Below are 129,659 nucleotides of genomic sequence, written 5' to 3' on the forward strand. Positions count from 1 at the left end.
GTTTTGATTCGATGCGATTCAGTTCTTTTCGATGCATCGATTCGATTCTTTTCTATTCGATTCTTTTCTATTCGATTCGATTCTTTTCAATTTGATTCTTGTCGATTCGATTGTTTTCGATTCGGACCGATTCTTCTCTATTCGATTTGATTCGATTCGGTCCTTTTCAGTTCGATTCGATCCTTTTCGATTTGATTTGATTCTTTTCTATTCGATACAATTCGATTTGATCCTTTTCGATTCGGTTCGATTCTTTTCAATTCGATTCGATTCTTATATTCGATTCGATTCCATCTTTTCGATTCGATTCGATTCAATTCGATTTTTTTCATTTCGATTCAATAGTTTTCTATTCGTTTCTTTTCTATTCGATTCGATTCTTTTCGATTCGAGTCTTTTCAATTCGAATTTCTTTCTTTTCGAATCGATTTCATTTGATTCTTTTCGATTTGATTTGATTCTTTTCAATTCGATTCAATTCTTTTTTATTTGATTCGATTCGATTCGAATCAATTCGGTTTTTTTTAATCGATTTGATTCTTTCGATTCGACTCTTCGATTCGATTATTTTGGATTCGTTTCTTTTCGATTCGATCCTTTTCGATTTGATTCGATTCTTTTCGATTCCATTTTTTTGTTTCGATTCGTAGTTTTTTATTTGTTTCTTTTTTATTTGATTTGATTCGATTTTTTTTATTCGTTATGATTTTTTTCGTTTTGATATGATAGTTTTCAGTTCGTTTCTTTTCGATTCTGTTAGATTTTATTCTTCTTTTGATTTGATTTGATTCGAATCTTTCGATTCGAGTCTTTTCGATTCGAATTCCTTTCTTTTAGAAGCGATACTTTTCTATTCTTTTCTATTCGATTCGATTCGATTATTTTTTATTCCATTCCATTCGATTCGTTCGTTTTTCGAATTGATTCTATTCTTTTCGATTCGACTTTTTTCAATTTGATTCATTTGGATTCGATTCTTTTCAATTCGATTTGATTCTTTTCGATTCGATTCGATTCTTTTTGATTCGATTCGATTCGTTTTTTTCCGAATCGATTCGATTTTTTTCGATTCAACTCTTTTTGATTCGATTCATTTGGATTCGATTATTTTCGATTCGATTCTTTTTGATTCGATTTGATTCATTTCGATTTAATTTGATTCTTTTCGATTCAATTCGATTCGATTCTTTTCAATTCGATCCGAATCTTTTCTATTTGATTTGATTCCATTCGAACCTTTTCGATTTGATTCGATTCTTTTCGATTTCATTTGATTCTTTTCTATTCAATACAATTCAATTCGATCCTTTTCAATTCAATTAGATTCTTTTCAATATGATTCGATTCTTATATTCGATTAGATTCGATCTTTTTCGATTCGATTCGATTCTCTTAGATTCGATTCGATTTTTTTCGTTTCAATTCGATAGTTTTCTATTCGTTTCTTTTCTATTCCATTCGATTCGATTCTTTTCGATTCGATTCAATTCGATTCGAATATTTCTATTCGAGTGTTTTTGATTTGAATACCTTTCTTTTCGAATCGATTCGATTCGATTCTTTTTGATTCGATTCAATTCGATTCTTTTTGATTCGATTCGATTTGATTCGATTTTTTTCACTTCCATCCGATTCAATTCTTTTGATTCGGTGTGATTCGATTCAATTTTTTTCTATTCGATTCGATTCGATTCTTTTCGATTCGAGTGTTTTCGATTCGAATTTCTCTCTTTTCGATTTGATTCGATTCGATTCTTTTTGAGGCGATTCGTTCGAATCGATTCGGTTTTTTTCGAATCGATTCGATTCTTTTAGATTCGACTCTTCGATTCGATTATTTTGGATTCGATTCTTTTCTTTTTTTTTTTTTTTTGGAATTCTAGTGATTTTTTAATAACTCTAATGAAGAAAAGTCAACCGCACTTATTACATCCACACTTATTAAAGGATAGGTGACAACAACAAAGGGACCTACTCATATCTCTGAAGACCAAGATTTACCATGGCAAAGTGTAAAACACAGGCAAAAGTGATGAGATCCTAAATACCACTACATAAAAATAATCAATTTCTATCTTTGTGTCTTCTTTCTGCTTCATGAGGAACCAAAGAAGTCAAATAGAGAATTTTTCTGTCTGGGCCAACCATGGAATCTTAAGAACAGATAGGTATATTCCCTGTTATTCTTTCAGGGCATTATTTATACATGTTTAAAAAAAAACAACGAAAACAACTTCAAAAATAAAAATAAGATTTAGCCTTGTGAATATTCGGAAATAAAGTTTCTTGAATTTCTGTGATGAACTCTTCAAGCAATTCAACTTTTAAAACAGAGTCATCACTCAAAAGTCCCTTTGACATGGGATCTATCCCACGGTTACAAAACGGCTTCCTCCTTTGTTGAACGTGAGAGTGGCTCTTTGTTCCTTCAGGATCCCAAATCGCTCATTCAAAGTCATCCCTGTCTGTTTTCCAACACTATTTATGTCAAATTGTAGGGGGACACCTTTAGGAACTTTCTTTACATCAGATTGCTCCCGTTTTGTCAAGAATGAGGGTACAGCAGTACGAGTTAACCGTGGTTTCTGAGTTACTGGGCACTGCACTGCTCCAGGATTGTCAATAGAGACAGTCAAAATTCCTCCATTTGTGGTGGAAGTTCGCCATTGACGAGTTCTCTTTGCTACTACATCATCTAGCAGTTGTTCTGTGTTCAACTGGGCCTGAACCTTTAGGCCTCTTCTGAAAAGAAAAGTTGCCTGACGAGTATCTTTCTGATGACTTAATTTATTTCCACTCCTGGTAAAATTGGCTGGAATGTTATTTTTTCTATTTAACTGGTTAGGTCTCTTGAGAACTGCGACTGCTTTTCTCTGTACTTCGTTTTGTCTCAGAAGGTTGGCCTTCCTTTTTAATGCTGGAAAATATCGTTCTATATTCTTATCACTAAGAGGTGGTCGATTCATAGGACTAATTCCTTTTCGAATTCCAGTTGCTTTCCTAGCTGCAAGGCCAGTGATAACTCCATAAGGACGTCTCTTTCCAGGCATTACCCTTCCTCTACGGCTCAGACTATTCTTGCCAAAACCAGAATTCTGTTGGATTCCCCATCGCACTCTCATCCTGAATTGCCGGGCACTGCTTTGCTGGAGTTTTCTATTTAGTCTCGGAAAATTCTGCTTCTTTCCTTCCTTTCTATTCAATTTGATGATATCATCCAGAGACATATCGATTTTGTCCAGGTTTTCATTGCTGCGGGCTTTCGGCGGCGGCGGCGGCGGCGTGGCCGTAGCTCCCACCAACCGGGTACCAAACCGGTTCATGGCTGGGGGCGTCGCGCGGGGGCCAGCGGCGGAGAAGGCCAGACGCCGAGCCTGCCGCCTCCCACTCACGCACGCACGGATTCGATTCTTTTCTATTCGATTCTGTTCGATTCGATTCGATTCGATTCTTTTCGATTCAATTCGATTCGATTCTTTTCGATTCGATTTGATTCTTTTCGATTCGATCGATTCTTTTCGATTCAATTCAATTCTTTTCTGTTCTTTTCAATTAGATTCGATTCGATTATTTTCTATTCGATTTGATTCACTCCGATACGTTTTTTTTTAAAACGATTCGATTCTTTTCGATTCCACTCCTTTTGACTCTATTCATTTGGATTCGATTCTTTTCGATTCGATTAGATACAATTCTTTTCGATTCGATTCGATTCGATTCTTTTTGATTCGTTTCTTTTCGATTCTATTTGAATCTTTTCGATTCGATTACATTCTTTTCGATTCAATTCGATTCAATTCGATACTCTTCGATTCAATTCTTTTCAATTCGATTCTATTCGATTGTTTTCGATTCGATTCGATTCACTTCTTTTAGGTTCGATTCTATTCTTTTTGATTCAATTCTATTTTTTTCTATTCGATTCTTTATTTGATTTGTTTCGATTATTTTCGATTCGATTCGCTTCGATTTTTTTCGATTCGATATGATAGTTTTCGATTCGTTTCTTTTCGATTCTATTCGATTCTTCTTGTTTTGATTCGATTTGATTCAAATATTTCGATTCGAGTCTTTTTGATTCGAATTCCTTTCTTTAAGAATCGATTCGATTCTATTTTTTCAATTAGATTATATTCGATTCGATTCTTTTCACTTCCATTCGATTTGATTTTTTTGATTCATTGCGATTCGATTTGATTTTTTCAATTCAATTCGATTCGATTCTTTTCGATTCGAATCGATTCTTTTCAATTCGATTTGATTAGATTTTTTCGAATCGATTTGGTTCGATTCGATTCTTTTCAATTCGATTTGATTCCTTTCAATTCGATTCGATTCTTTTCGATTCTTTTCAATTCGATTCGATTCCGTTTTTTTTAATTGATTCGATAGTTTTCGATCAACTCTTTTCGATTCGATTCATTTGGATCCAATTCGTTTCGATTCGATTCTTTTCGATTTGATTCGATTCTTTTCAAATCGATTCGATTCGATTCGTTTCTTTTCGATTCGACTTTTTTGATTCGTCGATCAATCCTTTTCGATTCGATTCTTTTTTATTCGATTTCATTCTTTTCGATTCAATACGATTCTTTTCGATTTGATTCTTTTCGATTCAATTCAATTCTTTTCTATTCGATTCCATTCGATTCGATCAATTCGAATCTATTCGCTTCAATTCTTTTTGTTTCGAATCAATTCAATACGATTCTTTTCTATTTGATTTGATTCGATTTGATTTTTTTCGATTTCATTCGATTGGATTCTTTTTGATTCGATTCGATACGATTTGAATCTATTCTATTCTATTCTTTTCAATTCGATTCTTTTCTATTTGATTCGATTCAGTTCTTTTCGATTCGATTTGATTCTTTTCAATTCGATTCGATTCTTTCCGATTCAATTCGATTCTTTCCGATTCAATTCGATTAGATTCTTTTCGATTCGATTTGAGTCGATTCTTTTCAATTCGAATCGATACTTTTCTATTCTTTTCGATTTGATTCGATTCGATTATTTTCGATTTGATACCATTCGATTCGTTCCTTTTTCGAATCGATTCGATTCTTTTCGATTCGACTCTTTTCGATTTGATTCATTTGGATTTGATTCTTTTCGATTTGATTCAATTCGATTCTTTTTGATTCAATTCTTCTCGATTCAATTCGATTCGATTTTTTCATTTTGATTCTATAGTTTTCTATTCGTTTCTTTTTGATTCGATTCGATTCGATTTTTTTTTATTCAATTCGAATCTTTCTATTCGAGTCTTTTTTATTTGAGTTCCTTTCTTTTCCAATCAATTCGATTCGATTCTTTTTTATTTGATTCGATTTGATTCGATTATTTTCACTTCCATTCGATTCGATTCTTTTGATTCGGTGTGATTCGATTCGATTTTTTTCTATTCGATTCGATTCACGTCTTTTCGATTCGAGTCTTTTCGATTCGAATTTCTTCTTTTCGAATCGATTTGATTCGATTCTTTTCGATTCGATTTGATTCGACTCTTTTTGATTCAATTTGATTCTTTTAGAGGCGATTCGATTCGAATCAATTCGGTTTTTTCGAATCGATTCTATTCTTTTAGATTCGACTCTTTGATTCGATTATTTTGGATTGGATTCTTTTCGATTTGATTAGATTCATTTCGATTTGATTCTGTTCGATTCAATTCGATTCTTTTCGATTCAATTTGATTCAATTCTTTTCAATTCGATTTGATTCTTTTCTTTTCTATTCGATTCTTTTCTGTTCTTTTCAATTCGATTCGATTATTTTCTATTCGATTCGATTCAATTCGATACATTTTTTGAAACGATTCGATTCTTTTCGATTCCACTCCTTTCGACTCGATTCATTTGGATTCGATTCTTTTTGATTCGATTAGATACGATTCTTTTTTAATCGATTCAATTCAATTCTTTTTGATTCGTTTCTTTTCGATTCTATTCGAATCTTTTCGATTCAATCAGATTCTTTTCGATTAAATTCGATTCGATTCGAAACTCTTCGATTCAATTCTTTTCGATTCGATTCGATTCGATTGTTTTCAGTTCGTTTTGATTCAATTCTTTTCGATTCGATTTGATTCTTTTCGATTCGATTTGATTTTTTTCTATTCGATTCTTTTTTATTTGATTTGTTTCTATTATTTTCGATTCGATTCGATTAGATGCTCTTCGATTCAATTCGACTCTGACTCGTTGCGAGTCGATTCGATCGTTTTTGATTCGATTGATTCGATTCGATTTATTTCGATTCGATACGATGTTGTTCGTTTCGATATGATAGTTTTCGATTCTATTAGATTCGATTCTGTTTGTTTCGATTCAATTTGATTCGAATCTTTCGATTCGAGTCTTTTCGATTCGAATTCCTTTCCTTTAGAATCGATTCGATTCAATTCTTTTCGATTCGATTCGTTTTGATTCTTTTCACTTCCATTCGATTTGATTCTTTTGATTAGGTGCAATTCAGTTTGATTTTTTCGATTTGATTCGATTCAATTCTTTTCGATTCGATTCGATTCTTTTCGATTCAAATCGATTCTTTTCAATTCAATTCAATTCTATTTTTTCGAATCTATTTGATTCGATTCGATTCTTTTTGATTCAATTGGATTCCTTTCAATTTGATTCAATTCTTTTCAATTCGTTTTTTTCTAATCGATTCGATTGTTTTCGATCGACTCTTTTCGTTTCAATTCTTTTGGATTCGATTCATTTCGATTCGATTCGATTCCTTTCGATTCGATTCTTTTCGATTTGATTCCATTCTTTTCTAATCGATTCAATTCGATTCGATTTTTTTCGATTCGATTCTTTTTGATTCGATTCATTTCGATTCGATTCGATTCTTTCCAATTCAATTCGATTATTTTCATTCGATTCGATTCAATTTGAATCTATTCGATTCAATTCTTTTCGATTCAATTATTTTCAGATCGATTCGATTCGATATAATTCTTTTTTATTTCATTCGATTCGATTTGATTTTTTTCGATTTAGTTCGATTGGATTCTTTTTGATTAGATTTGATTCTATTCTATTCGATTCAATTTGATCTTTTTCGATTTCGATTTGATTCTTTTCAATTCGATTTGATTCTATTTGAATCTATTCTATTTGCGTCTTTTCGATTTGATTCTTTTCGATTCGATTTGATTCTTTTCGATTTGATTCTTTTCTAATCAATTCGATTCTTTTCGATTCAATTTGATTTGATTTGATTTGATTCTTTTCTATTCGATTCTTTTCACTTCCATTCGATTCGATTCTTTTGATTCGGTGCGATTCGATTCGATTTTTTTCGATTCGATTTGATTGTTTTTGATTCGAGTCATTTCGATTCGAATTCCTTTCTTTTCGAATCGATTTCATTCGATTCGATTCTTTTTGATTCCATTCGAATCGATTTTTCGATTCAATTCTTTTAGATTCGATTCAATTCGATTTTTTTATTCGATTCGATTGTTTTCATTTCGATTCGGTTCTTTTCGATTCGATTGAAATCGATTTGAATCTATTCGATTAGATTCTTTTCAATTTGATTCTTTTCGATTTGATTCAATTCGGTTCTTTGATTCGATTCGATTCGATTCTTTTCGGTTCAATTCGATTTTTTAATTCAATTTGATTCTTTTCGATTCAATTCGAGTTGATTCTTTTCGATTCGAATCAATACTTTTCTATTCTTTTCGATTTTTTTCGATTCGATTCGATTCGATTCTTTTCTATTCGATTCAATTCCTTTCGGTTCAATTCGTTTCGATTCTTTTCCATTCAATTCTTTTCGATTCGATTCGATTCTTTTTTATTAGATTTTTTCGATTATTTTCAATTCGATTCTTTTCGATTTGATTTGATTCATTTCAATTCGATTCGATTCGATTCTTTCGAATCAATTTGATTCGATTCGATTCTTTTCGATTCTATTCAATTCCTTTCAATTCGATTCGATTCTTTTCAATTCTTTTCAATTCGATTCGATTCGTTTTTTTTTCGAATATATTCGATTCTTTTCGATCGACTCTTTGATTCGATTCATTTGGATTCGATTCGTTTCGATTCGATTCTTTTCGAATTGATTCTATGCTTTTCAAATCGATTCGATTCAATTAGTTTCTTTTCAATTTGATTTTTTCAATTCGTCGATTTGATGCTTTTCGATTTGATTCTTTTCAATTCAATTCGATTCGATTCTTTTCAATTTGTTTCGATTCTTTTCTATTCGATTTGATTCGATTCGATCCTTTTCGATTCGATTCGATTCTTTTCGATTCGATTCGATTTTTTCCCATTCAATATTTTTCGATTCGATTCGAGTCTTTCCATTCGATTCGATATTTTCGATTCGATTCAATTGTTTTTTATTAGATTTTTTCGTCTTTTCGATTCGATTCGATTTGATTCTTTTCTATTTGATACAATTCAATTCGATCCTTTTCGATTTGTTTTTTTTTTTTTTTTTTTTTTTTTTTTTTAAAAGATTTTTAATTTATTTATTCATGAGAGAGAGAGAGAGAGAGAGAGAGGCAGAGACACAGGCAGAGGGAGAAGCAGGCTCCATGCACCGGGAGCCTGACGTGGGATTCGATCCCGGGTCTCCAGGATCGCGCCCTGGGCCAAAGGCAGGCGCTAAACCGCTGCGCCACCCAGGGATCCCGATCCTTTTCGATTTGATTCGATTCTTTTCAATTCAATTCGATTCAATTCTTTTCGATTCAATTCGATTCAATCTTTTTTGATTTGATTCGATTCGATTCGATTTTTTCGTTTCGATTCGATAGTTTTCTATTCGTTTCTTTTAGATTCGATTTGATTCTTTTCGATTCGATTAGAATCTTTCTTTTTGTTTTTGATTTGAATTCCTTTCATTTTGAATCCATTCGATTCGATTCTTTTCGATTTGATTCGATTCTTTTTCATTTGATTCAATTCGATTCGATTATTTTCACTTCCATCCGATTCGATTCTTTTGATTCGGTGCATTTCGATTCGATTTTTTTTTATTCCATTCGATTCGAGTCTTTTCGATTCGAGTCTTTTCGATTCGAATTTCTTTCTTTTCAAATCGATTCGATTAGATTCTTTTCTATTCGATTTGATCCTTGTCGATTCGATTCGATTCTCTTCGATTCAATTTTTCTATTCTTTTAATTCGATTCAAATCGATTATTTTCGGTTCGATTCGATTCAATTCGATTCGTTTTTTTCTAAACGATTTGATTCTTTTCGATTCCACTCCTTTTGACTCGATTCATTTGGGTTTGATTCTTTTCGTTTCGATTAAATATGATTCTTTTCTATTCAATTCAATTCGATTTGAAACTCTTCAATTCAATTATTTTCAATTCGATTCGATTCGATTCGATTTTCGGTTCAATTCGATTCAATTCTTTTTGATTCGATTTGATTCTTTTCGACTCGATTCGATTTTTTTCTTTTCGATTCTTTTTTATTTGATTTGTATCGATTATTTTCGATTCGATTCGATTCGGTTTGATTCTTTTCCATTAGATTCGACTCTTTTTGATTCATTTCGAATCAATTCGATCCCTTTCGATTCGATTCGATTTATTTCGATTTGATATGATTTTTTTCGTTTCGATATATTAGTTTTCGATTCATTTCTTTTCGATTCGATTCGATTCTTTTCATTTCGATTTGATTTGATTCGAATCTTTTGATTCGAGTGTTTTCAATTCGAATTCCTTTCTTTTCAAATCATTTTGATTCTATTCGATTCTATTTGATTCCATTCAAATCGATTTTTTTAATTCGATTCTTTTAGATTCGATTCAATTCGATTTTTTCCATTCAAATCGATTCTGTTCGATTCAATTCGATTCTTTTTGATTCGATTCAATTCGATTTGAATCTATTCGATTAGATTGATTTCAATTCAATTCTTTCCGATTTGATTTGATTCGGTTCTTTTAGATTCTATTTTATTCTTTTCGGTTCAATTCGATTTTTTTTATTCAATTCGATTCTTTTGGATTCGATTCGATTCGATTCAATTCGATTCTTTTCCATTCAATTCTTTTCGATTCGATTCGATTCTTTTCCATTCGCTTCGATATTTTAATTCAATTCAATTCTTTTTTATTAGATTTTATTCTTTTCGATTTGATTTGATTCTTTTTGATTTGATTTGATTCTTTTCTATTCAATACGATTCGATTCGATCCTTTTCGATTCGATTCGATTCGATTCTTTTCGATTCGATTATTTTCGTTTTGATTCGATGGTTTTTGATTCGTTTCTTTTTGTTTTTTTGTTTTTTTTTTTATTTTTTTATTGGTGTTCAATTTACTAACATACAGAATAACACCCAGTGCCCGTCACCCATTCACTCCCACCCCCCGCCCTCCTCCCCTTCTACCACCCCTAGTTCGTTTCCCAGAGTTAGCAGTCTTTACGTTCTGTCTCCCTTTCTGATATTTCCCACACATTTCTTCTCCCTTCCCTTATTTTCCCTTTCATTATTATTTATATTCCCCAAATGAATGAGAACATATAATGTTTGTCCTTCTCCGACTGACTTACTTCACTCAGCATAATACCCTCCAGTTCCATCCACATTGAAGCAAATGGTGGGTATTTGTCATTTCTAATAGCTGAGTAATATTCCATTGTATACATAAACCACATCTTCTTTATCCATTCATCTTTCGTTGGACACCGAGGCTCCTTCCACAGTTTGGCTATCGTGGCCATTGCTGCTAGAAACATCGGGGTGCAGGTGTCCCGGCGTTTCATTGCATTTGTATCTTTGGGGTAAATCCCCAACAGTGCAATAGCTGGGTCGTAGGGCAGGTATATTTTTAACTGTTTGAGGAACCTCCACACAGTTTTCCAGAGTGGCTGCACCAGTTCACATTCCCACCAACAGTGTAAGAGGGTTCCCTTTTCTCCGCATCCTCTCCAACATTTGTTGTTTCCTGCCTTGTTAATTTTCCCCATTCTCACTGGTGTGAGGTGGTATCTCATTGTAGTTTTGATTTGTATTTCCCTGATGGCAAGCGATGCAGAGCATTTTCTCATATGCATGTTGGCCATGTCTATGTCTTCCTCTGTGAGATTTCTGTTCATGTCTTTTGCCCATTTCATGATTGGATTGTTTGTTTCTTTGGTGTTGAGTTTAAGAAGTTCTTTATAGATCTTGGAAACTAGCCCTTTATCTGATATGTCATTTGCAAATATCTTCTCCCATTCTGTAGGTTGTCTTTGAGTTTTGTTGACTGTATCCTTTGCTGTGCAAAAGCTTCTTATCTTGATGAAGTCCCAATAGTTCATTTTTGCTTTTGTTTCTTTTGCCTTCGTGGATGTATCTTGCAAGAAGTTACTATGGCCGAGTTCAAAAAGGGTGTTGCCTGTGTTCTTCTCTAGGATTTTGATGGAATCTTGTCTCACATTTAGATCTTTCATCCATTTTGAGTTTATCTTTGTGTATGGTGAAAGAGAGTGGTCTAGTTTCATTCTTCTGCATGTGGATGTCCAATTTTCCCAGCACCATTTATTGAAGAGACTGTCTTTCTTCCAATGGATAGTCTTTCCTCCTTTATCGAATATTAGTTGCCCATAAAGTTGAGGGTCCACTTCTGGATTCTCTATTCTGTTCCACTGATCTATGTGTCTGTTTTTGTGCCAGTACCACACTGTCTTGATGACCACAGCTTTGTAGTACAACCTGAAATCTGGCATTGTGATGCCCCCAGATATGGTTTTCTTTTTTAAAATTCCCCTGGCTATTCGGGGTCTTTTCTGATTCCACACAAATCTTAAAATAATTTGTTCTAACTCTCTGAAGAAAGTCCATGGTATTTTGATAGGGATTGCATTAAACGTGTATATTGCCCTGGGTAACATTGACATTTTCACAATATTAATTCTGCCAATCCATGAGCATGGAATATTTTTCCATCTCTTTGTGTCTTCCTCAATTTCTTTCAGAAGTGTTCTATAGTTTTGAGGGTTTAGATCCTTTACCTCTTTGGTTAGGTTTATTCCTAGGTATCTTATGCTTTTGGGTGCAATTGTAAATGGGGTTGACTCCTTAGTTTCTCTTTCTTCAGCCTCATTGTTAGTTTATAGAAATGCCATTGATTTCTGGGCATTGATTTTGTATCCTGCCACGATACCAAATTGCTGTATGAGTTCTAGCAATCTTGGGGTGGAAGCTTTTGGGTTTTCTACATAGAGTATCATGTCATTGGCGAAGAGGGAGAGTTTGACTTCTTCTTTGCCAATTTGAATGCCTTTAATGTCTTTTTGTTGTCTGATTGCTGAGGCTAGGACTTCCAATACTATGTTGAATAGCAGTGGTGAGAGTGGACATCCGTCTTGTTCCTGATCTTAGGGGAAAGGCTCCCAGTGCTTCCCCGTAGAGAATGATATTTGCTGTGGTCTTTTCGTAGATGGCTTTTAAGATGTCGAGGAAAGTTCCCTCTATCCCTACACTCTGAAGAGTTTTGATCAGGAATGGATGCTGTATTTTCTCAAATGCTTTCTCTGCATCCAATGAGAGGATCATATGGTTCTTGGTTTTACTCTTACTGATATGATTAATCACATTGATTGTTTTATGAGTGTTGAACCAGCCTTGTGTCCCGGGGATAAATTCTACTTGGTCAAGGTGAATAATTTTCTTAATGTACTGTTGGATCCTATCAGCCAGTATCTTGTTGAGAATTTTTGCATCCATGTTCATCAGGGATATTGGTCTGTAATTCTCCTTTTTGGTGGGGTCTTTGTCTGGTTTTTGAATTAAGGTGATGCTGGCCTCATAGAACAAATTTGGAAGTACTCCATCTCTTTCTATCTTTCCAAACAGCTTTAGTAGGATAGGTATGGTTTCTTCTTTAAACGTTTGATAGAATTTCCCCTGGGAAGCCATCTGGCCCTGGACTCTTGTGTCTTGGGAGGTTTTTGATGACTGCTTCAATTTCCTCCCTGGTTATTGGCCTGTTCAGGTTTTCTATTTCTTCCTGTTCCAGTTTTGGTAGTTTGTGGCTTTCCAGGAATGCGTCCATTTCTTCTAGATTGCCTCATTTATTGGCGTATAGCAGTTCATAATATGTTTTTTAAATCGTTTGTATTTCCTTGGTGTTGGTAGTGATCTCTCCTTTCTCATTCATGATTTTATTAATTTGAGTCTCCTCTCTCTTCTTTTTAATAAGGGTGGCTAATGGTTTATCTATCTTATTAATTCTTTCAAAGAAGCAACTCCTGGTTCTGTTGATCTGTTCCACAGTTCTTCTGGTCTCGATTTCGTTGAGGTCTGCTCGAATTTTAATTAACTATCTTCTTCTGCTGGGCGTGGGGTCAATCTGCTGAATATTCTCTAGCTCCTTTATGTGTAAGGTTAGCTTTTGTATTTGAGTTCTTTCCAGTTTTTGAATGGATGCTTGTATTGCGATGTATTTCCCCCTCAGGACTGCTTTTGCTACATCCCAAAGATTTTGAATGGTTGTATCTTCATTCTCATTAGTTTCCATGAATCTTTTTAATTCTTCCTTAATTTCCTGGGTGACCCTTTCATCTTTTAGCAGGATGGTCCTTAACCTCCACGTGTTTGAGGTCCTTCCAAACTTCTTGTTGTGATTTAGTTCTAATTTCAAGGCATTATGGTCTGAGAATATGCAGGGGATGATCCCAATCTTTTGGTATAGGTTCAGACCCGATTTGTGACCTAGTATGTGGTCTATTCTGGAGAAAGTTCCATGTGCACTTGAGAAGAATGTGTATTCAGTTGAGTTTGGATGTAAAGTTCTGTAGATATCTGTGAAATCCATCTGGTCCAGTGTATCATTTAAAGCTCTCGTTTCTTTGGAGATGTTGTGCTTAGAAGACCTATCGAGGGTAGAAAGAGCTAGATTGAAGTCACCAAGTATAAGTGTATTATTATCTAAGTATTTCTTCACTTTGATTATTAATTGTTTTAAATATTTGGCAGCTCCCACATTCGGGGCATATATATTGAGGATTGTTAAGTCCTCTTGTTGGATAGATCCTTTAAGTATGAGATAGTGGCCCTCTTCATCTCTCACTACAGTCTTCGGGGTAAATTTTAGTTTATCTGATATAAGGATGGCTACCCCTGCTTTCTTTTGAGGACCATTTGAATGGTAAATGGTTCTCCAACCTTTTATTTTCAGGCTGTAGGTGTCCTTCTGTCTAAAATGAGTCTCTTGTAGACAGCAAATAGATGCGTCCTGCTTTTTTATCCAGTCTGAAACTCTGCGCCTTTTGATGGGGTCATTAAGCCCGTTCAGTTTCAGAGTTACTATCGAAAGATATGAGTTTAGGGTCATCATGATATCTATTCAGTCCTAGTTTTTGTGGATTGTTCCACTGAACTTCTTCTTAAAGGGGAATTTTAAGAGTCCCCCTTAAAATTTCTTGCAGAGCTGGTTTGGAGGTTACATATTCTTTCAGTTCCTGCCTGTCTTGGAAGCTCTTTATCTCTCCTTCCATTTTGAATGACAGCCTTGCTGGATAAAGTATTATTGGTTGCATGTTCTTCTCATTTAGGACCCTGAATATATCCTGCCAGCCCTTTCTGGCCTGCCAGGTCTCTGTGGAGAGGTCTGCTGTTACCCTAATACTCCTCCCCATAAAAGTCAGGGATTTCTTGTCTCTTGCTGCTTTAAGGATCTTCTCTTTATCTTTGGAATTTCCAAGCTTTACTATTAGATGTCGAGGTGTTGAATGGTTTTTATTGATTTTAGGGGGGAATCTCTCTATTTCCTGGATCTGAATGCCTGTTTCCCTTACCAGATTAGGAAAGTTTTCAGCTATGATTTGGTCAAATACATATTCTGGCTCTCTGGCCCTTTCGGCGCCCTCGGGAACCCCAATTAAACGTAGGTTTTGCTTCCTCAGGCTGTCGTTTATTTCCCTTAATCTAACCTCATGGTCTTTTAATTGTCTCTTTTTTGATCAGTTTTCCTCTTTGCCATCAACTTGTCTTCTGTGTCACTCACTCGTTCTTCCACCTCGTTAACCCTCGTCGTTAGGACTTCTAGTTTGGATTGCATCTCATTCAATTGATTTTTAATTTCTGCCTGATTGGATCTAAATTCTGCAGTCATGAAGTCTCTTGAGTCCTTTATGCTTTTTTCTAGAGCCACCAGGAGCTGTATAATAGTGCTTCTGAATTGGCTTTCTGACATTGAATTGTAATCCAGATTTTGGAACTGTGTGGGAGAGAGGACTGTTTCTGATTCTTTCTTTTGAGGTGAGGTTTTCCTTCTAGTCATTTTGCTCAGTGCAGAATGGCCAAAAACAAGTTGTATTGGGAAAAGGAGAAAAAGAGAAAAAGAAAAAAGGAAGAAAAAAAGGAAAAAAAGAGAAGAAAAAGAGAAAGAAAAAGAGTGAAAAGGAAAAAAGGGTGGGGGAAGCAAACAGAAATCAAAAAGCAAAAAAAAAAAAAAAAAAAAAAAACCACGGGGCAGTATCTTCTGATTCTGTATACTTTAAGTCCCTTGACTTCCCCTGGAACTTGTCCGTCTAGCTGGTATTCTGGGGGAGGGGCCTGTTGTGCTGATTTTCAGGTGTTAGCACTTGGGGGAGCTGCTCTGCCCCCTGCCTGGTGCAGGGCTCAGTGGGGGTTGTTTAACCCGTGAGGCCCCAGGAGGAACAACCCCAGTGGCGGCAGCAGGTCTGGAGCCCTGGATTCAGCTCCCACAGTAACTACTGAGCTCTCCGTCTGCAGGGCCTGGAGGCTCCGGGGCGGGGCCGCTGATCTGCTCAGCTCCGGGCAGGAGTGTCCTTGCTGTCCTGGGCCCTTCCGGCCTCTGCCTGTCCCGGGGGAGGCCGGATCCTGGGCTGTGTCCTGGCGCCCTGTGCTCCGGGGCCTGCGCTGTTGGATTCGCGCTCCCAGTCGTGCAGCCCCCTCCGTGAAGCCGCCCCCGAGCCCCTCCGAACTGCTCCGGGTCCAGCCGTGCGCGTCTTTTAGGGAGCTCGGCCGCGGGGTATGGCGCACTCTCCTGGGCGTGCAGGTGTCTGTTAGTGTCCCAGGGAGCCCGAGGGCATCCCCGCGCTCCTGGGGTCCTGCTCTAACTCCCTGCAAGGCCTTTCCGCCAGGGAAGGTTGGTGCAGCTCCTGCTTCTCAGGGACGGGGCTCTCCTGTCCTGGGGACACTCGCCCGGGCCTCAGCCCGGCTCCTCTTGGGGCCCCTCCCCTTGGATGCCTTTTGTTTCTTTATTTCTTTTTCCCCCGTCTTCCTACCTTGATAGAAGCGCGAACTTTTCTCACTGTAGCATTCCAGCTGGTCTCTCTTTAAATCTCAGGCCGAATTCGTAGATTTTCAGGATGATTTTAAGGTTATCTAGGTAATTTGTTGGGGACAGGTGACTTGGGGACCCTACTCTTCCGCCATCTTGCCCCTCCCTCCACTTTCCTATTTCAAAGGATGTCACAGAGACACAGGAGAAAGCAGTGTGGTTCTCGGGCCCCGGCTGGCTCCGTTGGTTATCATCCGACTCCTGACCTCACCCCTGGTCTTTATCTCGGGGTCATGAGTTCTAGCCCTGTGCTGAACTGTGGACGAGGCATGGAGCCTACTTAAACAAACCAAACCCACAGGGCTGTGGTTCTGGCATAAGCTGAAAGAGCAGAATAGAGAGCCTGGAAGAAAATGCACTCCGATACAGTCAACTGATTTTTTAAACTTAATATAATTTAAACCCAATTAATTAACAGTATAGTGTATTATACATTCAGAGGTAGAATTCAGGGATTCACCAGTTGGAGATAACACCAGGGCTCATGACATCATGTGCCCTCCTTCATGCCCCTCTACCATTTACCCTGTCCCTCCACTCCCCTCCCCTCCAGCGACCCTCAGTTTGTTTCCTGTGATAGAGTCTCTTTTTCCTCCATCTCTGTTTTCATCTTATTTGTTTTTCCTTCCCTTCACAGATGCCCATCTGCTTTGCTTCTTTAATTTCACCTATGAATGACACCACACGGTCATTTTCTTTCCTGACTGACTTATTTCACTTAACATGATCCCTCTAGTTCTATCCACGTCATTGCAAATGGCAAGATTTCCTTCTCTTTGATAGCTGAGTACCATTCCTATCATCTAACTATCTATCATCTAGGACCATCATCTATCTCCCATCCTCTTTATCCATCATCTGCCTGAGGGCACCGAGGCTCCTCCCACAGTGTGGCTACTGTGGACCCGGCTGCTGTGGACATTGGGGTGCAGGTGTCCCGAGTCTCACTGCATCTGTATCTTTGGAGTGAGCTCCAGGCCGTGCACCTGCTGGTTGCAGGGCGGTTCTATTTGTAACTTCCTGAGGAGCCTCAACACTGTTTCCAGGGCGGCTGCACCAGCCCCCGGTCCCACCCACAGTGGAAGAGGATTGAGTGCTTTTGCAGGACGTGGTAAAAGTCTGGTCCACATTTCATTTTGCGTCCTGTCGGCTCCATTCATTGTCCTTAAGTATTTCTGGGGAAGCCGGGTGTTGGGCCCTGTTTCAGTGAGACGTTTCCGAAGCTCACAGGCCTTAGCTGGAGCCTGGAAGGAGGCAGGTGCGGCCGGGGCGCGGGGTCGCCACCTCCTGCATGGCCTCCTGCAGTGCCTGAGCGTCCCGCAGGGGGCGCCCGAGCCCAGGCCCCGCCCAGGGGGCGCGCATGTGCAGTAGGCCTCGTCCGCCTGCACTAACAGGAGCCCGTCTGCGCTGGGGAGGCCTGAGGAGGACGAGGGGCCGCGTCCACTCAGGCAGGAGCCCCAGGCCCCTCCCGCGTCCACTCTGGTAGGAGCTCCCGGGCCCCAGGAGCTCCCAGACCCCTCAGGACATAAGTGGAGGCTTCTGGAAGCTGGGGGCCGCATCCACGGTGACAGGAGCCCCGGCCTCCTCAGAACCCGCGGTGACGCTTCGGGGCGACGTGGTGCGACGCTCACACAACAGGACGCTGACTTCCTCAGGACCCCCGGGGTAGACTTCGGGAAATATGGGGATGCGTCCATGCGGACAGAAGACCCCAGCTTTGTCAGGGCCTGTGGTGAGGCCTAAGAAAAATGTGGGTGCCGCATCCACACTGACAGGAGTCCCGGGCCTCCTCAGGACCCACTGTGAAGGTTTGGGAAGATTTGGGGCCACGTCCATGCTGACAGGATCCCACAGCCTCCTCAGGACCTGCGGTGAGTTTTCAGGGGCACGTGGGGCCATGTCCAGGCTGACAGGAGCCCCCCGCCTCCTGAGGACCTGCTGTGAGGCTTCCGGAGGATGTGAGGCATAGTCCACGGTGACAGGAGACCCGGCGTCCTCAGGACCCGCTGACTATGACTCTGGAACACGTGAGGCCACGTCCACACTCACAGGAGCCCGGCTCTCTCAGGACCCCCTGGAGGACTCTGGAGGCGCCGTTGGGGGCCACGTCCATGTCAGAAGGGACTCCTCAGAACCACAGGGTAAGTGAATGGGTAGAATGAATGGGGTCCCCTCAGGGGAGGGGAGGCAGTTGGTGGTTAGGCTTAGGTTAGATGTTAGGGGTTAGTGACTATGCTTATGGTTACGGATTAGAGGTTAGGGTGAGGGATAAGGGTAAGGGTCAGTGGTTAGGAGTTAGGATGGGGGTTTGGGATAGGGACAGGAGTTAGAGTTAGTGTTAGGGTTTAGAGTTTAGGGATTAGGGCAGGAGGTTAGGAGTTGGGGTTTGGGTTATGGTTAGAGTTAGGATTGGGCTAGGTTTGCAGTTAGGGTTAGGGGTTAGGGTGTGAGTTAGGGTTAGGGGTTAGGGTTAGGGGTTAGGGTTAAAGTTAGGGCTAGTTTTAGGGTTAGGGCGAGGGTTAGGGTTAGGATAGCGGTTAGGGCTAGGCTTAGGGTTAGTGTTTGGTTAGGGGTTAGGATTAGGGTCAGGTCAGGGTCAGGGTACGGTTTTGGAAAAGGGTAAGAGATAGGGTTAGGGAGTGGGTTAGGGGTTAGTTTTAGGGTACGGGTTAGGATACAGTTTGGGGTATGAAATAGGATTAGTATTAGAGGGTTAGGGTTAGGGTACAGGTTAAGGTTAGGAATAGGCTTTGAGTACATTAAGTTAAGGTTAGGGTTAGGGTTAGATTTAAGGTAGGGGTCAGGGTTAAGGGTTTAGAATAGGTTTAGGAGTTAGGGTGAGGGTTGGCAGGAAGGTTCAGTGAATGTGTTTAGGTCTTGGGGTTTGTGTTTGGTTTTCGATTAGTGATAGGTCTTGTTTAAGGTTTAGGTTAACATTAGGCTTAAGTGTAGGGTTAGGGTTATGTCTGTGTATGGTTAGAGTTTGGGTCTTGGCATGTGCCTGCACTGGGACTCCTAGTATATTCGGCAGTTTAGTTTTATGCACTCTATTTAGGTTTTGGGTTCAAAGATAGCCTGACTCCACCAAGTCAGTGGCCTCCTCAGAGAATCAAAATCCAGGCTTCTGCTGGGGTGAGAATAGACATGGCAGGCTTTTCCTGGGCTGAGCTAAGGAGGGGATTTGTGGCTCTAAATACTCTTTATTTGGATTTTCAGTTGCCTTTCTGATTTTATCTCTTGTGTGCACATGTTTCATCAATACTACTAATTATTATTTTAAAGTTTTACTTGAATTCCTGTTTGTAAACACAGTATGATACAGTTTCAGGTTTACCACATAGTGATTCAACCCTTGGATACAACGCCTGGTACTGGTCACAGGTGCCCTCCACTATCCACATCGCCTGGCTCCCCATCCCCCCCACCTTCCTCTGGTATTTATTAGTTTATTCTCTGTGGTTAAGAGTGTGTTTCTTGGTTTGCTTCTCTCATCCCCCCCCCTCCGCCCCTTTGCCAGTTTGTTTGGTTTCTTACAATTCACATGTGAATGCAATTGTATGGTATTTGGTATCTGTCTTTCTCTGACTGACTGAGTTCATTTAGCATAAGTCCTTTCCACTTCTCCCACGTCATTTTCAATGGCTTCATTTCATCCCTTCTGATGACCGAGTGATGTTGCAGTGTGTATATTTACCACATCATCTCTGCCCATTTATCTGTCGATGGACATCTGGGCTGTATCCACATTTGGCTGTTGTTGGTAATGCTGCTACCAACACCGGGCTGCGTGTCCCTCTTCGAATCTACTAAACTACTTTTATATCCTCGGGGTAAATACCTAGCTGTGCAATTTTGGAATCGTAGGGTAGCTCTACTTTTAACTTCTTGAGGACCCTCCACACTGTTTTCCACAGTGGCTGCACCTGTTCGCATGCCCACCAGGAGTTTAAGGGGGCTCCCCCTTCTCCATAGCCTCACCAACACCTGTTGTTTCTTGTGTTGTTAATTTTAGCCATTCTGACAGCTGTCAGGTGACATCTCATTGTGGTTTTGGTTTGCATTTCCCAGATGATGGGTGACGCTGAATGTCTTTCCGTGTGTCTGGCGGCCATCTGGATGTCTTGTCAGAGACAAAGTCCATTCATGTCTTCTGCCCATCTGCAGTTGGATAATTTGTGTTTAGGATGCTGAGATTTATATTTGCTTTATGTATTTTGGATACTAACTATTGGATGTGTTGTTTACAAATATCTCCTCTCATTTTGTATGTTGCCTTTGAGCTTTGGTTGTTTCCTTCATTTTGCAGAAGCTTTTCAATTTGATGAAGTCCCAATAGTATTTTTGCTTTTGTTTCCCTCGCCTCAGAGGCATACCTAGAAAGAAGGTCCAATGGCCAATGTCAAAGACGTTGCTGCCTATCTTTTCTTCTTTTTATGGTTTCAAGTCTCACATTTAGGTCTTTAATCCATTTTGAATTTATTTTTTATATATATGTTGTAAGAAAGTGGTCCAGTTTCATTCTTCTGCATGTGGCTGCCTGGTTTTCCCAACACCATTTCTTCTTATCCTGGAGAAATATTTGCAAATGACGTATCAGATAAAGGGCTAGTTTCCAAGATCTATAAAGAACTGATTAAACTCAACACCAAAGAAACAAACAATCCAATCATGAAATGGGCAAAAGACATGAACAGAAATCTCACAGACGAAGACATAGACATGGCCAACAAGCACATGAGAAAATGCTCCACATTACTTGCCATCAGGGAAATACAAATCAAAACCAAAATGAGATACCACCTCACACCAGTGAGAATGGGGAAAATTAACAAGGCAGGAAACAAGAAATGTTGGAGAGGATGCGGAGAAAAGGGAACCCTCTTGCACTGTTGGTGGGAATGTGAACTGGTGCAGCCACTGGAAAAATGTGTGGAGGTTCCTCAAAGAGTTAAAAATAGATCTGCCCTACGACCCAGCAATTGCACTGTTGGGGATTTACCCCAAAGATTCAGATGCAATGAAACGCCGGGACACCTGCACCCCGATGTTCATAGCAGCAATGTCCACAACAGCCAGACTGTGGAAGGAGCCTCGGTGTCCAACGAAAGATGAATGGATAAAGAAGATGTGGTTTATGTATACAAGGGAATATTACTCAGCCATTAGAAACGACAAATACCCACCATTTGCTTCAACGGGGATGGAACTGGAGGGTATTATGCTGAGTGAAGTAAGTCAATTGGAGAAGGACAAACATTGTATGTTCTCATTCATTTGGGGAATATAAATAATAGTGAAAGGGAATATAAGGGAAGGGAGAAGAAATGTGTGGGAAATATCAGAAAGGGAGACAGAACATAAAGACTCGTAACTCTGGGAAATGAACTAGGGGTGGTGGAAGGGGAGGAGGGTGGGGGGTGGGGGTAAATGGGTGACAGGCACTGAGGGGGGCACTTGACAGGATGAGCACTGGGTTTTATTCTCTATGTTGGTAAATTGAACACCAATAAAAAATAAATGTATTATTTAAAAAAAATAATAAAAAAATAAAGGTTTAAAAAAATGAAATAGGAACGTCCTGCATCCAGCTCTGTCCTGCTTCTCCTATACTGATTTGCTGTCCAGGGTCATTTGTGGGGACGGACGAATGTTACGAGTGCTTTTTCTATTTCTAAAATCGGCCACCATGATTTTGATAGGAATGACATTGGAACTGCGGGTGGCTTCTGGAACTGTGGACATTTTAACAAGATGAAGGCTCCAACCCCACAAGCCCAGGATGTCCTCCCAAAGTCTTGTAATTTTCAGTGTACAAGTCTTGCACTCCCTTGGTTCAGTCTAATTATTTTGTTCTTTTGGATGCTCCTGATAAGGGAGTATGTCCTTAATTTCCTTTCTGAGTGCTCATTGTCGGGACACAGCAAGGCTACTGAGCTCTGTTCATTTTGTGTCCCACAACTTGACTGAATTCACTCATTAGTTCTAACAGTTTTTGGTGGAGTCTCTCGGGTTTCCTGTTTCTAATGCCACATCTTCAGCAAATAGGGACAGTTTGACGCCCCCCATACAGGTGTGGAATCTTTTCTGTTTCCTGTCTGTTGACTACGGTAGGACTTCCTTGGCTTGTTCCTGCTCTTAGGGGAGACGATTTCAAGTTTTCACTCTTGAGGATGATGTCAGCTGCGGGCCTTCCTACACAGCCTTTATTCTGTTGATATACGTTTCCTCAAAACCCACTATGCCAAAAAAAAAAAAAATTAAAAAACCCGCTATGCTTTTTATGTTGTATTTTGTCAAATGCTTTTTCTGCAACTCTTGAGAGGATTGTATGCCTTTGTCCTTTCTCTTGTTTTTGTTTTTAAGATTTTATTTATTTACCCATGAGAGACAGAGAGCGAGAGAGCAAGAGAGAGAGAGACAGAGAGACAGAGGCAGAGACACAGTCAGAGACATAGACAGAGGGAGAAGCAGGCTCCAAGTAGGGAACCCGACATGGGACTCAATCCTAGGAATCCAGGATCACGCCCTGGGCCAAAGGCAGGCGCTAAACCGCTGAGCTCCCCAGGGCTGCTCCATGTCCTTTCTCTCGTTAATGTGATGGATCATGGTGACTGATAGCCAGAGGGGACGCCGGTGGAAGATGGGCAAAATAGATGAAGAATATTAAGAGCGGGATCCCTGGGTGGCCTGGGATCAAATCCCACGTCAGGCTCCCAGTGCATGTAGCCTGTTTCTCCCTCTGCCTGTGTCTCTGCCTCTCTCTCTCCCTGTGTGACTATCATAAATAAATAATTTTTTAAAAAAAAGAACATTAAGAGCTATAAGCATCTGGTTCTCAAATAAATAAGTCACAGATATTGAGAAAGTACAGCCTAGGCAATAGAGTCAGTACTACTGTGACAACTTTGTATGGGGACAGATGGTGATGACACTTCTCATGGGGAGATCTGAGTATGCACAGAATTGTCAAATCACTAAGCCATAGCCCTGAAACTACTGTAACATTGTGTGTTGACTGTACTTCAATAATATCAAAGAAAAGGGGTTTCGGATGGGACTCACGGTGGGTCCATGAAAGGCATTAAAATGGACATTACACATATGAAGGCACCTCTGAAGAGGGGATAAAGATGCTACATGTCTTGATGTTAATTTTCAGAAGATTTACTTGAGATAGGGTGCAGTGGGGAGGGGTAGATGGAGAGGGTGAATCTGGAGCAGACTCCTCACATACCAGTCACCAGGTCTGGGTGAGGACCAAGTGAGGACCACAGTCAGCAGGTACAGGTGAGCCCCATGTGGGACCCAGAGCCACCAGGACCAGATGAGGCTCAGGTGGGGACCAAAAAGACCAGGTCCAGGTTGAGGCCCAGGTGGAGCCCAGAGGCACCAGGTCCAGGTGAGACCCAGGTGGCAACCAGATTCACCAGGTCCAGGTGAATTCCAGGTGGGGACCAGATTCGCCAACTCCAGGTAAGGCCCAGGTTTGGACCAAAGTCACAAGGTCTGGGTGAGGCCCAGGTGGGGACACAATCTCCAGGTCCAGGTGAGGCAAAACTGAGGACCAGAGTCAACAGGTCCAGCGGAGGCACAAGAGGGGACCAGAGTCACCAAGTACAGGTGAGGCCCAGATGAGGATCAGAGTCACCAGGTCCAGGTGAGGCCTAGAAGGAGACCACAGGACCCAGGTCCAGGTGAGCCCCATGTGGGAACCAGAGCCACCAGGTCCATTTGCGGCCCAGGTGGGGACCACAGTCACCAGGTCCAGGTGAAGCCCAGGTGGGGACCAGATTCACCAAGACCAGGTGAGGCACAAGTGGTGACCAGAGTCACCAGGTCTGGGTAAGGAACAGGTAAGGACCAGATTCACCAGGTCCAGGGGAGGCCCCGGTGGGGACCAGAGTCGCCAGGTCCGGGTGAGACCCAGGTGGCAACCACACTCAGCAGGTCCAGGTGAGGCCAAGCTGAGGACCAGTGTCACCAGGGCCAGGTGAGGCCCAGATGGGGACCAGAGTCACCATGTCCAGGTGAGGCCAGAAGGACACCACAGGTACCAGCTCCAGGTGAGGTCCATGTGCAAACCAGAGTCACCCAGTCCAGGTGAGGCCCAGGAGGGGACCAGAGTCACCAGGTCAAGGAGTGGCCCAGAAGGGGACCAGAATCCCCTGGTCCAGGTGAGGCCCAGGTGTCGTACAGATTAACTAGGTCCCAATGACACCCAGGTGAGGACCAGAGTGACCAAGTCAAGGTGGGGCCCAGATGGTGATCAGAGTCACCGGGTTCAGGTGAGGCCAAGAAGGGGACCACAGTCACCATGTCCAGGTGAACCTGATGTGGGAACTAGAGCCACCAGATCCAGGTGAGGCCCAGTGGGGAATAGAGTAAACATGTCCCGATGATGCCCAGGTAGGGACCAGAGTCACCAGGTCCAGATGAGGCCCAGGTGGGGAGCATATTCACTAGGTCCAGGTGAGGCCCAGTTGAGGACCAGAGTCACCAGGTCTGGTTGAGGCCCAGAGGGGTACCAGAATCACCTGGTCCAGGTGACATCCAGAGGGGTTCCAGAGTCATCATGTCCAGGTTAGGCTCAGGTGTGGAACAGAGTAACCAGGTCCCAATGATGCCCAGGTGAGGACCAGAGTCACCAGTTCCAGGTGAGGCCAAGAAGGAGTCCACAGCAATCAGGTCCAGGTGAGGCCCAGATGGGGACCAGATTCACCAGGTCCAGGTGAGGCCCAGGTGGTGACCAGAGTCACCAGGTCCGGGTGAGGACCAGGTAAGGACCAGATTCACCAGGTCCAAGTGAGGCCCATGTTGGGACCTAAGTCACCAGATACGGGTGAGGCCCAGGTGGCAACCACACTCACCAGGTCCAGGTGAGGCCAACCTGCAGGCCAGAGTCACCAGATCCAGGTGAGGCCCTGGTGGGGACCAGAGTCACCAGGGAAATGTGAGGCTAGAAGGACACCACAGTCACCAGGTCCAGGTGTGGTTCATGTGGGAACGAGAGTCACCAGGTACAGGTGAGGCCCAGGTGGGGACCACAGTCATGAGGTCCAGGTAGTGACAAGATTCACCAAGTCCAGGGGAGACCCAGGTGATGACCAGAGTCACCAGGTCAGGGTGAGGACCAGGTAAGGACCAGATTCAGCAGGTCCAAGTGAAGCCCAGGTGGGGACCAGAGTCACCAGGTAAGGGTGAGGCCCCGAGTGGGAACAGAGGTCCCCGGTCAAAGTGAGGCCCAGGTGTGGAATAGAGGATCCAGGTCCCAATGATGCCTAGGTGAGGACCAGAGTCACTAGGGCCATGCGAGGCCCAGATGGGGATCAGAATCACCAGGTCCTGGTGAGGCATAGAAAGAGACCACAGTCACCAGTATCAGGTGAGCCCCATGTGGGAACCAGAGCCACTATATCCAGCTGAGTCCCAGGTCCATGTGAGGCCCACGTGAGGACCAGATTCATCAGGTTGAGTTGAGGCATAGCTGGGAACAAGAGTCACCAGGTCTGGGTGAGGCCTAGGTGGGGACGAGATTCACCAGGTCCAGGTGAGGCCAAACTGAGGACCTGAGTCACCAGATCCAGGTGAGGTCCATGTTGGAAAGAGAGTCACCAGGTCCAGGAGAGGTCCAGAGTCTCTGGACCAGAGTTATCAGGTCCAGGTGAGGCCCAGGTGAGGACCAGAGTTACCAGGTACACATGAGGCCCAGGTGGGGACCTGAGGCAACAGGTCCGAGTGAGGCCGGCTGGGGACCATGGTCACCAGGTCTACGTGAGGCCCAGGTCTGGAACACAGTAACCAGGTCCAGGTGAGTCCCAGGTGGTGACAACAGTCACCACGTCCAGGTGAGGCCCAGGTGGGGATCAGAATCACCATGTACAGGTGAGGCCCTTGAAAGAATCAGAGTCAACAGTTCGAGGTGAGGCACAGGTGGCAACCAGAGTCAGCAGGTCCAAATCAGGCCAAAGTGGGGTTCATAGTCACCAGGTCACAGTGAGACACAGAGGGGGACCAGAGTCACCTGGTTCAGGAGAGGCCCAGTTGTGGAACACAGTAACCGGGTCCCAATTATGCCCAGTTGAGGACCAGAGTCAACAGGGCCAGGTGAGGCCCAGGTGGGGACCACAATCACCAGATCCAGGTGAGTCTCAGGTGTAGACCAGAATCACCAGGTCCAGGTGAGGCCCAGTGAAGGACCAGAGTTACCAGGTCGAGGTGAGTCGCAGGTGGGGAACAGAATAACCTTGTCCCAGTGATGCTCACCTCGGGACCAGAGTCACCAGGTCCACTTGAGGACCAAGTGGGGACCACAGTCACCAGGTCCAGGTGAGGCCCAGGTGGAGACCATAATTACCAGTTAAAGGTGAGTCTAGAAGGACAACATGGTCACCAGGTCTAGGTGTGATCCATGTGAGAACCAGATCACCAGGTACAGGAGAGGCCCAGGTGGGAACCAGAGTCAGCAGGTCTGGGTGAGGCCCAGGTGGGGACCACAGTCACCAGGTCCAGGTGAAACCAAGCTGAGGACCAGAGTCACCAAATCCAGGTGAGGCCCGGGGGAAGGCGGGGGACTGGAGCCACCAGGTACAGGTGAGGCTAGAAGAACAGCAGAGACACAAGTTCCAGTTGAGGTTCATGTGGGAACCAGAGTCACCAGGTACAGGTGAGGACCAAAGTTAAATGTTCCAGAGTCTCACTTGGGAAACAGAGTAACCCTATCCCGATGATGCCCAGGTGGGTACAAGAGTCACCAGGTCCAGGTGAGGTGCACATGAGGACCAGAGTCACCAGGTCCAGGTGATACCCAGGAGGGGACCAGATTCACCAGGTGCAGGTGAGGCCCAGGTGGAACAGAGTCACCTGGTCTGGGTGAGGCCCAGGTGGGGACAAAAGTCATAAGACCAGTTGAGGCCCAGGTGGGAACACAGTCACCTGGTCCAGGTGAGGCCAAGCTAAGTACCAGAGGAACCAGGTCCAGCTGAGGCCCAGTTGGGGACTGGAGCGACCAAGTATAGGTTAGGTTAGAAGGACACCACAGTCATAAGAACGCAGCTAGTAGAAAGCTGGCTTCTAGGGATGCCTCCTTGTGAGAGCTGAGCTCAGGGCAGGACCCTCCCGCATCCTGACTGCCTGTAGACATAGCTCCTATCATCCTTAAGCGAGGTGCTGGAAGAGGTTGTGTGAAAAGCCTGTGGAAGTGTCAGGCCTGTACTCCCGTGTATCTGAGTCCAATACAGCGATTTCCAACAGCCTTGTTCAATTAGAGTGTAGCTAGGTTCTAACTCCCATAAATGAGTGGCGAGCAGACATCTGCCCCCAAGGCAAACACACTTCTGAGAGTTGAGCTTATAGCCTGTACCTGCCACATCCTGACTGCATGTCTTCGCTCCTAAGAGGCCTAGGGTCGATGCGTGACAGAAGTAGTGTGAGAGGTAAGTGGAAGGTGCAGACCCACAAGACTACTGTCTCTAAGCTCAATCCAGCGATTTCTGAGGAATTCCTCTCATAATTGGTGCTACATACGAACTTCCATACATGAGAAGTAAGTGGAACGCAGTGTCCAAGGGAACTTCCCTCTGAGAGGTGTGTCGGGTAGACTTGGACCCAAGCTCGAGTTTGTAAATCAACCCTCCTGTGTTTGAATCGGTGTTGGCTCCTTAGTGGTTTCTCGGATTCGCAATCTTGGGCGCAACACCCCCATGTCCCCTCCCCACCTGGGCTGACCCCCCTGTCCCCTCCCACCCAGGCTGACCCTCAGTCACCTCCCCTCCCACAACAGCTGGGCACAGGCCCTCACACATGTCCCATGGGCATGGTGGGCACTCCCACCGTCCCCGGCCTCCCAGGGGAAGGAAGGAGGTTTCAGCAGGACACACTCCCATGGTGACCCCAGGGCTCCCTGCCCAGGATGACAGCTGGTGACAGGTCGGGGTCTGTGTCAGATGCCGGCTCCTCCTCCCTGGGTTTCCCGGTGGAAATGAAGGAGGAGGCCCTGGTCTCCTCCAGGGACATCACGCAGGTAGACCTGGACATCAACAGGACGTTCGGCAGCCACACCATGTTTTGGGACTGCTACGGAGTCGGGTGAGGCTGCTGGGCCAGGGGGGTTCGGGGCCCCGCGGGAGGCCTGGGGGCTTCTGGGTAGGGAACACAGGGCTTCCGAGGCCAGGGGGAGCAACAGCAGTCAACAACACACCGCTGCCTGGTAGGGTGCTGGGGATGACCCCCGTACCCCCACCCCCGGGGTCTCGGGGATGAGGAGGTCACTAGGATGGGGCCTCCAGGGTTTGCCATGTGAGCTGAACCCCAAAGGGGTGAGGGACAGCCCCCTGAGAAGCAGGGGGCTGGGGTGGGGGTCATGGGGGGCAGTAAGGGGACCTGGGGGCCAGGTGGCATGGCCGTGGCTGGAGCAGGACACACATCGATCCGATGAAGGTCGGACGGGTCAGGGTGACACCCACACACTTTATTTATATATTTATATATTTATATACTTATATATTTCTAAATTCTATGCATTGTATTTGAGACAATTTGCAATTTGTAAACATACATAGTATGATGACCCCCAGATAATGCCCCCGGTCCAGCCAGGGCCCTGCACTGACCACACAGGGCCCCAGGGGCAGGTGTCACAGCAAACCCCAGACTGGGGTCGCCTTTGTCTGTAGACGTCTCCATGTGCATCTTAGAGAAAGGTGATGCCCTGTGTCCGCAGGCCCCCCATGCCATCCCCCTCATTCCCCACACCCACACCATCCCCCTACATCATCATCCCCCATGGCATCGCCTCCATACCATCCCCCTACACCATCCCCCTCACACCCCCACACAATCCCACCCACACTATACCCCTACACCATCCCCCCTACACCATCCCCCACACTCCACCACCATCATACCTCTGCCCCCACACCATCCGCCCCACCCCCCCACTCCCACACCATCGGCCCCCAGCAAGGACACGGTGCAGCTGCCCCCTGTGGGACATGCTCAGCGTCCCCGGGGTTCTCTGGACAGCCTGCTCCCATCAGAAGCCCTGGTGTCCCATAGAGTACCCAGGGGTTGCAGGGATGAGGGAAGGCAGGGAGCCCATGACAGGGTGGGTGCAGGTGGGTGGAGCAGAGGACACACTGTGCCCTGCCTCCTCCCACTGTCCCTCCTGGAGGGCGGCACACCCTGCACAGGGCACCAGCCCCTAACCCAGAGGGACCTGGGCTGGCCTGGCCGTGGGCTCTGTGGGGGCTGGGGGGATTTGAGCCCCCCCCAGGCCCAACGCAAAGACTAATGGGATCCAGCCCCCCATGGCCCTGGCCAGGCCTGGATTCCAGCCCTGGGCTGAGCCAGCCCTCTCACAGCTGGATGTGGCCTCCTGGGCCCTGGGCGTGCCCCACAGATCCAGGTCGCTGACCTAGGGCAGCCCTGCGGATCCCGGGACACCCCAGGGAGGGGAGAGCAGGGGAGGCTGGTGGGCCCCACCAACACCCACAGCAGGAGGCAGGCTCCTCCAGGTGCTGGGGCCCCAGGGGGCCCGAGATCGGGGTCCAGCTGCCCTGCGGGGACCCAGCGCTGGAGCCCATGAGCTGCAGGTCCAGGTCAGCTCTGCGTCCTCAGAACCGTCTCTCAGGCTGAAACCTCAGGACACACGCCCCCACACGGAGTCCACACATGCTCCCAGGTGGAGACTCCAGCCCCCGCCCCCCCACCCCATGTGATTCTTGCCCTCCCCTAAAGGACAGAAAGGTCTCCCTCCCCAGGGGAAGGCGCGCCCCTCTCAGCTCTGAGCCCGTTTGCTGTAGAAAGTCAATAAAGTGTTGTGATGCGAAAATGCACAGCCAGCCCATTTCTGTGTCTCCCAGAACTCTGTGCATGGGGCGTGGAGAAACCCCCAGAGAGGAGGAGGGGGCACCGCCCAGGCCCCAACCAGCCCCTGCAGGGGCGCCGCCAGGCACACACAGCTGACATCCCCACGTGCCTTCCAGGGGCGGCCACATGCCAGGGTCAGGACCCCGCAGACTTTACTGGGACTAACCCTGTGCCCCGCGGGCCAGGAGGTGCTGGGACAGAGTGACAGCCAGGGAGCCTCAGGTCACCAGGGTCTGTGCAAAGCGACCTGGGAGGTCTGTGCTCCCTCTGTTCAGGGGGCCGGGGCTGGCCCGGTTCCGGGGCACTTCCTCCCCTCCCCGCATCCACATGCCTGTGTGCTTGGGGCACAGAGGGCCTGCTGGGCGGTCAGCGTGACCCTGGAAGGGAGGTCAGGACAGCAGGCCCTTGTGTTGTGCCCAAGATTGCGAATCCGAGAAACCACCGAGGAGCCGACACCAATGCAAACACACGAGGGTTGATTTACAAACTCGAGCTTGGGTCCAAGTGCACCCGACACAGCGGAGCAGGGACTTGGACCCCAACACTAAGTGCCTGCGGATTTAGTTGGTATCCTCCTCCCGTATGATGTTTTCAAAAGATCGTGAGAGGCAAGAGGCAAGCTGCTGGCCTGACAAGTGCGTGTCTCTGGGTAGAGTACCGTGCTATTCATGGATCCTGCTCTCCTAGAATGGTGATAGGTTGTAACTCCAATGAGAACGAAGCTCGTTGAAAACAGGCTTAAAGGCACCCTTACGCGTGAGCGCTGAGCTCATGGCAGGACCCTCCCGCATCCTGACTGTAGGCGCAGCCTCCAAAATCTCTATGTTAGATGCTGGCAGATGTGATGTGAAAAGCATGTGTAATGGCTGGCCCTATCCTCAGGATTATCCGACTTCAAAACAGCGATTTGCTAGTGACATTCAATGAGCATGGAACTGCTCCAAACACATGAAGGTTAAGGACCATCTTGCTAAAAGATGAAAGGGTCAACCAGGAAATTAAGGAAGAATTAAAAAGATTCATGGAAACTAATGAGAATGAAGATACAGGAGGAGCAAGATGGCGGAAGAGCAGGGTCCCCAAATCACCTGTCTCCACCAAACCACCTAGAAAACCTTCAAATTATCCTGAAAATCTATGAATTCGGCCTGAGATTTAAAGAGAGACCAGCTGGAATGCTACAGTGAGAAGAGTTCGCGCTTCTATCAAGGTAGGAGGACGGGGAAAAAGAAATAAAGAAACAAAGGCCTCCAAGGGGGAGGGGCCCCGCGAGGAGCCGGGCTGAGGCCGGGGCGAGTGTCCCCAGGACAGGAGAGCCCCGTCCCGGAGGAGCAGGAGCTGCACCGACCTTCCCGGGCGGAAAGGGGCTCGCAGGGAGTTGGAGCAGGACCCGGGAGGGCGGGGATGCCCTCGGGCTCCCGGGGACAGTAACAGCAACTGCGCGCCCAGGAGAGTGCGCCGAGCTCCCTAAGGGCTGCAGCGCGCACGGCGGGACCCGGCGGGACCCGGAGCAGCTCGGAGGGGCTCGGGCGGCGGCTCCGCGGAGGGGGCTGCGCGGCCCCGGGAGCAGCTCGGAGGGGCTCGGGCAGAGGAAGAGGCTCCGTGCGGAGGGGGCTGCGCGGGTCCAGGAGCAGCTCGGAGGGGCTCGGGCGGCAGCTCCACGGAGGGGGTTGCAGGGCCCAGGAGCGCGAATCCACCAGCGCAGGCTCCGGAGCACAGAGCGCCGGGACACAGCCCAGGATCCGGCCTCCCCCCGGGACAGGCAGAGGCCGGGAGGGCCCAGGACAGCAAGGACGCTCCTGCCCCAGCTGAGCACATCAGCAGCCCCGCCCCGGAGCCTCCAGGCCCTGCAGACGGAGTTCCTGCCGGAGCTGAATCCAGGTTTCCAGAGCTGCCCCGCCACTGGGGCTGTTCCTCCTGCGGCCTCAGGGGGTAAACAACCCCCACCGAGCCCTGCACCAGGCAGGGGCACAGCAGCTCCCCCAACTGCTAACACCTGAAAATCAGCACAACAGGCCCCTCCCCCAGAACACCAGCTAGACTGACAACTTCCAGGAGAAGCCAAGGGACTTAAAGTACACAGAATCAGAAGATACTCCCCGGTGGTTCTTTTTTGTTTGTTTGTTTGTTTTTGTTTTTGTTTTTGTTTTGTTTTGCTTTTTGATTTGTTTCCTTCCCCCACCCCCTTTTTTTCTCCTTTCTTTTTCTTTCTCTTTTCTTTTTTTTTTTTTTTTTCATTTTTTTTCTTTTTCTTCCCTTTTTTTTTCTTTTTTTTTCTCTTTCTCTTTTCTTTCCTTCTTTCTCTCCTCTCTTTTTCTCTTTTTCCCAATACAACTTGCTTTTGGCCACTCTGCACTGAGCAAAATGACTAGAAGGAAAACCTCACCTCAAAAGAAAGAATCAGAAACAGTCCTCTCTCCCACAGAGTTACAAAATCTGGATTACAATTCAATGTCAGAAAGCCAATTCAGAAGCACTATTATACAGCTACTGGTGGCTCTAGAAAAAAGTATAAAGGACTCAAGAGACTTCATGACTGCAGAATTTAGAGCTAATCAGGCAGAAATTAAAAATCAATTGAATGAGATGCAATCCAAACTAGAAGTCCTAACGACGAGGGTTAACGAGGTGGAAGAACGAGTGAGTGACCTAGAAGACAAGTTGATAGCAAAGAGGGAAACTGAGGAAAAAAGAGACAAACAATTAAAAGACCATGAAGATAGATTAAGGGAAATAAACGACAGCCTGAGGAAGAAAAACCTACGTTTAATTGGGGTTCCCGAGGGCGCCGAAAGGGACAGAGGGCCAGAATATGTATTTGAACAAATTCTAGCTGAAAACTTTCCTAATCTGGGAAGGGAAACAGGCATTCAGATCCAGGAAATAGAGAGATCCCCCCCTAAAATCAATAAAAACCGTTCAACACCTCGACATTTAATTGTGAAGCTTGCAAATTCCAAAGATAAGGAGAAGATCCTTAAAGCAGCAAGAGACAAGAAATCCCTGACTTTTATGGGGAGGAGTATTAGGGTAACAGCAGACCTCTCCACAGAGACCTGGCAGGCCAGAAAGGGCTGGCAGGATATATTCAGGGTCCTAAATGAGAAGAACATGCAGCCAAGAATACTTTATCCAGCAAGGCTCTCATTCAAAATGGAAGGAGAGATAAAGAGCTTCCAAGACAGGCAGCAACTAAAAGAATATGTGACCTCCAAACCAGCTCTGCAAGAAATTTTAAGGGGGCCTCTTAAAATTCCCCTTTAAGAAGAAGTTCAGTGGAACAGTCCACAAAAACAAAGACTGAATAGATATCATGATGACACTAAACTCATATCTCTCAATAGTAACTCTGAATGTGAACGGGCTTAATGACCCCATCAAAAGGCGCAGGGTTTCAGACTGGATAAAAAAGCAGGACCCATCTATTTGCTGTCTACAAGAGACTCATTTTAGACAGAAGGACACCTACAGCCTGAAAATAAAAGGTTGGAAAACCATTTACCATTCGAATGGTCCTCAAAAGAAAGCAGGGGTAGCCATCCTTATATCAGATAAACTAAAATTTACCCCAAAGACTGTAGTGAGAGATGAAGAGGGACACTATATCATACTTAAAGGATCTATTCAACAAGAGGACTTAACAATCCTCAATATATATGCTCCGAATGTGGGAGCTGCCAAATATATAAATCAATTATTAAGCAAAGTGAAGAAATACTTAGATAATAATACACTTATACTTGGTGACTTCAATCTAGCTCTTTCTATACTCGATAGGTCTTCTAAGCAAAACATCTCCAAAGAAACGAGAGCTTTAAATGATACACTGGACCAGATGGATTTCACAGATATCTACAGAACTTTACATCCAAACTCAACTGAATACACGTTCTTCTCAAGCGCACATGGAACTTTCTCCAGAATAGACCACATATTGGGTCACAAATCAGGTCTGAACCGATACCAAAAGATTGGGATTGTCCCCTGCATATTCTCGGAACATAATGCCTTGAAATTAGAACTAAATCACAACAAGAAGTTTGGAAGGACCTCAAACACATGGAGGTTAAGGACCATCCTGCTAAAAGATAAAAGGGTCAACCAGGAAATTAAGGAAGAATTAAAAAGATTCATGGAAACTAATGAGAATGAAGATACAACTGTTCAAAATCTTTGGGATGCAGCAAAAGCAGTCCTAAGGGGGAAATACATCGCAATACAAGCATCCATTCAAAAACTGGAAAGAACTCAAATACAAAAGCTAACCTTACACATAAAGGAGCTAGAGAAAAAACAGCAAATAGATCCTACACCCAAGAGAAGAAGGGAGTTAATAAAGATTCGAGCAGAACTCAACGAAATCGAGACCAGAAGAACTGTGGAACAGATCAACAGAACCAGGAGTTGGTTCTTTGAAAGAATTAATAAGATAGATAAACCATTAGCCAGCCTTATTAAAAAGAAGAGAGAGAAGACTCAAATTAATAAAATCATGAATGAGAAAGGAGAGATCACTACCAACACCAAGGAAATACAAACGATTTTAAAAACATATTATGAACAGCTATACGCCAATAAATTAGGCAATCTAGAAGAAATGGACGCATTCCTGGAAAGCCACAAACTACCAAAACTGGAACAGGAAGAAATAGAAAACCTGAACAGGCCAATAACCAGGGAGGAAATTGAAGCAGTCATCAAAAACCTCCCAACACACAAGAGTCCAGGGCCAGATGGCTTCCCAGGAGAATTTTATCAAACGTTTAAAGAAGAAATCATACCTATTCTCCTAAAGCTGTTTGGAAAGATAGAAAGAGATGGAGTACTTCCAAATTCGTTCTATGAAGCCAGCATCACCTTAATTCCAAAGCCAGACAAAGACCCCGCCAAAAAGGAGAATTACAGACCAATATCCCTGATGAACATGGATGCAAAAATTCTCAACAAGATACTGGCCAATAGGATCCAACAGTACATTAAGAAAATTATTCACCATGACCAAGTAGGATTTATCCCTGGGACACAAGGCTGGTTCAACACCCGTAAAACAATCAATGTGATTCATCATATCAGCAAGAGAAAAACCAAGAACCATATGATCCTCTCATTGGATGCAGAGAAAGCATTTGACAAAATACAGCATCCATTCCTGATTAAAACTCTTCAGAGTGTAGGGATAGAGGGAACATTCCTCGACATCTTAAAAGCCATCTATGAAAAGCCCACAGCAAATATCATTCTCAATGGGGAAGCACTGGGAGCCTTTCCCCTAAGATCAGGAACAAGACAGGGATGTCCACTCTCACCACTGCTATTCAACATAGTACTGGAAGTCCTAGCCTCAGCAATCAGACAACAAAAAGACATTAAAGGCATTCAAATTGGCAAAGAAGAAGTCAAACTCTCTCTCTTCGCCGATGACATGATACTCTACATAGAAAACCCAAAAGTCTCCACCCCAAGATTGCTAGAACTTATACAGCAATTCGGTAGCGTGGCAGGATACAAAATCAATGCCCAGAAGTCAGTGGCATTTCTATACACTAACAATGAGACTGAAGAAAGAGAAATTAAGGAGTCAATCCCATTTACAATTGCACCCAAAAGCATAAGATACCTAGGAATAAACCTCACCAAAGATGTAAAGGATCTATACCCTCAAAACTATAGAACACTTCTGAAAGAAATTGAGGAAGACACAAAGAGATGGAAAAATATTCCATGCTCATGGATTGGCAGAATTAATATTGTGAAAATGTCAATGTTACCCAGGGCAATATACACGTTTAATGCAATCCCTATCAAAATACCATGGACTTTCTTCAGAGAGTTAGAACAAATTATTTTAAGATTTGTGTGGAATCAGAAAAGACCCCGAATAGCCAGGGGAATTTTAAAAAAGAAAACCATATCTGGGGGCATCACAATGCCAGATTTCAGGTTGTACTACAAAGCTGTGGTCATCAAGACAGTGTGGTACTGGCACAAAAACAGACACATAGATCAGTGGAACAGAATAGAGAATCCAGAAGTGGACCCTGAACTTTATGGGCAACTAATATTCGATAAAGGAGGAAAGACTATCCATTGGAAGAAAGACAGTCTCTTCAATAAATGGTGCTGGGAAAATTGGACATCCACATGCAGAAGAATGAAACTAGACCACTCTCTTGCACCATACACAAAGATAAACTCAAAATGGATGAAAGATCTAAATGTGAGACAAGATTCCATCAAAATCCTAGAGAAGAACACAGGCAACACCCTTTTTGAACTCGGCCATAGTAACTTCTTGCAAGATACATCCACAAAGGCAAAAGAAACAAAAGCAAAAATGAACTATTGGGACTTCATCAAGATAAGAAGCTTTTGCACAGCAAAGGATACAGTCAACAAAACTCAAAGACAACCTACAGAATGGGAGAAGATATTTGCAAATGACATATCAGATAAAGGGCTAGTTTCCAAGATCTATAAAGAACTTATTAAACTCAACACCAAAGAAACAAACAATCCAATCATGAAATGGGCAAAAGACATGAACAGAAATCTCACAGAGGAAGACATAGACATGGCCAACATGCATATGAGAAAATGCTCTGCATCTCTTGCCATCAGGGAAATACAAATCAAAACTACAATGAGATACCACCTCACACCAGTGAGAATGGGGAAAATTAACAAGGCAGGAAACAACAAATGTTGGAGAGGATGCGGAGAAAAGGGAACCCTCTTACACTGTTGGTGGGAATGTGAACTGGTGCAGCCACTCTGGAAAACTGTGTGGAGGTTCCTCAAACAGTTAAAAATATACCTGCCCTACGACCCAGCAATTGCACTGTTGGGGATTTACCCCAAAGATACAAATGCAATGAAACGCCGGGACACCTGCACCCCGATGTTTCTAGCAGCAATGGCCACTATAGCCAAACTGTGGAAGGAGCCTCGGTGTCCAACGAAAGATGAATGGATAAAGAAGATGTGGTTTATGTATACAATGGAATATTACTCAGCTATTAGAAATGACAAATACCCACCATTTGCTTCAACGTGGATGGAACTGGAGGGTGTTATGCTGAGTGAAGTAAGTCAGTCGGAGAAGGACAAACATTATATGTTCTCATTCATTTGGGGAATATAAATAATAGTGAAAAGGAAAATAAGGGAAGGGAGAAGAAATGTGTGGGAAATATCAGAAAGGGAGACAGAACGTAAAGACTGCTAACTCTGGGAAACGAACTAGGGGTGGTAGAAGGGGAGGAGGGCGGGGGGTGGGAGTGAATGGGTGACGGGCACTGGGTATTATTCTGTATGTTAGTAAATTGAACACCAATAAAAAAAAAAAAAAAAAAAAAAAGAGAATGAAGATACAACCATTCAAAATCTTTGGGATGCAGCAAAAGCAGTCATAAGGGGGAAATACATCGCAATACAAGCATCCATCCAAAAACTGTAAAGAACTCAAATACAAAAGCTAACCTTCCACCTAAAGGAGCTAGAGAAAAAACAGCAAATAGATCCTACACCCAGCAGAAGAAGAGAGTTAATAAAGATTCGAGCAGAACTCAATGAAATCAAGACCAGAAGAACTGTGGAACAGATCAACAAAACCAGGAGTTGGTTCTTTGAAAAAATTAAAACATAGATAAACCATTAGCCAGCCTTATTAAACAGAAGACAGAGAAGACTCAAATTAATAAAATCATGAATGAGAAAGGAGAGATCACTACCAACACCAAGGAAATACAAACGATTTTAAAAACATTATGAACAGCTATACGCCAATATATTAGGCAATCTAGAAGAAATGGACACATTCCTGGAAAGCCACAAACTACCAAAACTGGAGCAGGAAGAAATAGAAAACCTGAACAGGCCAATAACCGGACACCTGCACCCTGATGTTTCTAGCAGCAATGGCCACAATAGCCAATCTGTGGAAGGAGCCTTGGTGTCCATCGAAAGATGAATGGATAAAGAAGATGTGGTTTATGTATACAATGGGATATTACTCAGCCATTAGAAAAGACAAATACCCACCATTTGCTTCAACGTGGATGGAACTGGAGGGTACTACGCTGAGTGAAATGAGTCAGTCGGAGAAGGAGAAACATTATATGTTCTCATTCATTTGGGGAATATAAATAATAGTGAAAGGGAATAGAAGGGAAGGGAGAAGAAATGAGTAGGAAATATCAGAAACGGAGACAGAACATGAAGACACCTAACTCTGGGAAAAGAACTAGGGGTGGTGGAAGGGGAAGAGGGCAGGGGGTGGGGGTGAATGGGTGACGGGCACTGACGGGGGCACTTGACGGGATGAGCACTGGGTGTTATTCTGTATGTTGGCAAATTGAACACCAATAAAAAAATAATTTATATTAAAATAATAAATAAATAAATAAATAAATAAATAAGGGTGCAGGTGTCCTGCGTTTCATTGCATCTGTATCTTTGGGGTAAATCCCCAACAGTGCAATTGCTGGGTCGTAGGGCAGGTCTATTTTTAACTCTTTGAGGAACCTCTGCACAGTTTTCCAGAGTGGCTGCAGCATTTCACATTAACAAAATATTTAAAAAGAAAAAAAATTGATATAATCTCAAAAGAGAAAAACAAGAATCAGAAATGTAGAAGATAAAAAAATCTAATTTATCTGATAAGAGGATTGCCACCCAACTTTCTTTTGAGGACAATTTATATGGTAAGTAGTTCTCCACCCCCTCATTTTCAGTCTTAAGTTGTCTTTCAGTCTAAAATGAGTCTCTTGTAGAAAGCATATAGATGGGTCTTGCTTTGTTATCCTGTCTGTTACCTTGTGCCTATTGACTGGAGCATTCAGCCCTTTCAGGTTCAGAGTAACTATTGAAAGAAATTAATTTAGTGCTATTGTATTTCCTGAACATCTAATTTTATCTAATATTATGTTTATCTAATATTTCTTCCTCTGTATGTTAGGAATATCTTGTCTCTTTCAGGATTTTCTTTTTTTCTCTGAAATTTGTAAGCTTTACTATTATATGTCAGAGTGTTGCTCTATTTTTATTGATTTTGGGAGGGGTCCTCTCTACCTCTTGAATATGAATGCCTACTTGCTTCCCCAGACTAGGGAAGTTCTCAGCTATGATTTGCTGAAGTATACCTCTGGCCCTCTGTCTCTCTCTCTCTCTGCACTCTCATAAATTCCAATAATTCAGATTTTTTTCATACCATCAATTATCTCTCAGAGCCTCTCCTCATGGGTTATTGTTTTTCTCTCTTTTCCTCAGTTTACTTCCTTTCCATCAACTTGTCTTCTATGTCACTTATTCTCTCTTCTTCTCATTTACCCTGTTAGAGCATTCATTTTAGACTGCATCTCAGAGTATATTTAATCTCAGTATGATTAGATCTCATTTCTGGGTGAAAAGATTCTCTACAGTCTTTTATGATTTTTTCTTTTTTGTATGTTTTTTATTGGAGTTCATTTTGCCAACATATAGTATAACACCCAGTGCTCTTCTCGTTAAGTGTTTTATAATTTTTTTTTCTTTTTTAAAAGATTTTATTTTATTATTTATTCATGAGAGAAACAGAGAGAGAGAGAGGCAGAGACACAGGCAGAGGGAGAAGCAGGCTCCACGCAGGGAGCCTGACTTGGGACTTGATCCTGGGACTCCAGGATCATGCCCTGGGCCGAAGGCAGGCGCCAAACCACTGAGCTACCCAGGGATCCCCCTATGATTTTTTTTCAAGCCCAACCTGTAACTAAAATTGTTATGAACTCCTTCTCCGACATTTTACTCAACTCCATATCCATTAGGTCTGATTCTTTCTTTTGTTGTCTAGTCATTTTGTCTAATGAAGAAGGACTGTATGAGTGAACAGAATAAAAAATATCAACCACACCCTAAGCAAAATGCACACTAGATAAATCTGAAGAGGTAAGGAACAGGAAAATAAAAAAGACAAAGACAAAGATAAAACAAAAAAGAAGAAGAAGAAGAAGAAGAAGAAGAAGAAGAAGAATAGAAGAAGAGAATAAGAAGAAAGAAACTAAGACTCAGAATACGATAGAAGAATACTAACCGAAGAATACGCACATAGAAATCAGACGCCACGCCCCCATACCCCTCATCATCTCCTCTACCTCCGCCTCCTCACCCCCGCCTCCTCATCCCCTCACTCCTCCCCTCATCCGCCTCCTCTCCTCCCTCCTCCTCCTCCGCCCCTCCTCCTCCGCTCTCCTCCTCCTCCTCCTCCTCGCTCCTCCTCCGACCTCCTCCTCCATCCCTCAGAGTCAGAAGAAACTGCACAGGGCAGGATATAATCTCACAGAATGGACAAAACAGGGTGATCCAGTTGGTCCTGAATATATTTTGGTCTCTGTGTTAGAAGATACTAAAATTCAAAATTATAAAGGAAGCAAAAAACTGTATATATACAAAAATAAAATTGAATACAGTGAAAGGGAGGGGGGCACTTGGCGGGATGAGCCCTGGGGGTTATGCTGTATGTTGGCAAATTGAACTCCAATAAAAAATTTTTTTAAATGAATACAGTGAAAGGAAGCCAAAAACGAAGAATATATCCATAACATGTAGTTGTAAAATATGAAAGTTTTTTAAAAAAAAAACTTAAAAACAAAAAGTTGATAAGAAACTAGTTGAAAAGGGAAAAGAAAGTGGAATATTTTTAACTGAAAGGTAAACAAATTATAAGAAAAAAACTCAAGTTCTATATACTATTTCCCCCTAGCCCTGGAGTTTTACAGTCCTTTTTGGTCAGTAAACTTGCTTTGCATCTATTCTTCCAGCTGGTTCTCTGGGGGAGGGGCCTGCTGCACTGATTCTCAGGTGTGTGTGCCTGGGTAGAGTTGCACCACTACTTGCCAGGGGGCCGGGCTCAGTGTTTTGTGTGTGTGTGTGTGTGTGTGTGTGTGTGTATGGCTTTTGTCCCCTGAAGGCTTTCTGTGCCTCTTTAGAGGGTGAAAATAAAAATAGCTGCACCCGATCTAGACTCAGAACTACAAGATTGGAGTGTGTGCCAGACTCTGCAGATTCCTGTTGGCCACCCACCAAGATCCTACCTGAAAGAAGGCAGAGGAACACTGATTTGTGCAATTTGCAGGGCTCTGGTAAGGAGAGCTTTTGCCCCCTTGTGCAAACACCCACTCAGCCCCTCCTTGAGGAAGCAGAGGGTCATCTCCTTTCTGTCCATTGCAGGGCCCTGGCACTAAGAGCATTCATCCGATGAAGTGTGTACAACTCCAACACTCCTGGAAAAGGCAGAGTGTTGATGCACTGCAGTCCTTTGGAGGGACCCAACACTGAGAGTGGTCACTCAATCCCCTACATAACAGTTTGTGATTTATGGAAAAACATGCTGAGAGCCCCCTCCCAGCTAGCTAACCTAAACTCATTTCCTGCTCCAGTGTTTGGGAACTATGCTGGATCAGGCACCCCTGTTCTTTCTGTGGCTCCTGGGATATTGAGACCCCATTGTCCCACCTGCAATTCTGCCCCACTTCACCACTGCACACCTTTCAGGCAGGGAAATCTCTCACAGGAGATTTCTATAGGTCCTGATTTTGAGCTCCAGGGCTGCATCACTTTTCTGTGGCAGCTTACAAAGGCTCTCTCTCCCCTTTCTCTTCTCAGTCCTACCTTACAAAAAGTGGGCACTTCTCTATTTGTAGAGTTCCAGCCATTCTTTCCTTACATCTCAAGTTGAATTCATATGTGTTCAAGATAGCTTGATAGTCATCTAGCTAAATTGAGGGAACTAGCTGAAATGAGGACCCCTACTCTTCCACCATCTTGGCTCTTCCTCATGTTAACTGGAATTTAAATAAAAACTTGGGAAAGAAGAAGCCTAGGAGCACCTGGATGGTTCAGTTGGTTAAGCATCTGACTCTTATTCTAAGCTTAGCTCTTGATCTCAGTGTTAGGAGTTCAAGCCCCATGGTGGTCTCCATTGCTGGGCATGGAGCCTACTTTAAGAAAAAAGACGCCCAAAAGTAACTGATGTTAATCAGCATCAATTTAGCAGTATCTATTACTATTTTTAGATACTCATGTCCTTTTTTTAAAGATTTGTATTTATTTATTCATTCATGAGAGACACAGGGAGAAAGAGAGAGAGAGAGAGGCAGAGACACAGGCAGAGGGAGAAGCAGGCTCCATGCAGGGAGCCTGACATGGGACTCAATCCCACCAGGATCAGGCCCTGGGCTGAAGGCGGCGCTAAACCGCTGAGCCACGCGGGCTGCCCTAGATACTCATGTCCTTGACCTAAATAATTTCACTTCTCAGTACCCACAGAAATATTTATACATGCACAAAAAATATGTCTAAAGGTGGTCATTTATTCTGCATTTTTTAAATACTAAAGAAATTGAAATGCCCTTAACATTCACCAATAGATGGGAATCTAAAAATATAATACTCTATCTATGGAATAAAACACAACTTTTGCAAGAGGATTTTCTAGGGCACTGTTAAATGAATAATTTATTATGTAAAAATCATATAAGTGATATATGTATGCAAATGCATAGAAAACAGCCTGTTGACATACACACCTTGTACTGCATTATATAGTGTCTCACAAAAATTCATGTCTTTCTGGAACTCTAAAATGTGAACTTATATGGAAACAGAGTCTTCACAGATATAATCAGCTAAGTAAAAATGAGGTCACAGTGGATTAGGGTGGGCCCTCAATGCAATGATTGGTATACAAAGGTCATATGAAGACATACAGGAAAAAGGCCATGTGAAGATGGAGACATGGTGTGACATTAGATACCAGTCAATGAATGACAAGGCCTACTGGCAACCACCAGAAATTAGGAGAGAAGCATGGAACCTCCCTCAGAGGTGCCGGAAGGAACCAACTTTGCCAATACTTTACTTTGAACTTCTAGCTTTCTGAACTGTAAGAGAGAAAAAATCCTGTGGTTTTAAGCCACTCATTTTGTGATAACTTGTTATGGTAGTTCTAGGAAGCTAATTATATACCTGTTTAACAATGGTTTGCTCTAAGGAAGAGATTCTATGTATTTCTATATGCTTGAACATTTTACATTGAGAGTTTATTATTGCATTGCTAACTTTTTGCCAATAAAAATAAATTATCCACATTTTATGTTGGAAGTTTTGACTCTGCCATTTATCAAGTATGAAATCTTGAGCAAGTCATTAAACATCTGAATGTTTCAATTTCTTCTTTTGTAAAATGGGGATAGTAATGTCTACCCTCCTCACCTTCCTGGTTGGTACTGGAGTCCTGCCTGGGCCCTTTTTCTCTTGCTGTCCACATACATTCTTTCTTCAAAATGGCTCTAGTGACTATGAACACCTTTCCATTCACAGTACCATCTCTGTCTCTAATTCATGTCACCAGCCCCCAACAGCCAAAAGCACCATATGTTCCTTTCCTCTTTGAACCCCTTCAACACTTCTTCATTACCTATTAAATTAGATCCAAACTTCTTACTTAAGACCTTCTCCATTCTGAGCGCTACCTACCCACCAGCCTTATCAGTCTCCACTGTTTCCTTGGTAGAGGGAAGCCAGGTTTGTGGGTAATCTTTGAATCTTGAACCTTGCCTTTTTAAGCTATGCCATTGAGTATGCTTACTCGTGTGAACAGATTATCCTCCATCCTATCTCTCTTTCCATCCACAATAGAAATATTTTACTGTCCTTTGAATTTCTGTAGCATTTTCTGTCTTTAAATTCTGTAGACCTTAAGTTTTTTGATGTATTTAATCACACTCCCCCCTCATTAAACTGCAAACTCCTTCTGAGAAAAAGACCTTTATTCACTCTGGTGCCTAGCACACCATCTTATGGAGAGCAGGTGATCAATACATATTTGTCAAATAAATGAATAACAATTAAAAAACACTTGACTTTCACAGAACTGATATGGGTTCTAAAATTGTTTTAAATCATAAACAAATGTAATATCCTGCCAGTACATACCAGGACAGTCACGCTAGCTGTAAAATACAGAAATACATCCCTACCACTGCCCCTTGCCACCTGAGAGCCTCCCACTACCACTTTTGGCCTGGTTTCTCCTCCTCCAGGGGCGTGTGGACTCTTGCACTCCCCTAACTAAAGAACTGATGCCTTCCACAGCAGGCAGCATTCAGGCCCCTGCTCCAGCCATATGACTGGGGTCCACAGGTGGAAGTCTCCATTCTGGCCAATCAAGACCCATGCAAAGTCACTGTCGAATATTTGATAATTACCCCTGATTATATGTAAAGTTTACACAATTTGAAAATGATATTTCTTCTCACTGCAAAATCTCAAAAGAGTCAGCAAATCCAGGGATAGAAAGGAAAATGAAACTTTGTCAGTCTCTGAAGGTCTAGGGTACATCCATTAGGACTCAATCTTCATGTAAACCAGAAGGTAAGCAGTTTCCCGCCTAGAAAGAAAAAAAAATGCATCAGCATAACAGAGATGAATCATTTATAGTCAATGGATCCATTTATTAATTCATGATGGCACAAGCATCAGAAAAGTTTCTGGTTGTTGGATCAAGTCTTCATCTATCCAATACCTCAGAGGGGGAAAATGGATAACTTGAAAAAATAGCCACTAATCTCCTACTAGGTGACATCTCTGTCAGGGGTTGACAAACCAACAGCCCACTAGCCAAACATCACCATGTTTCTGTGAATGAATTTAGCTGTAACACAGCCACACCCATTCACTGAGGTATTGTCTGTGGCTGCTTCTTGCTACAGGTTAGAGTTGAGGACTTGCAACAGAGACTTTATGGCCCATACAGCCTTATTTACTCTCTGGCCATTTACAGAAAAAGTTTGCCAAACACTGATCTAAATAAAGGGAGAATTGATCACAGATAACCAGAAAGTGACAGAGAATGGGCATCTAAGGAAGATGTTCAGAAGAAAGAAAAGATAAAAACCAGAAGACTATAAAAGGATTTCAAAAACAAATTTCATCTACATCATTATTTTTCACATAATCAGGCCTACTCCTGCTCCTGAAATCATTTCAAATATCACCTCTGGTATACAATGTCACTGCTAACCCAGAAACTCAACTTAAAAAAAAACTTACAAAGTCTCCCTGTTTTAACCTCATCCAGGAGGAGAGAGGTAAGATGGCGGAGGAATAGGGGACCCTAATTTTGCCTGGTCCCTGGAATTCATCTAGATAGCTATCAAATCACTATGAACATCTGCAAATTCAACTGGAGATCTAAGAAAAGAATTGCTGCAAATGTACAAATACAAAAATGACCACTCTTTGCAAGGTAGGAGGTGTAGAGAAGTGAATCTGAGGTGATATATCAGAAGATAAATCCTGTAAGACAATACTGGAGAGTGATAATAGCAGCAGAGTGCAAAATTGGAACCTTTAGAAGTCTGCTCTGGTGAGGGACGTCCCTGCCTGCAAGGTGCTCAGGTGGCGAAGGAGGGCAGAATCCTAGGTGGAACAGTGTGTCTCAGGATCCCCAGGGCCACAAAAAGAATGGGGGTGGCTGAGCGCAAAAGAGTTCCCAAGCATTGGATCAGGGAACCCAGCTGCCAACAGTGAGCCCAAGGAGTGGGTTTTCTGTTTGGTGTTGCCATAAATCATGAAGTGTTGCACGGTTGGGTGACTACTCTCCAAGGAGGGGCCCAGCAAGAGGCAGAACAGCAGCAAGACCACCCTCCATGACATGGGAGAGGCAGTGCGGGTGCATGCCACCGCAAGAGTTTGTAAAGTTGGAGACTCAAAACAAGGTCTCATGCCTGAGATAAAAATGTTCCATCACAGGCTGGGTGAGCTTGGAGTGTGGAAGGAAACCAGGGAGACAAGAGTGATTAACTGTTTTTCCCTGAGGGCACACTGAGGAGTGGGGGACATGAGCTTTCAGCTCCAAGGCTGGAGATTTGGGCACCAGCATTTTTATTTTCATCCCTCAAATTGGTGCTCAAAGCCTTCAGGGAACAAAAGCCACAGAGAGCAATTGAGAGCTGATTATACTGAGCATGGTTCCCTTGGCAAAGGGAGCGCAATACTGCCCAAGCAAAGATACATGAGAATCAATGCAACAGGCTCTAGAATATTGGTAAGAACATCTGGATAATACCAAGTTTACTGATCATAGAGAACTGCAGAATTCCAGCACTAAGCATGTTTCTTTCTCATGATTTAGTTTTTCATTTAAATTTTTTTCCATTCCAACTGATTTCTTATTTTAGCAACTCCTTTTTTAATTTATGTTTTATATATCTATTTTTAATTTTTGGCTTCCTTTCACTGTATTCAATTTTATTTTTGTATACACATAAGTTTTTCTTTCTTTACAATTCTGGGATTTAGTTTTTCTAATAGATCAAAATACATGCAGGATCTAATTTATTGCTCTGTTTTGTTCACCTTCTGTGTGATTTTATTCCTTTTTTTCTTCTTTTCTGTAGCTTCTTAGTTGATCTCTTCTTAGCTGTTTAGTGTATATATTTCTGGATTGTTGCCATTTTTATCCTTTGTGCTGTCTTTCATCTATTCTTCTCCGGACACAATGACAAAAGAAGGACTCAACCAAAAAAAAAAAAAGAGAGAGAGAGAGAGAGAGAACAAGAGCTAGGGACTTATTCAGTATGGATATAAGTAAGATGTCAGAACTAGAATTCAAGACAATGACTACAAAAATACTAGCAGGACTTGAAAAAAGCATAGAAGACAATGGAGAACCCCTTTCTGGAGAAACAAAAAAACTAAATATTAATCAGGTTGAAATAAAAAAGATATAACTGAGATGTGATTTTTTTAAAATGGAGGCTCTAACTGCTAGGATAAAGGAGGCAGAAGAGAAAGTCACTGATACAGAACAAAATGATGGAAAATTTAATAAATGAGAAAAAGAGAGAGAAATAACTACTGGATCATGAAGGAGAGAATTCAAGAGATAAGTAACACCACAAAGTGAAATAATATGAGAATATTTGGCATGCCAGAGAAAGAAGAAAGAGGGAGGGCAGACAGTTTATTTGAGCAAAATTATAGCTGAGAACTTCTCTAATCTAGAGAAGGAAACAAGTATTCTGCAGGAGACACAGAGAACCAAAATCAATAAAAACAGATCAACACCTCGAAATACAATACTGAAGCTTGAATATTTCAAAGACAAACGGAAACTCTTGAAAGCAGCTCAGGACAAAACGTCCTTAATCTACAAGGATAGAAACATAAGGCTGACAGCAGACTTATCCACAGAGACCTGGCAAGCCAGAAAGGACTGGCATGATAAATTCAACTTGTTAAATGGGAAAAATATGCAGCTGAGAATACTTTATCCAGCAAGGCTGTCATTCAGAATACAAGGAGAGATAAAGATTTTGCAGGACAAACGTATGCTAAAAGAATTTGGATCACTAAACCAGTCTTGCAAGAAATATTAAAGGGGATCCTTTCAGAAAGAGAGAGCCTAAAAGTAACACAGATAAGAAAGGAACAGAAACAATCTACAGAAGCAGCAATTTTACAGGTAATACAATGGCACTAAATTGTGGAAGGAGCCTTGGTGTCCATTGAAAGATGAATGGATAAAGAGATGTGGTCTATGTATACAATGGAATATTACTCAGCCATTAGAAATGACAAATACCCACCATTTGCTTCGACATGGATGGAACTGGAGGGTTATACTAAGTGAAATATGTCAATCGGAGAAAGACAAACATATGGTCTCATTCATTTGGGGGAATATAAAAAATAGCTAAAGGGAATAAAGGGGAAAGGAGAGAAAATGAATGGGAAATATTAGAGAGGGAGACCGAATATGAGAGACTCCTAACTCTGGGAAACGAACAAGGGGTGGTGGAAAGGGAGGTGGGCGGGGGGTGGGGGTGAGTGGGTGATGGGCACTGAGCGGGATACTTGATGGGATGAGCACTGGGTGTTATGCTATATGTTGGCAAATTGAACTCCAATAAAATGAAATTTAAAAAACCATGGCACGAAATTTATGTCTTTCAGTAATTAATCTAAATAGAAGTGGACTAAATGCTCCACCAAAAGACATAGGATATCAGATTGGGTTAAAAAAATAAAACAAGCAAGATCCATTCATATGCTGTGTGTAAGAGACACATTTTAGATCCAAAGGCACCTCCGGGAGTAGGTGGCAAGATGGCGGAAAAGTAGGATTCCCCAAGTCACCTGTCCCCACCAAATTACCTAGACAACTTTCAAATCATTCTGAAAACCTATGAATTCGACCTGAGATCTAAAGAGAGAACAGCTGGAATGCTACAGTGAGAAGAGTTTGCCCTTCTATCAAGTACAACTTGTTTTTGGCCACTCTGCACTGAGCAAAATGACTACAAAGAAAAATTCACCTCAAAAGAAAGAATCAGAAACAGTCCTTTCTCCAACAGAGTTACAAAATTTGGATTACAATTCAATGTCAGAAAGCCAATTCAGAAGAACTATTATAAAGCGACTGGTGGCTCTAGAAAAAAGCATAAGGATTCAAGAGACTACAAGATTGCAGAATTTAGATCTAATCAGGCAGAAATTAAAAATCAATTAAATGAGATGCAATCCAGGGATCCCTGGGTGGCGCAGCGGTATAGCACCTGCCTTTGGCTCAGGGCGCGATCCTGGAGACCCGGGATCGAATCCCACGTCGGGCTCCCAGTGCATGGAGCCTGCTTCTCCCTCTGCCTATGTCTCTGCCTCTCTCTCTCTTTCTCTCTCTGTATGACAATAGTAAATAAATAAATAAAAATTTTAAATGACATGCAATCCAAACTAGAAGTCCTAATGACGAGGGTTAACGAGGTAGAACAACGAGTGAGTGACACAGAGGACAAGTTGATGTCAAGGAGGGAAACTGAGGAAAAAAGAAAAACAATGAAAAGATAGCCTCAGAAGGAAAAATCTACTTTTAATTGAGGTTCCGCTGGCACAAAAACAGACACATAGATCAATGGAACAGAATAGAGAACCCAGAAGTGGACCCTCAACTTTATGGTCAACTAATATTCGATAAAGGAGGAAAGACTATCCACTGGAAGAAAGACAGTCTCTTCAATAAATGGTACTGGGAAAATTGGACATCCACATGCAGAAGAATGAAATGAGACCACTCTCTTTCACCATACACAAAGATAAACTCAAAATGGATGAAAGATCTAAATGTGAGACAAGATTCCATCAAAATCCTAGAGGAGAACATAGGCAACACCCTTTTTGAACTCAGCCACAGTAACTTCTTGCAAGATTCATCCACGAATGCAAAAGAAACAAAAGCAAAAATGAACTATTGGGAATTCATCAAGATAAGAAGCTTTTGTACAGCAAAGGGTACAGTCAACAAAACTAAAAGACAACCTACAGAATGGGAGAAGATATTTGCAAATGACGTATCAGATAAAGGGCTAGTTTCCAAGATCTATAAAGAACTGATTAAACTCAACACCAAAGAAACAAACAATCCAATCATGAAATGGGCAAAAGACATGAAGAGAAATCTCACAGAGGAAGACATCAACATGGCCAACATGCACATAGAAAATGCTCTGCATCACTTGCCATCAGGGAAATACAAATCCAAACCACAATGAGATACCACCTCACACCAGTGAGAATGGGGAAAATTAACAATGCAGGAAACCACAAATGTTGGAGAGGATGTGGAAAAAGGGGAACCCTCTTGCACTCTTGGTGGGAATGTGAACTGGTGCAGCCACTCTGGAAAACTGTGTGGAGGTTCCTCAAAGAGTCAAAAATAGATCTGCCCTACGACCCAGCAATTGCACTGTTGGGGATTTACCCCAATTATTCAGATGCAATGAAACGCCGGGACACCTGCACCCCGATGTTCAGAGCAGCAATGGCCACAATAGCCAAACTGTGGAAGGAGCCTCGGTGTCCATCGAAGGATGAATGGATAAAGAGGATGTGGTTTATGTATACAAGGGAATATTCCTCAGCCATTAGAATCGACAAATACCCACCATTTGCTTCAACGTGGATGGAACTGGAGGGTATTATGCTGAGTGAAGTAAGTCAATCAGAGAAGGACAGTGTATGTTCTCATTCATTTGGGGAATATAAATAATAGTGAAAGGGAATAGAAGGGAAGGGAGAAGAAATGTGTGGAAATATCAGAAAGGGAGACAGAACATAAAGACTCCTAACTCTGGGAAATGAACTAGGGGTGGTGGAAGGGGAGGAGGGCGGGGGATGGGGGTGAATGGGTGATGGGCACTGAGGGGGGCACTTGACGGGATGAGCACTGGGTGTTATTCTGTATGTTGTTAAATTGAACACCAATAAAAAAATAATTTATTTAAAAAAGTAATAATAATTCGGGTTCCCGAGGGTGCTGAAATGGACAGAAGTCCAGAATATGTATTTTAACAAATCAGAGCTCACAACTTCCCTAATTTAGAGAGGAAACAGGCATTCATATCCAGGAAATAGAGCGATCCCCCCCTAAAATCAATAAAAACCACTAAAAACCTCGACATTTAATAGTGAAACTTGCAAATTCAAAAGAAAAAGGGAAGATCCTTAAAGCAGCAAGAGACAAGAAATATCTAAATTTTATGGGGAGAAATATTAGATTAACAGCAGACCTCCCCACAGAGACCTGGTAGGCCAGAAAGGGCTGGCAAAATATATTCAGGGTCCTTAATGAGAAAAACCTGCAGCCAAGGATACTTTATCTAGCAAGGCTCTCATTCAGAATAGAAGGAGAGATAAAGAGCTTCCAAGATAGGCAGAAACTGAAAGAATATGTGACCACGAAGCCAGCTGTGCAAGAAATACTAAGGGGGATTCTGTAATAGAAAGAGGAAGTCCAATGGAACAATCCACAAAAACAGGGACTGAATAGATATCATGATAACACTAAACTCATATCTTTCAATAGTAACTCTGAGCGTAAACGTGCTTAATGACCCCATCATTGGCGCAGGGTAACAGACTGGATAAAAAAGCAGGACCCATCTATTTGCTGTCTACAAGAGACTCATTTTAGACAGAAGGACACCTACAGCCTGAAAATAAAAGGTTGGAGAACCATTTACCATTCAAATGGTCCTCAAAAGAAAGCAGGGGTAGCCATCCTTATATCAGATAAACTAAAATTTACCCCGAAGATTGTAGTGAGAGATGAAGAGGGACACTATCTCATACTTAAAGGATCTATCCAACAAGAGGACTTAACAATCCTCAATATATATGCCCCGAATGTGGGAGCTGCCAAATATATCAATCAATTAATAACCAAAGTTAAGACATACTTAGATAATAATACACTAATAGTAGGAGACTTCAATCTAGTGCTTTCTACCCTCGATAGGTCTTCTAAGCACAATGTCTCCAAGAAACAGGAGCTTTAAATGATACACTGGATCAGGTGGATTTCACAGATATCTATAGAACTTTACATCCAAACGCAACTGAATACACATTCTTCTCAAGTGCACATGGAACTTTCCCCAGAATAGACAACATACTGGGTCACAAATCAGATCTGAACCAATACCAAAAGATTGGGATCTTCCCCTGCATATTCTCAGACCGACCATAACACCTTGAAATTAGAACTAAATCACAACAAGAAGTTTGGAAGGATTTCAAACACGTGGAGGTTAAGGACCATCTTGCTAAAAGATGAAAGAGTCAACCAGGAAAATAAGGAAGAATTAAAAAGATTCATGGAAACTATTGAGAATGAAGATACAACCATTGAAAATCTTTGGGATACAGCAAAAGCAGTCCTGAGGGGGAAATACATCGCAATACAAGCATCCATTCAAAAACTGGAAAGAACTCAAATACAAAAGCTAACCTTACACCTAAAGGAGCTAAAGAAAAAACAGCAAATAGATCCTACACCCAGCAGAAAAACAGAGTTAATAAAGATTTGAGCAGAACTCAATGAAATAGAGACCAGAAAAACTGTGGAACAGATCAACAAAACCAGGAATTAGTTCTTTGAAAGAATTAATAAGATAGATAAACCATTAGCCAGCCTTATTAAACAGAAGACAGAGAAGACTCAAATTAACAAAATCATGAATGAGAAAGGAGAGTTCACTACCAACATGAAGGAATACAAACGATTTTAAAAACACATTATGAACAGCTATGCACCAATAAATTAGACAATCTAGAGATATGGACACATTTCTGGAAAGCCACAAACTACCAAAACTGGAACTGGAAGAAATAGAAAACCTGAACATGCCAATAACCAGGGAGGAAATTGAAGCAGTCATCAAAAAGCTCCCAAGACACAAAAGTCCAGGGCCAGATGACTTCCCTGGGGAATTCTATCAAATGTTTAAAGAAGAAACCATACCTATTCTACTAACGCTGTTTGGAAAGATAGAAAGAGATGGAATACTTCCAAACTAGTCCTATGAGGCCAGCATCACCTTAATTCCAAAACCAGACAAAGATCCCACCAAAAAGGAGAATTATAGACCAATATCCCTGATGAACATGGATGCAAAAATTCTCAACAAGATACTAGCCAATAGGATACAACATACATTAAGAAGATTATTCACCATGACCAAGTAGGATTCATCCCCGGGACGCAAGGCTACTAGTTCAACATTCCTAAAACAATCAATGTGATTCATCATATCAGCAAGAGAAAAACCAAAAACCATATGATCCTCTCAATTGATGCAGAGAAAGCATTTGACAAAATGCAGCATCCATTCCTGATCAAAACTCTTGAGAGTGTAGGGATAGAAGGAACATTCCTCAACATCTTAAAAGCCATCTACGTAAAGCCCACAGCAAATATCATTCTCAATGGGGAAGCACTGGGAGCCTTTCCCCTAAGATCAGGAACAAGACAGGGATGTCCACTCTCACCACTGCTATTCAACATAGTACTACAAGTCCTAGCCTCAGCAATCAGGTAACAAAAAGACATTAAAGGCATTCAAATGGGCAAAGAAGAAGTCAAACTCTCCCTCTTCACCGATGACATGATACTCTACATAGAAAATCCAAAAGACTCCACCCCAAGATTGCTAGAACTCATACAGCAATTTGGCAGTGTGGCAGGATACAAAATCAATGCCCAGAAGTCAGTGGCATTTCTAAACACTAACAATGAGACTGAAGAAAGAGAAATTAAGGAGTCAATCCCATTTACAATTGCACCCAAAAGCATAAGATACCTAGGAATAAACCTCACCAAAGAGGTAAAGGATCTATACCCTCAAAACTATAGAACACTTCTGAAAGAAATTGAGGAAGACACAAAGAGATGGAAAAATATTCCATGCTCATGGACTGGCAGAATTAATACTGTGAAAATGTCAATGTTACCCAGGGAAATTTACACGTTTAATGCAATCCCTATCAAAATACCATGGACTTGGGATCCCTGGGTGGTGCAGGGGTTTGGCGCCTGCCTTTGGCCCAGTGCGCGATCCTGGAGACCCGGGATCAAATCTCACGTCAGGCTCCCAGTGCATGGAGCCTGCTTCTCCCTCTGCCTGTGTCTCTGCCTCTCTCTCCCTGTGTGTGACTATCATAAATAAATAAAAATTTTAAAAAATACCATGGACTTTCTTCAGAGAGTTAGAACAAATTATTTCAAGATTTGTGTGGAATCAGAAAAGACCCTGAATAACCAGGGGAATTTTAAAAAAGAAAACTATAGGCAACAGACATGAACAGAAATCTCACAGAGGAAGACATAGACATGGCCAACATGCACATGAGAAAATGCTCTGCATCACTTGCCATCAGGGAAATACAAATCAAAACCACAATGAGATACCACCTCACACCAGTGAGAATGGGGAAAATTAACAAGGCAGGAAACAACAAATGTTGGAGAGGATGTGGAGAAAAGGGAACCCTCATACACTGTTGGTGGGAATGTGAACTGGTGCAGCCACTCTGGAAAACTGTGTGGAGGTTCCTCAAACAGTTAAAAATATACCTGCCCTAGGACCCAGCAATTGCACTGCTGGGGATTTACCCCAAAGATACAGATGCAGTGAAACGCCGGGACACCTGCACCCCGATGTTTATAGCAGCAATGGCTACGATAGCCAAACTGTGGAAGGAACCTCGGTGTCCAACGAAAGATGAATGGATAAAGAAGATGTGGTTTATGTATACAATGGAATATTACTCAGCGATTAGAAATGACAAATACCCACCATTTGCTTCAACGTGGATGGAACTGGAGGGTATTATGCTGAGTGAAGTAAGCCAGTCGGAGAAGGACAAACATTATATGTTCTCATTCATTTGGGGAATATAAATAATAGTGAAAGGGAATATAAGGGAAGGGGGAAGAAATGTTTGGGAAATATCAGAAAGGGAGACAGAACGTAAAGACTGCTAACTCTGGGAAACGAACTAGGGGTGTTGGAAGGGGAGGAGGGCGGGGGGTGGGAGTGAATGGGTGACGGGCACTGGGGGTTATTCTGTATGTTAGTAAATTGAACACCAATAAAAAAAAAAGAAAAAAAAGAAAACTATAGCTGGGGGCATCACAATGCCAGATTTCAGGTTGTACTACAAAGCTGTGGTCATCAAGACAGTGTGGTACTGGCACAAAAAAAGACACATAGATCAATGGAACAGAATAGAGAATCCAGAAGTGGACCATCAATTTTATGGTCAACTAATATTCGACAAAGGAGGAAAGACTATCCACTGGAAGAAAGACAGTCTCTTCAATAAATGGTGCTGGGAAAATTGAACATCCACATGCAGAAGAATGAAACTAGACCACTCTCTTGCACCATACACAAAGATAATCTCAAAATTGATGAAAGATCTAAATGTGAGACAAGATTCCATCAAAATCCTAGAGGAGAACACAGGCAACACCCTTTTTGAACTCAGCCACAGTAACTTCTTGCAAGATACATCCACGAAGGCAAAAGAAACAAAAGCAAAATGAACTATTGGGACTTCATCAAGATAAGAAGCTTTTGCACAGCAAAGGATACAGTCAACAAAACTAAAAGACAACCTACAGAATGGGAGAAGATATTTCCAAATGACATATCAGATAAAGGGCTAGTTTCCAAGATCTATAAAGAACTGATTAAACTCAACACCAAAGAAACAAACAATCCAATCATGAAATGGGCAAAAGACATGAACAGAAATCTCCCAGAGGAAGACATAGACATGGCCAACACGCACATGAGAAAATGCTCCGCATCCCTTGCCATCAGGGAAATACAAATCCAAACCACAATGAGATACCACCTCACACCAGTGAGAATGGGGAAAATTAACAAGGCAGGAAACCACAAATGTTGGAGAGGATGTGGAAAAAGGGGAACCCTCTTGCACTCTTGGTGGGAATGTGAACTGGTGCAGCCACTCTGGAAAACTGTGTGGAGGTTCCTCAAAGAGTCAAAAATAGACCTGCCCTACGACCCAGCAATTGCACTGTTGGGGATTTACCCCAATGATTCAGATGCAATGAAACGCCGGGACACCTGCACCCCGATGTTCAGAGCAGCATGGCCACAACAGCCAAACTGTGGAAGGAGCCTCGGTGTCCATCGAAGGATGAATGGATAAAGAGGATGTGGTTTATGTATACAATGGGATATTACTCAGCCATTAGAAACGACAAATACCCACCATTTGCTTCAACGTGGATGGAACTGGAGGGTATTATGCTGAGTGAAGTAAGTCAATCGGAGAAGGACAAACAGTGTATGTTCTCATGCATTTGGGGAATATAAATAGTAGTGAAAGGGAATATAAAGGAAGGGAGAAGAAATGTGTGGGAAATATCAGAAAGGGAGACAGAACATAAAGACTCCTAACTCTGGGAAATGAACTAGGGGTGGTGGAAGGGGAGGAGGGCAGGTGGTGGGGATTAATGGGTGATGGGTACTGAGGGGGGCACTTGACAGGATGAGCACTGGGTGTTATTCTGTATGTTGGTAAATTGAACACCAATAAAAATTAATTTATTAAAAAAAAGGAAATATCAGAAAGGAGACAGAACATAGAAGACTCCTAAATCTGGGAAACGAACTAGGGGTGGTGGAAGGGGAGGAGGGCGGGGGTTGGGGGTGAATGGTGACGGGCACTGATGGGGGCACTTGACGGGATGAGCACTGGGTGTTATTCTGTATGTTGGCAAATTGAACACCAATAAAAAATAAATTTATTATTATAAAAAAAGATATGAAGAAGAACACTATATCATAATAAAAGGGCCTATCCAACAAGAGGATCTAACAATTGTAAATATTTATCCCGTAACTTGGGAGTAGCCACATATATAAATCAATTCATAACAAATTTAAAGAAGCATATTGGTAATAATGCATTAATAGCCGAGGACTTTAACATCTCACTCACAGCAATGGGGATATCATCTAAGGAGATCAAAAGGAAACAAGGGCTTTGAATAACACACTGTACCAGATAAACTTCACAGGTACGTTCAGAGCATTCCATCCTAAAGCAACAGAATATATATTCTTCTCCAGTGCACATGGAATATTCTCCATAATAAATCACAAATTGGGTCACAAATCAGGTCTCAACCAGTACCAAATATTGGGATTATTCCCTGCATATTTTCAGACCACAATGCTTTATAATTTGAACTCAATCACAAGAGAAAATTTGAAAGAAAACAAATGCCTGGAGATTAAAGAGCATCTTACAAAAGATTAGGAATGGGTTGACCAAGAAATTAAAGAATATTTTTTTAACGCATGGAAACAAGGAAATGAAAACCTTTTTGATGCAGCAAAGGTGGTCCTAGAGGGAAGTATATAGCAATAGAAGCATTTCTCAAGAAACAAGAAAGGTCTCAAATATACAACCTAACCTTACATCTAAAGGAGCTGGATAAATAACAGCAAATAAAGCCTACATCAAGCATAAGAGAAATAATAAAGATTAGAACAGAAATCAGTGATATAGAAACCAAAAGAAAAATAGAACAGATCAATGAAAGTAAGAGCTGGTTCTTTGACAGATTTAACAAGATGGATAAACCCCTAGCCAGACTTATCAAAAAACAAAGAGAGAAAGGCCCCAAATCAATAAAATCATGAATGAAAGAAGAGAGATCACAACAACCACCAAAGAAATACAAACAATTATACGAACATATTGTGAGCAACTATACACCAACAAATTAGGCAATCTGGAAGAAATGGATGCATTGCTGGAAACCTACAAATTATCAAAACTGAAACAGGAAAAAATAGAAAACCTGAACAGACCAATAACCATCAAGGAATTTGAAGCAATCATCAAACCCCTACCAAGAAACAAGAGTCCAGGGACAGATGGCTTCCCAGGGGAATTCTACCAAACATTTAAAGAACAGCTAATACCTATTATTCTGAAGTTGTTTCAAAAAATAGAAATGGAAAACAATTTCCAAACTCATTCTATGAGGCCAGCATTACCTTGACCCCAAAACCAGACACAAAGACCCTATCAAAAAGGAGAATTACAGACCAATATGTCTGACAAACATTAATGTCAAAATACTTACCAAGATACTAGCCAATAAATGTATATTAAAAGGATTATTCACCAGAACAAATGGAATTTATTCCTAGGATACAAGGATGGTTCAACATCTGCAAATCAATCAATGTGATACACCACATTAATAAAAGAAAGGACAATAACCATATTATCCTCTCAATAGATGCAGAAAAAACAATTGACAATTGTTTCAAAGTGTTTCAAAGAAAAAAACAATTTCTTTATTAAAACTCTCCACATTGTTAGGGTAGAGGGAACATACCTCAATATCATAAAAGCCATTTATGAAAAGCCCACAGTGAATATAATTCTCAATGTGGAAAAACTAAGAGCTTTTCCACTAAGGTCAGGAATACAACAGAGATGCCCACTCCCACCATTTTTGTTGAACATAGTACTGGAAGCCCTAGCCTCAGAAATCAGATTAAAAAAATAAAGAAAAGGCATTCAAATTGGAAAAGAAAAAGTCAAATTCCACTCTTTGCAGATGACATGATACTCTATGTAGAAAACCCAAAAGACAGCATCCAAAATTGCTAGAACTCATACAGCAATTCAACAATGGGGAAGGATATAAAATCAATGCACAGAAATCAGTTGCATTTCTTCTATACACTAACAATGAGGCAGAAGAAAGAGAAATCAAGGAATCTATCCCATTTTCAAATGCATCAAAACCCACAAGATACCTAGAAAAAAAACCTAACCAATGAGGGAAAGGATCTTACTCCAAAAACTATAGAATATTCATGAAAGAAATTGATAAAGACACAAAGACATGGAAAAATATTCCACACTCATGGGTTGGAAGAACAAATATTGTTAAAATGTCTATGCTACACAAAACAATCTACATGTTCAATGAAATCCCTATCAAAACACCATCAACATTTTTCAGAGCTGGAACAAATAATTCTAAAATTTGTATTACTCAGCCATTAGAAACAACAAATACCCACCATTTACTTCAACATGGATGGAACTAGAGGGTATTATGCTGAGTGCAGTAAGTAAATCGGAGAAGGATAAACATTATATGGTTTCGTTGATACGGGGAATATAAAAAATAGTGAAAGGGATTATAGTGGAAAGGAGAGAAAATGAGTGGGAAATATCAGAGAGGGAGACAAAACATGAGAGACTCCTAACTCTGGGAAATGAACAAGGGGTTGTGGAAGGGGAGGTGGGTAGGGGGATGGGGTGACTGGGTGATGGGCACTGAGGGGGGCACTTGACGGGGTGAGCACTGGGTGTTATACTATATGTTGGCAAATCAAACTCCAATAAAAAATATACAATATATATTTTTTTAAGAATTTAAAAAATAATAATAAAATAAAATAAAATAAAAATAAAATTTGTGTGGTACCAGAAATGACCCCAAATAGCTAAAGGAATGTTGAAAAAGACTAAAGCTAGTAGCATCACTATTCTGGACTTCAAGCTGTATTACAAAGCTGTAATCATCAAGACAGTATAGTACCTACCCAAAAACAGACACATACACCAATGAAACAGGACAGAGAATCCAGAGTGGACTCTCAACTGAATGTTCAACTAATCATTGACAAAGCAGAGAAGAATATCCAATGGAAAAAAGACAATATCTTCACCAAATGGTGTTGAGAAAATTGGACAGCCACATGCAGAGGAATGAAACTGGACAGTTGTCTTTTGTTTTTCTTGTCTTTGGTGTGTAGGTGGGGTGGTAAATTGAGGGAGGGGGGAGGGCTGGGGAGCTTGAAGAAGGAATGGGATGACTGGTCTCTGCTTTCTTCTTCTTTCTTCATTTTCTTTATTTCTTATGTTCTTTATCTCTTTCGTTTTTTCTCTCTCTCTCCTCTCTCTCCGGTCTCTCTCTCTTTCTTTCTTTCTTTCTTTATAGTCACAGAGAGAGAGAGAGAGGCAGAGACACAGGCAGAGGGAGAAGCAGGCTCCATGCACCGGGAGCCCGACGTGGGATTCGATCCCGGGTCTCCAGGATCGCGCCCTGGACCAAAGGCAGGTGCCAAACCGCTGCGCCACCCAGGGACCCCTGGACCATTTTCTTATACTACACATAAAAATAAACTCAAACTGGATGAAAGACCTGAATGTGAGACAGGAATCCACCAAAATCCTAAGGAGAACACAGGCAACAACCTCTTTGACTTTGGCCACAGCAACTTCTTGCTAGACTCCTCTCCAAAGACAAGGGAAACAGGCAAAAATGAGCCACTGGAATTTCAAGATAAAAAGCTTCTGCACAGCAAAGTAAAGAGTAGACAAAAGCAACAGACAACCTACTGAATAGTTGGAAGATAGGAGAAGATATTTGCAAATGACGTATCAGATAAAAGACTAGCATCCAAGATCTATAAAGAACTTCTCAAACTCAACACCCAAAGAACAAATAATCCAGTCAAGAAATGGGTAGAAGACATGAACAGACATTTCTCTAACGAAGACCTACACATGGCCAACAGACACATGAAAATAATACTCAGCATTACTCAGCATCGGGGAAATACAAATCAAAACCACAAAGAGAAACCACTTCACACCAGTGAGAATGGCTAAAATTAACAAGTCATAAAACAACAGATGTTGGTGAAAATGCAGAGAAAAGAGAACCCTCTTACACTGTTGGTGAGAATGCAAGCTAGTGCAGCCACTTTGGAAAACCGTGTGAAGGTTCCTCAAGAAGTTAAAAACAGAGCTACTCTATGACCCAACAATTGTAGTACTGGGTATTTAGCCAAAGGACACAAATATAGTGATTTGAAGGGGCACCTGCACCCCAATGTTTAAAGCACAATGTCCACAATAACCAAACTATACAAAAAGCCCAGATGTCTTTTGACAGGTGAATGGATAAGGAGGATGTGATAAATATATAGGTAGATAGACACAGATATAGATATATAATGCAATAGTACTCTTCCATAAAAAAAAAAACTGAAATCTTTTGCAATGGCATGTATAGAACCAGAGGGTATTATGGTAAGCAAAATGGTAAGAAAAAGATAAATACCATATGATTTCACTCATATGTGGAATTTAAGAAACAAAATAGTATCTAGAGGAAGGGAGAGAAAAATAAAACAAGACGAAATCAGAGAGGGAGACAAACCATAAGTCTAAATCTAAGAAACAAACTGAGAGTTGCTGGAGGGGAGGTGGGTCGGGGAATCGGGTAACTGGTGACAGATAGGCTATAAGGAGGGCACATGATGTAATGAGCACATGTTATATACAACGGATGAATCACTGAACTCTACCTCTGGATATAATAATACACTATTTAAATTAATGAATTTAAATAAAAATTTTAAAAGACCTTCATCCAGCTTTTTTTCTCTACCTGCCCTCTGCAGTTGTTGATTTTTTAAAAAAATTTTTTAAAATTTTTATTTATTAAAAAAAAAAATAAAATAAAATAAAATAAAATAAAATTTTTATTTATTTATGATAGTCACACAGAGAGAGAGAGAGAGAGAGAGGCAGAGACATAGGCAGAGGGAGAAGCAGGCTCCATGCACCAGGAGCCCGACGTGGGATTCGATCCTGGGTCTCCAGGATCGCGCCCTGGGCCAAAGGCAGGCGCTAAACCGCTGCGCCACCCAGGGATCCCAGTTGTTGATTTTTAAAGATGTACTTATAGCTACTTACTAAATGCAAGCCACTGTACCAGGCAAAGAAAAAGAAAAGAATGACCCTTGCTCCCAAATACATGGCCTGTTATAAAAGTTATATAAACAATTACAAACAGGGTGGTCCTTGCTATAAAGGAAGTATGCTTAAAGTGCAGGGCAAGCATATGAAAAGCCCCTAAAAATCTTCTGGAGTCAATCGACAAAGGCTCTACAGAGTAGGAGAAGCCATCAACAGAGATATAGCATGAGTGGGAGTTTGCTTCAATAATAAATTAGGAGAGGGCAAAACAGAGTAGGAACTGCATGTGAAAGCCATAGACGACATGACATTTGAAGCACTACTTATACTTTAGTATTATTGGAATCTAAATTGTGAAAAATGCATGGTTTGGTGAGATATGTAATGAGAGAGGAGGCTAAGCAGTCACTGGGGAGTTTTCCAAATATAAGTGGCAGCTGAATCCATGAGAGTTTCATACAGCAATAAGAACCTTGTGTACAGGATGCCTGGGTGGCTCAGCAGTTGAGCATCTGCCTTTGGCTCAGGGTGTGATCCCGGCTCCCAGTGGAGAGCCTACTTCTCCCTCTGCCTATGTCTCTGCTTCTCTCTGTGTGTGTCTCTCGTGAATAAATAAATAAAATCTTTAAAAAAAAGAACCCTGTGTGAACTCATTGGGCTTCCATCACACAAACACTTCTCTTACCAGCGGTAGTTATGATTTCCATAAGTACACTGGATGTCTTCCCAGGATACCTGGAAGTACACAAATAGATGAAGTGAAGCATCCAGCTGACATATGTTAAGCACCCAGAGAGTACAGGGTGCTACCATTTACCCTTCCTCAGTCACCCAAACAACCCCACCCCTAGTACCTCCCAAGACCTGGATCATCCAGTGTCAGGATGCCATGTTTATAAAGCTGCTTTTAATATCCTTGGTCTCTCCATTTAAACTTGATTGTGCTTGGTTTTTGCATATATCTAACTCTTCTTTCTTTCCCACAGAGCATGAAGCTAGAACACCAAAAACCTGGATACTGTGCTACGTGGACTCTCACAGGGCTATATGCTAGATGGGGACTTCATGCCGAAAAGGACTTTAAGCAGAATCATACCTATAAATATAACAAACCAACGGTTGCCAGAAGGGTGGGGAGTGGGGATGGGAAAAATGTGAAGGGGATTGGAAGATACAGGCTTCCCGTTATGGAATGAGTAAGTCACAGGAATAAAAGGCACAGCATAGGGCACCTGCATTGCTCAGTCAGTTGAGCATTCAACCTGATTTTGGCTCAGGTCATGAACTCAGGGTCATAAGATTGAGACCATGTCAGGGCTCTGCACTGAGCATGGAACCTGCTTGGGATTCTCTCCCTCTGCCCCTCTCTCACCCCCACTTACTCGCATTCGCTCTCTCTCTCTCTCATAAAGAAAAAGGCACAGCGTAAGGAATGTAGTCAGTGATGCTGTGATAGCATTGTATGGGAACAGATGGTAGCTATACCTCCAGTGAGCACAGCATAATGTATGAACTTGTTGAATCATTATATTGTACACCTGGAACGAATGTAATATTGTGCCAACTATGCTTTAGTTTAAAAAGCTTTTCATAAAGAAAAGGACTTGTTTTTAAAGGCCCCATGCACAGAAATAACTGGCTCACAATGGGGCCTGACCTTGAGAACACATCTAGTCCTGGGCTCAGAATTTATTAGAGGTGGCTAACCCAGGAAAAAATGAAATTTTGGACAACATTCTCACCCAAGAAACATTGGAATCATTGAAGCAGAACCATTTTCCATCCACAGAATTCTGGATATAGGCACAGTAATGACCAAAGTCAGCTGCTCCCACATGGGCAACCACAGCAAAGAGTTCATATTGTCTTCCAAGCTGGAAGGACATAAGGCACAGTATTATGCACCATCATCCCTCCTTTTCTAACCGTAGTCTAGAATAAAGAAACATTATTTCATCACATATTTATTTAATACCTACTCTGTACCAGGCACTGGTACTTCAAGGGTGCTAGAAAATAGTCCTTGAACTCAAGAATTTCACAATTAATTAAGCCACAATTCTATTGCCATGCCCCCGAAAAGGAGAAGGAACAATCACCTGGGGAAAGCTCCCCAGAGAAGATATGCTTGAATTGATCCCAAAGGATGAACAAGGCTAGCAGACAAATTATAGATACGAGGGATACTCAAATGGACCTAAAAATTGCAAAGACTTGGCAGCATGGCAAAACACAGCATGCTGAGAAAGTGGAAGTCAGAGGTGGTGTTGGGAACTCACAGGAGATGAAGCTACAAACGTCAAGTCAATAATTGGAACTTTATTTTTTTGTAGTTTCATTTTTTTAAATTCCAGTTAGTTAACATAGAGTGTAATATTAGTTTCAGGAATAGAATTTAGTGACTTTTGAATGAGAATTAGAGTGACTGAGTGTTATCAGATGGGTTTAAGCAGAGAAGGAACATCATCAGATGTGTGCTTGAGGAAAACACCAGAATAACATGGCTTGAAAAATGGAATGAAAAGTCATGTGAGACAAATGAGGTAAGTTAGAGCACTGCAACAGTTCAGAGAAGAAATGGTGATAGCCTAGATACTTACCATCAGTAGTAATCATTAAATAATAATAATCGTTCTTAACCTCATCATTATTAGCCAACTCTTGGCATTCACTATGCATTTAGCTACGTCTTTATATGAATTACTTCATTCAGTATTCACAACAATCATGTAAGATGGGTGCTAATATAAATCTTATTTTACAAAGGTGAAATCTAAGCTCAGGGAGATAAAGTAAATTACACAAAGGTCATAGCTTATAAATAGAAGAGGTGGGATTCCAGCCTGGGCCTGACTTCAAAGTCCAAGCTCTTAATCCTCACTCTATACTAAGAAAACGAGAATAAAGGTGGAGATGAAGGGACAAATTTGTGTAAAACTAGGGATAAATAACCAAAAATACTTTGTAAATGAATGGATATTGGGCAGAGGGCAAGTAGGAGGCATCACTGGCTTAAAAATTAGGAACATATTGGTGCTGTAAAGTTAAATTGGAACAGAGCTATTTAGGAGTGAACATAATGAACTTGGGGACTATATGACAACATTTGGTAGGAGGTGAATACATTGGTCTGGAGCTCAAGTGTAATACCTGGACAAGAGATACAGATTTGGAAGTCTTCAGTTTGAAATGACTGTTGAAACCACAAGAATTAATGAGATGAAAATTTGGACAATGGAAAACAGAAAGAATGATTTTTTTTGTTTTTTATATAAATTTATTTTTTATTGGTATTCAATTTGCCAACATATAGAATAACACCCAGTGCTCATCCCATCAAATGCCTCCCTCAGGGCCATCACCCAGTCACCCCCACCTGCCACCCACCTGCCCTTCCACCACCCCTACTTCATTTCCCACAGTTAGGAGTCTCTCATGTTCTGTCTCCCCAGAAAGAATGAAAGTAAAACTAATTACCACTTTTGGAATCTGGGAAGGGAAACAGGCATTCAGATCCAGGAAATAGAGAGATCTCTCCCTAAAATCAATAAAAACCGTTCAGCACCTCAACATTTAATAGCTAAGCTTGCAAATTCCAAAGATAAAGAGAAGATCCTTAAAGCAGCAAGAGACAAGAAAACCTAACTTATATGGGGAGGAGTACTAGGTTAACAGCGGACCTCTCCACAGAGACCTGGCAGGCCAGAAAGGGCTGAATATATTCAGGGTCCTAAATGAGAAAAACATGCAGCAAAGAATATTTTATCCAGCAAGGCTCTCATTCAGAATAGAAGGAGAGATAAAGAGCTTCCAAGACAGGCAGGAACTAAATAATATGTGACCTCCAAACCAGCTCTGCAAGAAGGGGTACTCTTAAAATTCCCCTTTAAGTAGAAGTCCAATGGAACAATCCACAAAAACAGGGACTGAACAGATATCATGATGACCCTAAACTCATATCTTTCAATAGTAACTCTGAGCATGAATGGGCTTAATGACCCCATCAAAAGGCGCAGGGTGTCAGACTGGATAAAAAAGCAGGATCCATCTATTTGCTGTCTACAAGAGACTCATTTTAGACAGAAGGACACCTACAGCCTGAAAATAAAAGGTTGGAGAACCATTTACCATTCAAATGGTCCTCAAAAGAAAGCAGGGGTAGCCATCCTTATATCAGATAAACTAAAATTTACCCCGAACTGTAGTGAGAGATGAAGAGGGACACTATCTCATACTTAAAGGATCTATCCAACAAGAGGACTTAACAATCATCAATATATATGCCCGGAATGTGGGAGCTGCCAAATAAATCAATCAATTAATAACCAAAATTAAGACATACTTAGATAATAATACACTTACACTTGGTGACTTCAATCTAGTGCTTTCTACCCTCGATAGGTCTTCTAAGCACAACATCTCCAAAGAAACGAGAGCTTTAAATGATACACTGGACCAGACGGATTTCATAGATATCTATACAAATTTACATCCAAACTCAACTGAATTCACATTCTTCTCAAGTGCACATGGAACTTTCTCCAGAATAGACCACATACTAGGTCACAAATCGGGTCTGAACCTATACCAAAAGATTGGGATCGTCCCCTGCATATTCTCAGACCATAATGCCTTGAAATTAGAACTAAATCACAACAAGAAGTTTGGAAGGACCTCAAACACGTGGAGGTTAAGGATCATCCTGCTAAAAGATGAAAGGGTCACCCAGGAAATTAAGGAAGAATTAAAGATTCATGGAAACTAATGAGAACGAAGATACAACCGTTCAAAATCTTTGGGATGCAGCAAAAGCAGTCCTAAGGGGGAAATACATCGCAATACAAGCATCCATCCAAAAACTGGAAAGAACTCAAATACAAAAGCTAACCTTACACATAAAGGAGCTAGAGAATAAACAGCAGATTGACCCCACACCCAGCAGAAGAAGAGAGTTAATTAAAATTCGAGCAGACCTCAACGAAATCGAGACCAGAAGAACTGTGGAACAGATCAACAGAACCAGGAGTTGCTTCTTTGAAAGAATTAATAAGATAGATAAACCATTAGCCACCCTTATTAAAAGAAGAGAGAGGAGACTCAAATTAATAAAATCATGAATGAGAAAGGAGAGATCACTACCAACACCAAGGAAATAAAAAACGATTTAAAAAACATATTATGAACAGCTATGCACCAATAAATCAGGCAATCTAGAAGACATGGACGCATTCCTGGAAAGCCACAAACTACCAAAACTGGAACAGGAAGAAATAGAAAACCTGAACAGGCCAATAACCAGGGAGGAAATTGAAGCAGTCATCAAAAACCTCCCAAGACACAAAAGTCCAGGGCCAGATGACTTCCCTGGGGAATTCTATCAAACGTTTAAAGAAGAAACCATACTTATTCTACTAAAGCTGTTTGGAAAGATAGAAAGAGATGGAGTACTTCCAAATTCATTCTATGAGGCCAGCATCACCTTAATTCGAAAACCAGACAAAGACCCCACCAAAAAGGAGAATTATAGACCAACATCCCTGATGAACATGGATGCAAAAATTCTCAACAAGATACTAGCCAATAGGATCCAACAGTATATTAAGAAGATTATTCACGATGACCAAGTAGGATTTATTCCTGGGACACAAGGCTGGTTCAACACTCGTAAAACAATCAATGTGATTCATCATATCAGCAAGAGAAAAACCAAGAACCATATGATCCTCTCAATTGATGCAGAGAAAGCATTTGACAAAATACAGCATCCATTCCTGATCAAACTCTTGAGAGTATAGGGATAGAGGGAACGTTCCTCAACATCTTAAAAGCCATCTATGAAAAGCCCACAGCAAATATCATTCTCTATGGGGAAGCACTGGGAGCCTTTCCCCTAATATCAGGAATAAGACTGTGATGTCCACTCTCACCACCGCTATTCAACATAGTATTGGAAGTCCTAGCCTCAGCAATCAGGCAACAAAAAGACATTAAAAGGCATTCAAATGGGCAAAGAAGAAGTGTTCTGCTAGAACAGAAGTCTCACAGAGGAAGACATAGACATGGCAACAAGCACATGAGAAAATGCTCTATATCACTTGCCATCAGGGAAATACAAATCAAAACCACAATGAGATACCACCTCACACCAGTGAGAATGGGGAAAATTAACAAGGCAGGAAACCACAAATGGAGAGGATGCGGAGAAAAGGGAACCCTCTTGCACTGTTGGTGAGAATGTGAACTGGTGCAGCCAATCTGGAAGGCTGTGTGGAGGTTCCTCAAAGAGTTAAAAATACATCTGCCCTACGACCCAGCAATTGCACTGCTGGGGATTTACCCCAAAGATACAGATGTAGTGAAACACCGGGACACCTGCACCCGGATGTTTCTAGCAGCAATGTCCACAACAGCCAAACTGTGGAAGGAGCCTCGGTGTCCATCGAAAGATGAATGGATACAGAAGATGTGGTTTATGTATACAATGGAATATTACTCAGCCATTAGAAATGACAAATACCCACCATTTGCTTCGACGTGGACGGAACTAGAGGGTATTATGCTGAGTGAAGTAAGTCAATCGGAGAAGGACAAACATTATATGTTCTCATTCATTTGGGGAATATAAATGATAGTGAAATGGAATAGAGGGGAAGGGAGAAGAAATGGGTAGGAAATATCAGAAAAGGAGACAGAACATGGAAGACTCCTAACTCTGGGAAACGAACTAGGGGTGGTGGAAGGGGAGGAGGGCGGGCGGTGGGGGTGAATGGGTGGCAGGCACTTAGGGGGGCACTTGACTGGATGAGCACTAGGTGTTATTCTGTATGTTGGCAAATTGAACACCTTTAAAAAATAAGTTTATTATTTAAAAAAAATAAAAATAAAAATAAATACTATGGGCAGCCTGGGTGGCTCAGTGGTTTAGCACTGCCTTCAGCTCAGGGCCTGATCCTGGAGACCCGGGATTGAGTCCCATGTCAGGCTCCCTGCATGGAGCCTGTTTCGCCCTCTGCCTGTGTGTGTGTGTGTGTGTGTGTGTGTGTGTGTGTGTGTCTCTGTGTGCGTCTCTCATGAGTGGATAAATACAATTTTTTTAAAAAACTAAATACCGGGACCCCTGGTGGCTCAGTGGTTGGGTCAGCTGCCTTTGGTTCAGGTCATGGTCCCGGGACCCGGGATCGAGTTCTGCCTATGTCTCTGCCTCTCTCACTCTCTCTCATAAATAAAAAAAACTAAATACCAATAAAAGGATGGGCAGGAGGGATCCCTGGGTGGCGCAGCGGTTTGGCGCCTGCCTTTGGCCCAGGGCGCGATCCTGGAGACCTGGGATCGAATCCCACGTCGGGCTCCCGGTGCATGGAACCTGCTTCTCCCTCTGCCTGTGTCTCTGCGCCTCTCTCTCTCTCTCTGTGGCTATCATAAATAAATAAAAAATTAAAAAAAAATATTAAAAAGGATGGGCAGGAAAGGATCCAGCAATGTAGTAAGAAACCCTAAGAGGAAACCCTAGAGTAGATTTTGAAGGAAAGTAGGATCAATAACAGAATATTACAAAAAGATCAAGTAAAGAAAGTATCCGTTAAATTTGGCAGTAAGTCATTCTACTTCCTCAAATTTCAGATGGGAGAGAATTTTCTGTGAAAAGGGAATAGTGGTAGGAGAGACAGAGTTTTGACTGATTGTTAGCAGGATCTCCACATTAGTCAGGAATACTTTATTCTTCTATCTGAACATAGTCAAATATTGTCCCTAACCTGCGACTTTGAAATGCAATCAGTGAGGGAGACAGGGGTTGGTGAGTGTAGTGCAAATGAAGCTAAGTTACCCAAAAAGGAGAGCTCAAATTATCCTCTATTTTCACTTGGGAACTTTATGCTAGATTTTTTTAATGCAGGGCAATATCTAGATCTGTTTACAAGAAATACAAGGATAAAGGTACATGTTAAATAACACCAGTCAGCAAATTCTGGATATATATAAAAACCTTCAACCAAATAAATTGCAAGGGCAAGAAAAGGAAGGGAGAGAAACTTAAGGTAAAAGAAGAAGAAAGAAAAGCAGGTATGAAGAGAGGAAAGGAGGGAAAGAGAAGAGGAAGAAAGGATGGAAACAAACAAATGCAAGTGTAGCCCTTGTTGGGATCTATATTTAAACAAACCAATCTATTGGGCACAGAAATCTAAATATTGACTGGGCATCAATGATATTAAGGAAGTAGGACATGCACTGTTGGTGGGAGTGAAAACTGGTACAGCCACTGTGGAAAAACAGTATGGAGGTCTCCCAAAAGGCTAAAAATGGAACTATTCTATGATCCAGTCATCACATTACTGGGTACTCACCCCCAAAAATACACAAACACTAATTCAATGGGATATATGCACCCCAATGTTTATAGCAACATTATTTACAATGGCCAAGATATAGAAGCAGCCCTAGGATCCATCCTTTGATGAATGGTAAAGATGTGGTGTACACACACACACACACACACACACACACACACACACACTGTGAGTATTCCTCAGCCATAAAAAGGAATGAAATCTTGCCATTTGCAACAATATATATAGAGCCAGAGAGTATAACGCCAAGTGAAATAAGTCAGTCAGAGAAAGAAAAATGCTGTATGATTTCACTTATGTGTCGAATTTAAGAAACAAAACAAATAAGGAGAAAAGAGGAGAGACAAACCAAGAAATACACTCTTAACTATAGAGAACAAACATATGGTCACCAGCGGGAGAGGTGGGTGAGTGGGGACGGGTGAAATAGGTAATGGGGATTAAGAGTACACTTATTACAATGAGCCCTGAGTAATGTACAGAATTGTTAGATCACTATATCATACATCATAAATTAATATATCACTACGTTAACTACACTGGAATTAAAAATTAAAAACTTGATAAAAAATTATATGATAGAATTGGTTACATTTAGAAAAAAGAAATCTCATTCTTTAGAAATACATGATGAAATACTTCAAATGAAAGAGCACAGTGACCAGGACTTGGTTCAAAATAATCCAATAGGGGGTTGGAGAAAGAGGATGAGGATGTTGGCAAGAGAGATTGGCAATGGGTTTTGATAATGGTTTAAGCTGCTTGATGGACATGGGAATTCATTGTAGAATTCCTCACAACTTTGATATATATTCAAATTGTCTATAACCATGTTTTTTTAAGTGGAAAAAAATTTAGGATATTATTTCATCTGTTTTTTAAATTCCACATATGAGTGAAATCATATGGCATTTGTTTTTCTCTGACTGATTTATTTTGGTTGGTTAGCATAATACACTCTAGTTACATCCAGAAGAACAGAGGGGAAGGGAAGGAAAAATAAAATAAGATAAAAATAAGCAGGCAAATCATAAGAGACACCTAATTCCAGGAAACAAACTGAGGTTTTCTGGAGGGAAGATGGGTGAGGGGATGGGATAATTGGGTGAGGGCATTAGAAGGACATGTGATGTAATGAGCACTGGGTGTTAAATGCAACTCATGAATCACTAAATTCTACCCCGAAAGTAATAATATACTATGTTAACTACACTGAATTTATATTTAAATAATTTAATTGGAATTTAAAGAATTTTTAAAAGATTATTTCATTAAGATATACTTCACAGTGCAGAAGTAGAAATAAGAAAAACTCAAAGGACAGATATGCACTGAATAGGTGAAGAAACTGTGTCATATAGGAACATATTATTAGGTCTCAATTTTTACTGTTTATTTTATTTTCTTAATTTGAGTTCATTTAATTAACATATAATCTGTTATTACACTATATGTTTCAGATGTAGAGTTCAGTTGCATATAATACCCAGTGCTCATTACATCATGTGCCCTCCTTACTGCCCATCACCCAGTTACCCCATCACCCTCACACCCACCTCCCCTCCAGCAGCCCTCTGTTTCCTAGATTTAACACTCTCTATGGTTTGTCTCCTTCTCTAATTATGTTTTGTTTTTCCCTCCTTTCTGTGCTCCTCTGCTTTCTTTTTTAAATTTATTAATTAATTTACTTTTCTATATATTTTTTATTGGAGTTCAATTTGCTAACATATATCATAACACCCAGTGCTCATCCTGTCAAGTGCCCCCCTCAATGCCCATCACCTAGTCACCCTCCACCCACCTCCCTTTCCACTACCCCTTGTTCGTTTCCCAGAGTTAGGTGTCTCTCATGTTCTGTTACCCTCACTGATATTTTGTTTCTTAAATTCCACATTATGAGTGATATCATATTAGCACCACGCTCTAACCAACTGAGCTAACCGGCCACCTGGTTATGAGTGATATCATATGATAATTGTTCTTTCTCTCATTGACTTATTTTGCTTAGTATAGTACCCTCTAGTTCCATCCATGTCATTGCAAATGGCAAGATTTCAATTTTTTTGATGGCTGAGTAATATTCCATTGCGTGGATATACATACATCCCATCTCTTTATCCATTCATCTGTTGGTGGACATCTGGGCTCTTTCCATTGTTTGGCTATTGTGGACATTGCGGCTATAAACATTGAGGTGCAAGTATCCCTTTGGATCACTATGTTTGTGTCCTTTGGCTAAATACCAGCAGTGCAATTGCTGGGTCATAGGGTAGCTCTATTTTTAACTTTCTGAGGAAACTCCATACTTCCATACTGTTTCCTAGAATGGCTGCCCAGGTTGCATTCCCACCAACAGTGTAAGAAGGTTCCCTTTCCTCTTATCCTCACCAATATCTGTTGTTTCCTGACTTTATCATTTTAGCCATTCTGACTGGTGTGAAGTGGTATGTCATTGTGGTTTTGACTTATATCTCCCTGATGCTAAGTGATGCTGAGCATTTTTCATGTATGTTGTAGGCCTCATTTTAAAAATACTATGGTTCTAGAGCATGAATACTGTGTGTGTGTGTGTGTGTATATATATATATATATGCTAAATGCTACATTTAGTAAATTCTGTATTAATGTATTAACTAAATTCTGTATTTATATACATGTATATATATACAGAATATATATTAATATATAATTAATATACATAAATACATAATTTAAATACATTAATACAGAATTTACTAAATGTAGCATTTCAAACCTAAGAAAATATATTTATGTCATATTTTTTCTCAGAATTTCCCAGTAAGTTATTAGCTCAGGACAACTAAATTCAACTTTATTTTGATTGAATTTGACCTAGTGAACTGGCTCTTTTGTTACGATCCTCAAAGTGGGCATCAGCTGTTTTAAGAAGAAAGTTAGGTTGGTACTGTGTTTAGAACCCAAGATGTTGTGCTTACTTATGTATATATACATATTATATGTCTTATTTAAGCTGAAGGTCCTGAATTATGGGCTCCTTCCCTTCCTCAGTGCTGTGAGGGATATGAATAAAACCCAATATTTAGAAATAAGGTTTTTTGATTTTTAATTTAAATTAAATTAATTAACATATAGTGTATTATTATTAGTTTCAGAGGTAGAAATTTAGTGATTCATCAGTTGCATATAACACCCAGGTTCATCACATCACATGCCTCCTTCATGCTTGTCACCCAGTTATCCCATACCCCTACCCACCTCCCCTCCAGCAACCCTCACTTTGTTTCCTAGAGTTAAGAGTCTCTTATGGTTTGTCTCCCTCTCTGATTTCATCTTACTTTCTTTCTCTCTCCCTTCCTCCATGATCCTCTGTTTTGTTTCTTAAATTCTACATATGATTGAGATTATATAATTATCTTTCTCTGATTGACTTATTTCACTTAGCATAATACCCTCTAGTTCCATCCGCATCGTTGCAAATGGCAAGATCTCTCTCTCTCTTTTTTTTTTTTTTTTTGGTGGCTGAGTAATATCGCATTGTATATATACCACATCTTCTTTATCCATTCATCTGGCACCTGCACCCCAGTGTTTATAGCAGTAATGTCCACAATAGCCAAACTGTGGAAAGGGCCCAGATGTCCATTAACCAAAGCCTTTTGGATCTTTTTTAAAAAATATTTTATTTATTTATTCATGAGAGACAGAGAGAGAGAGGCAGAGACACAGGCAGAGGGAGAAGCAGGCTCCATGCAGAGAGCCCAACGTGGGACTTGATCCCAGGACTCTAGGATCATGCCCTGGGCCGAAGGCAGGCACCAAACTGGTGAGCCACCCAGGCATCCCGGCCTTTTGAATCTTAAAAGAAAAGCAGCTGCAAACAGCAAATGTTGGTGATAGTAGTATGGTGATAACAACCCATCACTGTTATTCAAGAAAACATAGATTTCCATCATTAAAATACTGTTTAAAAAAATAAATGTTTCTTGAGCATATGAATATGTTTTATGAATCACACCAAGCAGCTGCTGGTGAGTTTTCCTCCCTGTATGTACCCCAAGCACAGCCAATAGAGGCCATGATTTATGAGATGCTATAATAACACAGATGAGATGTCCAAAAGTGCTCTGTTGAGCAGGTGACTTCAAGTACCTTAGGGGAAGAGAGGCAAAATCAAGCAAAGGATCTGAAGAGATGGAGGATAGAGGGGAATTAAGGAGTTTCTCACCTGTTCCTCAGCATCATAGAGGTCTTCCTCCATCAGAAGGACCTGACTTAAATCCAAGCTCTGTGGGAAATAGAGCGAGTGGCAGATTTTTTCTGTCCGTGAATTCCTGATGGAGAACCGCAAGAGGTGGATTGTCAAGGTCTGGGGTAAATGGGTCAGCTTCAAGACCTGAAAAAGCAAAATTACTGTGGAGATGAAACCCTAAGGCACTTGAAATAGGTAGGTTTAGAGAAATATCAGGGCCAATGGTGTGTTCTTCTTCCCCAAAAAGGATCGGAATGATATAATACAGAGTTAAGGGCCCCCTTCTGCTGAATCTGTTGAGCTCTCCCACAGAAGGCATGAGTAGCCCTAGTGTTCTGCACAGGAACCAGAGCCCAGGGGAACCACAGAGTCTGCTCTAGAGAGTCAGTCTAACCTTGCATGTAAAACTCTGCCTCCTCATCTTGGACCTTCTCTTATCTTTTAAAACGCTCTGCCCCTCTCAGTGATGGGCCTCTGAAAGTCAGAGGCCCCAGATTCCAGATATTAGCCTGATACATACTTCCTCCCTCAACCAACACATGGGACCCTCAAGGCCTCTGAAGACTCTATCATGAAATCCACTTAAGGCAACCCCAGATTAGGGAAGCTTCTGGTTTCAGACAGTGAGTACCTGTTTCCCACAAGTCTTCTTCCCACATTTCTCACAGAAGCATTTGCTTTTGTCTGATAACTCCCTGGGCTGGAAGAAACATCGAAGGGCATCCTCCTGTCCCAAGAGATCAAAGAAAAAGCAGAGAGGATATTTACCATCTAGAGTACATCCCCTCACCCTACAGATAAAAATTTAAGTTTTCTTTCTGGTTCTTTCCATGTACCCTCTTAACACCTGGCCCAGTGTAGTGCATGTGGCAGGATCCCCCAAAGTACCTACTGATTGGAAGGAAAAATAGAAGGGAGCACTTGCTAAGGTAGCAGTATGAGGAAAGGAAGTAAAAGGAAACAAATTTTATTTCCACCAAATCAAAGGAGAAACTTAGAACTGTGCAAAGGAAATAGAAATTACTTTTTAAAAGGCAACAGTGATTAAAGAAGCAAGGGCACATTGGCAGCACTGGGTGTATGGAAACAGCAAATTAACCAAGAAAAATCCCTCACCAGTGTTTTCAGAGGTTTTGAGTCCATATCAAAAAGAGGAAGGGGGAGGGTCAGCATGCTACTGTTTCTGCTCCTCTCCACAGTACATTCAAGGCAAACCAAGGACTCCTTCACCCGAATTGTATACAGAGCCTTCAGCCTCTCTACCTGTTAAAAGAGAGGAGGTGAGAGGAAAGAAGGGTACAGAGCCATAAACAAACCAGGTCAGGTCAATTTCCAGAAATGGTAGCCAGCAGACAGAAGCTCCAAAAATGGCAGCCACTGATGTTCTTTGCTCTTTGAAAAGGAGCAAAGTAATAACAGTAATAGTAATATAGAATTGTGATAAGCATTTTATGTGGATTTCTCTTTTAATCCTCTCTATACATTATATTAATGATTGCTGAATGAGCTAAATGAACAGCATCTTAAACTTCTGAGTTCTCTGATTCTAGTATCTCACCAAGTCCACATCTGTGATTTGGTCCTTAATTAGGTTCCAAACTGTGAGGTAGAGTTGAGCAGCATCATGCTGGACAAACACTGGCCAAAGAGAAAAATAACAGCCCGATCAGTGAGATCACCAGGGACATTTTTCATGCATACCCTTGTGCCATAGCTACCTAGATGTACATGAACACTCATCACTTTGTCCTCTCCTAGCCATCCCTGCTTTAGTTAGGCACTAAAAATGAAAAATAAGCTTGTTATTTATTTTTTAGAACTCCTGTTAAAACTTAAAATCCAGTCCAACTGCATCACAGAAGTTTCCTTTCCACTGACTGGTGACCCATGCCTACTGGCCTCTACTGGGGGACCTAGCCAGATAAAAACAACATTCAGTAGTGGATTCTCTCCTATTCCAAGCCAAGCTGGCACTCTAATTGGACTCTAGTGGCCACTTGTTTCTCTGTACCTTTATTTAATCTCTTTTTAATTCCCCAGAAATTGAGCAGTTCCCCAAAACTCATATCTGACCCAGGTCTTCCTCAAAGGTATCTAGGAGAACAGGAAAGGAAAGAACCATCTCAGTGTTGATGCTGGCTAAGAGGAAACAGGAAGCAAGCAGTGAATTCTCCATATGTTATATAAATAAATGTAAGCCCAAAAGACAGATGTAAATGAATTTCTGTCATTGAAAAGAAACATAGGACGACAAAGAACATGAAAAACACACTGAGGACTATTTTACAAAAAGATGGATGTCTGCCAACATGCAAAGATATTGCAAGAAAAGGTAGTTCCTGTAAATGTATTAAATATTCATATCATCTATCTCAACACCATTTTATTACTTCCTTCATGATACCACAGTTTGTACTTAATGCTTTTGGATTTCATTTTGCTTTATTTTACTCTTGTTTTGGCCTTTCTCTTCGCTAAACTAAAGCTTCATTGATACAAAGACTCTATCATCAGCCTTATACCCTTATCTACAGAACCAGCACGATACCTGGCACATAATAAATATGAGCTGAATGAATTAATTAATTCATATTTATTTTTTTAAAGGTTTTATTTATCTATTCATAGAGATGCAGAGAGAGAGAGAGAGAGGCAGAGACACAGGCAGAGGGAGAAGCAGGCTCCATGCAGAGAGCCCGACGTGGGACGCGATCCAGGGTCTCCAGATCATGCCGTGGGCTGCAGGCGGCGCTAAACCGCTGAGCTACCGGGGCTGCCCAATTAATTCATATTTAAAGGTAACAATCCCAAAACCTAAAGACAAACAGAGTGGAACTAGGATTGAACTATGCTGTCTCCAGGAATTATTTGCAGAAGGCTACCTACCACAGAGCCAACACTGAACATAAAGTAAGTTAGATCACCTTGTCATATGAAGACATTTTGCCTCATCTGACCATACCAGAGCCAAGAGTCCTGATTCATCTAAAAAATAAAGGGTGTTATTCTGTATGTTGGCAAATTGAACACCAATAAAAAATAAATTTATTATTAAAAAAAATAAATGGATGGCGCACCTGGGTGGCTCAGTGGTTGGGCATCTGCTTTCAGTTCAGGTCATGATCCCAGAGTTCTGGGATCGAATCCCATATCAGGCTCCCCACAGAGAGCCTGCTTCTCTCTCTACCTATGTCTCTGCTTCTCTCTGTGTGTCTTTCATGAATAAGTAAATAAAATCTTTTTTAAAAATAAAAAAATAAAAAATATAGGGATATTTGCCCAACCCATAATTTACTTAACACCTGCTATGTGCAAGGCATTGCAATTGCTAGAGAAAGTCACTGTCCCCAAGAAACCTATATTCTAGGTTCATGTTCTAGTGGACAAGTATCCATTAAGTCTTAATTCAAAGAATAAGAAAAATTCCCTAAGGTATATAAACTATTATGAAAAGTTATGTAAAAGCGAGAATACAACTGGAATGGTGGAGTGAGTGAGGATCTCTATAAATCTACTCCTCCAAAAAAGCAATGAAAATGCTGGCAAAAAAAATGTCAAAATCAATTTTTCAGAACTCTGAAAATTACCTAAAGGTTTACAAAAATCCTAGGAATATTTATTCAACAAACACTGCAGAACCTAAGTAAGAAGAACAGGATTTGAGGCTTTTCAACCTGGCCAATTTCCATTTCCTTCTTCCCAGCTCTGTAGTAGCCTTGAAAACAAGAAAACTTGCCATCATGAAAACTGTTAACCAGAAGCCTTGTGACCAGAAAAATGAGTAGACTGGGGCTGCAGTTCCTCAAAAAGCCCCATACTGAAAACATTTTTATTATTTGACCTGTCTTGCAGCTTCATGGAAAAGCCCCATTTGAAGAAGTTTGTCATTATTTGACCCAACTCAAAGCTTTGAGCCCTATCCCCAGAGTATTTGTGGAAAAAAGTCAATGATAATTAATATTGTGACTGCCTAAGGCTGTAATACCAGTTGGGACAAAAAAAGAATCTGGCTGAAACTTAAAAGATGGTTGTGGGAACTGAGATGTCCATAGGGAACTTCTAGAAGTTCTGACATATTTCTGGTGATCTAGAAGGCCTTTTGCATGCCTCAGTAAGACCTGAGAAGGTCTAAGTCTCTCATATTTGGCTAATATTGACGCCCTATGCAAGCAAGAAAGGCAGGCTAAAAGTGTCACAAACAGCCTGAGCTTTGAAGGTAAGCCCCACTAGACACACAGTTCCTCATCAAAGACTGGAAGACTCACTAGTTCAAAGCATTTTTAAAAAATCTCTGACCAATCATTAGGTGACATTAAGCTAACCAGACAAAATCTTTAGTGGCCACACACTATAGGGAACATAACCTTTACAAAATTAGTCCAGGAGAGTCACTAAACAATAGCAATGACAAAAATAATAGCAACTACTCCATCGTGGGGGTTTCTGATTTCCACTGTTGCCACTGTTGTCCAAAATGTTTAGTTTTTAACAGAAAATTACAAGACACAATAAAACAAAAAAGTATGGTCCCCCCCACACACACAGGAAACAATCAGTAGAAACTGTCATTGAGAAGACCCAGATGTTAGTCTCACTAGACTTTAGATTATCATTATATGTTCAAAAGAACTAAATAAAACCATATCAAAATAACTAAAGTATGAAACAATGTCTCACCAAATGCAGAATATCAATAAAGAAAAAAAATTATTTAAAAGAATCAAAATAGAAATTCTTGAGCTGAAGAATACAATGACAGAAATGAAGAGTTTGCAAGAGGTGGTCAATAGCAGATTTGAGCTGATGAAAAAAGAATTATCAAACTTTGAAAACAAGTCAACTGAAACCATACAGTCTGAAGAATAAAAATAAAAATGAATGAGGACAAATAAACAGAGCATCCAACGGGCTCAGTAATTAATTCTACCAAACATTTATGGAACAAATTATACCAGTTCTCAAATATATATATAAATGAAATATATATATATTTATGAAATATATATATGTATATATAGACCAATATATAAAGGTTAATCACTTTCCTATATTATCAGCAATGAACAGAGGAATTTTCAATTAAAAGCACAATATTGGAAGGGGAATAAAGGGAAAGGAGATAAAATGAGTGAAAATATCAGTGAGGGTGACAAAACATGAGAGACATCTAACTCTGGGAAATGAACAAGGGGTAGTGGAAAGGGAGGTGGTGGCAATTTGGGGTGACTGGGTGATGGGCACTGAGGGAGGCACTTGGTGGGATGAGCATTGGGTGTTATGGTATATGTTGGCAAATTGAACTCCAATAAAAAAAAAACATTAAAAAAGGCACAATATTGTTAACATTAGAACCCATGAAAATGAAATACTGAGTTATAAATCTAACCAAATGTGTACAAGATCTATATATGAAAAACTACAAACTCTAATGACAGAAATCAGAAGAATTACATAAAAGGAGAGATTTCCCATGTTCATGGATAAGAGAACTCAATATTGTCAAGATGCCAGTTCTTTCCAACTTGATCTATGCACTCAATGCAATTCCAATCAAGATCCCAGCAAGTTATTCTGTGGATATTAACAAAGTGATTATAAAGTTTATTTGGAGAGGCAATCACAGAATAGAAGACACAATATTGAAGGAAAAAACAAAGTCAAAGAACTAATTCTGAACTTAGAATAAAGTGTCAGTAACTAAAACAATGTGGGATCAAAGGAATAAAACAGAGATCCCAGGAATACACCAACATAAACAACATTCACTGCTCTTTGACAAAGTAGCAAAGGCAATACAATAGAACAAAGATAGTTTTTCACCAAATGGTGCTGCAATCCTGAATATCTACATGCAAACAAATGAATCTATACACAGACTTTACATCCTTCAAGAACACAAATTCAAAATGTATAATAGACTTAAATGTAAAATGCAAAACTACAAAAGTCCTAATATAATACAGGAGAAAAATCTAGAAGACCTTCTGTTTTGTGATTACATTTTAGATACTTTTTGGCTAAAACTCCAATGTACAAGCAATAAAAGAAAGAAGCGATATACTGGGATCCCTGGGTGGCGCAGCGGTTTAGCGCCTGCCTTTGGCCCAGGGCGCGATCCTGGAGATCCGGGATCGAGTCCCACGTCGGGCTTCTGGTGCATGGAGCCTGCTTCTCCCTCTGCCTGTGTCTCTGCCTCTCTCTCTCTCTCTGTGACTATCATAAATAAATAAAAATTAAAAAAAAAGAAGCGATATACTGAACTTCATTAAAATTAAACATTTCTGCTCTGTGAAGGATACTGTCAAGAACATGAGAAGACAAGTCACGGACTGAGAAGAAATATTTGTAAAAGGCCTGATAGAACATAAAGACTCCTAACTTTGGGAAACGAACTAGGGGTGGTGGAAGGGGAGGAGGGCGGGGGGTGGGGATGAATGGGTGACAGGCACTGAGGGGGGCACTTGACGGGATGAGCACTGGGTGTTATTCTGTATGTTGGCAAATTGAACACCAATAAAAAATAAATTTATTATTTAAAAAAAGCCTGATAAAGGATTGTTATCCAAATATACAAAAAACCTCTTCAAATTCAACAATAAAACATAAAAACCAACCTAATTATAAAATGGATAAGAAACCTGAATAGACACTTCACCAAAAAAGATATATACAAATGGAAAATAAGCATAAGAAGCAGGGCTTGGCATACGTCAATGACAAATCACAAGTTAAAATAATGAGACACCTCTACAAACCTATCAGAATGGCCAACATTTAAAACATCAACATAATATTAAAAGTCCAAGCCTCAGCAATCAGACAACAAAAAGAAGGAAAAGGCAAATTGGCAAAGAAAAAGTCAAACTCTCACTCTTCACAGATGACATGATACTGTATGTGGAAAACCCAAAAGTCTCCACCCCAAAATTGCTAGAATTCATACAGCAATTCAGCAACATGGCAGGATACAAAATCAATGCACTGAAATCAGTGGCATTTCTGTATACTAACAATGAGGCTGAAGAAAGAGAAATTAAGGAATTGATCCCATTTTCAACTGCACCAAAATCCATAAGACACCTAGGAATAAACCTAACCAAAGAGGTAAAGGATTTATACTCTAAAAACTACGAAATCTTATGAAAGAAATTGAGGAAGATACAAAGAAATGGAAAACATTTCATGCTCATGGATTGGAAGACTAAATATTGTGGAAATGTCTATGCTACCCAGGGCAAGTTACAGGTTCAATGCAATCCCTATCAAAATACCATGGTCTTTCTTTACAGAGTTGGAACAAATAATCTTTAAGGTTTGTATGGAATCAGAAAAGACTGAATAGTCAGAGGAATATTGAAAAAGAAAACCGATGCCAAGGGCATCGCAATGCCAGATTTCAAGCTGTATTACAAAGCTGTGATGGTCAAGGCAGTGTGGTACTGGCACAAAACAGACATATAGATCAATGGAACAGAATAGAGAATCTAGAAATGGATCCTCAACTCTGTGGTCAAATAATCTCTGACAAAGCAGGAAAGAATATTCAATGGAAAAAAGTCTGTTAAGCAAATGGTGTTGGGAAGACTGGACAGCCTCATGCAGAAGAATGAAACTGGACCATTCTCTTACACAAAGATAACACCGACACAAAGATAAGCTCAAAATGATGAAAGACGTAATGTGAGACAAGAATAAAACCTAGAAGAGAATAAAGGCAGGGACTTCTTTGACCTCAGCCACAGCAACTTCTTGCTAGACTCATCTCTAAAAGCAAGGGAAACAAAGGCATAAAGGAACTATTTGAACTCATCAAGATAAAGAGCTTCTGCACAGCAAAGGAAAGAGTAGACAAAACCAAAAGAGAACCTACAGAATGGGAGAAGATATTTGCAAATGGCATATCAGATAAAGGGCTAGTATCCAAGATCTATAAAGAACTTATCAAACTTAACACCCAAAACACAAAAAATCTGGCAAGGAAATCAGAAGACATGAACATACATTTCTCCAAAGTAGACACAAATGGCCAAGAGACATGTCAAAGAATGTTCAGCATCATTCAGCATCAGGGAATACAAGTCAAAACCAAATGAGATACCACTTCACACCAGTCAGAATGGCTAAAATTAACAAATCAGGAAACAACAAACATTGGTGAGGATGTGGAGAAAGGGGAACCCTCTTGCACTGTTGGTGGGAATGCAAGCTGGTGCAGCCACTCTGGGAAACAGTATGGAGGTCCCTCAAAGAGTTAAAAATAGAGCTACCCTATGACCCAGCAATTGCACTACTAGGTATTTACCCAAAGAACACAAACATAGGGATCCAAAGGGGCACCTGCACCTCAATGTTTATAGCAGGAATGTCTACAATAGCCAAACTACGGAAAGAGCCTAGGTGTCCATCGGCAGATGAATGGATATATATGGAATGGAATATTACTCAGCCATCAAAAAATGAAATCATGCCATTTGCAATGACATGGACACAACTAGAGAATATCATGCTAATAGAAATAAGTCAACCAGAGAAAGACAAATATATGATCTCACTCATATTTGGAATTTAAGAAACAGAGGAGCATAGGGGAAGGGAGGGGAAAAAAAACAAGACAAAATCAGAGGGCAACAAACCATAAGAGAGTCTTAAATCTAGGAAATAAACTGAGGGTTGCTGGAGGGGAGGTGGGTGGGGAGATTGGGTAACTGGGTGATGGGTTATAAGGAGGGCACATGATGTAATGAGCACTACATGTTATATACAACTGATGAATCACTGAACTCTACCTCTGAAAATAATAATATACTATATGTTAATTAATTTAATGTAAATAAAATTTTAAAAGGAAAGAAAGAAAAAGGAAGGAAGGAAAGAAAAAGGAAGGAAGGAAGGAAGGAAGGAAGGAAGGAAGGCAGGCCGGCCTTGGTATCTCCCAAATTTGGGGAGAGATTTAGACATCAAAGTTCTTGAAGCATGTCCACAATAGCCAAACTGTAGAAGGAGCCTCGGTGTCCATCAAAAGATGAATGGATAAAGAAGATGTGGTTTATGTATACAATGGAATATTAGCCAATAGAAACGACAAATACCCACCATTTGCTTCGACGTGGATGGAACTGGAGGGTATTATGCTGAGTGAAATACGTCAATTAGAAAAGGACAAACATTATATGGTCTCATTCATTTGGGGAATATAAAAAATAGTGAAAGGGAATAAAGGGGAAAGGAGAAAAATGAGTGGGAAGTATCAGAAAGGGAAACAGGACATCAGAGACTCCTAACTCTGGGAAACGAACTACGGGTGGTGGAAGGGGAGGGGGGCGGGAGGTGGGGGTGACTGGGTGATGGGCACTGAGTGGGGCACTTGATGGGATGAGCACTGGGTGTTATTCTATATGTTGGCAAATTGAACACCAATAAAAAATAAATTTATAAAAAAAAAAGTTCATGAAGCTCTTAGTTCCCTAAACATATTCAACTCAAATGAGTATTCTCCAAGACACATCAATAGTAAAGCTTTTAAAATCAAAGACAAAGAGAAATCTTAAAATCAGTAAGAGAAAGGGAGTTTATCACTTACAAGGGAACTCCCCTCCCATAAGGCAATCTGTGTATTTCTCAGCACAAACCTGACAGTCCAGGAGACAATGGAATGCCATATTCAAAATGATAAAAGAAAAAACTGCCAATCTAGAAAACTTTACTTCAGAAATGAAAAATACATAAGGCTTTTCCAGACAACTGCTGAGGGAGTTCATCACTGCTACACTTGCCTCATAAGAAATTGCCTAAGGAGTTCAGTTTTTCAACTAACTGCAAAAAGGAAATTTGTCATTTTGAAACATCCTACAAAGAAAAGCCCAGGTCCAGGGGTCTTATTTTTTTTTAATAATAAATTTATTTTTATTGGTGTTCAGGGGTCTTAATTCTACCAAATATTTAAGGAATTAATACCTACCCCTTCACAAACCTCTCCAAAACAAAGAAGAGGAGGGAACAGCTCCTGACCTATTCTTTGAGGCACTCCCTCTCCCCCTGTTCCCTCTCCCCAGCCTCCTCCCTCTCCCTGTCTCTCAGAACTGAGAGGGCTGTCTTACTTGGAACATTGTACTTCTGGAGACAGTAGGCAAGCTCCATAGGTTGCACTGCTTTCTGACGGCTGTCCTGCATCCTCTCCAGTAGCAAGAGCAATTGGAAGGGGACACTTCTCCTCTGCTCTTCTGTTCCTCTTGGTACCGTTATCCTGCCAAATAAGCACATCCATGAACCTCCTTATTCCCAGAGTTCTCAATGTGAGCTGCATACTGGAATCACTTGGGAGAACTTTCGAAACTCTCCATGCCCAGGCCACTCTGCAGACAAACTAAATCAGAATTTTTTTTAAATCAAAATTTCCAATGGTAGGGCCCAGTTATCAGAATATTTAAGTTTACCAGATGATTTAAATGTATAGATAAGGGGCACTTTGGTGGCTGAGTTGGTTAAGTTTCTGCCTTCGGCTCAAGTTAAGATCCCAGAGTCCTGGAATCAAGCCCCACATCAGGCTCCCTGCTCAGTGGGGAGTCTGCTTCTTCTTCTACCCCTCACCCCCTCATGCTCTCTCTCTCTCTTTCACTCTCAAGTCAAAAATAAATAAATAAATAAATAAATAAATAAATAAATAAAGTTGAGAGGCACCATATTAGCAAATTGGCTATACAGAATATCCTCTCAAGAGGAGAATCAGACAACTGTTACCTCACCCCTCTCCCTACTCTGCCCAACAATCACACTTAAATGAAGGGCAGATAAGAAGTCCTAGGTCCACAGCAAAGTGGCCATACCACTAAATGTCCAGGCTGAAGTACTCCAAAGTGAAAAGGCAAATACTGATCTAGGCTCTGGCAATAAAAGAAAACATGAAGTAATGTCAGTTTATTTTGAAAATGATTTGCCCAATAATAGGCATCTCTCAGTTGCCCGTGCAATTCAAAGGGAGAACACAATTAGGAACACAACTAGATAACTATTGGATCATCTCAAAATCTGACCTGAAGACAGAACAAACTCCATAACTAAAGGTAGAAAAGAATACAGGAAGTGCAGAGATGCGATTTTGGAGAGAAACAGACTGCAGGTGCTGCAGAGGGGATGGGGAAGGGGAGAAATAGAGAGGAACACACAGGAGAACACACAAAGAGAACATTTCCCCAAAGCTATTGGCTTAGAAAAGGAGAGGAGCAGAATTTCATGAGTTCTTGCAATCAGCAGGACTTAAAGCTTGAAATTTTAAAAATCAGAGGGTTTGGCTGGGCTAGAGCCTGGAATTCACTATGCTGTTCCTGGAAAGAAGGCAGGAAACAACCTGGTGGAAGACAGCATTGAAACAGTGACCTAATGGGGCATACAGTGGGAAGAGGAAGAGTATTTGCTCTTCTCAAAGCACGTCCCTGAGAGACAGCATGCACAGAGACACCATCCAGGAATGAAAGAGCCAGGTGGCACCATTTCACTCCCCTGCCCCTCAGCATAAACACACAGCCACCTGTGGGAAGCAGCACAGTGACAACACTGGCTGCCTAACTTACCTACAATAAGCCCCATATTCCGTCACTCCAGTCATACTTGCCTGTATCCCAATGTGGTGATCCCCTCACCCAAAAGACCAGTACAAATCCCATACCACACTTCCCAACTAGAGAGTCCTGCAGGACCTCAGTTGTGGGGGAGGTGGTGACAGGTCTCATTTCACAAGCAGACCAGGGCACACCTAGTTTGAATTCACAATCTATTAAAATTCAGGCCAGGGACAAAACACTGCCTACAGCAGGCAAAGAGACCTCTTCAAACAACTGGCCTGAAGGACATATCAGCCAAAACACAACAGAAGAGAACATGCAGCACACATAGGAGACACTCCCTGAAGCAGCATGCCTTGACACTATCTGACATCCCTTCTTTAGGCCATTACTTCCAGGAAGAGGAGACACAGCTGGATTTTCTAACATAAAGAAGCAGGCAGAGACTTAGACACAATGGGAAGGCAGGGGAATTTATCCCAAATGCAGAACATGATAAGGCCATGCCAGAGATCTAAGTGAAACAGACATAAGTAACACACCTGAGGGAAAATGTAAAGTAACAATTATAAGGATACTCACTGGGCTTGAGAGAAGAATGAAAGACAACAGTGAGATCCTTACCACAGAGACAAGAGTTTAAAAAGAACAATCAGGTCTGGGGGAAAGATGGTGGAATAGGGGCTTCACCTCACCTGGCCCAAACTCACCTAGATAACTTCCAAACCATCCTGGACACCTAGGAATTCAACCTGAGATTTAGAGAGAGAATAGTCGAATGCTACAGAGAGAAGGGTTTTCGCTCCTAACAAGGTAGGAAGGCGGGGAAAAAAAGAAAATAAAAAAGAATCAAGTGGGAGAGGGGCCCCGCGAGAACCTTCGGGACAGGAAAGCCCAGCCCCAGAGAAGTGGAAACTTTAAAAATCCGCACGGGATTCTTCCCTGACAGAAAAGCTCAGCAGGGAAATTGGGCAGAACCACAGGAGGAGGAAGTGAAGCCTCCAGTCTCCTGGAGCCACTACTAGAGGAAGTGCGCCCAAGGAAAGCACGGGCCAATCTCAGTAAAGGGCTGGGCATGCACCCAGCGGGGCATCAGGAAGAAGCCAGTCGGTCAGGTGGGGGCTCCAGACCGAGGGGTCTGCACCCTGTTGCTTTCAGGAGCCACAGCCCCGGAGCGCGATTCCAGCAGCGCAGGCCCCGGATCCCAGGGCTCCAGGGGACAAAGCTCACCATCCTGAGCTCCCCACGTACAGGTGGAGGTGGGGAGGGCACAAAACAGCGAGGACTCTCCTGCTGCCAGGTGCCCCAAGATGTACAGGTCAGTGCCCCCACCCTGGGAGCATCTAGGCCAGTGTGGACTGGGAGACTGCGGGTGGTTACTGGGGAAGCTGACCCCAGAGTTGGAGTCAGTGTTGGCCGCCGCCAGTGTTGTTGTTCCTCCTGGTGTCACCTGGTGCCTGGGAGGGGCGGAGGCCCAGGGAACAGAGGCCTCACAGGGTAAACAGCTCCCACTGAGCCCAGCATCCAGCAGGTGGTGGGGGCATCTCCCCAGGTACACACGCCTGAGAGTCAGCACAGCAGACCCACCCCCAGAAGACCAGCTGGAGGGACAGGGGAAGAACAAATTCTTGACCAAGCAGCGCTGGAAAGCTCCAGGGGAATTCGAGGTATTTATAGTATATAGAACCAAAGGGTACCCCCTCCTTTTTAAAAAATTTTTAAAAATATTTTCCTTTTTTCCATCACATCTCATTTTTATATCAGACTAAAAGTTTCCAATATTTTTTTCTCTTTTCCCACCTTAACTACAATATTTCACCACTTCTTCATTTTTAAGTTTCTTCCTTTTTGACTTCCATATTTCTACAATTACAGGTCTTAGATATATTTTACACTTCTAAATTCCCTTCACCATAATCAACTTATTTTGGGGAGGATATAAAGATAAGTTTTGTTTTGTTTTGTTTTTTGTTTCCTCTGCCTCATTTTGTTCTACAATGGAAGAAGTTAATACCTTCTAAAACATGACCAGCATGCACCCAGTCCAAGTGGAATACCATGCTGGTTCATTCTGTGAGACTATATTCTCTCTTCATTCCCATCCTGCCCTCTTCTTTTATCTCATTTATGTTTTGGTGGTCAATGTTGGGGCTTTCTACAAGTATTGCTGGTTTACATAAATTTGGGACTGAGCATCTTCCAACATACAGAAATTAACATACTCAGAACCAAAGGATCACCATCTAGGACCCCTCAGGTAGATTATATTCTCCCTCCACTACAACTTCGTCACCACCACCATCTCCCAGTCCCCCACCCTTTTTCTTCCTTCTCCTTTCTTTTTCCTCTTTTTTCTCTTTACTTTTGCTTATTTCTCTTCTTTTTTTCTTTTCTTTTTTTCTTCTTCTTTGGGATTCTTGGCCTTTTATTACTTACTACTTTAAAATTGTTTTAAAATTTGTTTTTTGCTTTAGTGGTCCTTTTGTTTAATTTTGTTCTGATCTTTGTTTTCAATTTCTGGTCTCTGACCTCATCAAAATCATCAAGGGTGAAAATTTACTTAGGTCATGGTTGATACTCTGGAGTCAGCCCACTCATACTCAGCACTGAGCAAAATGACTAGAAGTAAGAACTCGCCACAAAAGAAAGAATTAGAAACAGCACTCTCTGCAACAGAGTTATAGAACTTGGATTAAAAGTCGATGTCAGAAAACCAATTCAAAAACACAATTATAAAGCTCCTGGTAGCTCTGGAAAAAAAACATAAAGGATTCAAGAGACTTCATGACTGCAGAATTTAGATCTAATCAGGCCAAAGTTAAAAATGAATTAAATGAGATGCAATCCAAGCTGGATGTCCTACTAATGACGAGGGTTAATGAGGTAGAAGAAAGAGTGAGTGACATAGAAGATAAGTTGATGGCAAGGAAGGAAGCTGAGATTAAAAAAAAAAGAAAAACAAAAGACCATGAGGAAAGGTTAAGGGAAATAAATGATAGCCTCAGAAGGAAGAATTTATGTATAATTGCTGTTCCAGAGAGCGCCAAAAGGCCCAGAGGCCCAGAAAGCATATTTGAACGAATCATAGCTCAAACTTCCCTAATTTGGGAAAGGAAACAGGCATTCAGACCCAGGAGATAGAGAGGTACTCCCACACACCGAAAATCAATAAAAACCATTCAACACCTCAACATTTAATAGTGACACTTGCAAATTCCAAAGATAAAGAGAATATCCTTAAGGCAGCAAGAGACAAGAGATCCCTAACTTGTATGGGGAGATATATTAGATTAACAGCAGACCTCTCCACAGAGACCGGGCAGGCCAGAAGGGCTGGCAGGATATATTCAGGGTCCTAAATGAGAAGAACATGCATCCAAGAATACTCTGTCCAGCAAGGCTCTCATTCAGAATAGAAGGAGAGATAAAGAGCTTCCAAGATAGGCAGAAACTGAAAGAATATGTGACCACTAAACCAGCTCTGCAAGAAATATTAAGGGGGACTCTGTAAAAGAAAGAGGAAGTCCAAAGAAATAATCCACAAAAACAGGGAATGAATAGGTATTATGATGGCACCAAATTCATATCTTTCAATATTTACTCTGAACGTAAATGAGCTAAATGATCTCATCAAAAGACTCAGGGTTTCGGACTGGAAGAAAGAGCAAGATCCATCCATTTGCTGTCTACAAGACACTCATTTTAGACAGAAGGACACCTACAGCCTGAAAACGAAAGATTGGAGAACCATTTACCATTCAAATGGTCCTCAAAGAAAGCAGAGGTAGCAATCCTCTATCAGATAAACTAAAGTTTATCCCAAAGACTGTAGTAAGAGATGAAGAGGGACACTATATCATACTTAATGGGTTATCCAACAAGAACCTAACATTCATGAATATTTATGCCTCTAATGTGGGAGCTAACAAGTATATCAATCAATTAATAACCAAAGTAAAGACATACTTAGACTACTTACTACATAAGTAGTCTCCTACATACGTACACAAATAGTAGGAGACTTCAAAATGGCACTTTCTGGAAATGACAGATCTTCTAAGCTCAATATCACCAAAGAAACTTTAAATGATACACCAGACCAGATGGATTTCAGAGCTATATAAAGAACTTTCCATCCAAATGAAACTGAATACACATTCTTCTCAAGTGCACATGGAAAAACTTTATCCAGAATAGACCACATACTGGGTCACATATCAGGTCTAAACCAATACCAAAAGAGTGGGATTGTCCCCTGCATATTTTCAGACCACAATGCTTTGAAACTAGAACTCAATCACAAGAAGAAATTTGGAAGAAACTCAAACACGTGAAGGGGACAGGGCATCCTACTAAAAGATGAAAGGGTCAACCAGGAAATTAGAGAAGAATTAAAAAGATTCATAGAAACTAATGAAAATGAAGATACAACTGTTCAAAATCCTTGGGATACAGCAAGAGCAGGCCTAAGAGGGAAATACATGGCAATACAAGCTCCCCTCAAAAAATTGGAAAGAACTCAAATACAGAGCTAACCTCTCACTTAAAGGAACTGGAGAAAGAAGAGCAACTAAAATCTACACCAAGCAGAAGAAGACAGATAATAAAGATTCAAGCAGAACTCAATTAAATAGAGACCAGAAGAACTGCAGAAAAGATGAACAAAACCAGGACTTGGTTCCTTGAAAAAATTAACAAGATAGATGAACCATTAGCCAGCCTTATTAAAAAGAAAAGGGAAAGACTCAAATTAATAAAACCATGAATGAAATAGAGAGATCAAAACCAATACCAAGGAAATACAACCGATTTTAAACACAAAATATGAGCAGCTAAACACCAATAAATTAGGCAATCTAGAAGTGGATGTATTTCTGGTAAACCACAAACTACCAAAACTGGAAAAGGAAGAAACAGAAAACCTGAACATGCCAATAACCAGGGAGGATATTGGGGCAGTCAGCAAAAACCTCCCAAGACACAAAAGTCCAGAGCAGGATGACTTCCCAGGGCAATACAATCAAACATTTAATAGGAAACAATACCTATTCTACTAAAGCTGTTCTGAAAGATAGAAAGAGATGGAATACTTCCAAGCTCGTTTAATGAGGCCAGCATCACCTTATCCAAACTAGACAAAGACCCCACCAAAAAGGAGAATTCTAGACCATGATGAACATGGATGCAAAAATTATCAACAAGATAGGATCCAACAGTACGTTAAGAAGATTATTCACCATGACCAAGTGGGATTTATCCCTGGGATGCTAAGACAGTTCAACACTCGTAAAACATTCAATGTGATGGATTATATCAGCAAGAGAAAAAACAAGAACCATATGATCCTCTCAAAAGATGCAGAAAAAGCATTTGACAAAATACAGCATCCATTCCCAATCAAAACTCTTGGGAGTGTAGGGATAGAGGGAACACTCCTCAGCATCTTAAAAGCTATCTACGAAAAGCCCACAGCAAATATTCTCAAAGGGAAAAAACTGAGAGCCTTTCCCCTAAGAACAGGAGCATGCCAGGGATGTCCACTCTCACCACTGCTATTCAACAGAGTACTAGAAGTCCTAGCCTCAGCAATCAGACAGAAAAGAAATAAAAGGCATTCAAAAAGGCAAAGAAGAAGTCAAACTCTCCCTCTTCACCAATGACATGATACTGTACATAGAAAACCCAAAAGACTCCGCCTCAAGATTGCTAGAACTCATACAGCAATGTGGCAGTGTGGCAGGATACAAAATCAATGCCCAGAAATCAGTGGAATTTCTATACACTAACAATGAGACTGAAGAAAGAGAAATTAAGGAGTCAATCCCATTTACAACTGCACCCAAAAGCATAAGATACCTAGAAATAAACCTAACCAAAGAGGTTAGGATCTATACCCTAAAAACTATATAACACTTCTGAAAGAAATTGAGGAAGACACACAGAGATGGAAAAATATTCCATGTTCATGGATTGGCAGAATTAATATTGTGAAAATGTCAATGTTACCCAGGGCAATTTACACATTTAATGCAAGTCCTATCAAAATACCATGGACTTTCTCTCTTCAGAGAGTTGGACAAATCATCTAAGATTTGTGTGGAAGCAAAAAAGACCCGAATAGCCAGGGGAATATTAAAAAAGAAAACAGCTGAGGGCATTACAATGCCAGATTTCAGGTTGTACTACAAAGCTGTGGTCATCAAGACAGTGTGGTACTGGCACAAAAAAAGACACATAGATCAATGGAACAGAATAGAGAACCCAGAAGTGGACCCTCAACTTTACGGTCAACTAATATTCGACAAAGGAGGAAAGACTATCCACTGGAAGAAAGACAGTCTCTTCAATAAATGGTGCTGGGAAAATTGAACATCCACATGCAGAAGAATGAAACTAGACCACTCTCTTGCACCATACACAAAGATAATCTCAAAATGGATGAAAGATCTAAATGTGAGACAAGATGCCATCAAAATCCTAGAGGAGAACACAGGCAACACCCTTTTTGAACTCGGCCACAGTAACTTCTTGCAAGATACATCCACAAATACAAAAGAAACAAAAGCAAAAATGAACTATTGGGACTTCATCAAGATAAGAAGCTTTTGTACAGCAAAGGATACAGTCAACAAAACTCAAAGACAACCTACAGAATGGGAGAAGATATTTCCAAATGACCGATCAGATAAAGGGCTAGTTTCCAAAATCTATAAAGAACTGATTAAACTCAACACCAAAGAAACAAACAATCCAATCATGAAATGGGCAAAAGACATGAACAGAAATCTCCCAGAGGAAGACATAGACATGGCCAACACGCACATGAGAAAATGCTCCGCATCCCTTGCCATCAGGGAAATACAAATCCAAACCACAATGAGATACCACCTCACACCAGTGAGAATGGGGCAAATTAACAAGGCAGGAAACCACAAATGTTGGAGAGGATGTGGAGAAAGGGGAACCCTCTTGCACTGTTGCTGGGAATGTGAACTGGGGCAGCCACTCTGGAAAACTGTGTGGAGGTTCCTCAAAGAGTCAAAAATAGATCTGCCCTACGACCCAGCAATTGCACTGTTGGGGATTTACCCCAAAGATACAGATGCAAAGAAACGCCAGGACACCTGCACCCCGATGTTTATAGCAGCAATGTCCACAACAGCCAAACTGTGGAAGGAGCCTCGGTGTCCATCTAAAGATGAATGGATAAAGAAGATGTGGTTTATGTATACAATGGAATATTACTCAGCCATTAGAAATGACAAATACCCACCATTTGCTTCAACGTGGATGGAACTGGAGGGTATTATGCTGAGTGAAATAAGTCAATCGGAGAAGGACAAACATTATATGGTCTATTCATTTGGGGAATATAAAAAATAGTGAAAGGGAATAAAGGGGAAAGGAGAAAAATTAGTGGGAAATATCAGAAAGGGAGACAGAACATGAGAGACTCCTAACTCTGGGAAACGAACTAGGGGTGGTAGAAGGGGAGGTGGGGGTGGCGTGGGGGTGACTGGGTGGCGGGCACTGAGGGGGGCACTTGATGGGATGAGCACTGGGTATTATTCTGTATGTTGGAAAATTAAACACCAAAAAAATAAATTTATATAAAAAAAGTACAAGTCACTGCGAAAGATTATATATGTGGGGGATCCCTGGGTGACTCAGCGATTTAGCACCTGCCTTAGGTTTAGGGTGTGATCCTGGAGACCCAGGATCGAGTCCCACATCAGGCTCCCTGCATGGAGCTTGCTTCTCTCACTGCCTATGTCTCTGCCTCTCTCTCTCTCTCTCTCTGTGTCTCTCATGAATAAATAAAATCTCTTAAAAATTATATATGTGAAAATGTACAGTAATATATATGCTTATCAGCCTGAATAATAGTCTTACCTCTTCAATATCTTGGTGAATCCCACATTCATAATTAATATCTGAATCAAGGAGTTAAGACAGCAGGTCTGTCCAATGTTGTGTAAACCAACAGGGCCTATATAGAAAAGAGAAAAAAATACTGAGGACAAGATCAAGCTAAGCAATTTAACAAAAATCAAATGTCTTTCTAAGATCTAACAAGGACATGAAATCCCACAAAATTCTCTCAGAGGTACAAAGACTTCACTAAAGAGCTTGCAACCAAATTGGAGAGGAGGGATAAAGCATGGGACTCTGAAAAGCAAACTAGTAGTAAAACTTTTGATAGTTCATTAGGAAAAGAGAGCTGTCACAAGAAAGTATTATGCAATGTCAAATGAATAGTACAAGCAATTGTTATAAAAGCAAAGAGAAAGAAAGAAACTACAGAAAGTATAACTGGGAGCATTATGAGTTCCTCCCACTCAAGCTGTTCCTTATAGAGTTGAGTCAGAATGGGCATATATGACTCTAGTCTGAACTAGAGTTCAGACTCCAGTGAACAGGATCCTACCTAGTCCCCACCAGTTGAAAAATATCAGGGGAAGAAAACTCTGGGAGAGATTCACTAATCTAAGCTCACCTCCAGAGGCTGGAAGCCAAAAGGAATTTATGAAGATGTGAGAAAACCAAAAGATAGCATTTCTCTGAAGTCTCCTTTCCCAACCCAACTTGGGGTCATCTGACCTCACAAAGTGAGTAATTTAAGAGGGAGGTAAAACCACTAAACTCAGAGTTCCTGAGGAAAGGATTTTTGTGTATATGAGATAGGGTATTAAGATAAAAAAAAATCCAGGGACAGTAAATATTCACAGATTTTGGCTCCTGAATCAGCAGAAGAACCTCTAGACACACTAGCACACAGGTGCAACAGTAAAGGCAGGAACTAATGCTGAGTGCCACTATATGCCAAGCATTAATTTGAGGCACTTTCCACAGATTATTTCATTTACCCCTCCCAACAACCTTATGTACTCAGTACTAGGATTATGCCCACTTTACAGATGCAGAAATGGAGGCACATGAAATCAGGAGTCATTAACCACAAAGCTCTACTGGTTCAGAATACAGTAGGTGAGCAAAGTATTTCTATACAGCCAAAAAGAGAAAAATGTGAGGGATCTAATGACCATGAGGACAGTCCCAGGCGCTGAGGCACTCCCTTCGCTGCTCCTTCTTCCTCTTCATATTGTTCTCTTCCTTATTTTCAGTGGGTTCTGCTGAGAAATGCTGAGACTCAGCCAGGATGCACTGGCAAGTTACCTCAGGAACCCCAACACCTGACCCATTAGTGATCACTCCAAAATCCCCAGGCTACTGGCTGCCCGGCTTGTCTTCAGGACTGCACACTTCCAGGAAGAGTTCACCTGAGTCAGCTTTGGTGGGAGCTCTGTGAAAACACACCACAGCTAGGTAAGAATAAGGGAGAAGGAAAGCATATCCATGTGATCAGTTCTGATTCCAAAGAGACAAGTCACGTGGATGGAGGCAAAACATATTATGCTAAGTGAAATAAGTCATTCAGAGAAAGACAAAAATGTATGATCTCACTCGTGTGGAATTTAAGAAAGAAAATAGATGAACATATGGGAAGGGGACAGAGGGAAAAAAAGGAGAGAGGGGAACAAGCCATAAGTGACTCTTACCAATAAAGAACAAACTGAGGGTCTATTGACTAATATATGTAGTTAGAACTTGACTTTCTGGGAATCTGCTGAAAATCAATGAATGAATGAACGAACAAGCAAACAGCCAGCCAGCCAGCCAGCCAGCCAAACCAACCAACCAACCAACCAACCAACCAACCAACCAACACCTCAGAAGGTTTCAAGACACGTGCCTACAAAGGATCATGGATCATTACAAAACTGAAAACATCAGTATCTGCTTCGCCAAGTTGGCCCTAGGAGATTCTACAGGATATTATAGAGTTGTCACCAAATGTAGCTCCTTTACTATTGAGAAGTTCTCACTCTCTTACGTAGATAAAGACCAGATAAAAATGAATATAAAAACCTTGCTGTTCTGGGCAGGTAAAGGAATAAAAATATTGTCTTTTCTTCTCTGCTCACAATCTCTTCTCAAGAGTAGACTACCAATGCAAGAAAACTTTGGCATTTTAAGAGAGAAGAGCTAAATCTCAATGTTATACCAGTGTACTTGTAAAACTCACTTCTCCCAATCTCAGTCTGTCCAGACAATGCATAAAATTCCATTTCAAAAAGTCTCCTTCAGGGACACCTGGGTGGCTCAGCGGTTGAGCATCTCTGCCTTTACCTCGGGGCATCATCCCAGGGTCCTGGGATCAGGTCCCACATCGGGTTTCCTGCGGGGAGCCTGCTTCTCCCTCTGCCTATGTCTCTGCCTCTCTCTCTCTCTCTCTCTCTGTCTCTCATGAATACATAAGTAAAATCTTTTTAAAAAAAAGGATCAATCTGAGGGTTGATGGAGGGAGGTTTGTGGAGGATGGGCTAGATGGGGGGATAGGCATTAAACAAGGCACTTACCTGCAATGCCGTGGATGGAACTAGAGGGTTTTATCTGTCCGATAAAGACAAATATGTATCATATGTGGAATTTAAGAAACAAAACATAGGGGAAGGGAAGGAAAAATAAGTTAGAAACAGAAAGGGCAAACATAAAAGATTCTTAACTACAGGAAACACATTGAAGGTTGCTGGAGGGGAGGGGGTTAAGGAGATGGGGTAACTGGGTGATAAGCATGAAGGAAGCACGTGATGGAATGAGCACTGGGAGGATGACAGAACATGAGAGACTCCTAACTCTGGGAAATGACCAAAGGGTAGTGGAAAGGGAGGTGGGCGGGGGGGTTGGGGTGACTGGGTGACAGGCACTGAGGGGAGCACTTGAAAGGATGAGCACTGGGTGATATGCTATATGCTGGCAAATTGAACTCCAATTAAAAAATAATAAAATAATAAAAATAAATAAAAATTACAAAAAGAATGAGCACTGGGTGTTATATGCAACTGATGAATCACTGAATTCTACTCTGAAACTAATAATATACTATATGTTAAGTATATTGAATTTAAATAAAAATAAATTAAATTGAATTTAAGTAAAAATTTAAAAATAAATAAATAGGGCACTTGTGATGAGCACTGGGTGTTATATGTAAGTGATGAATCACTGAATTCTATTCCAAGAAACCAATATTGCACTGTATGTTAACCAATAAAATTAAAAAACAAAAAGATAAATCTTAAAGGGAAAGAAATGTTCGGCTTATAAAACTCTAGGGTTAAAACTGAAAACTAAACTATACATTCCTTACCTCTCCCACATGTTTCCGTTTTTTTTCTTCTTCAGAGCAGACAGCCATATGCTTTTTCCCGTAGGTTCTCTACTCTGGCAAATAGCACAACATTCACCAAGGGGGTCCAGACCAGAAACCTGGGTATCTCTTTTCTTCTCACCCCCAGGCCCAATCATTAAGGACTGTCAATTCTACCACTTAAAGGTTTGCTCACAGGCATTCTCCTTGCTAACCATACCCTTGACTTCCTGGGAAACCTGTCCTGGCTCCTCAGCTGAGCCTCCACATTGTCTATGTGTCCGTGCACTTTGTACTCAGAGCTCTTCAAATAATTGGTTTGCCATATTCTACTGTGGGGAACAGCTATGTCTCCATAGCTGGAGGAGTACTGGAGAGTGGTGCACCACTCAGACTCTTCCTGCAGGGCAGACATGATTTCTCAGGCAGCACTGGTTGACAGCTCCCCACTGAATCCCTGTCCAGTAATTTACCCTTGAGAAGAAATGTATCCCTATCCTGTGACTGGACAATAGAGAGTATAAAAGTCTTATCACCTTGCCTCAAGGTGATATAGCTCTGAGGGGCCATCCAGCCCCTTAAGATCAGCTAAGGCCTCTGATGCAAGTATCTGCCAGGACAACTCCTCCCTCTGCCCATCCCTGCTTTTCTCACCTCTCCAAATTGTTGTTCCCAAGGGTACTCCCCAGTAAACCTCCTGCATACACATCTCAGAGTTTCAGCATCTGACCTGAGACCCTAAACTGTGAACATCTGGAAGGCAGGGAATGTGTATCTTCAATTGCTACCATTACACTTTGCACAGAGCATAGTGGGAATTCAATAAATAACCACTGAATGAGTGAATGAATAATGAACGAATGAACACATACATGAATAAGGATCTATATGGAACAAAGAACTGTTTTCAAATATCGAAAATACTATCATGTGGAAGAGACACGATTAGATTTAATTATATTTCTTGTCTTTGGGGCATGAGGGTGGGGGAGGTCAAATGACCTGATGTATGAAAACTATTAAGAAATAGATTTCAGGGATCCCTGGGTGGCGCAGAGGTTTAGCGCCTGCCTTTGGCCCAGGGCGCGATCCTGGAGACCCGGGATTGAAACCCACGTCGGGCTCCCAGTGCATGGAGCCTGCTTCTCCCTCTGCCTGTGTCTCTGCCTCTCTCTCTCTCTCTCACTGTGTGCCTATCATAAATAAATAAAATAAAATAAAATAAAAAATTTTAAAAAAAGAAATAGATTTCATTTCAAAATAAAGAACTTTCTCACAGCTGGCAAGCCAACTCCAGAAGCAGTAATTTGTATGTAAGCAGAGGCTAGGCAAGCCCTTGAAAGAGAGTGTAGAAAAGAACTGAATGATGGGTGGAGGCTGAGATCTGTTGTTTACCTTCCAAACCCGAAGCTTCTGATCCCCTCTAGATACTCATTTTAATTCAAGTGGAAGCATTCAAATGTGTCCCACTGAATTATGTATTCTGGAGAATTACCATGGCAGCTGCAGAGAGAAATCACTGTTGTTCCTAGAGAAGACAGTCCCCTTATACATATATAAGGTTTTCCACCAAGGAAAGAAATATACATATATATATATTAATTTTTATTACAATTTTTAAGGTTGTTATTTTTCAGATAATGCTAACTTATAAAGAATATTTGTAAAATTCAGAAACATAAAATGAAGAAAACTTACATCATTCATTATCCTAGGATCTGAGGATAACTACTACTTGGTATGCACCAAGTCTTTTTTCTTATGTATTTTTGTGTGTGTGTGTGAGAGAGAGAACAGGTGAGGAATACAGGGAGAGGGAGACAGAATCCCAAGCAGGCTCCACATTCAGCACAGAATCCCACTCGGGGCTTGATCTCATGACACTGAGACTGTGACCTGAGCCGAAATCAAGAGTTGGATGTTTAACCAACTGAGCCCCCTAGGTGTCCTTTTTCCTAAATATGTTTTACATGGCTGATATTTTACTTTTTTTCTCATTTCACATTATAACATGAATTTTCCCAAGCTCTTCATAAATACCTTTTGATGACTGATACAACAATAAAACATTGTGGAGTATTCTGGTTCTTTTTCAATATTTTACAATTATAACAAATACACTTTGGTGAACATTTTTAGGCATGAAACTTTTTTCTACCTATTTGATGTTTTTTCATGCAAACTAACACAACAAAACTTAGCTATAAATGAGGTCATATTAACCACGTAACCCAAATTCCCCCCTACTCTTTTACTTTCTCCTGACAACACAGACTTCAACCACCCATAAATGCTCCCAGGCATATTTTGGAATCTTAAGAGGAGTCTCTTATGTGTTTTGGAACAAGGTGACAACCACTGTACCCTACCTCTGCCCACTCCCGAATTTCCACTATACCTGCAAGGCAATGCAAGGTAAAACAATCAGTGAATTAAGGTTCCTTCCTATTTCCAAGTAGGGGCTTGATGTGGAAGTGGGATACATGCCCAGGTCCTCCCACTGCCCTGTGCCCTTCGATTTCACCAAATTCCTTCTGAAAGGGCTTCACCCTCTGCCTGCAGCTGCTCTCTGTCCAGAGCTTTCAGTTCTGTGCCCAGGTCTAAGTTGGGAAGCATAAACTATCCTGTCTTCTCTACGTGTCTACCCAGGGGCATACATGCAAGATTTCCTTATTTGTTCCCCTCTTTCCATGCAAGTAAATCTGCAGCCCTCTAACTATTCTGATCATCAGAAACAACCAGACATTTTATCAAGGTTTAGGACAGATGCTTAGAAATGTAATTATAGGGGATTCCTGGGTGGCTCAGCCGTTTGGCACCTGCCTTTGGCCCGAGGTGTGATCTTGGAGTCCCAGGATCGAGTCCCACATTGGGCTCCCTACATGGAGCCTGCTTCTCACTCTGCCTGTGTCTCTGCCTCTTTCTGTCTCTCATGAATAAATAAATAAAAATCTTTAGAAATTTAATTACAATAGGATAATTGGGTAATGGGTATTAACCCTCAAGGGCATGTGTGTGATGAGCACTGGGTGTTATACACAACTAATAAATTATTGAACACTACATCTGAAACTAATGATAATTGAATTTAAATTTTAAAAAGCAATGTAATTACAAGGTTGAAGTATACAATGTTTGAGATTCTTAATATATGTTGCTAAATACCTTGTACCAGTTTATACACCAACCAGTGGGTGTGAGCAACCCATCAGAACCCAAGGGTTAAATGAAATAACCTAAGTTCACCGATGTTTACAAGGACAGGCTTTCTGGAAAAAAGTGAGTCTTGAATTAGGTTTATTAAAGAAGAAAGGGTATAGTTTGAAATAAGGGGCATCCTGAGGCAAAGCAGGTGATATACAAAGATCAGTGGTTGGAGAAGAGAATATGGGGAAAAGTGTACAAAGGATCATATAAGCAGATTTGCATAAGTAAATCCAAACCAGGATTAGAATAAAATGTAAAAATTCCAAAATTTTAATTTTTATAAAAAGTAACTGGCCACTAGTAGTCAGGGAAACGCAAATCACGACCACAATGAGATACCATTTTATACTATTCAATTGGCAACAATGAAGAATTCTGACTGAACCAAGTGTTGGAGAGGATGTGAATAAATAGGATCGTTTATATACTATCAGGGAAGGCATGCAAAATGGTACAATCACGTGGGAAAACAATTTGGTATCATCTTCTAAGGTTAAACATTCACTTAACTTCAACCAAAAAATTCCAAAAGAAATTCTTACATGAAAAAAATAAATAAAAAATAAAAATAAAAAAAATAAATTCTTACATGTCCCTGCAGACATATAAAAGAAAGTTCTTAGCAGTACTGTTTATAATAGCAAAAACATGGGGGAGGGCAGCCCTGGTGGCTCAGCGGTTTAGCACTGCCTTCAGCCCAGGGCCTGATCCTAGAGACCTGGGATCGAGTCCCACGTCAGGCTCCCTGCATGGAGCCCACTTCTCCCTCTGCCTATGTCTCTGCCTCTCTCTCTCTCTTCCTCATGAATAAATAAATATTTTTTAAAAACATGGGGGGAAAAATCCAAGCTTTCAATTCAATGCTGTAATAAAGTTATACAATGAAATAATATTCATCAGTTGCATATGAATGAACTACAGTACATGTCATAATATGGTGACTCTTAGAAACATAATAAGTCAAAATATATTCAAATTCAAGGAGTCAAAATATATTCAAACTCAAAATATATTCAAACTATGTTGTTTAGGAATCAATGTATATGTGTATGATAAAGTTTTTTAGATAAATAATGAAAACTGCAAGGATCAGATGTGACTGTCCTGTGATGGGGAGGAAGACAGATGAGACCAGTGGAGAGCATGTTATTGCTAGCAACAGTCTTGTTTGGGGGTGAGGAGGCTTCCTAAAGGTTTTATTATTAATTAAGTAATTAATTGGAACTTGGAGTCAAGGCTAATGGTCTGAGGAAGACATGGTCTAACACAGGCCTGAAAGAATCATTCCCTCTGCACAGAATTTATACCACAGCTCAAGCAGTTAAGGCAGAATTAACACAACTGATGACAAATCTGAACTTATGACAAGTCACTTTGTGTACTTTCCCCAACAACACTGAGTTTTAGTTGATTATGATGAGGAGTCCTGAAAGGCAGATGTGCTGTTCACAAAGCTCTTAATGTAGTGTGTTCTAGTGGAAAAAATTAAGCCAAACTAAGTTTGGGTATGTAGGCACTGTCCCCTAGTGGAATATGTAAAGAATATCCAGGTGGAAATGAGGTGAAGAAAGACTGCCAAGCAGTATACCAAGTAAATAAAAGTGAGCACACATTAAACAACATATAATAGAGAGGAGCCAAGATGGTGGAATTGTAGGGGTCCTCATTTCAGCTAGTCCCCTCAATTTAGCTAGATAACTATCAAGCCATCATGAACACATGAATTCAACCTGAGATATAAGAAAAGAATGGCTGAAACTTTACAAATATAAAAGTGCCCACTTTTTGCAAGGTAGGACTGAGGAGAAGAGAAATGGAGGGGATATATCAGAAGACAAACGGTGGGGGAGGGAGCCATTGTAAGCCGCCACAGAAAAATGATGCAGCCCTGGAGCTCAAAATCAGGACCTGTAGAAATCTGCTCCTGTGAGTTATCTCCCTGCCTGAAAGGTGCTCAGTGGTGAAGTGGGGCAGAATTGCAGGTTGGACAGGGTGGGTCTCAATATCCCTGGAGCCACAGAAAGAACAGGGGTGCCTGAGCCAGCAGAGTTCCCAAGCACTGGAGCAGGAAATGGGTTTAGGTCAGTAAGTCTGGGAGAAGGCTCAGCTTCTTGTGCCATAAACCACTAACTGCCAAGGGATCAGGTGACCACTCTCTGTGCTGGATCCCTACAAAGGACTGGAACACAGCACCTTTCTCTGGGAGAGGCAGAGCCGGCACACACTGTAGGGGTAAACACTTTCCATCCAAGAGCCCTGCAATGGACAGAAGCAGGGTGATCCTCCACTTTCGCTGGGAGGGGTGGGAAAGGTGTGCATACAAGCAGGCAAAAGCCCCACTAGGGCTCTGCAAATTGCACAAATCAGTGTCCCCCGCCTGCCCCCTCCCCCAGGATCTGAGTGGGTGGACACGATAGGAGTCTATAGTTTGGCACATGGCATTTTTTTTCTTTTTCCTTTCACTTTCAAAAGAGGCCCAAAAGAAACGAACTAGGGGTGGTGGAAGGGGAGGAGGGTGGGGGGTGGGGGTGACTGGGTGACGGGCACTGAGGGGGGCACTTGACGGGATGAGCACTGGGTGTTATTCTGTATGTTGGCAAATTGAACACCAATAAAAAATAAATTTATTATTTAAAAAAAAAGAGGTCCAAAAGACTCCAGGAACAAAGACCTCACATGGCAAACTGCATACACTGAGCCCAGCCACTTAGCAAGGGGCAGGGGCATCTCCACCCAGGCACAGACACCTGAGAATCAGCCCAGTAAGCCCCTCCCCCAGAAGACCAGCTGGAAGAACAGGCAAACAACAAGTTTACTGACAAAGCCTCGCTGGAAAACTCCAGGACTGAGGGAAAATAGTATGTAGAAATCAAGGTTTCTCTCTTATGATGTGTTTATATTTCAGGTTAAAATTTTCCAATATTTTTTTCTTTTCTCTCATCTCAGTTTAGTGTATTATCAATTCTTCAGTTTTAAGTTTTCTTCTTTTTTAACTTTGATATTTCACAATTACATGTTATACATAGATTCATTTCTTTTTTTTTTAATTTTTATTTATTTGTGATAGTCACAGAGAGAGAGAGAGAATGAGGCAGAGACACAAGCAGAGGGAGAAGCAGGCTCCACGTACCAGGAGCCCGACGTGGGACTCGATCCCGGGTCTCCAGGATCGCGCCCTGGGCCAAAGGCAGGCGCCAAACCGCTGCGCCACCCAGGGATCCCCCATAGATTCATTTCTGGCTAACTTTTCACCATATTCAATTTTAATTTTATATATATATATATGTATATATTGCTTTTTTAATATAATTTTGGAATTTAGTACTTTCTAACAAACAGACTAAAATACACTCAGAACCAATTGGATCATTTTGGTCCACTCTGTGAGATTATATTCTCTCTCTCCACACTTCCCTGCATTTTTCTCTTTCTTTTCTTTTTTGTGGTGTTGTCTTTCTATATAAGTTTTGGTTTTTTTTATAATTTTGGAATTTAGTACCTTCTAACAAATGGACCAAAATACACTCAATCAAGGGGATCACTGTTTTGGTCCACTCTGTGACATTATATTCTCTCCCCCACTATTTCCCCCATTTTTATTTGTTTTTCTTTTTACTTGTATTTTTTTTTTTTACTTGTATTTTTTTATTTTATTTTCTGGTCCTTACCATCTTCAGAACTGTCTAGTGTGCATTTTGCTTGGGTGATGGTTGATATTTTTGACTCTGCTCACTTGTACATCATTCTGCACTGGAGAAAATGACTAGAAGGTAGAATTCACCACAATTTTAAGAAAAAACCAGAGGTAATACTCTCTTCCACAAATCTAATGGATATGAAACCAAGTAAAATGTTGGATATGGAATCAGGATTACAATTATAAAGTTACCAGTTGGGCTTGAAAATAATCATATAAGACTCTAGAGAATGTCTTAGTGCAGAAATGAGATCTAATCAGGCTGAAATATTTTTAAAAACCTATGAAATGCAATCTAAGCTAGATGCTCTAACAGCTAGGGTAAATGAAGCAGAAGAGAGAATAAGTGACTTAGAGGACAAGTTGATGAAAAGGAAGGAAACTGAGAAAAATAACTAAGAGTCCATGAAGAGAGGCTCCAAGAAATGTGTTAGTTAGAAAAACAATAATAATTCCATATTATTGGAATTCCTGAGGCTGCAGAGAGAAAGAGGACCAGAAGGTATATTTGAGCAAATCACAGATGAGAACTTCCCCAATCTGGAGAAGGAAACAGGCATTCACTTCCAAGAGCTAGAGAGGACATCTCCCAAAACCAACAAAAATTGATCAACACCCAGACATAATAGTGAAGCTTGCAAATTTCAGATAAAGAGAAAATCCTGAAAGCAACTCAAGACAAGAGACTCTTAATATACGAGGAAAAATATTAGATTGACAGAAGACCTATCCTCACAGACCTGTCAGGACAGAAAGGGCTGGCATGATATATTCAGGGCACTAAATGAGAAAAATATGGAGCAAAGAATACTTTAACCAGCAAGTTTGTCATTCCTAGTGGAAGGAGAGAAAAGAGCTTTCAGGACAGACAGAAACCGAAAGAATATGTGACTACCAACCCAGCTCTGTAAGAAATATGAAGGGGGATCCTGTAAGTGAAGAGGGAGCCCAAAGAAACAGAGACAGTCTGCAGAAACAGGGACTGTACAGGTAATACAATGGCTCTAAATTCCTATCTTTCAATAGTTACAATAAATTTGAATGGGCCAAATGCTCCGGTCAAAAGACACAGGATATCAGATTGGATGAAAAAGCAAGACTCATCTTTATGGTATCTCAAAAAACTCATTTTAGACCTCAAGACACCTTCAGACTGAAAATGAGGGAGTGGAGAACCATTTACCATGCAAATGGACCTCAAAAGAAAGCTGAGGTAGTAATCCTCACATCAGATAAATTAGTTTTTATTTTATTTTATTTTTTTAAAGATTTTATTTATTTATTCATGAGAGACAGAGAGAGAGAGAGAGAGAGAGAGAGAGAGAGAGAGAGAGGCAGAGACACAGGCATTGGGAGAAGCGGGCTCCATGCAGGGAGCTCGATGTGGGACTTGATCCTGGGACTTCAGGATCACACCCTGAGCCGAAGGCAGGTGCTAAACCACCGAGCTATCCAGGGATCCCTAAATTAGTTTTTAAATCAAAGACTGTAGTAATAGATGAAGAAGGATACTATATCATACTTACAGGGTCTATCCAACAAGAACACCTAACAATTATAAAGATTTACGCTCCTAATATGGGAGCAGCCAATCATATCAGCCAATTAATAACCAAAGTAAAGAAACACATAAATAATAATACATTATTGGGGGATCCCTGGGTGGCGCAGCAAATAAAGCCTCAACCAAGCAGAAGAAGAGAGATAATAAAGATTGAGCAGAACTCAAGGAAATAGAGACCAGAAGAACAGTAGAACAGATCAATGAAAGTAGGAGCTGGTTCACTGAAAGAATTAATTAGATAGATAAACCCCTACCCAGACTTATTAAAGAGAAAAAAAGACTCAAATTAATAAAATCACGAATGAAAGAGGAGAGATCACAACCAACACCAAGGAAATACAAAAATTTTTTAAACGTATTATGAGTAACTATATGCCAACAAATTAGGCAGGAATGGGAAGAAATGGATGCATTCTTGGAAACCTACAAATTACCAAAACTGAAACAGGAAGAAATAGACAACCTGAACAGACCAATAACCATCAAGGAAATTGAAGCAGTCATCAAAAACCTCCCAAGAAACAAGAGTCCAGGGCCAGATAGCTTCCCAAAGGAATTCCACCAAACATTTAAAGAACAACTAATACCTATTCTATGGAGGCTATTTCAAAATATAGAAATGGAAAGAAAACTTCCAAACTTGTTCTTTGAGGCCAGTGTTACTCTGGCCTCAAAACCAAACAAAGACCCTACCAAAAAGGAGGTCCACCACAGCTTTTGCAGTGGGAGATGGTGGCCACTAGAGCCCGAGAGGGGAATTTTCCTCTGCCAGGATGGCTTCTAGAAGGTAAACTTTGAGCTTCAGTGAAAGGCATCAGAAATCAGTAGATATAAATCACTGCAAACAATTGTAATCACTAAGAAAGATATAGAATAATGTCAGGGGCCAGGTGATGCAGAATGAAAATAATGACTGCGTGGAGCACAAAGATTCCTCAGATTATTACAGAATGAACAATTTGAGTTGGATATGGAAGAGGCCATTCAAAAGGCAGAAGAAAACAAAAGACTGAGGAACTCCAGCTTGAACAAGAAGAAAAATTGGCTATGAAATTGGCAAAACTAAAACATGATAGTCTAACAGATAAAAAGATGAGGCGACAAGTAAGAGAAAACAGTATTAAGCTCAGAGAATTGAAGAAAAAATTAAAAGCAGCTTACATGAATAAAGAAAGGGCAGCTCAGATTGCAGAGAAGGATACCATTAAATATGAGCAAATGAAACAGTGTGCTGAAATAGCCAAAACCATGATGGAATAACATAAGAGAACAATAAAGGAAGAGACTGCTGCAGAGGACAAAAGAAATAAAGTAAAAACACGGTATTATCTGGCCTTAGAGAAACAACTTGAAGAACAAGAAAAGAGAAAGCAGGAAGTGTATGAGCAGTTCCTGAAAGAGACACTCATGATTGATGAAATTGTTTGGAAAATCTATGAAGAAGATCAATTGGAAAGACAACAAAAGTTAGACAAAATGAATGTAACTCAAAGGTACATAGAAGAGTTTCAGAAAGAAGAAGGAAGAAGTGTGATGAGATGGAAGAAAAAAACAGAAAAATCATAGAATTTGCCAACATGCAGCAACAAAGTGAAGAAGATCGGATGGGCAGCCCGGGTGGCTCAGCCCGGGTGGCTCAGCGGTTTAGCGCTGCTTTCAGCCCACGGCCTGATCCTGGAGACCTGGGATCAAGTCCCATATTGGGCTCCCTGCATGGGGCCCGCTTCTCCCTCTGCCTGTGTCTCTGCCTCTCTCTCCCTATGTCTGTCTCTCATGAATTAATAAATAAAATCTAAAAAAAATAAAAAAATAAAAAAAAAAGAGGGATCCCTGGATGGCGCCGCGGTTTAGCGCCTGCCTTTGGCCCAGGGCGCGGTCCTGGAGACCCGGGATCAAATCCCACGTCGGGCTCCCGGTGCATGGAGCCTGCTTCTCCCTCTGCCTGTGTCTCTGCCTCTCTCTGTGTATGACTATCATAAATAAACAAGAATTAAAAAAATAAAAATAAATAAAAATAAATTAAAAAAAGAAAGAAAGAAGATTGGATGGCAAAAGTTCAAGAAAACGAGGGAAAAAGGCTACAGCTTCAGAATATGCTGACTCAGAAACTGGAAGACATGCTGTGGCAACGTGAAGATTTGGAACAAGTGAGACAAGAATTATACCAGAAAGAACAAGCTGAAATACATAAGATGAAACTAAAAGAGAAAGCAGAAGAGAAATTGAGAAAGCAAAAGAAGTTGAAGCAAAATTTTATAGAATAAATGGCCATGAAGGAACTAGTTCTCCAGGCTGCCAAAAAGGAAGAGTAAACTTTTTGAAAGGCTATGCTTGCTAAGCTTGCTGAGGATGATCAGATAGAACTGATGAATGCTCAGAAATAAAGAATGAAGCAACTAGAACATAGGAGGTCTGTGAAAAAACTCACTGAAGAACGTCACAACCAGTCCCTTACAAACAACATGAACTGGAAGAATTGCAGTTGTAGCAAAGAAGACAAGGATGCATTAATGGAATTATTAAAGAAGACTAAAACTTCTTAGAGAACATGCTACAAAATTACTAGGATATCTCCCTTCAGGGGTATTTAAAAAAGAGAATGAAAAAAAAATAAATAAAATAAATAAAAATAAAAAAGAGAATGATATCAATATGCTTGGTGAAGAATTTAGAAAAAGGAATGGAATTTGTGAAGACAAGTGATACCATCAAGATTTGGTGGCAGCCTGGGTAGCTCAGCAATTTAGCCCCGCCTTTGGCCCAGGGCATGATCCTGGAGACCCGGGATCGAGTCCCACGTCAGGTTCCCTGCACTGAGCGGGGCACTTGACGGGATGAGCACTGGGTGTTATGCTATATGTTGGCAAATCGAACTCCAATAAAAAAACACACAAAAAATTGGTAAAACATGGATTGTTTTTACCGCTAGATGTCACTATAACTTTCGTTTTATGGATTCACTATCACTGAAATGTAATCTATTTGGATTTTCTAAAAGCATCTCTGTAATTCATGATTTGTAAACAATTATAAGAAAATATTTGCTTTCTGATTTTAAAAATTACAGAATATTTTTAGCTGCAAAATTGATTTTAGTCAAACTCTTGTACTGATAATTTGAAGATCTGAGTTCCATACCACATCACAACCTCCATATATAAAAATACATTATGGACCAAACCCAGGAAACTAATTTCTCCATACAACTTGTGCTGCTTAGAGCTTCTCCTGCATCTTCATTCAGACTATAGCTCCATAAGTATTTGTGTTTTAGGAACCTTACTCCTGGAATAAAGGGGAAAGGAGAGAAAATGAGTGGGAAATATCAGAGAGGGTAACAGAACATGAGAGACACCTAACTCTGGGAAATGAACTAGGGGTGGTAGAAAGGGAGGTGGGCGGGGGGTGGGGGTGACTGGGTGATGGGCACTGGGGGGGGACACTTGGTGGGATGAGCACTGGGTGTTATGCTATATGTTGGCAAATCAAACTCCAATAAAAAAATATACAAAAAAAAAAAAAAAGAAAAGAAACTCAACATGCTAAAAAAAAAAAAAAAAAAAAAGGAACCTTACTTCCCATATTTGGCCAAAGTATCTTTTTCTTTATACTATAAAGAAAGAGAATGTTAAGACTGAGGAATTTCAAAGGGCTTTATTGTCAATAAGAACTTAACAGAATTTCTATCACACAAACTATCATTTATGAACTAAAGCTGAATATCTAGAACATAAAGGGCAGGTGGGTCACAAGAAAGAACCAAAAGTAAATTCTTATTATTTTACAAAATATTTCCTTTAATAATTACATGTCAATTCTGTATCCCCTAAATCTAAACAGGGATTTCTCCAGAGTTGCTTTGATTTCATTTGCTTTTCACCAACTATCTTCCTTACTTATAAAGAGTAAAAATAAATCATTATAACTTTAAATAAAATGTATATGGGTCACATAGTTATACAGACCTTAGTCTGTATACTTTTTTTTAAGATTTTATTTATTTATTCATGAGAGAGAGAGAGAGGCAGAGACACAGGCAGAGGCAGAAGCAGGCTCCATGCAAGGAGCCCGACATGGGACTCGATCCCAGGTCTCCAGGATCATGCCCTGGGCTAAAGGCGGCGCTACATCGCTGAGCCACCTGGGCTGCCCAGACCTTAGTCTGTATACTTTAATTATAAAGTAGATCATTTATGAATTTCCCCATTCAAGTGTCTTGATAAATTCCTCTTCAGTGAAAGACACCATCTTGGCAGCTTCAATATGTATCTGCGTCTATAACAGATCAATATTGTTTTAGTATTAAGAGTAGACCACAGAACAATAGGAAATTGATAAAGGTGTGTGTATAAATATGCTATCAAATTATAAGCTCTGTTGAAATGTGTACTCGAATTCCAACAAACATATTTGAAATAATTTTTTAAAAGACCCTATCAAAACGAACTAGGGGTGGTGGAAGGGGAGGTTGGCGGGGGTGGGGGTGACTGGGTGACAGACACTGAGGTGGGCGCCTGACGGGATGAACACTGGGTGTTATTCTATATGTTGGCAAATTGAACACCAATAAAAAATACATTTATAAAAAAAAATAAAATAAAAGCAAAGCCAACTTAAAAATAATAAATAAATAAATAAATAAATAAATAAATAAATAAATAAACCCTATCAAAGGCAGCCTTGGTGACTCAGCGGTTTAGTGTCGCCACCTTTGGCCCAGGGTGGGATCCTGGGGACCCAGGATCAAGTCCCATTTCGGGCTCCCTGCAGGGAGTCTGCTTCTCCCTCTGCCTGTGTCTCTGCCTCTCTCTCTATGTCTCTCATGAATAAATAAATTTTTTAAAAGACCCTATCAAAAAGGAAAATTAGATACCAATGTCCCTGATTAACATGGATGTCAAAATACTCACCAAGAAGAGGATGCGGAGAAAAGGGAACCCTCTTACACTGTTGGTGGGAATGTGAAATGGTGCAGCCACTCTGGAAAACTGTGTGGAGGTTCCTCAAAATGTTAAAAATAGACCTGCTCTACGACCCAGCAATTGCACTGTTGGGGATTTACCCCAAAGATACAGATGTAATGAAACGCCAGGACACCTGCACCCCGATGTTCATAGCAGCAATGTCCACAATAACCAAACTGGAAGGAGCCTCGGTGTCCATCGAAAGAAAAATGGATAAAGAAGATGTGGTTTATGTATACAATGGAATACTACTCAGCCATTAGAAATGACAAATACCCACCATTTGCTTCAACGTGGATGGAACTGGGGGGTATTATGCTGAGTGAAATAAGTCAATCGGAGAAGGACAAACATTATATGGTCTCATTCATTTGGGGAATATAAATAATAGTGAAAGGGAATAGAAGGGAAGGGAGAAGAAATGGGTAGGAAATATCAGAAAGGAAGACAGAACATAAAGACTCCTAACTCTGGGAAACAAACTAGGGGTGGTGGATGGGGAGGAGGTGGGGGGTGGGGGTGAATGGGTGACGGGCACTGAGGGGGGCACTTGACGGAATGAGCACTGGGTGTTATTCTGTATGTTGACAAACTGAACACCAATAAAAAAATAAATTTATTATTAAAAAAATATATATATATACTCACCAAGATATTAGCCAATAGGATCCAACAGTACATTAAAAGGATTATTCACCAAGACCAAGTGGGATTTATTTCTGGATTGCAAAAGTGGTTCAAAATTCACAAATCAATCAATATGATAGATCACATTAATAGAAGACAAGAACCATATAATCCTCTCGATGCAGAAAAAGCATTTGACAAATATAGCATCCATTCCTGATGAAAAACTCTTCAAAGTGTAGGGATAGAGAGAACATACCTCAATACCTTAAAAGCCATATGAAAAGCCCACAGCGAGTATCATTCTCAATAGGGAAAAACTGAGACCTTTTTCCCTAAGGTCAGGAACACAACAGGGATGTGCACTCTCACCACTGTTGTTCAACATAGTACTAGAAGTCCTTCCTCAGCGTCAGACAACAAAAAGCAATAAACGGTATGTCCAAATGGCAAAGAAGAAGTTAAACTCTGACTCTTCAGAGGTGACAAGATGCTGTGTATGGAGAACCCAAAAGACTCTACCCTAAAATTGCTAGAACTCTTACAGCAATTCAGCAATGTGGCAGGATATAAAATCAAAGCACAGAAATCAATTGCATTTCTGTACACTAACAATGAGGCTAAAGAAAGAGAAATTAAGGAATCGATCCCATTTTCAATTGTGCCAAAATCTGTAAGACACCCAGGAATAAACCTAACCAAAGAGGTAAAGGATCTATACTCTAAAAACTACAAAAAGCTTATGAAATAAATTGAAGATACAAAGAAATGGAAAACACTTTATGCTCACGGATTGGAAGAATAAATATTGTGAAAATGTCTATGCTACCCAGAGCAATTTACACATTCAATGCAATCCCTATCAAAATACCATGAGCTTCAGCGGTTTAGCGCCTGCCTTTGGCCCAGGGCGCGATCCTGGAGTCCCAGGATCGAGTCCTGCATCGGGCTCCCAGCATGGAGCCTGCTTCTCCCTCCTCCTGTGTCTCTGCCTCTCTCTCTCTCTCTATGTCTATCATAAATAAATAAATAAATAAATAAATAAATAAATAAATCTTTAAAAAAAATACCATGAGCTTCCTTCACAAATAATCTTAAGATTTGTTTAGAACCAGAAAAGATTCCAAATAGCCAGAGCGATGGTGAGAAAGAATACCAAACCTGGGTATCACAATGTTCTCATATCACATCATATCATATCATAATATAGCTACTTTACAAGGCTGTGGTCATCAAGACAGTGTGGTACTGGCACAAACACATACACATAGATCAATGAAACAGAATAGAGAACCCAGAAATGGACCCTCAACTCTATAGTCAAGTAATATTCAACAGAGAAGGAAAGAATGTCCAATGGAAAAAAAGTCTCTTCAACTAATGGTGTTGGGAAAAGTGGACGGCAACATGCAGAAGAATGAAACTGGACCACTTTCTTACACCATACACAAAAATAAACTTAAAATGGATGAAAGATCTAAATGTAAAATAGAAATCCATCAAAATCGTACAGGAGAACACAGGAAACAACCTTTTTGACCTCAGCTGCAGCAACTTTTTGGAAGATGTGTCTAAAGGCAAGAAAAACAAAAGGAAAAATGAACTATTGGGACTTCGTCAAGATAAAAAGCTTCAGCACAACAAAGGAAACAGGTGAAAAAACTAAAAGGCAACCTACAGAATGGGAGAAGATATTTGCAAGTGACAAATCAGACAAAGGGCTAGTATCCAAAATCTATAAAGAACTTATCAAACTCAACACCCAAAAAACAAAAATTACAGTCAAGAAATGGGCAGAAGACCTGGACAGATATTTCTCCAGAGCAGACCTACACATGGCCAACAGACACATGAAAAATGCTCCGTATCACTTCCCATCAGAGAAATACATATCAAAACCACAGTGAGATACCCCTCAGGCCTCTCAGAACAGCTAAAGTGAACAACTCTGGAAACAACAGATGTTGGTAAGGATGTGAAGGGGAACCGTCTTACACTGTTGGTGAGAATGCAAACTGGTGCAGCCACTCTGGAAAAACAGTGTGGAGGTTCCTCAAAAAGTTAAAAATAGAGCTACCCTCTGACCCAGCAATTGTACTACTGGGTATTTATCCAAAGGATACAAACATTGATTTGAAGGTGCATATGCACCACAATGTTTATAGCAACAATGTCTACAATGGCCAAACTATGGGAAGAGCTGAAATATCCATCAACAGATGACTGGAAAAAGAAGAAGTGAGATAGATGATATAGAAATAGAAATAGAAATAGATATATAGATATATAATGGAATATTACTCAGCCACTAAAAATGAATACTTACCATTTACATCAACATGGATAGAACTAGAGGGTATTATGCTAAGCAAAATAAGTCAGTCAGAGAAAGACAAATACCATCTGATTTCACTCATATGTGGAATTTAAGAAATAGAACAAATGAACATTGGGGAAGGGAAGGAAAAATAAGATAAAAACAGAAAGGGAAAAAAAACATGAGAGACTCTTAACTATAGGAAACAAACTGAGGGCTGCTGGAGGGGAGGTGGGGGAGGATGGGGTAATTGGGTCATAGGCATTAGGAGGGCACTTAATGTAATGAACATTGGATGTTATAAGCAACTGATGAATCACTAACCTCTACCACTGAAACTAATTATATAGTATTTGTTAACTAAATTGAATTCATTTTTTAAAGATTTTTTATTTATCTATTTATTCATGAGAGACAGAGAGAGAGAGAGAGAGAGAGAGAGACAGAAACACAGGCAAAGGGAGAAGCAGGCTCCATGCAGGGAGCCCAATGTGGGACTCCAGGATCACGCCCTGGGCCGAAGGCAGGCACCAAACTGCCAAGCCACCCAGGGATTCCCCTAAATTGAATTTAAATTAAAATTTTTTTAAAGAGAAAAGAAAAGCAGGTCTCCGGACCAGCAACATCAGCATTTTCTGGCAGTCTATTAAAAAGCATTTGTTAGTCCCCACTCAGGCCTATGGAATTGAATCTGCAGTTCGACAAGATTTCTGGCTATGTACATATGCCTTAAAGCTTTAGAAAATGTTCTAGACAGCAAGTACTAAAGAAGCTTAGGATGTCAAGGGTTGACCAGTGACATACAGGATTCAATGCCAGATGACAACCTTTTAATTAGTTACATGAAAATTGTTCTGTGTTAGTTTCTCTAAAAGTGCATGATTTCCTGGTTGTTTTACTTGCATTTAAGGAAGTCATTAGTGAAAACCTCATGTTGCTTATTTGTAAAGATATGGAAGATACAAAGCTTTTGGATGCAGGTCTAGCGGTACCAACCAACTTTCCATACTTACCCATTTTACAAGTATTCCACACTCTGCCATTGGGAGTAAAAGCTGCTACAGCCAGCCTTGACACAAATTTGGCAACATGTATTACAACCTCAACAATGATCAGTCAACACCTGTCATTTCTGCCAGCCCACTGCCCCGCCTTTAGGTAGCAAAATCACCTTTTCTTTTAAAAAAAAAAAAGATGAATGGATAAAGAAGATGTGGTTTATGTATACAATGGAATATTCCTCAGCCATTAGAAACGACAAATACCCACCATTTGCTTCAACGTGGATGGAACTGGAGGGTATTATGCTGAGTGAAGTAAGTCAATCGGAGAAGGACAAACATTATATGTTCTCATTCATTTGGGGAATATAAATAATAGTGAAAAGGAATATAAGGGAAGGGAGAAGAAATGTGTGGGAAATATCCAAAAGGGAGACAGAACATAAAGACTCCTAACTCTGGGAAACGAACTAGGGGTGGTGGAAGGGGAGGAGGGTGGGGGGTGGGGGTGAATGGGTGATGGGCACTGAGGGGGGCACTTGAGGGGATGAGCACTGGGTGTTATTCTGTATGTGGGCAAACTGAACACCAATAAAAAATACATTTATCATATAAAAAAATAAAAATAAAAATAAAAAATATCTCCATTTTCATACTTTGATGATTAGGTAGAGCTCATCCCAACTGCTCACACCCACTCTCTGGCTCAAATATGATCCAGGTCTGCCCTCATGGTGTCCTGAGTGGCTGTTTTAGCAATGGTCATGTGATCTAATCAGAGCTGATCATCATCAACCCTTAGACTTGTCAGATGGCATTCTGAGCTGGGAAAACATAAATCAGATCATCCTTCCTACAAAAGAAAGAAAATCCACCAGCCAAAGAAGAGCCACTAACAGGAAACAGAACCAAGAGATGGGAAAGAATCTGAGACAGAATTCTGAGGCCAAGAGAAGCCCTCAAGCTGCCCCCCCACCAAATTTCTCCACTCAGGCTCTCTGCTGATTTGGTTTTTGTTTTGTTAACATTTTATTCATTCATTAATTCATTCATTAATTCATTCATTTGAGAGAAAGAACACTTCAACACAAGCAGGGGGAGGGCCAAAGGGAGAAGAAGCAGCAGACTCCCCACTGAGCAAGGAGCCTGACCCAGGACTCGATCTCAGGACCCCAGGGTCATGATTTGAGCTGAAGGCAAACACTTAACTGACTCAGCCACCAGGTGCCCCTCCTCAGCTGTTTTTAAAATTGCTTTGCGGGAAGCCTGGGCAGCTCAGTGGTTGCCTTCAGCCCAGAGAATAATCCTGTAGTCTTGGGATAGAGTTCCACATCGGGCTCCCTGGAGTGTGCTTCTCTCTTGGCCTATGTTCTGCCTCTGTCTCTCATGAATAAATAAACAAAAACTTTAAAAATAAAATAAAATTACTTTGAAAAAGCTTTCTGGGGCACCGGGGTGGCTCAGTGGTTGAGCGTCTGCTTTTGGCTCTGGACGTGATCCCAGAGTCCCAGGACTGAGACCTACATCAGACTTCCTGCGGGGAGCCTGCTTCTCCCTCCGCCTATATCTCTGCCTTTCTCTGTCTCTCATGAACATATATAAATAAACTCTTAAAAAAATAAAAGGAAGAAAGGAAAAGCTTCCTGTTACTTGTAGCTGAAAGAGTACCAATTAATACTGATTAAGAAAATAGTTGATGGGTGGAATAGGTGATGGGGATTAAGGAGTGCACTTGTTTGTGATGAGCAGTGGATGATGTATGGAATTACTGAATCACTATATTGTACACCTGAAAGTAATATAAAACACTATGTCAATTATACTGGAATTAAAATAAAAACTTAATAAATAAAAAATAATCAGAGATACATATAAAGATCTATTTAAGAGATTCATTTTTATGGCCTATTTTCCTTACGCGTTTTACAAATAAAATGAAACACTGATGAGGAAAAGCAGCATTTAGGAGAGTGAAATCACTCTATTACCATTTTGTCTGTTCTTTTAAATATCTTTTTGTTCCTCCTTAATTAACATTAGATGATATTTCAAAGGGGGATTTTTTTGTTGTTGTCAACTGACAAAAAAAATAAAAGGATGCTTTCAAATCTAAGAGCTAAAGCACTACTTACATTGGCCAAAAGAAAAAAAAAATTCAACAATAAAAGTTAAGTAAATTATGACACACTAATAAAATGAAATACTATAGTGACATTAAAATCATTTTAGACTAAGAAAGATGGGAAAATGACTAATATTTCACTGAATAAAAAAGAAATTATTAAAAAAATCACATGGTATTAACTTAATTTTTTAAACATAAATAGAACTAAGAGAGAGAGGAAAGCCTGGATGAAATATGCCAAAAATGTCATTAAAAGTGATTCTCACTGGTGGGATTACAAATCATTTTTAAAAAATTATTTCTCTTAATTTCCAAACTTCTTGTAATTAATTAATATGCAATTTTAAAATAAGCAATAATTCATTTAGGGGACAGATTTAATATCTCTTAAAGGAACTTTTTGGCAATAGTGTTCCTATTCCAAATTCCAAAAAATTAACAAGTTAAGAATGAGAAGAATTGTTAGAATTTCTTTTTCTTAATTCTTTTACAAAATGTAAAGCAAACGTGAAAATCTGAAATTGGAAAACACCTAAACATATAATTGGCATATATTAATAAATCAAGTTAAATGACCCAGATTATGACCTCTTTTACTTGGCATTTATTTTCAACAGTCATAAGCAGTCTTAATAGTCTCTTCACCTGGCTGGCTCAGTCAGTAGAGCATGGGACTCCTGACCTTGGGGTTGTAAATTCAAGCCTCATGTTGGGTGCAGAGATTACTCAAAACAAAAAAAAAATTAAAGGGACGCCTAGGTGGCTCAATGGTTGAGCATCTGCCTCCAGCTCAGGATGTAGCCCCGAAGTCCTGGGATCAAATTCCGCATTGGGCTCCCCACAGGGAGCCTGCTTCCCCCTCTGCCTGTGTCTCTGCCTCTGTGTCTGTGTGTGTGTGTCTCGTGAATAAATAAAATCTTTTAAAAAAATAAAAAATATTAAAAAATAAATAGTCCCTTAATAAATTAAATAAATAAAAAATAGTCTCATAGTCTTATAAGGCTCATCCTGAAGGGTTTAAACTAAGAAAGAAATGATGGCAGCTGGCAATTCCTTGAGCAAGAAATAGGATTCTAAGACCACACTGAGGGAAATCTGATGAAACAGAGTAGAACAGGACCAGCCTGTGTTTTCCAGAGACATTGTTCTATACTCCACTAAGCCCTCAAAACTATTTATGTCAGCCCAATATAGCAGTAAAACCCAGTGAAGAGTATCATTTGGGTAAGCTGGCAGGTCAGATTCCAAAAGGGCAATCGTCAGAGCTGATCATAGAGGGGAAACAGGTAGGTGTGGCTACAAAAGGAAGGAAAATGAAACCTAGAGGTCTAAGAAGGTTGGAGAAAGGCAGAGTGATCAGAGAACATGCGGTTGAACTAAGAAGGTGGCAAGAAGCATCAACCAGAGAAAAAAAGATGGTTTTATTTCAAGGAAACTGAATTTTTAAACTCAAGCCCTGACTCAAAAAGTTTGCTCCAACATAGGATTTTTAGGGCAGTGAAATTATTCTGTATGATACTATAATGGTAGATACTCGTCATTATACATTTGTCAAAACCCATATGACACCAAGAGTGAACCATGTTGTAAAGTATGAACTTTTGGTGATAATGATGGTGTCACCGTAGGCTCATTAATTGCAGCAAATGTATCACTCTGGTGCCAGGTGTTAATAATGGTCTCGATGTGGCAGAGGGAGGGAATGATCTGTGGGAACTCTGTACCTCCCAACTTTGTTCAACTTTGCTGTGAACCTCAAATTGCTCTAAATACAGTCCATTATTTTTTAAATGCTTTTTGGTTTCAAAGAACTAAACTAATTTGGCCCCCAACCTCCCTCAAATTTTTATCCTTAAAATAAGTAGGAGATGTGAATGATAGAAGCAGGTCTAAGTCCACCATCACTGTGGCCACAGAATCAATCAGTCTTCCAAGAAACATCAAAAAAATGTGATGCAGGAAAACTGAGTGGTCTGGGTCTCTACCTGGGCTGGGCTCTTCACCACAACTAGGCTCTCCAGTCAGGAAAACTGACTGTCTTTAAATGGCCTAAAAGGAACAAAATTAACATGCCTATGACATGATACAAACCATATCACAGTCTTCCAAATCCAAATCATCATGGCAACAACAAATTTAGGCCTTATCCTTAATCATGTGTTTTGCTTCTTGAGTAGTGGTGATGTGCTGTGTACACCGCTTAGAGCACACCAGATGAAATCCCAAATAAGACGGAATGAATCTTGAGACTACTCTCTCCAAAAGAATCAACTCATGTGGAAGGCATTAGGATTTATCTTCTTTGAGGCTGTGTACATGTTAAGTATTTCCCCTTTGCAAGCCCATCATTGTGTAAAAGTGCCAAAAGCACAACATTATTAATAGTGAAAAAAGGAAAAAAAAAAACTTTTTTTAAAGTTCTTTGATAGTGCTCCATAAATCAAGATGGAACTGCTCTCCTACTCCCTCCTACTTATTTTGTTCCTATGAACACATTAGATAGCCTAGGTATCTAGATCTAAACCTCCTCCCCACCTCACTCTGCCACCACATAACACTATAAAGAAATGTTTTTAAACATTTGTCTTATTTAAGGGGCACCCAGGTGGCTCAGTTGGTTAAGCCTCTGAGTCTTGATCTTGGCTCAGGTCAGGATTGCAGGGTCCTGAGATTGAGCCCCCCCCCCCCCTTGGGCTCTGCACTCAGGGTGGAGCCCGCTTAAGATTTTCTCTCTCTCTTCCAATGCCCCTTCCCCCCTCTAAAAATTTTAAATAAAATACTAAGAAAATAACTGCTTTGTTTTTCTGGAGTAATTTCAAAGTATAACTACCTCACTGCTATAAAATATGCAGTTAAAGCTACTGCTTTAATTTTCCAACACTCTGAAACCCATATTTTCAAGAGTTATGGAATGAAGTTTTATGTTTCAATAGATCTAAATTTAGTTCTCTTCCAGGAAAAAAAAGGCAAAGAGGTTGGAGGAAGATCAAGATTAAAATACTCTGATTTGCACATTTTGACAAAATCTTTCAAATTTCTCAATATATACACCCGCTGACTGAGCAATTCCACCTCTAGGAATTTTTCACAAATATATTTGTATATTCACATGAATGTGTACATAAAATGATATCCACTGCTGCATCATCTATACCAATAAAAACTGGAAACAACCTAATGTCTATGAATTGTTTAAATAAGTATCATGTACCAATTTTTCTAAATGAGGTTGATGTATCTATGTTTTGCTATGAAAAGAGGTCCATCGTATACTGTTGAGAGGGAAAAGGCAAATTACAGAACAATTTTAACGACTTGTCTGGATGAGAATTTAGCGCCCAACTTGCCTCAAGTTCCACGAGACAGCCAAACGTCCGCTGCGAAGTTCGATGCTAGGGAGCCTCGAAAAAGCCTTCTCTGCTCTTGCCTGCAGCGAGCTCGCCAAGACGCCGCTGGGAGCGCACGGCCGGACGGCGCCCTGCGTTCCCGGCGCAGCTCGAGCCCGCGCCCGCGCCCCCGCCCGCCCCGCCCCGCCCCGCCCCCTGCGGCCGCGCAGCTTTCGTTTCCCGCAGAACCGAAAGCGAAACTCAGCGAGAGGCGGGCTGCGCAGGCGGCCTCCGCGTGTGGGGCACGTCGCGCCCGGGACGCCCCGCCCTCCCCGGGGGCTCGGGGACCCGGCGACCGCCGTCCTGGGGGGCTGCTGAGGCGACCCCGGGAGCCACACGTGTGCCCTTGGGAAGATGTGCTGCTGTTGGTGGGACCGTGACCTGGGGCAGCCACTCTGGGAAGCTGAGGGTCCTCGAAGAGCTAGAGATAGACCTGCCCTGCGACCCAGCGGTTGCCCTGCTGGGGATTTACCCCAGAGATGCAGATGCAGTGAAACGCCGGGACACCTGCCCCCCGATGTTTCTAGCAGCAATGGCCACAACAGCCAGACTGTGGAAGGAGCCTCGGTGTCCATCGAAAGATGATGGATAAAGAGGATGTGGTCTATGTATACAATGGGATATTCCTCAGCCATTAGAAACGACCAATACCCACCATTTGCTTCGACGTGGATGGACCTGGAGGGTATTATGCTGAGTGAAGTAAGTCAGTCGGAGAAGGACAAACATTATATGGTCTCATTCATTTGGGGAATATAGATAATAGTGAAAGGGAATAGAGGGGAAGGGAGGAGAAATGTGTGGGAAATATCAGAAAGGGAGACAGAACATAAAGACCCCTAACTCTGGGAAATGAACTAGGGGTGGTGGAAGGGGAGGAGGGCGGGGGTGGGGGGACTGGGTGATGGGCGCTGAGGGGGGCACTTGACGGGATGAGCACTGGGTGTTATTCTGTATGCTGGCAAATTGAACACCAATAAAAAATAAATTTATAAAAATAAAAAAATAAAAAATAAATAAAGATCTGTGCTGTGCTTGCGGTCCTTGCGGTCCTTGCCCTTTGCCTGAAAGTCCAAGAATACAGGGGTCTTTTTTTTTTTTTTTTTGACACTTTAGGATCCTGGTAATTAGGATGCGCCTTACAGTCGTTTGTCACATTTTGTCTTTCATTATCACAAAATCGTGCATCGTGAACTCAATGGCTGTAGGTTCACTGAGATGTGGCGCCCAGGACGACGTCTTTGTGCTGTGTCCTGCTGCCACTCTGAGGAGCCAGCAGAGGACAGACATGGGACAGTGGGAAAAGGGGGAAAGAAGTCAACTATTTACTCCTCCTTAGAACTTAGGGTGGTGAGATCTAACAAGATGGTGCTCTTTGAACGCACTGGTTGACATTTCTCAAAACTAGGCAAGAAAGAGGGTTTTTTTTTTTTTCATTTTTTTTTATTGAAGTTTGATTTGCCAACGTATAATATAACACCCAGGGCTCATCCCATCAAGTGCTCTCCTCAGTGCCCATCACCCATTACCCCATCCCCCACCCACCTCACCTTCCACAACCCTTTGTTTGTTTCCCAGAGTTAGGAGTCTCTCGTGGTTTGTCTCCCTCTAATTTTTCCCACTTAGTTACTCTCCTTCCCTTATAATCTCTTTCACTATTTCTTATATTCCCCGTATGAGTGAAACCATATGATTGACCTTCTCCCACTGACTTACTTCACTCAGCATAATACCTTCCAGTTCTATCCATTTTGAAGCAAATGATGGGTATTCATCTCTTCTGATGGCTGAGTAATATTCCATTGTATACATAGACCACGTCTTTTTATCTATTCATCTGTGGAAGGACATGGAGGCTTCTTCCACAGTTTGGCTATTGTGGACATTGCTGCAATGAACTTTGGGGTGCAGGTGTCCCCGTGTTTCACCACATCTGTATCTTTGGGGTAAATACTGCAAGAAAGAGTTTAAATTGAACCTGAGTAATAATGGTTTCAAAATAAAGTTTGGGCCCTGAGAAGTATTTTCTGTAGCTTGCACAGTGTCACTGAAAATTGCTAATGGATTTCGTTCTCTTTTCCCTTTTTAATTTAAAGTGCAAGACAAAAAGCCACACCTAAGTGCTAAAATTGAAATTCTGCCTAAAAATTTGGTCAGAGAGGAAGAAGCTTGGCTGACTTTATGGGATTATCTAGTTATTCTCCTTAGAGAAAAGTTAATTGTCAAAAATGATGAACAATTTATAGAACCTGATGCTAATTTTTGTTCTAGGAAAAGGACGGACTTTTTGCATGGGATAGGGGCAAGTGGTGTTTTAAGAAAAAGGAAAAATGGGCAGCCCAGGTGGCTCAGCAGTTTAGCGCCGCCTTCAACCCAGGGTCTGATCCTGGAGATCCGGGATCCAGTCCCACTTCAGGCTCCCTGCATGGAGCTTGCTTCTCCCTCTGCCTGTGTCTCTGCCTCTCTCTCTCTCTCTCTCTCTCTCTCTCTCTGTGTGTGTCTCATGAATAAATTTTTTAAAAAAAGAAAAAGGAAAAAAATCAATGACTAATAAAGTACATAATTGGTAGTTCTTTCCATAGCTCATTTGTCCACAAACACATCTATTTTCAGGTGACCGGTTTGCTCTTTTTCTCTCCACAACTTGTCTATTTTCCTCTGCATTTTATCAAGATGTGCTTTTTTATTTTAAATTTTATTTTATTTTGCATGGTTCCTAAAACAAATTATACATTTGCTTTTCAGGTATATAGATTGAATCTCTCTCATAGAATTCCTTTGGGTAAACAAACATATTCTCTTAAGAAGAAGTGAGTGGAGATAAATTGAAGCTGTCAACAGAACTCTTAAGTTTCAATTTCCTGGCATGGATGACAGGGTGGAACTAAAACAGTACTGGTTAGCATCTATTACCTTTCCTAAATTATTCTGTATCCTCTGGCAATTTATTGCCTTAATGGAGGACTCTTTAAATCAAATATTTTATATTTGGAAAATAAACAGAGAAGTTACAAAAATATTACAATACCCCATATACTCTTTACTTAGTATTAACATTGCAGTACAGTTGCTTTTCCCTCTTGTGTACACACACGCACACACACACACCCTGTATATATTTTACATCAGTGTTGTTTTGTTTGCTGAACTATTTGAGAGGAAATTGCATATCAAGATTCACCACCCCTAGATAATCCAAAGTATTTCCTAAGATCAAAGAAATTTTCTTACATAAAGCAAGGGCAATTGTCAAAATCTGGAAATTTAATATTGATACAATACAATTTTCTAATGTATACAGTAAATATTTAAATGTTGCCAATTATCCCAACTTGTCCTTTATATTAACTCTTTTTTACCTGTAGAGAATCCAAGCCATAATATTATTCATTTGGGTTTTTTATTATTAAATGTTATATTTTGAGATAATTGTAGAGTCACAGTACATGTAGAAATACAGCAGAGAAATTTCACTTTTCTCATCCTGTAAAACTATGGCATACATCAAAACCACAGTATTGACACCCATGCAGTCAATGTCAGTACAGGATGTTTCCATCAACACAAGAATCCCTCATGTTGGGACACCTGGGTGGCTCAGTGGTTGAGCATCTGCTTTCGGCTCAGGGCATGATTCTGGGGTGCTGGGATTGAGTCCCACATCGGGCTCCCTGCAGGGAGCCTGCTTCTCCTTCTGCCTGTGTCTCTGCCTCTCTCTCTCTCATGAATAAATAAATAAAATCTTTTTAAAAATTCCTCATGTTGCACTTTTATACCCACACCTAATTCCTTCCTGCCCTGCCTTCTCCTCATCTGGTATTACTCATCTGTTCCCCTTTTCACTACTTTGTCATGTATTTGGAATCACACAGTATGTAAACTTTGGAATAGTTCTTTTTTCACACAGTAATTCTCTGAAGACATATCCAGATTATTGAGTATATCAACACTTTGTTCCTTTTTATTGCTGAGTAGTATTCCATGGTACCACAATTTGTTTAATGATCCATATGTTGAAGAATATCTAGATTATATCCAGAATTTTTATAGGTTTCAGAGGTAGAATTCAGTGATTCATCAGTTGCATATAACACCCAGTGCTCATTTCATCAAGTGACCTGCTTAATGCCCATCACCCAGTTACCCAATCCCCCCACCAACCACCCCTCAGTTTGTTCCCTAGAATTAAGAATCTCTTATGGTTTACTTCCCTCTCTGTTTTTTTTTCCCCTCTCTGTTTTTATCTTATTTTATTTTTCCTTCCCTTCCCCTATGTTCATCTGTTTTGTTCCTTAAATTCCACATGAATGAGATCAGAAGTTAGGTGTCTTTCTCTGACTTATTTTGCTTAGCATAACACCCTCTAGTTGCATCCACATCCTTGCAAATAGCAAGATTTCATTCTTTTGGATGGCTGAGTCATATTCCTTTGTGTTTATATACACCAGTTCTTCTTTATCCAGTCATCTCTCCATGAACAACTGGGCCCTTTCCATACTTTGGCCATTGTAGATATTGCTGCTACAAACATTGAGATGCAGTGCCCCTTCCAATCACTATGCTGTATCCTTTGGAAAAAATACCTATAGTGCAATTGTTGGGTCATAGGGTAGCTCTATTTTTAATCTTTTGAGAAACTTCCATACTATTTTCCAGAGTGGCTGCACCAGTTTGCATTCCCACCAACAGTGCAAGAGGGTTCCCCTTTCTCCACATTCTCCTCAACATTTGTTGTTTCTTGTCTTGTTAATTTTAGCCATTCTCAGCAGTATGAACTGGCATCTGATTGCAGTTTTAATTTGTATTTCCCTGATGCTAAGTGATGTGGAGCAGTTTTTCATGTGCTTGTTGGCCATGTGTAGGTCTTCATTGGAGAAATATCTATTCATGTCTTCTGCCCATTTCTTTTTTTTTTTTTCTTTATGATAGGCACACAGTGAGAGTGAGAGAGAGAGAGAGAGAGAGAGAGAGAAAGGCAGAGACACAGGCAGAGGGAGAAGCAGGCTCCATGCACCGGGAGCCCGACGTGGGATTCGATCCCGGGTCTCCAGGATCGCACCCTGGGCCAAAGGCAGGCGCCAAACCGCTGCGCCACCCAGGGATCCCTCTTCTGCCCATTTCTTGACTGGAATTTTTTTTTGGGGGGGTGGAGGGTGTTGAGTTTGGTAAGTTCCTTACAGATCTTGGGTACTAGCCCTTTACTGATAAGTCATTTGCAATTATCTTCTCCCATTCTGTAGGTTTTCTTTTGGTTTTGTCTACTCTTTCCTTTGCTGTGCTGAAGCTTTTTATCTTTTTTTTTTAAATATTTTTAATTTATTTATTTGAGACACAGAGAATGAGAGAGAGAGAGAGAGAGAGAGAGGCAGAGACACAGGCAGAGGGAGAAGCAGGCTCCATGCACTGGGAGCCCGACGTGGGATTCGATCCCGGGTCTCCAGGATCGTGCCCTGGGCCAAAGGCAGGCGCTAAACCGCTGCGCCACCCAGGGATCCCTGAAGCTTTTTATCTTAATGAAATCCTAATAGTTCATTTTTGCTTTTGTTTCCTTTGCCTCTGGAGATGTGTCTTACAAGAAGTTGCTGCACCTAAGGTCAAAAAGTTTGTTGCCTGTGTTCTTCTCTAAGATTTTGATGATTCCCTGTCTCACATTTAGATCTTTCATCCATTTTGAGTGTCTCTTTGTGTGTGGTGTAAGAGAATGGTCCAGTTTCATTCTTTTCATCCATTTTGAGTGTATCTTTGTGTGTGGTGTAAGAGAATGGTCCAGTTTCATACTTCTGCATGTGGCTGTCCAATATTCCCAACATCATTTATGGAAGAGACTGTCCTTTTCCCATTGGATATTCTTTCCTGCTTTGTTGACTATTAGTTGCCTATAGAGTTGAAGTCCATTTCTGGGTTCTCTATCCTGTTCCATTGATCTATGTGTCTGTTTTTGTGCCAGGACCACACTTGATGGTGCCCAAGAAATAGGCACATCTTGATCACAGCTTTGTCATACAGCTCGAAGTCCAGCATTGTGATGCCCCTGGCATTGGTTTTCTCTTTCAACATCCCTTTGGCTATTCGGGGTCTTTTCTAGTTCCATAAAAAATTTAGGATTATTTGATCCAGGTCTGTGAAAAATCCTACGTGGTCCTGGTAAACAATACTTTAATGTACTGTTGGATCCTCTTGGCTAGTATCTTGGTGAGAATTTTTGCATCCATGTTCATCAGGGATATTGGTCCCTGATATTCCCCTTTTTGGTGGGGTCTTAGCCTGGTTTTGGGACAAGGGTGATGCTGGCCTCATAGAATGAGTTTAGAAGTTGTCCTTCCATTTCTATATTTTGAAAGTTTCATAAAAATAGGTATTAATTCTTCTGTTAAGTCCGTCCTGTCCAGTATGTCATTCAAAGCCCTTGTGTCCTTGTTGATCCTCTGCTTAGATCATCTGTCCATTGCTGTGAGCAGGGTGCTAAAATCCCCTACTATTATTACATTATTACCTATGAGTTTCTTTAATTTTGTTATTAATTGGTTTATATGATTGGCTGCTGCCAAGTGAGGGGCATAAATATTTACAATTACTAGATCTTGTTGGACAGGCCCTTTTATTATGATATAGTGTTCTTCTTCATGTCTCATTACAGTCTTTGGTTTAAAATCTATTTTATCTGACATAAGGATGGCTACTCCAGCTTTCTTTGGATGTCCATTGTCATGATAAATTGTTCTCCACCCCCTCACTTTCAATCTGGAAGTGTCTTTGGGTCAAAATGGGTCTCTGGGCAGCCTGGTGGCTCAGCGGTTTAGCGTTGCCTCCAGTCCAGGGTGTGATCCTGGAGATCCTGGATCAAGTCCCACGTCAGGCTCCCTGCATGGAGCTTGCTTCTCCCTCTGCCTGTGTCTCTGTCTCTGTCTATGTCTCTCTCTCGCTCTCGCTCTGTCTCTCTCATGAATAAAAAAATAAAAAATCTTATAAAATGAGTCTCTTGTAAGCAGCATCACCATGGGTCTTGTGTTTTTATCCATTCTGATACCCTATGTCTTTTGATTGGAGTATTTAATCCATTTACATCCAGAGTAATTATTGAAAGATATGAAGTTAGTGCCATTGTATTACCTGTAAAGTTGCTGTTTCTCTAGATTATCTCTGTTCCTTTCTGGTCTTTGTTACTTTTGGGCTCTCTATTCACTCAAAGAATTCCCCTTCAATAATTCTTGTAGGGCTGGTTTAGTGTTCACAAATTCCTCTAGTTCTTGTTTGTCCTGGAAACTCTTTATCCACTCTGTATTCTGAATGACAGTCATGTTGGATAAAGTATTCTTGGCTGCATATTTTTTGCATTTAGCATGTTGACTGTATCATGCCAGTCCTTTTTGTCTCGCTGGATCTCTGTGGATAGGTCTGCTGCCAACCTTCTGTTTCTACCCTTGTGGGTTAAGGACCTGTTGTCCTGAGCTGCTTTCAGGGTTTTCTCCCCATCTTTGAAATTTGCAAGCTTCACTCTTATATGTCGATGTTGATCTATTTTTATTGATTTTGAGGGGGGTTCTCTCCTGGATTTGAATGCCTATTTCCTTCCCCAGATTAGGGAAGTTCTCCATTATAATTTGTTCAAATAAAACTTCTGTCCCACTCATTCTCTCTTCCTTCTCTCCTCCTTCTCTTCTGGGACCCCTATTATTTGAATATTATTTCACTTTATGGAATCCTGAGTTCTCAAATCCTGCCTTCATGATCTGGTAGTTGTTTTCCTCTCTTTTTCTCAGATTCTTCATTCTCCATCATTTTGTCATCTATATTCCTGACTCTCTCTTCTGCTTCCTTTATCCTAACCGTTAGAGCATCTCTGTAATAGCATTTTTATTTTTGGCCTGATTAGAGACTTTTATTTCTGCATTAAGGAATTCTTTACTCTCCTATATGCTTTTATCAAGCCCAGCTACATCTTTATAACCATTGTTGTGAATTCTAGTTCTGACATCTTATTTATACCCATATTGATTAAATCCCTGGCAGTGGGTACTCCCTCCTGTTTTCTTTTGGGGTTTCTCCATCCTGCTATTATGTCTAGAAAAATAGAAGAAAGAAAGAGAAAAAGACAACAGTAACAACAACAACAATGGAAAAAGAACAAAACAAACCAGAAAAAGGAAAAAGAAAAATCAAACAAAAAACAAAGCAGAACAAAACAAAAAACTAGATCCTAGGTGTATTTGGTCTACTTGTTAATAGAAACTAGATCCCAAAATAGGAAAGAAAGAAAAACTTACATATGTACAAAAAGAAAATAAAATGTAATGAAAGGAAACCAAAAATAATATGTATATAACACATATATAAAAATTAAAATTAAAAATTGATAAAATAAGAAAATAGCTGAAAAAAATAATACTGGAAGACTAAAGAATTTTAAAACCACAGTTGCTATATACTGTTTTCCCCAAGAGCTGAAGCTTTGCAGTTTCTTTAAAAAGTCAACTTGGTACTAAACAGTTGTTCCTGCTGGTCCTTTAGGGATCTCACAGGTGTCCTCATCCTGGTGGTAATGGGCCTCCGTTGCCAGAGAGCTGGGCTCAGTGTAAAGGGCTCTGAATTGCACTATATGGTGCTGTTTTGCTCTCTGAAGCCTTTCAGCACCAATGGACAGGATTACAGGTCATCCACCTGAGATCTCATCCTAGAATTGAAAGTTCGCACTACTCACTCTTCAGTGAGCCCTCACAGAAAAGCAGTCAGTCACTCATCAACCTGGTTTCTGTCCTAACTCTGTATTCACCCAACCTGTGATCGAGCATTTTTATCTCAGGCACATGACTGAGTTTCAGGACTCCAAATTTTGTGTACTCCTACATCTTGAACCTGTGCCATTCCTCCCTGGAGAGTGAAGGAGGTTTTGCCCTGCTTCTGTCTTTTGCTGGGCCCTCCTAGAAAGCAGTCATCTGACCAGCAGTGGCTTACTATGGCAACACTAAGTGGAAATCCAACACCTAGACTCACTGCTTCCAGCCAGATTCCCTGCACCAATGCTTGGGAACTCAGGCATCCTCATTCTTTTTGTGACCCTGGGATCCTGAGATCATACTGTCCCACTTGGGATTCCACCCTACTTCACCACTTGTGCACCTTTAACCCAGGGACAGACCCAACTTTTAGACTTTTAGATGGTTCAATATTCAAAAGTCAATGTAATCCACCATATTAGCAGGCTGAAGAAGAAAATCACATGATCATATCAACCCCATATATAGCATTTCAAAGTAACAAAACTATGGAGATGGGAAACAAATTAGTGATTTCCAATGGTTAAAGGTTAATGGAGGAGGATGAGTAGGAATACAAGGGGGTAGCAGGAGAGAGGTCTTTGTGGTGAGGGAACAGTTCCTTATCTTGACTGGAGTGGTAATTACACAAATCTACGTATGTGACAAAGTGACATAGAGATATGCCCAAAAATGGTGTCAACATCAATTTCCCAAATTTGATATTATGTAAAATACAATTGATGGAGGAAACTGGGTAAACCTCTCTGTACCATTTTTGCAACTTCTTGTGAATCTCTCTCACAATAAAGATTTTTTTTAAAGAAAAAAATACTTTTTAAGAAAAAGCAATGGGCATTTTTATTGCATTACGTTAAATTTATAAATTAACTCAAGGAGAATAATGTGTTACTATCCAATAATAAGAAATATATTTAAATTTGCTTGTCTATTTTTGCATCTTTGAATTTAAAGTTTTCTCATAAAACCTTCTGTTTCTAGTTAACTTGTTATTTCTAAGTATTTTTTTGTTTCTGCTGTTAATGGAGGAGTCCAGTAACCAATTATTGTATTTGCTAAATCAAGCCTATTAATTCTTGGAAGTTAATTTAATACTCTGCTACCATACTGACATATTTGAAGTTAGTCTTAGAGAATAGGGCTTTCCAAATGTACCATCATATCATCTACAAATAGAAATAGTTTTACTTCTTCGTTTCCAACTATTATTCTTCTATTTTCCCTCATTTAAATGTATTAGCAAATACTCCCAGTACAATTTAAATAGTAGCAGAGATCCTAGGCATTCTGTATCTCTGCCTTATTCTTGATCTTAGTGAAATGCCTTATTATTTCC

General features: G+C 41.0%; 1 protein-coding gene and 2 pseudogenes across 7 annotated transcripts; 1 reads left to right on the top strand and 2 right to left on the bottom strand.

Annotated features, from left to right (window-relative positions):
* Positions 2,278-3,388, bottom strand: LOC477744 (forty-two-three domain containing 1 pseudogene; annotated as a pseudogene).
* Positions 43,945-119,675, bottom strand: USP18 (ubiquitin specific peptidase 18). Of its 7 annotated transcripts, none has more exons than XM_038576196.1 (11): positions 119,511-119,675; positions 94,494-94,580; positions 93,343-93,439; positions 83,989-84,134; positions 75,450-75,529; positions 75,008-75,154; positions 74,523-74,618; positions 73,868-74,035; positions 63,058-63,189; positions 62,001-62,050; positions 43,945-44,582 (listed from the first exon to the last, which is right to left on the bottom strand). In XM_038576196.1, the coding sequence occupies exons 2-11, from the start codon at positions 94,549-94,551 to the stop codon at positions 44,537-44,539; spliced, it is 1,020 nt and encodes a 339-aa protein (XP_038432124.1). In that variant the 5' UTR covers positions 94,552-94,580; positions 119,511-119,675; the 3' UTR covers positions 43,945-44,536. The 7 variants fall into 7 exon arrangements, with proteins under 7 accessions (XP_038432124.1, XP_038432123.1, XP_038432126.1 ...); XM_038576195.1 differs by having other exon boundaries at positions 94,494-94,753; XM_038576198.1 differs by lacking the exon at positions 94,494-94,580.
* On the top strand, positions 105,903-107,832 carry LOC100683814 (annotated as a pseudogene).
* Positions 119,676-129,659: the final 9,984 nt, after the last annotated feature.

This window comes from Canis lupus, chromosome 27 (genome assembly GCF_011100685.1).
Source record: "Canis lupus familiaris isolate Mischka breed German Shepherd chromosome 27, alternate assembly UU_Cfam_GSD_1.0, whole genome shotgun sequence".
Taxonomy (NCBI): domain Eukaryota; kingdom Metazoa; phylum Chordata; class Mammalia; order Carnivora; family Canidae; genus Canis; species Canis lupus.

Bases quoted from the DNA above. Each gene is read 5' to 3' on its own strand.
- USP18 (XM_038576196.1), bottom strand. From the start codon at position 94,551: ATGAAGAGGAAGAAGGAGCAGCGAAGGGAGTGCCTCAGCGCCTGGGAC. The intron at 84,135-93,342 runs GTAAGACTATTA...CTTATTTGGCAG, and splicing joins TTCACCAAGATATTGAAGAG to GATAACGGTACCAAGAGGAA. The intron at 75,155-75,449 runs GTGAGATACTAG...CTCTTTTAACAG, and splicing joins AAATCACAGATGTGGACTTG to GTAGAGAGGCTGAAGGCTCT.